The sequence below is a fragment of the Theobroma cacao genome, chromosome 6 (assembly GCF_053813885.1).
Source record: "Theobroma cacao isolate CCN51 chromosome 6, ASM5381388v1, whole genome shotgun sequence".
Taxonomy (NCBI): Eukaryota; Viridiplantae; Streptophyta; class Magnoliopsida; order Malvales; family Malvaceae; genus Theobroma; species Theobroma cacao.
The window spans coordinates 2,795,448-2,936,033 of NC_142644.1; the positions used below are offsets into that span (position 1 = coordinate 2,795,448).

Here is a 140,586-nt window from a genome sequence, read left to right on the forward strand (position 1 = left end):
ATCCTGTACTCGATGACACCTGGACCAGGGGTATCCAACCGAGTCCGCCAAGGCTGTTAAAAATTCATATTTCGCATAAATCATATTTTTATTTTGAAACATAGCCGTTCCTTGGCGTTGGTTGAGTCTCACTCTCACGCGGTGGTCCACGTGAAGTGCACTCAAAAAGCCCATCTCAAGAGATATCCTACGAGCCTCTACGACCGAGGTGAGAATATAAAGGAGTTTACCGTGCCCCTCTAATAGGCTGGCCCGCGGAACCCCCCACCACTGCAGTAGCTAATCTTTTATCTACCACCTGATTTATAAAATCTTTTTCTGCATGACATGGCAATTTATTGCAACCTAGCCTCTCAAGGCTAAATACACAGTACAAATAATTCTAACACCAAAATCAGTTTAGCCATTCATGCTCATTTGTTGTCATAAGCCATTCAATTTAAAACCATAAATTTACAACACAAGCAGACAGTCTCCAATTACTCTATTTTCAAAACCAGTATTCGATTTTTCAGAAAATTTATAAAATCATTTTATAAAATCACAATTTCTCTTAAAACATAGCAATTTACCATTTAAACTCATTTTTCATAAAATCACACAATTGTATAAAACTACTCTAGATAATTAAGACGATAATAAGTTTACTCACAGTTTTCGAAAACTAAATTCGGGTACTCCAACTATTACTCATCGGGTGCGATTTCTTTGCCCTTGCCAGAGGATTCGCCACCTTGACAAATTGTACAATTAAGAGGTTTACTACTTTGGTACTAAACAAAAATAAACTAATTTATACTACTAATGCATGGTATGAAGTGCAAAATGTCTAAATTTTGCCTAAACGAGATGTTAGCCTATTTCGGTCTTTTACCCGATAAATCGATATACGCGTCCGTTTAAACTCCAAATTAATTTTTTTCAATTTCTATACCTCAATTGCACCCAAATTGACTTAATGTTTCTCAGTGTGGTGCAAATTATCAGTCCCGATAGTAAATTACGAAAATTCTTCAAATAAACATCAAGATCAGCAGCCAATATTCCCCTAGAAAATTCAGCATAATGGGTTTGAATGGGAGAAAATTATTTCTCTAGCTTATTTTTGCTATATTTCAATATAACCTAACTAAAATCACTTAATTCAATTAAAATCAACCAAAACTCAAGATCAAAACTTATCCATGGAGGTTTGGCCAGCATGGGTGTCCATACCCACTTTCTAATTTTGCATGAAAATGAGAAAAAAATGCATGGGTAGTGAAAAGCACAAGGAAAATCAATGAAATTTACCTTTTTAATGCTTGATTTCTTGATTTCTCTTGATTTTCCCCAAAATTTTCAGCTAGGGTTCTTATTTCTTTTCCCCCTTTTTCTCTCCTGGTTTGGACAGCTGAAGAAGATGAGAATTCTGGAATTTTGACATTTTTAAAGGCTAAAATAATATAATATTATTTTATTTATTTATTTATTTTTTTAATTCCTTAAGTTCTAGCCATCCATTTATTTCTAAATTTTCACCATACACTTGTCTCACATATCCATATCTTAGATAAAATTCTCAGACTTATCCAAAGTCTTGGTGGAGTAATTTTTGAAATTTACACTTTTGTCCTTGTAAAAGTCAAAATTGCATTTTTACCCCAAAAACTGAAAAATTACCCATAGACATATTTTTCATCCCTTATACTCATACCATTCTCCAATTTGTAAAATTTGATCTAAATTCTCTCAAAATCTCAAATTTTATCCGTGGATGGAAAAATTACGATATTGCCCCTACACTCTAGAAATCATCGGAATTAAACTTTTTCACTGCCAAACCCTCAAATTATACTCCAACACTCAAATCATACTCTAATAAGTTAAATGGGACCAAAAAATATTTTCTAAAAATTTTCATTTTGTCCCTAGGTGGCAAATGACCATTTTGCCCCTAGAATACTTAAAGTCCGGATTAACTCCATATCGGACCTCAACCTCTGAATTCTCATTTTAAATCAATCCATGGGTTTTAGTTTTTCTCAAATTCATCCTCGATTCTCTGTTTAAATTAGTTCAAGACTTATATAACTGAATCGTACCATTAGGGGCAATACAGTCATTTAACTTGTTTTTCGGGGCAATTCAATATACAAACATACTATCCAAAGCATGTGAATGATATATCACAGATAATTTAGGGTCGGGTGTTACATCAACATATGACATTTAAATTATTATACTCTTACATAGCGTTTTAAGCTAAGTTTGACATAAATAGCATATCCCAATGAAAATCTAAATTAAAAAAATTATTTATTTTGTCATGACCATGGTGAAATTTAATTTGATTAAAAAAATGTTTGGTATGATGATTGAGTTTATTTTTTATTTTATTTGTTGTATTACTTTGCATTCCAATTTATGTAGTACTGTTAATTGAAAAAAAAAATTATAAGATGCATGTGAAAAAAATTAAACGGTATAATGTTTTGAAAAAAATTTTAAACTATTTAAGAAAATTCAAATAATTTTTATTATTTTATTATGTTCAATCAAACTTATGTGTTTTTATTTTTGGTTAAATAAGTTCTTATAACTAATGATTAACTAATTATTATTATTCAAAATGTCACTTGTTATTTTTTAACCGTGTGATACTAACATGATATTAATGTGACATTAATATGAAAAGTGAAAAATGTCACATATCTATGTTATTATATCGTATCATCATCAATTATAACATGTCAAACTACCACATTAGTATTATGTAACGTATAATGATAAATAGTATTTTGACTAACAATAGTTAGTCAATTATTATTCATATAATAACTTACTTGTCTCAAAATAAAAATATAAAAACTTGATTGAATACAATAAAAAATAGAATATAATACCTTGACCTCTTTAGTTTTGGTCATAATTCCATACAGGTTCATTAATATTTGAAATGGATAGTCCGTCCCAAAAAAATATATTTTACTAGACACATAAGTCCTATCGTTAGCCAACCATCAATGTTTCCATTAGTTTTACGATATAGTAATATTTTAAAGATAATTTAACCATTCATTAATGGGGTGTATGTAATGGATAATTTAGAATAATTTTAATCATAATTTCACATCAATCCATTAGTCAACCGTCAATATTTCCATTAGTTTGACTTGATGATATTTAAATTTTTCTAAATAATTAAAATTTTTTAAAATATTATACCTAATTAAAATTATTAAAGGTGTATGTAAAGTTTATTCAAATCTTTAATAATCAAGCAAGTGAAGTGGAATGATCCAAGTGAATTAAACATGTTAAGATTATCCTATAAGGCCAAGGAGTATTTAATATCAAATATGGCACTTGGACTTATTTGGTGAACATATTTAATATTTAATATTAGTTTTTTTTAATTTTCAAAATTTAAAATAAAATTAATGTAATTAATGTTATTTATTTTTTAAAATAACTGCATTTAATAGAAGCAATTGATTATAATAAAATTACGGGACCGCTTTTTTTTAGCCTTCAAAGATAGAGTATTTTCAAACTAATCTTCTTTTTAATTTTTAACTGTTTTTAACTAATAGAAAAGATTTTTGGACAAAATTACCCTTAATGAACCTCTTCATATTCAAGTGCTCTCAAATTTTCTCTCCCGCCATTCGTCTGCTTTGCTCCCCATTTTGTTATGCTTTTCATTTTTCTCTCTTATAATCCAACTTTCTCTAATTTACCACCATCACTATCTTTTTGGCTATCTATCATCATCTCGTCATATGATCAAAGAGTATAACATGAAAGGTAACAACATATTCTTTGGTTTATTGATTTACATTCACAAAACCCTCTCTCTCTCTCTATCTCTCGCCATCTCATCGTCGATCTACAGACCAAAAAACATGACATAGTGAGTAACAACGGGTTCTTGAGTTTATAGATGTTAAGTTTTCCTAATTATTCGAGTCTAGTAGAATGTGCCTTAGCATCTAACAAAGTGATTCATGCCTTGGCATGTAGCATTAGTTGGAAGAAATAAGCTTTGGCGTGTAATATATGGTGGAGAAGCTTTGACTTTGACATGTAATATCTAGTGTTAAAGCTTTAACCTTGACATGTAACATCTGGTGTTGAATCTTTTCTATGATTATATGAAATGTAACAAATAAAATAACCTAAAAGCTAACTATCCAAATTTGAGGATTTTGGATAATATCTTTTTCTCTAAAATCCATCTCATCCTAGCTATTTCACCTCAGCAATAATGTTGACGTTAAATAATTTTTCAATACATCTTCCTTTCCATGTCAAATTCTTTTTTGATTTTAAACTTTACCTCTATCATGAAGGTGTTTAACTAAAAGAGTTTATGTCCTATTTAAATACAAAGATAAAGGCCAAATTATATTTAAAAAGTGTTGTTATTACACGTCAAGTTCAAAAAAATGTTATTATAGTTGAAAAAAAATTGTTATATGCTTTAACTCCGAGAGTTTTAACTCTAAAAATTTATGTTGTAGTGAAATACAAAGATGTTTAATCTTATCTCTATAACGTTTTCCCAAGCTCGGATTAGCTCCAAATCGCTTTAAAAATCTATTTGGGGTAAAGTTAAGAGGTTAAAGAGAGAAAAGTTAAAGTTTTTGTTAAATGGGAAAAATGCCCGTGAACCCTTTTTTATTTTTGTCTTTTTTCAGTGATGTATCGATACATTTGACAATGTATTAAGACATTTGCCCTTATTTCGACCAAATGTGTAACGACCCTACCCCGGTCACTATCTGCGTCCAAGATCTCCGGAAAGACTCGTCAAGTCTCGAACAAGCCTTTCTCAAAATACCCATTAGTTTACTACATACCATCACCATTCCATATGAATACTTAAAACAATACTTTCATATCGTAACTTGAACCATAAACATAATAATCGATTCAAGCTTTAAATCATTTAATCACAAATTTATACATTGAAATCCACAACCTCCAATTATTTACTTATATCAATATCAATACTTGTTTACAACTTATTGAACAAAGAGCTATGACTCGACCTCTAACAGTGGAGCGACTCCGGATAAAATGCTATGAGATACCTTTACTTATCTGCGGTGGATCATACATTTTGATGATTACACGCTAGGCAAATCCCTGTCTGCAAAAGGGGAAATAAGAGAAGTGTGAGTCTCATAGACTCAGTGATCATCATCGACCCCGTGAGCAGGCGAAGAGGGAAAACAAACATAAAGGTGGAATGTTTATAAATCAACGAGTAAGCGTAGAAAATACATTCCATAAAACTGAGAGATTTTGTTTTTATACCTTGCAATTATTAAAAATAATAATTCACGAGTAAACATATATGAAGACAGTTGTATTCAAGGTACTCAAAAATCTTTCAACCCTGACATCCAGTCAACATTAAATTCAATGATAAGTGAAAAATAAAGAGTCTCAAATATAAAAAGGCGAAATAATTGATCACCAATGAATACGTAAATTTCACTTGCCATTAAATAAAAATTTTCAAGTGTTAATGCCATGCATATGTAATAAAAATCCACAAGTGAGCATCATTCTTGAGTAGGTTTAATATAGCCCTTAGGCTTACTCTCTCAGACATCATCACCTACTCGTGGGAACTACCCACGCCGCATATGAATCGGGGCTTCAGGTCCGCCTTTACTTACTCGTGGGAACTACCCACGTCACCCAATATAAATCGGGGCTTTAGGTCCCTCTTTACCTACTTGTGGGAACTACCCAATCCACTTAATATAAATCAGGGCTTCAGGTCGCTTTTTACCTACTCGTGGGAACTACCCACGCCATCCAATATAAATCGTGGCTTCAGGTCCCCCTTTACCTACTCGTGGAAACCACTCACGCCATCCAATACAAATCGGAGCTTCAGGTCTCCCTTTTTAAATCAAATATTAATAATCGACAATTACTACTTTGTGCACAAAGATCACACTTGACCTGGTGTGGTAACAAGTCCTACCCAAAATATCTTCATCGCGTTCAAATGAAAATCATTGCAATTTAATGCATTTGTAAAACATAACAGATTAAAAGCCGTATAATCATAAATTGAATATTATGCATAATTTATTTCAAATCATGACATATCCATCAAATCAGCATGCTAAGTGAAATCAATAATAATTTTTTTTTATCAAATCTCGTGAATCAAATAATAGCCATTGACCCAAACATCATACAATCTTGCAAGGTATAATTTTGAAGCGAAAGCCATTGAAAGGTTTATTTTCCCGTAATTAAAACCTTGTAGATATATACTTATGTATAATATAAAAAAAATGAATTTAAAATCATTGATTTCAATCACAAACAACCTAGAGCTTTCTACCAACTCATGCTTTCCACAATTTTCATCAATCATCAAATGTAATATATATAATAATTTACAGGGATATAGCTTTTGAAATTTAGCACCCAATCACCTCACAATAGCGGGACGCTAAATCGCTATTTTTTCTTGTTGATCGTTGGTCATTTCTTTCGACCTGCCACTGCAGTGCACCACCTTTATTTACTTCTCCTGAATAGTGAAACCCATTATTATTATTTTATATTTTTAATTTTTATTATTATTTTTCTTCATCTCCTTTCTCCCCTTACCGTAGGCCTTCCTTCCAGTCGACGTTCGTCTTCTACTTTTCTTTCTTCCTTCCCTCTCCCTTTTTATTCTCTCTTCCTTCTTCTCCAGCACACCGTTCTCCCTTTCTCTCTTTCTCTTTCACTTTCTTTCCTTCTTTTCTTTTCTTTTCCTTTCTTCTTTTATTTCTCTTGGCAAGCCCCATCTTTTTCTTTTTCTTTTTTTTTTCCATTCTTTCTTGTCTCTTTAGGCTGGCCCCCACCTTCATTTCATTTCTTTACTTTCTTTTCTTCTTCAATGGTTGGGCCCCCCTTACGAGGTGTTACAAAATGTATCGATACATTTTAGACAGAATGCTCATTACCCCAACACGTATCAATAGATAAGGGGAATTTATAGATACTTTTTCTCTTAGGTCTTTCTGCTTCAAATATATCGTTACATTTGGACAATATATCGATACATGTTCATCTTTAGCCAAATCTATCGATACATTCTTAATTGTTCGTCCTACGAAGAATGTATTGATACATTTAGGGATGTATCGATACATTTTCCCATATAGCTAGTTTTCAGCTTTCCAAACTTCCAAAAATTCAAGTCTAACACCTTAATTTCATTCCCTGTTAATATCATAGCTCAAATAATTCATTTAACTTAATCTCATGCACATATATTCATAATTATAAGCTCAAACTTAAATTAAAATTTCAAACCATGGGATTTATCACATATTTCCTTAAATTTTTGCCTAAGTGTCAATATACGTATTCTCAAACACTTGACATACATAGCATATCATCAAAGTCTTCAAGACTTCACATATTTCATAAATCATCTTCAGTTCACTTAATTTACATAAAAAATTGAGGGTGTTACATTACATGTTTAAAAAATGTTATTGTTACACTTTATGTTCAAAAAAATTAAGCAACACCCAAACTTCAGCACTAAATTTTACATGTCAAGGTCAAAACTTTAGCCCTAGATGTTACATGTCAAGGTTAAAGCTTCACCTCCAGATGTTACACGCCAAGATTAAAACTTCAGCATCAAATGTTGCACGCTATTACCAAAGCTTCAGCACCAAATGTTACATGCCAAGGTTAAAGCTTCACCACCAGATATTACATGCCAAAATCAAAGCTTCAACAGCATATATTACATGCAAAAGCTTCTTTATTCCTGATCATGTTAGGTGCCAAGGTATGAATCACTTTGTTACAAGCTAAGGCATGTTCTATCAAACTTGAATCACTGAAAAAACTTAACATCCATAAACCCAAGAATCCGTTGTTACTTACCATATCATACTTTTTGGTGAGAGATAGACAAAGAGAGGGTTTTATGAATGTAAAGCAATAAACTCAAGAATATGTTGTTACCTTTGCTATCGTGCTCTTTGGTATGTAGATTGATGCCGAGATTATGAAAGATAGATAGAGAGATAGTGATGGTGGTAAAATTAAAAGAAGTTGGATGACGAGAGAGAAAAATGGAGAGCATAGCATAATGGGAAACAAAGTAAATGAATGGAGGGTGAGAAAATTTAAGAGCACTAAATTTGTTTGAAATGATTTTAAGGGTATTTTTATCATCTAGTAGTTAAAATTGGCTAAAAATAATTAATTTTATATTAAAGGTTATTTTTGAAATGGGTTTAAGATAAGGTTGTTTCTTACAATTTCCTTTAAAACTAATATTTGTTTAAACACAAATTCATATTTCTTTTCAACTATCTTCACTAATTTAAATTAGAAAGTTTCAAATTTTGTTGTATATTAAAAATATAAAAATTTTTGGAAAAATGTGTCAATTAAAAACAGAAGTATTCATCGGTCGAATTGAGTTAAGTTTGTTAAATATATTAAAAAATTTAGACTCGAGCTTGAGTTCGGCTCCCCTCGATCTATCTATTTATGTTATATTCATTATTAAAATATTAAAATTACTTAGATAAAATTAAAATTTATATTAGCTCTTTAATATTTGCTTCATTGATTAATGTATAGTTTTTTGTCTAAAAAATAAGTTTCGAATCTTTTTTTTTAATTCAAAAACAAAAATTAAACTATTTATTAATATAATAATATCTTAAAATTCATACCTAAATTCGATCTAAATCAGACCAAAACTCCTAATGATACGTTTGGTTGGCGGAATAGACTGTAATGGAATAGAATAGTTATTATGTGAGAATAGAGTGAAGTGAGAATATAATAGAATAGTTATTACTTAGTTTGGTATGACAAAGGGAATAGGACAAGAATAATTATTATAACTTATTGTAGTGTTTGGTTGGTAACAATAATTTTAGAATGAGAAAGGAATAGAAAATAAAAAGGCAAAAACACATTTTATTATTTATATGACATTTTATTTTTATTAGATTTTTTAAATATTAATAATCTAGAATTTAATTAAAATATTAATAATTAATAATTTAAATATTAATATTTTATTTAATTTAAATATTATTATGATTAATTTTTCTTTTATTTTATTTTTAAAATATTAATAATTGATAATTTCAATATTAATATTTATTTATAATTTAATTATTTATATTTTAAAATATTAATATTTTATTTTATTTAAATATTATTATGATCAATTATTTTATTTTATTTTATTTTTGAAAATTAATAATTGATTATTTATTTAAAATATTAATAATAGATAATTTAAATATTAATATTTTATTTAATTTAAATATTATTATGATTAATTTTTTATTTTATTTTATTTTATTTTTTAAATATTAATAATTGGTAATTTATTTAAAATATTAATAATTGATGATTTAATTATTAATATTGTTTATATAATTCAAATGATATTATGTTTATTTATTTTTAATTTATTTTGTTTTTAAATAAGAATAATTTATAATTTATTTTATTGATAATTGATAATTTAAATATTAATATTTTATTTATAATTTAATATTAATATTTTAAAATATTAATATTTTATTAAAAATTGGAATCAAGTGAGAGAAAGAGGAGAGAGAGAAAAATAATATTTTATATAAATAAAATTATAATTTTTCAAACTTATAAGGATTATTTTTATTTTTATCAAATTTTGAATTTATTTCTCAATCATGGAATAGCTAATACCATGAGGAAGGGTGGTATTAACTATTCTTTGATTTTAAAAGATTTTGGAGAATAATCATTCTTATAAAAAGCTATTTCTTAAATCATTTTTCAACCGAATCAAAATTTCTTGAAAATAAAAGGGGAATGGCCAACCAAACATGCTATAAGTGTGGACAAATAGACAAACCCGTAAACACAGCTCTAGTGATAACAGCAAATACTGCTAAATATATTAATGTTAAAAGCAACAAAAACTTCACAATCAAAAGGAATGGAAACATAACAATTTTGAGAGTGACAGCAGCACTATCCTCTAGAAAATGGAAAAGAAAAGGAAAAAAAAGAAATAGTATTAGAAAAAGGAGCCTATAAATAATGAGCACTGAGCAGTTGGATCTTCTTCAGGGGTGCTTTTGCCAACAAAGATACACATTATTAATAACCCTTTCTTTCTCTCTCTTTCTTCTGCTGTCATAAGCCAGCTGAAGTTAAAAAGAGCACTGGGTTTATCCTTGGGAGGGAAAAAACAAAAGAGCTCTTGCTAACCCGCTTAGCACACTTAAACACAAGCTTCTTACAGAGGAACAGAAATGGAGAAAATGTTTGCAGGAGATCAGAATGGTTTACAAGGAGACCCAAGGTTGAAGGCCATTTCTGAAGCCATTAGAGTTGTTCCTCACTTCCCAAAACCAGGTTCTTCTCTCTCCTTCTCCCTCTCTTTTGGTTTCTTGTAAGCAAAATTCTGAAGCAGGTCTATTTGTAGTAAAATGTTCAACTTTTTCTTGGTTTTTGTAACTTGGGTTTTTTTGTTTTATGTTAAGGGATTATGTTCCAGGACATAACAACACTGTTACTTGATCACAAGTGTTTCAAAGATACCGTGGATATCTTTGTTGATCGTTATAGAGATATGGCTATCTCTGTTGTTGCTGGTATACCCTCTCTTTTCTTTCTTTCTTTTTCTTTATCTTTCCTTCTCACACATGCAACCACACTTCCCATTTTTTTTTCTTTTTGTTATTATATGTAGTATAATTTTGAGTGCTCTTGGTCTACCCATTATACAGGTCTGGATTCATTGTAGAAAAAGTTTAAGTCAAGTTGGGGGTTTTATATTCATTTTTTATCATGCAAAAGTTGAAATGTATATAAGTTGTTATGATGAGATTTTTTCTTTCCTTCTTTTATATATATATATATATATATATATATATATATTTAAGTTTGTATAAGTGGGTAGGATTGATTTTTTTATTTTATTCTATGAGCTAATGTGGTTTCAGTCAAGCCCATTGCTTGCTTCATTTTAGCTTTCCTAATTTTTTTTTTTTTTTGCACACGCAGGCTTGTTTTACCATGTTTTAAAGCAGTGACTTCTTTTGAAGAAGAAATGTTTTCCTTCTTAAGTTTTGTCAATCTCAGGAAAAGGGGTTCTCTTTTTCTTCATTTTATTTTAGATCAACTGAAATTTGTGTCTCCTGAAGTCATGGTAGCCATAATAAATTCTGGTTTATAACTGGTTATTAAGCTCTGTATATTATATTCAGGCACGGAATCCATATGATATTTGCTTGAATGGAATTGATTTTCTAAATCCGTCTGAGATAATTAGCTCAGTTAAGTCAGTGCTTTACTATGGTTAAATAAAATATGATAAGACAAAACTGTGGTCATTTGTAGCTACAAATTCTTTTATATCTGCAAGCAATTATAACTATATTCCATGCATGGAAAGCTCTAATTTCTTTCACTCTCACATGGTAAAATCGATTTTAATTAGTCACTTTATTCAAGTATAGAGTTTCAAGGTTCATTTGGGAATATTCTTCTTGGTCACAAACATTTAGCCTATGATGACTTTTTCCAAAGATGTGAGGGTTAAGTCTTTGTCCCAGTAGCATTTGAAGGCCAAACCAGTCATGATTGTGGTATGAAATTATTAACAGTAGAAAGGGAACTCTGGAACACATAGGCTAACTCAAGCTCCAATGTCTCATTTGATAAGCCAGTCGGTTCATCTAACTCATAAAAAATGACTTATTTATCTTAGTTCCTTTTCCTTTGAATTCAACCAATCATCTACACTGTATTATAACTGTAATTGTTTTTGTTGTTTTTTGAGTTGCTTTATATGCTAAACTATTCTAACTATGAAGTTGGTTCTATAATTGCTTACCTTTGATAGTTGCTCACACGGTCAATTTACATTCTAGGTGTTGAAGCTAGAGGATTTATGTTTGGCCCCTCAGTTGCATTGGCTATTGGTGCCAAGTTTGTTCCTTTACGTAAACCTAGAAAGTTGCCAGGTATGCTTTTATACGTGACTACTAGCATAAGCCAAACATCAAATCACATAGTCTTGATGAATTTGATATATAGCTTTTCACCTGGATTGACTAATGAGACCCACTTCTTTGGATTTTGAGTTAGAGTGAAAAAGCTTTGTGTTTTAACATAATTTAGGATGAAAAGAAGGATATCTTTGATGTGTTGTTTTGTTGAAAAGAGTCAATATCATATTTCTGGCTGCATCAGCTAGGATTTATGCTTTCCCACTGAAATTTTGGGGCTGGGGAACAGAAATAACTTTTAGTCTATTTTATCACTATAAGGCAATCATAAGAAGCATGGTAGGATGGAAAACATCTGAAGAGGCAAATTACCTACAATTTGAGCCTGAACTACGGAATCTGACCCATGGTGGACCCTATGAGGTCAAACAAGCAGAGTTGGAAGCATGGGGAGAGGGTGTCCCTTGTACTATCTTCTTTCATATTAACGCCAGTTTCTTATGCCACTTAGATGGAAGCTTTAATCACTGAAAGGAGAATACTTAATTACCAGATAGTAAAAGTAGTAAAGAGGACTTTGGAACCCTGCCAAGGGAAAAGGGGAAAAGCATAGGAAAATTTGTGTTTGGAACATGCTAATGCCAGCAGAAACTTCCAAACTGCCAATTCCAAACTCTTCCTAATTTGAAATGGCAAGGAGTGTGATAGCCAATGGTGCAATGGGTATATGCAACCATGTAATTAAAGATTGTGAGAACATCATTGTCTGTAAAGACATTGATTGTGAAAAAATACCATGTTTTCAGTTCGAAAGTTATTTTCAGCCATAGATTGTTAATTAAGTAAAGATCTATCTATTCTAAATCTCAATTCTCAATACCATTTCAATTGTTAGTTCTTGTTCGAACGTGCATTGAAACCAGGATAGCCAGAATTGTGGAAATAGTCTTATCAAATCATTCTTTTCATAAATATTTGGTACTTGAATTGTAATTTAAGCCCTTCACTATTTGAACACCAGGAGAAGTGATCTCCGAAGCATATGTACTCGAATATGGCACTGATTGTCTAGAAATGCATGTTGGAGCTGTTCAACCTGGGGAACGTGCCTTAGTTATTGATGATTTGGTGGCGACAGGTGGGACTCTTTCTGCTGCAATACGCCTATTAGGTAATGTCTGGAGTTCATGCATATACTTCCTTTTTTTTTCCCCTAATTTGGCATACAATTTGAAAGTTCTATGACTGAAATTCTGTTTGGGCTAATCTTTTACTAGAACGTGTTGGGGCTGAAGTGGTTGAATGTGCATGTGTTGTTGGGCTGCGTGAGGTTAAGGTAATGCGTGATAGACTTCTTTACATGTTGCATTATTCCTGAAAATGTAATATATAAACTGGTTCAGAACTTAGGTTTCTTCTTTTTCTACTACAGCCATTGCTCTACTACTACTACACTGCTATGAATTTTGTTTCAGAAAATAATCTACTCAGTGCTCTACTTCTTTGGACTGTATTACCCCTTTGATTATAAAATGATAAAGTTGCTTTGATGGTGTCCATTGACGGATGATTAATTATTGACTTCTTGTCTTGATATAAACCATTTGTGCAAATTTAAGATTTTTTACTTTTCTTTACCATAAAAATTCCTTCTAATAATGTTATCATACTGACATCACCTGCTGCTGTTTGAGTTTATCTCTGTTTCAAATTTTAATAGCTCTAATCTTGTCTGCCCCTGCGCTTTTACTGATTGTTTAGCTCACTGAAGCAGATGTTACAATTTTTTCCATTAAAATTAAAATTTAACATCTGTATGTTTTGCAGGGACAACATAGACTAAATGGAAAGCCCTTGTATATTCTTGTGGAGCCACGCCAGCAGACAAATTGTTCTGCACCTTCTGGTATCATTTCATTTTATCTCTATGTTGATTGAAGTGATATACTATTAAATGAGTTCCACTTTCTTGCTTTCTTGTCCTTTCAAAATTGTGGGTCAGAAAAGAAGTTGAATGTTTGATTCAAATAAAATAAAGTGCATTCATACTAGGATAATTTACAAATCTCACTTCCCTTCCTGTGTAGGAGTGATTGGGTGAAGACATCGGCATTATCCTTACCCCTTTTTGTTTTGAAACTGCACATTCCCCAATAGCTGGCTAATTTTTTTTTTCTGGCTTCTTTCCGCTTAACCTGTTTCATCTACTTTTTGATTTCTACTTAATCATGTCAATGGGAAAGCTTTATTGAAGAAATGGTAAGAGAGCAATATCAATATGTTTACAAGAGGATTTTTGTAATTTATCCCTTCTTGATATTTCTAGAAGAGATTGAATGATTTAGGATCCCCACAGCTTGAACTGTTTTGCACTTGATTGAGATTTTACAATTGCTAGTTCTATATACTTTCTTTAAAGGGTAGAGATAGTGCTTTATTATCTTTTCTACAATAAATAATGCATTGTGTATCTCAAGATATTGCTGTCCCATCAGGAAGTGAAATCCTAGCGTATCCATGCAACTTGACCATTCTTTTCTTTCTCACGTCACACTTGTATGGTTATGGTTTCTGGCTTTTCAAGTATTTTGTGATACTTTGTTGGTTTCTTTCATTTAAAAAGCTTCCTTGGAAAGTACTACACGATAAAAAGGCTAATTATTAGTTTGTATTATGTATTTTTCCTAGGCCTCTACCAAACTTTAGGGGATGAGAGAGAGAGAGAGAGAGAATTTAATTGTTGTTAAGGATTAAACAGAAAGAAAAAAAAAATGCTTGTCCTTGTGCATCTGTAAGATTTTGGAGTACCCTACTAAAAATAAAGTTCAATGAGATGTTTCTAGTTTGGAATGTCGACAGATGATAGCACTAGGCTCATATGACCAATAAGTTCTGAAAGGACAAGGTAAAGTGACAGAAGCATTAAGCATGGGATGATATCTAGATAAGGTTTGGGTGGCTAAATTCTTACGTAGAATTTAGTGTTGAAATAGGATTAGCTGAAAGAAGGTGGGATGTTCTCTGATACTGATTACTTATTGAAATCACCCATAGTTGAATACAAATCCAATTGTTAATATCCTTTTCTTTCTATAATCGACCAATTGATTCAGGTTTAAGTGGAAAATAAGGAAAATGTTGATGGAACATCCACTGCTGTCGACTTTAGTTACCTGTCAATGAGAAAAAGAAAGAAAAGATGTAATTTGAACAATATTGTTTTGATTCATTGGAAGTGGACTTGGTGCACTTGAAGTCGTTAAATTTGTCTGTGTGACACAGTTACCGTGATAAGTAGGTGAGACCAACTTTCATTCTATAGCCAAGACAGTGAGAACTAATGTTGAGCAGGTCAAAACCTTATCACGTAGTTGGTGCCATCCGAGGCACTGGAGCTCTAAAAGAAGGGTTCAATGCAGATTTGTCTCTTTGTGTATTGTTTCAAGTAATGAAACGACAACTTCTGGAACTGGTTATGCTCGAATAATCTCATAAATGCTCGCTCTATTTTCAGCTTTAGACACTCTTAACACCTTACAGTCATCTAGTCTCTGTACAAAAAGTAATCTTATTACTATACAATTAGGGAGTCTCGGGATCATGAATAAGTACAAAAAATGGTGTTCTTACTGCTAAAGTCATCATATTTGCCACTTCATATACACATTTTATCCATTTGAATTGCATCCACTGACATTTAGAGCTATGTAAGCTCTGTCTCCAGCTTGCCTGACTAATGAGCTTCACTTCTTTGCAGTTAATGGAGTTGAAACATGCAGGCGCGACGACGTCTACCTCTCTGCAACTTGAGCATATGGGGTTTCTCATTCTCAAAGCAAAAGTATGGTTCCCCATTCAAATCCCATTCCAAAAATGTGATTAGTTTTCTATGCTTTTTCTTTTTTTGAACCACCCTTTGTTGTAATCCTCTTTACCAGGAAACATGTTCAGGTGTATTTGTTGTTTAGGCTCTTTTAGTTTTTTTACATTCTTCATAGCTTTGAATGAATTGCTGTGGCATGTCAGTACCTGATTCTTGTTTGTTCAATTTACCACATCAATATGGCAGCTGTTTCCAGGTGCTTGTCAATTCATATTAAGAGGCCAGTTTTTAAGATTTTTAGTACAATAACTCATATATTTCATACTGTTAATATAAAAACACTTGATTTATTTTATAAAAAACCTATGAAATATACAAAAAAAAAATTATCTAAATTTTATCTAACTGGATGAGGCCGAGCTTAAGAAATACAGCCCAAATTCACCCTGAAATTGAATAGATCTTTTTCCATTTTCCTCAAAGCCACCCCATAAAATTGAAGCCCATCCAGATAGGGCCTAAACTCATGGTCTTGAATCATTTTATCAACCCAATTATATATAAGTTAAATAAGCAAATTTATTTATTTAGTAAAAAATTTAAGCGACCTTACAAAAATATATTATTTAATTTTTTTTATTTTTTATTACATTCAATTGAATATTTATATTTTTATGCCTTAAAATTGAACAGATCTTTGTCCTTTTCCTCAAAGCCACCCCATAAAATTCAAGCCCATTCACATAAAGCCTAAGGTCATGGGCTTGAATCATTTTGTCAACCCAATTATATATAAGTTAAATAAGCAAATTTATTTATTTAGTGGAAAATATACACTATTTTTTAAAAATATATTATTTATTTTTTTAAATTATTGAAAACTTTTTTAAAAAATTATTTTTTATTACATTTAATTGAATATTTATATATTTATTTTAAATCAAATAGTTGATTAATTTTTTTTTAGTTAAAATGTTATTTGTCATTTTGTGTTATATAGATGTTGATTTGGTATATGTTAGTCCGACATGTTAATTTATCATTTTGGATTGTGACGTGGTATGTTGAATTAACCATTTTGGATTGTGTCTTGATATGTTGATGTGATATAATGAAATTATCACGTGACATTTTGCACTTTTTACACTTGTGTCATATGGATATAAAATGATAAATAATATTTTAATTAATAGTAATTAATTATTTATTAATTATAATAGTTTATTTGACTCAATAATTTATGTATTTTAACAAGTAATTTAATTATAAGTAATTTAAATATATATTAGTAAAAAAATGAAATTTTTTTAAAAATTTCATCATTAGTAGTGTAAATAATTTTAGATAATGGGTATTTTTTTGTCAAATTTATTATTTTTTTGAAAATAAAGAAAATAGTAGTTGAACCTTTGACAAAATTGATATAACAAAGAAAAATAATTAATTTATCCTATTAAAAGGAAAAAAATGAAAAAAAAAACCAAACTTAATATTCGATTATTAATAAGATTAGTTACCGTTTTATTCCACTTTTTTAAATTGGATCTCCCACCCCAAGCCGAAAAGCCACCCCGGCGGTTCGCGGAATCTCCTCCACGCGCCCGTCGCCTCGCCTCTTTTTCAAAAAACATAATAATGAAATATTAAAAAAATAAAATAAAAACAAAACAGCACCGCTTTGAGCATTACTTTTCTTCTGCACCACCACCAAGATATAAACCCTTATAAATAAGAAAACCTAAGCCCAAAGGCAAATCCTCTTCGTTAGGAATCCCCTAATCTCTTAGCGTCCAAACAGGAAAGTCGCCTTCCCCAAGAAAACTCTAATTTTTCTTTTTTTTTTTTTGAAGTAGAGAGACAGGAAGGGAGAGAGAGGGAGAGATTGGTAGAGAGAGAAAGAGAGATTTTCTTTGATTTAGCGAAGGATGTCTGCGGCAGTGTGCGGGAGTAAGAGATCGTTCTTCGAGGATATCCCGTCGTCGCCATCGGCTTCTGTCTCTAAGAAGCTCCGGCGCTGCTCGCCTTCATCTCCTTCGTCTGTTCGTTTTCCTCCGCCGCCGTCTTCCCTCGCTCACCTCGAAGCCCTGTTCCCTCACATGGACCCCGAGGTACATCGCTTTTTTTTTTAAAAAAATAGATATTTTATATTTTGTTTTTGTAAATACTTGCGATGATTAGATGCAGAATGTAAATTTTATTTTTTAGGAATAGTAAATTCTTATAGTATTAGCAAATTAGGTTTCAAAGATTTATGTCTAAGGTGGTATTGTTTCTTGATTCCTTGCTTTGATAATTCTGTTTGGACGCTGAGATGGAAAAGGAGATAAGTGGATTAAATATTAAACTTGGATTGGTTGTTTTGTTTATCCTTTTGGTTCGCTGGCTTTTCCTGCAAACAAAAGAGAATTGTATCAGTTTTAATTTTGATTTTAAGTGAAAAATTTTAATGCTTTATTGTACAATTTATTTAAAAGAGAAGAATGCAAATTTTATCTTTCAATGAATTTTTATGGTAAAAGTCTTCCGTTAACAAGTGCAATTGTGTGGATTGAAGCCATGAAAGTGGCTTCTAATGGAAAAATCTTTGAGGGTAGGACTATGTTCAAGTTCTTTTCTGCAAGGTCCCAATTAAGTGGGACCATATTGTGGGTACTTCTATGATAATCTTCATTCAATTCCATGCGGAGTTGTTGTGGTTTTGTTGCTTCTATTGATGCTTCTGAAATTTTGGTGTACTGGCCTTAATTAGGACTGGTTTTGAATATCAGTGCAGTGTGTGGGAAGGCTCTCCCTCAGCACTTAAGGCCAGGTAGTGGACCCTTAAGGGTCTAATGTAATTTTGGGGACAACCTGGCACGCCAAATGTGGCCTTATTGTTTAGTTGGCATTGCTTAGTGATGTCCTTCCTCACGATTGAAGATATAATTCTTTCACCAAGATAATTGAATCAGTTGTGTGACTGTACAAAATATTTGTGTATATAAGATTACTTGGTTTAGTGGATATATGTTTTGCTGCTTTGCTTCTTTTCTGTTTCGTAGCATTTAAATGTTTGCTTTTACTAATCCATTGGTCAATGAAGAGATTACAGTTGGCTGTCAAAATAATGAAGAATATGTCTCTTCTATTGATATTTAACAACTATTCCTTGCAGCTTCTGGAGAGAGCACTGCTAGAATGTGGCAATGATATAGACACTGCTGTCAAGAGGCTGCAGGAACTTTGCTTGGGAGCTGCAGAGGCTACAGGGGAAAGGTCAGGTCCTGTTGAAGAACTGGGTGCAACTGCAGAGCTGGGTATGCCACTACTTTTTGCAATTGTGATTTATTTTAATTTAACGTTGCCATCTTAGTTTGTGATCAATGTGTATTATCTTCAATTGTATCTTTTTTCCATCAAGTATTCCTTTTAACATTTAATATATTTTTGATTGATGGTTGATTTTGCAAAATCGATTTGACATGTAGATTTTCAGTGTCAACCAGTCAATTACGTGATGCTATTGCTATCTTTGATTCAATTCTTGCATCTGCTTGATAGTCTTTGGAATATTTCATATACCTAATGGTTAAATTTACAAGCAGATTGAAAAGGGAATAAAGCATAAAGGCTTTCTTAGAGTCTTAACACCGTGAGATTAATGAAGTAGTTTTAAAGCTTCCACTCGATTTACCACTATTTTACCTTTTCTTCTTTAGGTACTTATGCAAATCAACAAAATTGATTTTAGAATGAGAGAAAGAATTGAGGGATCTTCTTTTGAATCTTGACTCAACATGTTTGATGTCTAAGTTCTTAACTATATGCTTCCACCATTATGTTGTGGTTATGATCAATTTCAGTATGATATTTTATGTACAGCAGTTATATATGTAACTTGAATCAGAATATAGTCTGATACCACAAAATTAATTATTTTATGTTTACTTGTTCTGATACCACAATTAATTATTTTATGTTTAATTGTTCTGATACCACAATTAATTATTTTATGTTTAATTGTTCTGCTGTGTGTACATGCCATCTGCTTTAAGTTAGGCAATTCTCATTTCTTAAAGAAGGGGATCTTACATCTGCATTTGAAACCGTAGGTACATTGACCAATGATGGGGAAGCTACTGCAACTGTGCCTGTTCAGAATCCATCAGCCCCTGAAAAACTGCCTGTTGATGGTGCAGAATGGGTGGACTTGTTTGTGAGGGAGATGATGAGTGCTACAAGTGTGGATGATGCCAAAGCCCGTGCCTTTAAACTGCTGGAGGTTCTGGAGAATTCCATTAGTAGATCTGCTGCTGAAGAGGCAGCACAAAATTTTCACAAGGTATGTATCTGTATTGTCACGCTTTTCCAGATTAGCCAAAAGTCATGCAGGACTTATGAAGCAGGTTTTAGGCAAAATGTCATATGGTGGACGCTCACGTTCGTTAGATGCTCATATGAACTTGATTGAGCTTAGCGCGATTAAATATGATCTGCAATGAAAGGCGTCTGTTCCTGAAGCTAGGGTCATCCTGCCTCGTTACCAATAAGTCAAAGACATGGCAAAAAAGTGTATTGTGAATGTATTTCATTACCTTTGTCCAATAAAACATCACTTTTCTCCCCTCTTGTCCCTTCCCCTTTGGTGACAAATTTGTCTATGATCTAGTGTACATGGTTCTTTTGGAGAAGCTGGAATGATAGAGCTTTGTGGTGATAAAGGTGGCAATCCTCTGAACTGTGCTGCATTACATGTTCCTGGTTTAAAGTAGAGTTGAAGTTCAGGTGAGGATAACTCTAGAGTCAATTGGAAAGACATAGATTAGGTGGTGATAAAGGTTTTGTCTATGGTCTAGTGTCCATGGTTGTTTTGGAGGAACTGAATAGTAGAACTTTGTGGTGGTAAAGGTGCCAGTCCTCTGAACTGTGATTCATTACATGTTCTTGGTTTCCAGTAGAGTTGAAATTCAGGTGTGGATGACTCTATAGTCAACGAGAAAGACATAAAATAGGTGGTTATTGTCGTCTTGGTTCTTGAGAAACTAGAGTTGCTCCTGACAGGTTGCTTTGAGATCCAAATTTGGTCACATTAGCTGTGGAGCAGACCCACTTAATCAGAAATGCGAAGCTGTTGAATAATTGATCATTGTGATCATTTCAGTGGTTATCATAGAACTAAGCCTTTATTTTCTTCAAAGGGAGGGCGAAATGTGGGTTAGAAGGTTTAGTTCAGCAGTTGCAATTTTTAATATAATCATGTTAAAATTGTTGGTTTATAGTTTTTGAAATATCCATGTAAATTGAACATGGGTTTAATATTGGATAATAATAAGGTTGTCTTTTTCCTTTTGTTCTTTGTTTTGAAGCCATGTTAAACATCACCTTATTGACTTGATTGTATTCTTTTGTTGTCAGGAAAATATCATGTTAAAGGAACAGATTGAGGTGTTGATTCAAGAAAATACGGTCCTCAAACGAGCTGTGGCAATCCAACATGAACGTCAAAAGGAGTATCAAGATAAAAACCATGAGTTGCAACATCTGAAGCAGTTGGTGTCTCAGTATCAGGAGCAGCTGCGAACTCTAGAGGTCAGAAGATAGACATGGCATTGGATTATGCCATACAGTCCAAAAAAGCACATAAATGTTTACATAATAGAGACTTACAAGCTGAAACAAGTTACTATTCTGTCGACTCGACAAACTCATCTGTGTGTTTTGCTTGTGTTGCAGGTAAATAACTACGCATTGACGATGCATCTGAGACAGGCACAGCAAAGCAACTCCATCCCAGGGCGTTTCCACCCAGATGTCTTCTAAAAATATGAATGGAGCATATAGGGATGAAGCCTTTAGCTTTATTTATGACTACAGAAAATAGCACAATACGCTAAGCTGTCAGTGCTTTATAATCTGTTTGCCTTAAGGTGGTATGTTTGTTGTGTAATTTAGTATTGTGTCTGATATGTGGCCATAGGCTTATCATGGTGTATGGAGTAAACAGTCATAACTAATAATTGTTGATTGTTAAAGAAATTTCACATTTATATTTCAAAGTAAATCAATTTGATTACTATATTTACCTTGTTATCCTTGGATTCTTACAGTTGACTTGTGAATTTATCATAAATTTGATTCACGTTAAAGCATTTTTAAAAGAGAGACAAGTAGGGTGATCGATGACGACATTTTTTGTTGATCAATTTTGTTAAGGTGTTTCAATTTCTCGGGTACAGAATCATTTAGAACGATTTTTATAATTATTTTGATTTTGAAAAACTTATAAACTTCAACAGTACTTCTCATCACAACACATTCATCAATTTTTTCTTCAAGTTCATAATTCTAACTATTTTATCTACTTTAAGTATATAATTCATGAATATTGCACCAACTTTTATATCTTACTTTTATATGAAATTTATTTTCTTTTGAATGAACTCTTTTTGCACAATTTTTTTTTCGAGAAATTAACGTTTAAAGTATTTTTTTTTCTTTTTGAAGAAAAAGTGACAAAAAAAGAAAGAAAGAAAAATGGTGGGTGGCATTAGAAAAACGTGTTGGTACAAAAACAAAGTTACAGCCACAAATCTAATCTTCTGGCTCTGGCCACTTTCGGCTTTCCCCTGCCTTCCTTCCTTCACTCTCTCTTCTCTCCGGCGGTCTGTTCGAAAGGCGGCTCGAACCAACCATGAACGAGATCAAACCCAGCATTTACTCTTAATAGACCCATTTTATCCAAAACTTTGAACGAAGAGAGACACGCTTCTCTAATGGCTGCCACTACTTCCCTATCTCTGCTCCCTTCTTCTCTCAGCTTCCCAACGGAACGCCCTTCAAACGCTTCCCAATCTTCTTCTTCTTCTTCTTCTTCTTCTTGTTCTGTTTTCTTCAATGGTGGGACGCGTCTCAGGTCCCACGACAGCTTTGCTTGCGTGAGTTCCTCCCCCTTTTCAACTTGTTCTTGGAGATTGAATAATGGCAGGGTTGGTGCTTACCGTTTTGGGACGGTGGTTGCTGCTTCTGGGGATTACTATGCTACTCTTGGAATACCAAAATCAGCTTCCAGTAAAGAAATTAAGGCCGCTTATCGTAGATTAGCTCGTCAGGTACCTCACTCAATTCTTTATTTTGCATTTCCTTTCTGTTTTGTAATTTGGTTTTCCTTTTTTTTTTTTTTGGGTTGAGACAACTGAGGTAGGAAAGCAAAAGAAGAGTGAAGTTTAAATGGGTGTTTTAGATAAGAGACGGAAATGCTTTTGCATTTTTTCCCCTTTTTGGTACATATGAAAGCACGTTAGGTCTTGACCTATAAGAAGAGAGGTACCTCTTTGCCACCCAAACCCGAGATTCGGAACCGAGAGCTCAAAGTTGAAAGTCTCAAGTTTTAACTGTTGGAGTGCGTGGAGTATCTCCTGGGGAAACGAGAAGGAAATATTTAGTGGAAAGATATACAAATTGTAGGAAAAAGAAAATGTTCAGAAGACGATGGTGTTATTCTTGGTTTTGGTTTTTCTAGTTGGACAAAGAATAAAAGAATGTGGCTAGACATTTGCTTGTTCCTTTGTCATTGTATTAGTCATCTAATCTTGGCAAAAACCTTTTGAGGGTCTTAAGAGAATCTTCATGCTTTGGATGATAAAACTGTAACATAACCTGGGTTATTTTTGAGATACTTCTTTCGTAAATTTTTTGTAAGTTTTGTGTATTAGAGGAGGGCATGAATTGAGTAACAATTATAATGAGTTATTTTATATATATTTGAGCTCATTTGGCCCATCTTTTCCGTTGTAGTTGATAGCCAGCCTAATTTAGATATCAAGGAATAAAAAACACTTAAATCTTCTGTGGCAGTATTGGAAAAAGCTGTTCTATTCTGCCCAAATGATTTGCAATCTTTCTTGGAAATATTCTGAGCCCAATTGAAAATAACCTATTGCCAACTATATCAGTGGCAGAATCATTATAAGATTGGCAATTATATGATTGTACTTCATGCTTGCATCATCGACCATAATTTGTTGGTGTCTTTTATCCTGTGGTTTAAACTATCTAATCTGGCCTAATTTGATCAAGCTATTTTTCCCTAGGAAAAAACTCAAAAAATTAGCTCTCTTTCTAGATGCTTGCCTGTTTAAGTTCATTGTCTTTTAATTTTAAATTCACTTTGTTTCAAATTTGAAGCTGCTAAGTTTGTAGTGGATTATGTATGCTAATGATTGTTTATTTATTATCTTTTGTTTTTGTTTGTCTTTGTAATCCTGACATTATAACTTTTATCTTAATTTGAAGTATCATCCTGATGTCAATAAGGAACCAGGAGCTACTGAAAAGTTTAAGGAGATTAGTGCTGCATATGAGGTATGCACAAAAGTTTATTGACCAACTATTTCAAAAATTTTCCATGTTTACTGGTGTGCAGAGTATTGCTAGTTGAAATATGTTATTAGCTTTATGTTTTACGTGGTTTTCTCAATTGGTTGTGTTTGTGGATAGCCTTATAACAATCACCTATATTTTACGTAATTTTTTCCTCTTACTGTTTGTCTTTAGTTCTCTGTACCAATTAATGGTATGCCAAGAATACTTTTGTTTGTTTACCTGAATGTCTGAAACAGAAGAATAAGAATAAAATGTTAAAATTTCTACTCTAATCATTTGCATGTTTGTTTGGGCTCTCTCTCCCTCTCTCTCTCTCGTGAACATAGTTGGCAATTTCCATGTCAGTTATTCATCATTTCTACAACTTTTTTTTGGGCATATTTGAACCAGATTGTATATTTTAGAACAATTTAATTGTAGGACCAAGGATTAGCAAGGAGGAAATAGATTTCGTAGATATATGCAGAATGTGTCTACGATACTGTAAGAACTGGATGTTTGATCTGTTTATACAAATTTTTTCTTGAATCCATGTGTTAAACATAGAAAGAGATGTATTATTGTTGTTGAGCATTGAAATTGAATATTGCGATTAAAAGGACAGTGAATATAAGGGTTCTTATTTTTTATTGTGATATATAATCAACCTGTTATTTACGTTTTAGGTGTGTACAATATAGAGTTAGGCTTGGTAGGATCCCCATCAAATACTCTTGAACTTAAACAATTTCAGATGCCAGGGAAAAGGGGGAATTGGATGTTAAGGTTGTTGAAAAAGTATCGAAATATTCTTGCACCCAACAAACTAAACGCAGTTAACCATTTCATCCTCAAGAGGTCATAGAACGCATGTAACATAATATGCATCCTGCTTTGGACTGGGAAAGGAAGTTCGAAAAGCGTGAGTTTGTTATGGTTTCAAGTTAATTAATTGGCCTTCTTGCATGTTGGTATCTTTCTATATATCATGCAATGCATTGTTAATTACTGATTCAACATGCCTTGAAATCTTAAGATACAACTTCTGTTGTTTATCCTATGATTGCATGTGGAGCTCTTGATATTTATCATGTTGACATACATAATTGTTTCATATTTTATTCTTTTCTTCGTTAGTCACATTTCAGTTTGTGGAGCATAGTGTGCTGCAAGTTTTCTTTCCTAGAGGTTCCTTTGTGTGAAAGTACATTACCATACTCAAAATTTTCATTCATCATGTTATTTTTTGAACAATGAAGTGCAACACTGTCAGGTGTTATCAGATGATAAAAAGAGAGCTTTGTATGATGAATATGGTGAAGCTGGAGTCAAAAGTGCAGTAGGGGGACAGTCCAGTGCTTATACGGTAAGCATTTAGTTTGTATTTTTATACTAAGTTCTGTTGTACCCCTAATGACAATGAATATCTGAAATATGCTTGAAGAATATACATGCTTTGCTTGTTGATTACTTCACTGAAAGATGTGTGAACCATATTTGGAAAGCAAGGTACCTGTTTGATTATTAGTTCCTAAATATTTGGTTGTCTGACTCTGAGCATAAGAACAATGTCACTTTCAATATGGAATTTATAATCCTTGTGGGAAGATTATTAGAGGGCTTTGTTGGTTTGGCCATCTGAGTCTCTTTTGCCCTTTCACTTACCAATTTGTGAACCATGTATCCTTCTAAAAGAGTTATGCTGCTTTTAGTTATGTGAGAAATCATGATGGATGCTCCATGAACTAGCATGCGATTGACCTAGGCAGCAGTAGAACCTCTAGACAGCTGTAGGTTAAGTACAACTTACATATTGTTTATCTTCTCCTGCAGACTAATCCTTTTGATCTCTTTGAGACATTCTTTGGACCAAGCATGGGTGGTTTTCCTGGCATGGACCAAAGTGGATTCAGAACAGGCCGTCGTAGTACGGTTACTAAAGGTGATGATGTACGGTAAGTTGAGATCTGTTTTTGATGTTTTAATGATAGTTAGTGGTCCTTTGATCATTCTCTTTTCTTATACTGAGTGCTAATTGACTGATTACTTTAGTATGCATACTAAACTTGGGCATGATCACCTTTATGTCTGTTTTGATTTACAAAAATGAGATTGACCTCATGTACTGCTATCTAGTTATCGGTTGCTCTCTGAGCTTACTTATTTCAGCAGGCTTTTATGTTGCTGAATGATGTTCTCTTCCTCTGTGTGACTGCACACTTTTCTCCTTTTTTCTTTTTTCTTGTAGTGGGGTGGGTGTGCTTGTTGTTGCAGGATTCTAAGTTCATTAAACCTTTTATATTTTGTGAACAATTTCATTTCCAAAAGTTACTTATTGAAATCAGCTCTTATTGTGAAATGGACTTGGTCAATCTGAACACCTGGTATCCTACTGCAAACTGGAGCCTGAATTGTTCAATGTCTTGTATTGAGTCAAACGAGGTGTACCATGCCTAGTTTACTTGTTTTCTTTAGCAAGTCAAGTTGGCATTGTCATCTGATGCATTGAAAATACTAAATTGCTTTTCGTCACTCTCCTGGAAAATGTGGAAAATAATGCCTTCGAAGTTCTATGTTTTCTTAGGTTCCCATTAAGTAATTCCATTTACCAAAAGATGGTTACAAATTACAAATTTAATAACAATTTCTAAAAATTTTCAGCACATTTTTACGCTATATTGTGTTTTTCTCTTGTGCCTGCGTGAAAGTTACTTTGTTATATGTTGTCTAATTTGTTGTTATCAATTTTTTTAGGTCCTATATGGGCCACATACTGGGGTAGCCGTCCTTTTTCACTAGAAAATTGTCTATTTCCAATTATTTGTATGTGCTCTTTTTATGCTTAAATGAGTTCTTCTCTCTCCTTTTTTTTTTTTAATACAAGAGAGACTACCATGACTTAAACCTAAAATCTCTACCTAAATCCCACTCCATCCTCCTTCCCTCTTGAGCTAAGTCCAAGTGACTGTGCTTCTCTTATTAATAAGCTTTACATAGTGTCTTTGAGTTTGATTATGAAAGAAATATATCATTTATCTTATTTGAGGCATCGCTTGCTAATAATGTGTATTTATATGTCAATATTTCCTGCATGTTTCTATTTATATGTTTTTCTATTTCTGTGCTATATATGTCCTTGTTCAAGGGCTTTTATAGTCAATATTGTTCTGATAATTCCAATATTTTCAGTTATGACATTACTTTACAATTTTCGGAGGCTATTTTTGGAGCTGAAAAGGAATTTGAGCTTTCCCATTTAGAAACATGTGAAGTTTGTCTTGGTACTGGATCAAAGGTCGGGTCAAGGATGAGGATATGCTCAACTTGTGGTGGAAGGGGTCAAGTTATGAGAACCGAGCAGACACCCTTTGGCTTGTTTTCACAGGTAATAAGAAATTTTTTTCATTTAGTTCCTTTGGACTCTTGATTGCCTTTTTTCCTTTTGAGGTGCCCGAGAGTGAGGGGGGTGTTGTGAGGAAGTAGGGCTTTTAATGATCATTTCTGAACTTGGCCTTTTGTCTAAATTTTAAGTGTGCAATTTTCTTTAGCACCAGGACCTTGGTTGTACTAGTCATTCTATTTAATTGTAACAATGGCCTACTATCCACATGCTACTCATACCCGTACCCAATGGTGAAATTGAGGTGAGGTTCATCAGTACTTGGGTTGGTCACATTATATTCTATCAAATTGAAACCATTTTGTGGAAAAAAATAGAGTTGAAAGGGGAGAGTTTGACTCCAAGGATCAGTTTTTACAGAAGAAAGTTTATTGCTTTACAACAGCTGGAATAAGCATAGAGCCAGAGGTACAATCTAAACTTGCAACACTACAGTGTTAAAGCCTGTGAGAATTACAAGATAAATTTGGGAGATATTGTTCCAGTAAACCTTTTATTTTCATCTCTAGAGGATTTTTGTCTAATAGGTCTCTAATAGAAAACTGATGAATTTATACAGTAAGAGATTACAGCTATTTAATTTGTAGCATTTCTATTAAGTCAAATTGCAGAATTTGGTATCGAACATTAATAAGGTTCATGATTGCTATAAGATATTATTAATGTAAGATTTTGTAGCATGGCTGCTAGATAAGGAAGCAATCATTTTTGTACTATAATGATTGAATTGTTCTCTTTTCTCTCACTGTTTGCTGTTCTGAGAACCTACGTGTGAAGACTTTGTTATAAGATGTTGCTTATATAGCTTTTCCATTGTATTTTGTAGGTTTCTGTTTGTCCAAATTGTGGTGGGGATGGTGAAGTCATTTCGGAATACTGTCGGAAATGCTCTGGTAAAGGACGTATACGAGTTAAGAAAAATATCAAAGTCAAAGTTCCTCCTGGAGTTAGTACAGGAAGCATCCTCAGAGTTGCTGGGGAGGGCGATGCTGGGCCAAGAGGGTATGTGGATGAACTTTTTTATTGCATCTCTAATCTCGATGACATCTTCTGGTATTATCAGCTGAATGCAATCTGAAGTTGCATTTTCTTTTTCAATTATAGTAGGTATATCTTGCCCTTGAAATATATTACCGAATAAATATAAGCTCCATTTCCTGTCAGCCATAATTACCTCTGGACCTGATATAAAAGAAGTTGCGACTTGGTTTCTTGGCTCAAGTAATTTAGAACTTGTATTGAATTTTTCGAGTGTAACATTAGTAAATTGGCTATAATGAATAAGCAGAGAACTGGTGGTTGTTTATAGGTAGTTGAAATACTAGCGAAAATGTGTATTTTACAGTATGACAGCCAATTCATGTTATATTGAATCTGTGATTTAAGTTTTTATCAGTATTTTCCAGTCTTACCTTTTGAAGTCAAGAATGGTAATTTGCTTTAAATTGTTGTGATAACAATATTGCTATTCATAAATTCCTTGATCGTACTGGAATTAGAATAACTTCTTGTGACTGTGCTAGGATGTTACTGCATGTATAGGTGGTGATGTCTTTTTTGTTTCATAGAAGTCTTGTCACAGAAGTGTTCCTTCTATGTACTTTCTTCTCTTTATTTTGTTTATTTTTCTACCCAACTACTGTCTTTTGTAATTTTTATGATTAAATTTATGCATATAATGATTATTTCTCATTATTACTTTAAGGGAGTGTATTTCTTGTATCATAGGGTTGCTTCTCCTTGATTGCTTTAGATAAATTTGTCTACATAAAAAATTAAATTTACATTTGGGGGCTTGCAAGCTGCAGATTTTATACATTAACCTCTTGTGTCCAGTTTCACCTTCAGGGATTGTGTTGATGACAGAAGTACAACAAAAGACACTGTAGTCTTAGATCTTTGGAGATTTAGTTCTTGAACATTATTTTCTGGTTTCTGCAGGGGCCCTCCAGGAGATCTTTATGTATATCTAGATGTTGAAGAGGTAGCAGGAATCCAAAGGGATGGCATAAATCTCTCCTCAACAGTGTCCATTAGTTACCTTGATGCCATACTGGGGTCTGTTGTAAAGGTAGTTTTCACTGTACTTTGTCTTTATTATCATTTATTCATGCATTAAATTCTTAATTGTTTTAGTTTTCATATCAATTGTCATAAATTAAAGAAATGCAATAGGTTTAAGTGGAAAAGCTCGCGTTCCTAATATTATGTGCAATTATTATAGCACCTGTAAAAGCCTGCATTTGCTTACTTGCCTAATGCTCTTTTCTTTTAAAGTTTTGGTTGAAGATTTTTTTCAGTGTTTTAGTTTTCATTAGTTTATTGTGCAATCTTCCATACAAAATCATCTTCTCAACATTTCATCATAAATTGTGCTGCACAAACGTGGAATAACTTAAAGTGAGGAGATGGGCGACTGTTTTTGCAATGCCTCATCACTGCCTTCCACACCTAAGAAAAAGTATTTTCTGGTTCGCTTGGCTATATCTGCTAAAATTTGGTTTGCTAGCACATAAATTTTAGTGTTGTGGCAACTCTATTCCTATTTTATCCTCACCAACATCTTATGCTTAATCACATAGTGATTTCTTTTCACTAAAACAGGTAAAAACGGTGGAAGGGGTAACTGAACTACAGATCCCACCTGGCACTCAACCAGGGGAAGTATTAGTCCTTGCAAGGAAAGGTGCACCTAAGCTGAACAAACCATCTATACGGGGTGACCATTTGTTTACAATTAAAGTTACCATACCAAATAGAATAAGGTATAAGATGATCTTTATCAGTGTTTAGTTTATGGTTATAGAATAGCTAAACTGCTTCTTGAATTAATTTTTTGTAGTATGTTCCTTCTAGGCCATATTAAGTTGCCTTCAACTGTTGGTCAATTTCTCATAGATCCTTCATTTTTCGTTAGTAGTAAACACGTCTCTTTAGCTTGTTAACAGTAGGTTCTTTTATCTTTACCAATCTTAGCTGAAATTAACAGTGTGTTTAGGTCATTTTATGAAAAGTCAGCTAATTCATATTGGTTAATTGCTTTTCATATTTTTAGTTAACGTAATAAAAGTTGAAAGGATCAATATACTTTTTAGTGGCCCAATAGGAGTTGGGAAAGGTGCAGTTGGTGTGATTCTAAGGTTGTTTTCTTAATTACACATGGTCTTTATTTTGAATCTTGTTAAGAGTCACATAAAAGTTGTTCATGATTAAATATCTGAAAATTCAATTAAATTAAGTAATTTTATGGTGTTGCACTGTGTGTTTAGTGAGTGTGGTTAAATAGTTTCAGTTGTGTAGTATAATACCTGCTATTGACTACCACTGGCCTTGTTAAATCTGTTCCCTTTAATGCTTAAATATATTGAAATTAGTTATTCCCGCTAACTTCGCGCTGTAATGCTTCCTTGTATTTGTAGTGCTAAGGAGCGAGAATTGCTTGAGGAACTTGCCTCTCTGAGTAATACGACCAGCAGCCGTTCACGAACACGCCCTAGAACTCAGCCTGCCAGTAAGAAATTGCCTTACCTTGTGAAAATGACTTTTTGTTTTATATTTGTTATTTAAAGTAATGATGTCCTATTCACAAGATGCACTGTTGTGGCCTAAACTTTTAGAATTTGAATAGTAGTCAAAGACAATGTTATACTAACATATCATTGTCACCAATCTGGGACTAAGAAAGTTGTATTGCTTGTCTTATGTGGTAAGCATAGGTATTAGTTGCTTATTGTTTGGATTACATGAGTTAAGTTTACATATTTACATGTGCAGCCAAAACTACTGAAAGTAAGGCTGGTAAGGATGTAGAGAAAACTGAAGAACCAGCAGATCAGAATGATCCATGGACAAAGTTAAAAGCTTTTGCAGGGTAATGTCTCTGTGTGTGTGTGTGTGTGTGTGTGTTTGTGTCTACATGCATGCTCAAATGCTTGTGTTTGTTAACACGTGTGCTGCTGTGAATGATACCATTATTTGCATGATTATAGTTTTTTTTTTTTTTTTAAATTGAACTCCACATTTTAGCAGCATCTGAAATTTCCTCTTTGACACCTGATTTCTGGGATTTAAGTAATGCATGATTGTGTTAGCTGGTTTCCATGATGAGTTGATTGAAATATCTTGCTTTAAGGTGCTGTAATTGTGATATATGTGCAGTTATTCTCCAGCATTCTCATCTATTATCTGCGGTTGTTCTTTTTAACATTTTAGTATGTCATGAATGCTGTTCAAGTGTGTAACTGCAAATTGGTAGAAAAAGAAACTAGCATGGGCTTTCAATCTTGATCCATGGGGTATGATAGTGGTGCAAGATCCAGTGATCCACCGCCCCCGTGCCATCCTGTCACATGTTTTACCACTTTCGAGTGTTAACCATCCCATGTAACAGAACTTTTACAGTTACAGCATCTTTTTAAAAATTTTCTTGATCTAGAATTTGTGAAGCCAGATGTACTGACTCTTTTCTTCATTCTGATTTATCATCTGCACAATATATCTCATTCTGCTTTCTCTCATATTTCCTTGTGTTCTTTCATTTCAATTGTGTTTTCTTTTCTTGAGATGAAACTTCTCACCATTCATTGCATCTATTTTCTTTGTTAATGAGTTTTATGTTTTTTTACCTTAAAAATGTGATATTTGCAGGTCTGTTGCAAATGGTGCTCTTAAATGGCTGAAAGGCAACCTCTAATCTGATATCTGGATTAGGTTAAGCCTAAACTTATCCATACCTGCCCTTGAGTACTATGTTGCTAAATGTTCTTTCATCTTTCTGATCAAGGGTTCTGAAAGGCCGCGGGATAACTTAGTTGGAGGCGCTTTAAGTGCAATTTCTTGGCGTTGCACTAAAAAGGTAAGAAGGCGACATTGAGCAAATTGCAATTTGCAAACTATTGAAAATTCTTTTAATTTTTTATGCAAATTTTATTATCTGAAAAATTGATACGGTTTGCCTCAATGCCATCCATCTGTACTATAGACTATAAAGCAGTTGGAGGCTGTAACAACAGGTGAATATAATAAAGATTTGTAAAGTTTATCAATCTTCATGGAATTTCATGTTCAATCTAGGCATGAGCTTCATGATGGGGTACCAAGAAGTTACTGAACTTGGTGTTATTTCATTCAATTGAGTCAAGTTTAGCCAAATTAATTGATCTTTTCCCAACTGGAATGTGTTCTAAAAACAGAACAGGGAGCTTCAACCTTTTCAGTCAATTGACATTTGGCAGGCCTCAACAGTGAAGTAGCATAAGCTTTTGGAAGTTGCTAATTAACCTTTGAGACTTATGAGTTCTTTGAAGCTGAGAAATTCATTTGTTGATAAAACAAGGCATTAATGCATGAATCATAGGAACTTTCAAACATAAAAGATTGAACTACAATTCATAGAACTAAAAACAGCAATAACTCTGATGCATACGAAGCTCTGTTTTCCTTATTTGCAGTGTATAGACTCTCACTGCCTAAATTGTAATCTTGAAATTGCGGCTGTGCTAGCTACTGCCCCAATCCTCCCCAGAAATTCATCCTAAATCTCAATATTTTGCCTTGTAACTAAGCAATAGACCCACAGCTTATGCATGGGCCAAGACATTGGACCCGTTCTTGAATAGATTAATACGAAAAAGAAAACTAAACCCATAGACGCAAAGGCCACAGTTCACATTTTTCTGTCGAAATTGACGGTATCGTTCCAGAATAGCTAAAATTGCTCCAACTTTAGCTCCAAAACAGCCTCATAGGCTTCTTGAAGAGAAGTTTATTTCTCTCTTAAAATCATGTAAGACCTTAAAACATCTCTTCCAAATTCAAACCAAAATTTTAACTCAGGGCTTTGACCAAAACCAATACATAACTCCGAGTTTTGTGACCGCATGTGCTCAGCTGAAGCAAATGGGTATTGCCCAGAAAGTGTTTGATAAAATTCCTGAACGAAACACAGCCCTATGGAATTCATTGATTAAAGGCTATGCGCAGAATGGGTTTTATGAAAAAGTTATATTCTTGTTCAGTCAAATGAAAAGCATGGGTTTTTCATTACCCAATGGCTTTACTTTTCCTATTGTTCTTAAATGTTGTTTCAAGTGTAATGCATTGAGAGAAGGTGCGGAAGTGCATTGCGTTGTGATAAAAAGTGGTTTTAGAGGAAACCCTTTTGTTGGAACTACGTTAATCGAGATGTATTCAGGTTGGAGAATGACAGCAGCAGCTTATATAGTGTTCAGTGAAATGGTTGACCGGAATGTTGTCGCTTGGACTTCAATGATTAACGGGTTTATTCTAAGTCATGATTTAGTCAAGGCACGGTTTCTTTTTGAGCTGGCGCCGGAGCGTGATATTGTGTTGTGGAATACTATTGTTTCGGGTTATATTGAGATAGGGGATATGGTGGAAGCAAGGAATCTTTTTGATCAGATGCTGAAAAAGGATGTAATGGCATGGAATACAATATTGCATGGTTACGCGATTAATAGGGATGTTGCGGCTTGTGAGAGGTTTTTTGAAGAGATGCCTGAGCGGAATGTTTTTTCATGGAATGGATTAATTGGGGGGTATGCAAGAAATGAGTGTTTCGTGGAGGTTTTGGATACATTCAAGAGGATGCTAATTGATGGTAATGTTCTTCCTAATGATGCTACGCTTGTGACAGTATTGTCTGCATGTGCGAAATTAGGAGCTTTGGATTTGGGGAAATGGGTCCATGTATATGCAGAGAATAATGGATATAAAGGAAATGTTTATGTTGGGAATGCTTTAATTGATTTGTATGCAAAGTGTGGGATGATAAAAAATGCAGTGGATATGTTCAAGAGCATGGATAAGAAGGATTTGATAAGTTGGAACACAATAATTGGGGGCTTAGCAATGCATGGGCATGGAGCTGATGCTTTAGATTTGTTTTGTCAAATGAAGAATGGTGGAATGAATCCAGATGGAATTACCTTCATAGGTGTTTTGTGTGCTTGTACACATATGGGTTTAGTTGAAGATGGCATTTCATATTTCCTGTCAATGGTAGATGATTATTCAATTCAGCCTCAGATTGAGCATTATGGTTGTATGGTTGATCTGCTAGCCCGAGCTGGTCTTTTACCACAGGCTCTGGATTTTGTGAAGAAGATGCCTATGGAAGCAGATGCTGTTATTTGGGCTGCCTTACTTGGAGCATGTCGGGTTTATAAAAATGTTGAATTTGCCGAGCTTGCTCTCGAACACCTCATTACACTTGAGCCAAAAAACCCTGTAAATTTTGTCATGCTTGCTAACATATATGGGGATCTTGGTAGATGGAAAGATGTGGCAAGATTAAAAGTTGCAATGCGAGATACTGGGCGCAAAAAATTGCCAGGATGTAGCTTGATTGAGGTTAATGATGGTGTGGTTGAGTTTTATTCCCTAGATGAGAGGCATCCTGAAACAAAGGAAATATATGGAGCCTTGAGGGGATTGACAAAACTGTTGAGATCATGTGGGTATATACCGGATCTTCAAGAGCTCGGGCAGGGGGGTTGAGGTGAAAAAAAATGCTGCTGAATCTAGGAGAGAGTCATTGGTCAGGATGACATGTCTCAAGTGGTTGAGTTTTACTGTCATCCCTTTTCGACCTGTGACATGTCTCAAGTGGTGTTCTTGAACTTGTGATTGTTAAAAATTCACGAGCAGCAGTTGAAGAGGTTCTAGAATCTGGACTAAATTGCTTTGTGCTTAGGCTGACATCCCTTGCCATGCGAGTATTGTGTAAGGAAAATTCCGAGTACTTTTTCAATTCCAAAGGATGTTAAACATGAAGCTGACAGTCATATTTGTTTCCCCTTTTCTATATCACCCTTTTTAAGCCAGGATGAAGGTGAATTCACTGGATAGGGCGAATGAATGAGTGATTGATGTATATCACTAGGAGAAGCCCAGGATGGAAGACTGAATCAAACTGAAACTTAGACACATATATGAGCAAAAGCAAATTAACCTAAGCCAGTGAGAAAACATGGTAATCCTCTTGATTTTCAATTCCAATAAGCTAACAAGTTAAAGGATTTATCCTAATCATTTCAGCTGCCATCAACTAGAAGATAACAATTCTTGGCTTTATTTAGCAGTTGTCCGACATCATACAGCTGAGGTCTGAGCTTTCAGTTGAACCTCTGTTCTCTAAAGATGGCAATGCTCCAACTCTTCCAAGCCTGTAAGGAAAATTTTGAAATTGACCTGTGTAACCTGGTAAAGTTCATTATATCATTCGCTAGTTCTTTAGATACGTTGGATTTGATAAACATTGTTCGGGTTGAATTGCTTTTAATGTTAAGGAACTATTCTAGAAAGTTAGTGAATAATTCATAGTGAATGGTTGATTCTAGCTTTCGTAATGAGCTCATGCTTTTTATACATGAAGTTGACCTTAAAAACTTTTATGTAGACTTCTGATTATACGCATAATCAAGCAGGTATAAGTTCCTGAAGATAAAGTTATTAGAAGAGTATATATCAATAGGAAATGGAGATCGGATATATCAATAGGAAATAGAGATGGGAAGAATGCTAGCTCATTTAAAAATTTTGTTGAAGAATACTCCAACTCAACCCGAATGCTGAAGTTAACAGAGAAGTGACTAATAAATCACACGAAGAAAACGACATCAAAAGTTTTTGGAGTTGTAGCTACCATAATCATCACTATCTTTTCCTTCCTAGAGAGAGACCATACTTTCTATGTAAGTGACAATAGTGAACCAGCTTACCTCTGGATGATCGAATTCAACATTCTTAATTTCTTCATTATTAGGATCATACACAGTTGGCCCTGTAAGATTTCCCAAAACAAACTTCCCATTCACCCCCATTCCCGAAAACCACAGCGGGTGACTTAAAAGAGAGTTGAATAGCATGTAGTCTAGTCCATGACTCTTGAACACCATATTCCTCCATCACCCATATCTCATAAAATGCCCCTTCCCCAGGCTTAACCACACAATGCGAATTCTTATAGACATCAATCCACATAGGCCATATTTCTCTTGGAGCAAAATCTGGCAGTGGAAACAACTTGAACGCCTCGGTGCTGACATCAAAACTAACTAGTTCTACTTGCATTGCGTTTCTGTTCTTCTCAACCATTCCCAACCAATGAATAGCCCCAAAGTTAACACCCTGTGACATTGCCACTTCTCTCCAAGAATTCATTCCTAATGTGTGCACTTGAGCTTGCATGCCAGAACCAAATTTCCCTTCCATATGGGAATACAAAGAAACTACCCTAACTACCTTATAATCATTATTTACAGAATCATAACCCAACGCCACCGTCATATGATACAGACGTCCACTTTCTGGACGAGAAGAGTGGATTCAGGGATGATCTTATACACTCTAAGAGCAGGGTTATAAAGCATAATCTTGGTACAGGGAAAAGGATGATTAATATATGAACAAATCAAACTGTTACAGGCACCAACAGCCTCGACCCGCTCAAGGAATGGCACTCCGCGGTATAAAGAAAAGGATGATTAAATTCCAATCATTCCTTCCAGCCGCTTTCAACCAAAACTTAAACAATTCTTGGCTTGATTAAGCAACCATACAGCCAATACGCACATATAAACTTTTACTTAAAAACCACTAATTGATGAATATACTAATATGCTCCTTAAAATTTTCAGAATTATGTATATATGGTAAATATTTTTAATTTGATTCTTGTCTTTAATTATATATATTAAATTTAATTTATAATTGGATATAAGTTGTTTTAACAATTAAATAAATATGTGCAAAAATATAAATTCACATGGGTAGTAATGGTTTGGAAAATAATCCATTTAGTTGAAATGAAGAGTTCAAAGATTAGGTTTAGAAATTAATTGTAAAGTGGTTGTCTAGATATTTATACCATGGAGAGTAATACTTGCAACCTATTTTGAATATTTAAATCAATAATAAGTATACGTATCTCTTTCTTGAAAAGTTAATTTTGATTTTTTTTATCCAAAAAGTGAAATTAAAAATGAAAATTAAAACTTTTGTTTAGATCTTAATTAGAGGTAAACTCGTACATTGCACATGGCCCATCACAACTCCCCTCTTCTAGGGTTCACGTAGCAAAATTTGAGAGTTTTATTAGAAGCCTTGTTCAAGTTTCATAATTCCTCCAGAAAGCTCCACATGGCTAGGTGTAGAAGTTCTGTTAGAACTTCCGTTTATATGTAGTATAGATTATACAAGAAGAAGATAATTAGAGAAGACATAAAGATGAAATGATTAGGGTCTTTTTCAAGGCTAGTTTACGAGAAGAAAGAATGCTAATAATATGAAACTTTCAATGTCAAATTTAAGTGTTAAAATAAAACCCAATGAATGTAATACTTGAAATTTATGCCATAGAATTTTTTAAGGTAAGTATTTCAAAAACTCTTTTATTATTTTAAAAAATATTAAATAAATTCATATTTTTTATTACTTTCAATCTAATCGTTTACTTTTATTTTAGATCAAATAAAACTTTATTACTATAATAATTTATTAATTATCATTAATCAAATACCATCTTATATTATACTCACATGATGTTTATGTGATGTGATGTTGATATACAGAGTGAAAAATGTCATATAGTTATATTATTATATTACGTCATTATCTACTATAGCATATCAGTATGTTATGTTAATATTGTGCGATATAAAATAACAAATGACATTTTGATTAACAACAGTTAGTAACCACAAATTATAAGAATTTATTTGATTCAAAATGAAAGTATAAAATCTTGATTGAATAAAATAGAAAAAATAAAAACTTGTTTGAATTTTCGTGAATAATTTAAGAACTTTTTAAAGTATTATGCCAAAAAATTGAAAAAAAAACTAGGATGTAAATATATTGTATCTTACAACATAACAAGTAAAAATTCCACATTTTTCAAAATAAAAATTTATAAATAGTAATGAAATAAAAAAAATTAATAGTAGAAAAATTAAATTGATCTTATATAACACCTACTAGATTATGAATTACAATTTTTTTTTAAAAAATATCATTTATCTTTAATGATTATTTTATATTGAATCAAATGCATCATTTTTCCTCTACCAAACTTCGCATGCCTATATAAATTATTTTATTTTTTCTATTAAAAAAATTTAATATTTAGGATATATACACAAACTATTTAATTTATTATACCAAGTAAATCATTTATATATGTATTATTTATTAATTATGTAAAAAGTAGTCCTTATTTTAAATTTTCACCCAAGATAGTCCTTATTTGTAAATTTCGCTACAAAATTTTATAAGAGAAAATTGTAAGAAATGACCTTCGTAGTAAGATCACTTAAAAAATGACCGTCACTATAATTTTAACTGTTTGTAGACAATTTTTGGTAGAGCTTGACAAGAATACCCTTTAAACCAATTAATCCAAATGAAGGCGTGTCTCGGTTTCTTTTTTTCTCCTCTCCCGCCATTCAGTTAAAATTTTCAAGGCTAGTTTGCGAGAAGAAAGAATGCTAATAATAAGAAACTTTCAATGTCAAATTTAAGTATTAAAATAAAACCCAATGAATGTAATACTTGAAATTTATGCCATATAATTTTTTAAGGTAAGTATTTAAATAACTCTTTTGTTATTTAAAAAAATGTTAAATAAATTCATATTTTCTTATTGCTTTCAATCTGATCGTTTACTTTTATTTTAGATCAAATAAAACTTTATTATTACAATAGTTTATTAATTATTATTAATCAAATACCATCTTATATTATACTCACATGATGTTTACGTGATGTGATGTTGACATGCAGAGTGAAAAATGACACATAGTTATATTATTATATTACGTCATTACCTATTATAACATATCAGTATGTTATGTTAATGTCGGGCGATATAAAATAATAAATGACATTTTGATTAACAACAATTAGTAACCACCAATTACAAGAATTTATTTGATGCAAAACAAAAGTACAAAATCTTGATTGAATAAAATAGAAAAAATAAAAACTTGTTTGAATTTTTATCAATAATTTAAGGACTTTTTAAAGTATTACGCAAAAAAAAAATTGAAAAAAAAACTAGGATGTAAATATATTGTATCTTACAACATAATAAATAAAAATTCTACATTTTTCAAAAATAAAAATTTATAAATAGTAATGAAATAAAAAAATAAAATTAATAGTAGAAGAATTAAATTGATCTTATATAACACCTACTAGATTATGAATTACAAATTTTTTTTAAAAATATCATTTATCTTTAACGATTATTTTATATTGAATCAAATGCATCATTTTTCCTCTACCAAACTTCGCATGCCTATATAAATTATTTTATTTTTTCTATTAAAAAAATTTAATGTTTAGGATATATACACGAACTATGTAATTTATTATACCAAGTAAATCATTTATATATGTATTATTTATTAATTATGTAAAAAGTAGTCCTTATTTTAAATTTTCACCCAAGATAGTCCTTATTTGTAAATTTCGCTGCAAAATTTTATAAGAGAAAATTGTGAGAAATGACCTTCGTAGTAAGGTCACTTAAAAAATGACTATCACTATAATTTTAACTGTTTGTAGACAATTTTTGGCAAGACTTGATAAAAATACCCTTTAAACCAACTAATCCAAATGAAGGCGCGTCTCGGTTTCTTTCTTTCTTCTCTCCCGCTATTCAGTTAAAATTTTTAAAATTAAATCTCGATTTACCTATCCCTCCGCCTAGCTCTCCAACAGCATCGGGGTATATATCTCGCCATCTAGCTCTCCAACGCCATCAAGGTCTATATTAGCAGTGAACTTTCTGACAATCCCAAAGTGCAGAGATGACATCAAGGTATTTGTTATGGGTTATTAGGTTTATTTAGGGTTATTCATAGAATATAAAAGTTGATGGGTAAATTATATGAGTTTGGAAACTTAAATCTGGCTGGGAGTAGCGAAATCAATCAGTTTACAGACGATGCGTGAATATTTGTTAGGCATTGATATTAGGAATCGTAACCTGTTTATTTATCATTATGTGCCTGAATATTACGTGATTGAACATTTGTTGAGAATTGCGTGACTTGTTTGTAGGCATTACGTGACTGAATATTTGTTGAGCATTGCGTGACTTTGTCTACCTAATGCCTCAGGTGATTATCTATTGACTCAGCCCCTTTAATAACAAATTCTGTAAAATTAGAAGAGAAATATGCTAAAGCTCTTTGGTAAACTGTTTAACAAAATAAATTATATAATCTGTAATTTCGGTTAAAATTACCATAAAGGATATTGAGTGTCATCTTCAATCACCTAATAAGCTATAATGTAATGCTTGAAGTTTATATATAATTTCAGATGTTAAAATCAAAGAAATCAATAAAGAAACAGAACAATTTTCATAGTTGTATGGTAGCAATAGTATTAGATTTTGGTTTATCTACCAAGCAATCGGACCATGATGCTTAAATTTTGAAAAAAGAAGAGAAACGAGGAAACGATGTATGTAACATTAAAATCCTTTTGATTAGTGAAAAAGAGAGAAAACCTTTAAGCTGCTTTTTATTAAGAATTGAGTTTCTTGAAAAATGTTGTTTGGCCTGGCTTTTGCTTTTAAGAAGTAAATAAGATAAAACACCAGGCTGAACAGGTACTTAATAACCAATTCAGCCCCTTTATGGGTGTAGAAAACGAAGAGTCATAAATCATGCCTATAAATAAAGGGAACCATTAACCATTTGAATCAAATTCAATTATCTTAATCCATCTCAGATAATTGAAAAATGGCCTCCAAAGATCCAAGAGTAGAGAACGAGGAAGAAGCAACCTCTTAAGAGGAGGAGGTGCCTTTGAGGGACCAGCTGGAGATATTCCAGCAGGAGGTGCGCGTCCTCATCGACAACTTGATGCAAAGGACCTTTGACCTAAAGGCTGTCATCTTGAGCAACGAAAAGATCCTCGCGAAAATAGAGTTCAAACTAGATGAACTTAGCAAGAAATGAACTACGATTCATTTCTTTTTTTTTTTTGTATTATCTCCTCGTATTTTCGGGGGGATCTTTATTTGAAATTTTTAATAAAATTTGTAGAAATTTTTATTTTCACTGAGCACATATTTTCTTGAGTTATTTTCTTCGTTTAAGTTTTATTATGTTGAATAACTTCGTGGATGGATGTTAGGCATTGTGTGACCTATTATTAGGTATTGGGAGACTGGGTTATAGGCGCTGCGTGAATTGTGCAATTGCGTATTTTCTGTTGAGACATTGCATGAGTGGTTTGTATGTGTATGGTGACATGTTGTTATGTATTGCATGACGTTCGGGCAGTATGTGAATGGTTATGTTGGCATGACGTGAGTGGATATTAGGCATGGAGTGACTTATTACTAGGTATTGCAAGATTGCTTGTGCGTGATTGACTTGTACAATTTATCTTTTGTTTTAAGGCTTTTGTTCACTAGTTTGTAGGCTTTGCCTTGCGTGACCTGTTGTTATGTATTGCGTGACATTGGGCCATTATGGGACTGGTTATGTTGGCATAACGTGAGTGGATATTAGGCATCAAGTGACTTATTATTAGGTATAGCGAGAATGTCGGTGCGTGACTGACTTGTGCAGTTGATCTTTTGTTTCGAGGCTTTTGTTCACTAGTTTGTAGTCATTGCATTGCGTGACTGGTTTTTATATATTGCGTGACCTGTTGTTATGTATTGTGTGACATGTTAGCACTATGGGACTGGTTATGTTGGCATAATGTGAGTGGATATTACGCATTGAGTGACTTACTATTAGGTATTGCAAGGGTGGTGTTGCGTGACTTGTGCAATTCACCTGCAATGTAATCACATTACATTGCACTCTGCAATATTTTTAAAGACATGTTTACCCTTTAACTTTATTACTTTGTTAAAAATATTTTATAATATTATAATTAAAATAAAAAACATTAAAATAAAAAAAATAATATAAAAAATCAAAATCAAAATAAAATAAAAGAAATTAAAATTTATATAATGTAGGGTAAACGAAATTAAAATAAAATATATAATATTAAAAATTATATTAAAAAATAAAAATAAAAAATATAATATTATAATAAAAAATGAAAATAAAATATATGACATTCAAAAGATATTTAAGACATGATATTATAAAAAAAAATAACAATAAAAAATTCAAGTATATTAAACTTGTATTTTAATAAATATGGAAAATTTTAAAAATTAAAATTACATTCCCAATAAAGTACTTGTAAACCAAACGCTGCAATATTATCTTCCATGCATTTTAATCATTATATTGTTTGTATACCAAACACTGTAATGTTATTTTTCCTACAATCATATTGCTTGCAAGTTACATTACCTGTAATTACATTGCATTGTAAAGTACCAAACGCTACCGAGTTTGAGGTACAATTTTTGTTAAATTAACTGATTGTGATACTTATTTTCTGTTAAATTTCAGCGGCCTGCCAAATGTGAAACTTATGATTACATATGGTGGTCATTGGATTGATGACACTTACAAGGGTGATGAGAAACGAGTGAGGGTTGTTGGGAGTGATTTGTCATTTTCGAGCCTAGTGAAGCTAGTTGAAGAGGTTATTGGGGTCAACTAACATAATAATGAAATCAAGCTACATGCATCGCTCAGTCATGCCACAAGGGTTTCGCGCGCAGTTATTAGGGATGATGAAGATGTAGCAAGTATTTTGCGAGATGAAAGGGTAGTTGTTGTGTATGTGACAGCTAAGGCACGAAATGCAAATGATATTCCAGATGAACACAGTATAGAACAACCATGGCAATCACGTTTGAATTTTTCCTCATGTGTTTGAGCAGCCCAGCACACACATGAGGTGTCTGCAAATGATGTGTGCACAATTTCGATCGAAAAGTGGATCGAATGAAATATTTAGTACTTTGCAACAAATGCAACGGTCGATTGAAAATGCAGTGGGTCCATCGTCATTCGCAAAGGACACTGTGATGGTTGTGAGTGATGATGATGCATTTGATCGATTGAAGATGATGTTGAAGAGGACGACACGACGGAGTGGAACGATGAGTTGCATGATGATTGTGAAGATGATTACGTTGGAAGACATGATGATTGTTCAGAGGATGACAGGGTTGAGCACACCGACATTCGTGATTACAATCACGCCGATGGCGGTACAGGTCATACCACAACTGTTGAATTAGAAGATGTTGAGGGTGCCGACCTTATTTACGACAATGCCTTCGCACTTGAGAATGGCATTCGTTCGCCTGAAGACAATGATCAAGAGAGGGTAATACAGGGGTTTGTCGTTAATGGATTATTCCCGGGGTAGATATGATATCCTTCCAAATAGTTGCGAGTGAGGAATTCGGATCAATTGATGACCACTTATATTGGGGAAAAGTGTTTCCATCGAAGGAGAAATTGAAACGAGCTTTGAGCATGTTGGTACTAAAAGAGTATTTTGAAGTTAGAGTTAAAAAGTCATGTCACGCTCGTTTTGAGGTTAGTTGTAAGGAGAAGGCATGCAAGTTTACTTTGTGTCCAATGAAGTTGCCTGAGGGAGAATATTAGCAAGTTCGGACGTTCCAGAAAGTACATACATGTACTGTTGATGGTTTGCAATGTGGGTACCAAATTGTGAGCATGAGGTTAATTGGTGAGCTTATCTCTGCCAAGGTGCAAAGAAATTATGTAACCCCATTGAGACCAAAGGATATAATGGGAGAGATGAATCGTAAGTGGGATTGTAATTCTTATATTGTAAGGCCTGGCAAGCGAAGGAGTATGCGGAGAGTATTGTGTTCGATCCCCCAAAATAGTCATTCCAACTCTTCCCCTCGTATTTTCATATGTTGGAATGTGAAAATCTCGGTACCGTCACAATTGTCGCTACGGATGGGGAACAACGATTCAAATATTGTTTTTGGGCATTCGGATCATGTATTTGGGGGTTCAGTGCTGTAATGCGGCCTGTAGTTGCTATCGATGCAACACATCTGAAAGGCAAATTCAAGGGTATTCTGTTTGTTGTGGTATGCAAAGATGCGAACGAGCAGATATATCCAGTTGCATTTGGCATTTACCACGTGGAAGACGAAGAGTCTTGGTCGTGGTTTCTTAACCAATTTCGTCGTGCGATTGGATGTCTTGAAAATGCAATGTTCATTTCTGATCAGCATCTTGGCATTAAGAATGCGATTGAGAAAGTGTACAAGGATGCTCATCACGGTCTATGCAATTACCACTTAGGGAAAAACCTTAAAAACAGGTTGAAGCACTAAGATGTTGCCGCGATTTTCACTTTGGCCTTAAACTGCTATAGGGTCGCCGATTTTAACAGACATATGAATAAGCTGAAACAACTTTGTGAACCTGCTTATGACAGCCTTATGAGATTAGGCCATGAGAAATGGGCACGTGCATGGTCACCAGTAAGGTGATACAAGCTAATGACATCCAACATTGCGGAATGTATTAACTCCTACTTGAGGCATGCAAGAAAATTACCAATAACGGTTTGATCAAGTGCATCAGAGGCATGTTTCAATGTTGGTTTCATGACCGGCAGAATGAGGCATCGAATTTGACCACGCCCCTCAGCCCTTGGGCTACCGATCTGTTGAACACACGGTTCAATGAAACATGTCACTTTTCCATACAACCAATCGATTAGGTGGAGTTTCAAGTTATAGGCGGGACTAAGGACACAGTGGTCAACCTCTCGACCAAGACGTGTTCATGCGGTAAGTTCCAGACGGATCTACTCTCATGCACGCATGCCATGGCAGCAATAAAGTATGAGTTTTCGTGTTTTGTTATTTTGTGCATGATGAATTGAATTTTTACATTGTTCGACAACTGTGATTTCATTGCCTTGGCAGTAAGTGCGAACGAGCAGTCATTGAATTCTGCTCGGACTATTACAAGACTCGATCTTGGGTGGAGGGATATGCAGTTCCTATTCGCCCGGTTGGGCATCCCAGTGAGTGGGACATCCCCCATGACATTCAACAAGTTGTCGTTTTGCCACCAACTAGGCGAAGTTAAGCCGAAAGATTTAAGAAGAAAAAGATTCCATCAGTTGGGGAAGGCAGTCGACGACGTAGATGTTCACAATGTAAGAGCTATGGTCATAATAGACAAAATTGTCAGAATCCATTTGATGGTCCATCGACAAACGGGGAAACATCATTTATTCAGCTGACGGCTAGACGACGACGATTAGCCAAGGCATGTGTAATTTGCAAATAACCCGGGCACACGTGAAACTGCTGTCCAATGCGGACTACAAACTATGAGAACATTATAGGTTTCGTACCTGAATATAGTGGCCCTTCAGACGTTAGTAGTTAAGGATTGTTTTGAGATGGCCATTGACATTTGCATTGAATAATACTATTTGAACTTGAAAGCAGCCAGCCAGCAATAAAACATAGAGTGTATATGGCTCTTCAGATGATATTGTTTGTGAAGCAAACACGTTGTACTCATTCATAATTTGTTTATCTTTGTAAACAATTAAATTGAAGCACAAAATATTTAATAATATTTGCACTGATTGATTTTCGCCTCATGCTTCATTTTTTCACATAAAAAAATATGTATAAGAATAACATCTTTCCTATTTTGCTTTAAGCTAGCTAAACCATCACATGAAGGGAAAAAGATAAACAAATGATAATCATTCAAGTGAAACAAACTCAAATAAAAGCTTGCCAAGCAGCAATAGTCCAAAGTACCCAATACATCAAAAAACATTAAAGTCATTCCATACATATATCTTTAAGTTAAATACATGCACAATCTTATGCAGAGGTAGACATCGTATTGAACATTCCAAACACTGAGTAATAGAGAATGTAGTGAAAACTCATGATGGTGGTGGAAATTGAGAGCGAAATAGATCCTCCAATTATTGTTGGCGCGCAACATCTGACGATTTTGCACCTCCTACAATTCCATTAGGGCATTCAACTTAGAGTCCATTATTTCTATAAATGAGAGGAGTCTAGTGAAAGCTTGCTCAACATCGAATGTGGTGGAAATAGGTGCACTAGATCGATCAGTTGACGGACTCGTAGGATACACATTCGGCTGACCCTCATTCCCATCCTCATCAAATTTTGGGTTCTCTATTGTCCCCTTCCTAACCCAAATGTTGTTTATGAAGTCAAAACCTACTTGTTTAATACTATCCTTATCGATATTATCGAACAAAGCATGGTTTTTGGGTGGATCACAATGGGTGTCAACTTTGAAGTAGTTTATGATCTCACTGATCACCATGCCATAAAGTAGCCTTTTAATGCCACCTTGAATGGTCTAGATCATGTCATCCATGATGAATTTAGCTAGGTCGATACAACGGTTTAATTTGATGTTATGTAAGAACCAAAGCCCCTCTGTGGTGACATTCAAGTACTTCGAGCGGTAAGGACTGATAGTGTGAGCGATAATGAGGTGCAAGACTTGATCAAAGAAACATGGCCTTGTCCAATTAGCACTGCCACTCTCATTTGGTGGAGGGTAGATAAACGCCGACCCAAGGTTGCCATAGCCATTGACATAGCGTAGATCTTCTTGGAGGGAAGTAAGGTGAAGGACTCGTTCTATCAGCTCAAGCATAACAAGGATCCGTTGTCCCATGATGTGGGTGAGAAACGAATCATCATGGTGAACTACCAGAGCTATTTTCGACTCAGTATATTTTTGTGTTGCATTGAAGTAAAAAATACGAACCAAATTATCATAGTATTTCCTACTCAATTGTAAATAATGTGTTCACCCTAGATTTTAAAAGTTCGCAAGGTATGGGAAATCAATAGACTTTAAATAATCAAAGTCAATTATACGTCCGAGCATTACCTTGCGATTGGCTAAATTGGCCTTGAATTTCTCAGTGTGAGATGGATGGGTGAAATTTTGCCAAAACGAACTCACTACCGACACTGACGATGTTTCCGCACCAGCAGAGTCGCCTTCACCACTGTTATGAGTCACCATTTGGTGTTTGTTTTAGGACTCATTTGTTGGTGCAAATTGGGTTTAACTGGAATTCAAGAACTGGCAAAATTGACTTCAAGGTGAGCCTTTCAATTAACACTATCTTTAAGACTTATTTCTCCCCCACCACTCGATATGTAAAAGGGGAATAATGCTAGTAACACTTTTCTTGCTCTTGCTCTTATTTTGCCTTGGAATTTTTTTGGTGTTTCAAAATGGTTGGCAACAAGCCCTTTATATAGGCTTCCAAGTGTCTCTTCTTTAAGGCCACAACATTTTCATTAAGATCCCTTTTTGTTTAAAAGACATCTCTACATTTCAACTTATACCTCTTTTATTACAGTCATATTGAAACCGATGTTGTTTTATCTCCTGGTAGCCTTAATACCCTAGACCCTAACCTCTAATAACCCAAAAATCTCTATAACTTTTCTCTAGTTGTAAGTTCAACCACTGAAGTTGAACCGTCTTGCACTGTCTTAAGCAATAGCCGCATCTTCGAGTAAGGCCAATGTCGATCACAATGGCGACCACATTCTGGGTGATGATGAATACTCAACGCTACGATCAAAGAAAAAATGGAAACTATCTCTTCAACTGCCTGCTACATCAATTGGTTTTTCAATTGAACCAGGTAATGATCTGTCTTCGTCTTCACGGTTTAGGGACAACACACATGCTGCTAGGTATAGGGTAATAAAGAATGCCATCATATCGCGTGGGAAAATGGTAGATTGGGAAAGCATGAATTAAGACATATACCTTGAGGGTGACTTATTTACGTTTTTTGACATGGGTAAACTTGAGGGTCTAAGTATCTTTCCATATATTGATTATAGCCTGACTTTTGTTAGGGAATTTTACTCCAACATACGCTAAAGTGAAAATGAATTTCAAAAGTGGCGTGATTTTAACCCACGTGTTTTGAATGTGTATTTGGAAGGAATAGAGTTTACAGTGACTGCATTTGATTTTGGGAAGCTCCTGAAAACGGAGTACAAAGAGGGACAAAACAGATGTCCCCCATTTTATAACTCGTCCCCCATGTGGGTGCACTTGATAGGCAGAACAGAACCATATAGGACAAATTCCTGTTCTGCTCGTCATTTGGAATCTGCACCTTGTGGGTTGATACATAATTTTCTTGTGTCCACAGTACAAGGAAGGATCAGTCGTTTAAGACATGTTAGCGCTGAGGATCTGTGGATGATTGAATCAATTGGGATCCAGTTTGGCCTGAATATTGCAGAATATATGATCATCAGAATGAAAGAAGTTGCCATAGGGGAAGAGACGACCCTTCCATACGGGAACATCATATCAGCTCTAGTTAAGACAAAAGGGATATGGAGCAATAGGTATCTAGTTGATTGGACCAATGGCAGGCCTCGTAAGCTCTCTATCAAAGGCATTGAACTCTGTCAAAGGCAGCCATCTAGTCATCCGACACATGATACTCCATCCAGTCGACCATCTAGAGTTATTCCAGATTCTGTTTCCAATGATGTGATGTATAATATGCTTGTGAGGATTGATAAGAAACTCAGTAACCAAACTACTAGAATGTAGACATTGGAATTGAGGATACAGAATTTTGAGAATCTTCTAATGCAAATAATAGATACAGCTGTTTGGATAGCAGAAGCGCGGTCGAAAGAAACATAACTTAGATTAGTTTCTCTGATATTAACCTCATAGAAAAAGGAAGTCAGTTTTCATTGGTTCTAGCTGAGTTAACCATATCATATTAACATTCATATTTTTAGAGTTGTGGGTTAATTGGATTATGGATACTGTAGTTTCTATTTCTCAGAATTTGTGATATTTTATTTTCTTAAAATTCGCTCATCATGTGCTTTAACTTTCATGTGTTTAGGGTAACTTCTGGTCGAGGGTTTAGGGTGTTTAACTCGATATTTTGTTATGATGGTGATTAAGGTTGGGTTATGGTTTGATATTGTCCATGATAATTGGCTTACCCTTGCTTCGAAGAACATGACACACAATAAGTGAGTCACGCGATTCAAGATCAACTAGTCACGCGATCCCATATCATCTAGTCACGTGATTCCATAATAAGTGGTAACACCACGTCTCATTGTATTATTTGTATACCAAATACTGTAATGTTATTTTCCCTACAATGACATTGCTTGCAATTTACATTACCTATAATTACAGTGCATTGTAAAGTACCAAACACTACTGAGTTTGAGGCTTGTTGTTCACTAGTTTTTATGTCAAATCCTATTCTATAAAATAATTACGACGTCATTTACATGCTCAATAGAATGTTTGCATATTTAGGAAGTTCAAAAAATTGTTAAAAGACGATATTACCCCTAATTGTACTATTAAGTTGATTAAGCCTCGAACTGGTTCAAATAGAAATTTTAAGGTGAAACTAAGAGTTTCACAGTCTAAGAATGATTTAAAATGGTGATTTGGAGTTCGAGGATTAATTTGGAGTCAAATCGAAATTTTCACTATCTAGAGGCAAAATGGTCATTTGCCACTTGAGGACAAAATGAGAATTTTAGAAAAGATTTTTAGGGCCCCATTTGACTTATTGGAGTATGATTTGAGTATTGGAGTATGATTTGAGGTTTAGAAGTGAAAATTTTTAATTTCGGTATAATTTAGAGTATAGGGGTAAAATGGTAATTTTGTCATACCGGGGCCAAAATGGTAATTTTGCACCACCAACATTTGTCAAATTTGTGGAATTTAATTATGGTGGGAATGGCCAAAGATGGAATAAAGGTGTGGTGAAAAATTAAAATGAAAAGTCAAAATTAAAAAAAGGGCCAATGACATGATGACACGTGTCATGTCTTAATTAATTTATTATTTTTCCTTTTTAAAAGGCACAAAAACCATCCCATCTTCCACCCCATGGTCGGCCAAACCAGCAAGAAGAGAGAGAAAAAAAAAACCAAACCCTAGAGAGAGAAAATCAAAGAAAAAGTGTGAATTTTCAAGGAAATTAAGTGAAAACGGTAAGATTTTTTCTATTAAGCTTGAGTTTTCTTATTCCCAAGCATTTCTCCTTATTTTCCATGATTAAATTGCATGATTTCATGGTGATTTCATGGCTGGTCATATGGGTTTGGAGAGAGAAAATTATTGGATTGATTTGATTTTGATATATGTTAGTGTTTAGTGTTAGTTTAGTATGTTAGTAAACAAAATATGTAGAAAAACATTCATTTTTCCCATTACCTAGCCTTAGCTGAATTTTCAAGTCAATGGTGAGGAAGAATGTGATGTTATTTTAGGTTATTTGATTATGAAATCATGGTTTTTGATATGGAAATTAATGAATTATGGAAAGAAAATCAAGTAGAAAAAATTATGACAATGATGCACCATTTTGACCGAATTTTTCGAAGAAGGAATATGAATGTGGCTTTGCTGATTTTTGGGTTATTTGGCTGGACATTGGTGATTTGAAGCATTAGAAAAAGAAATGGGATCAATTGGAGCTAAATTGGATGCGTATTTCAATTTATCAGGTAAAAGATCGAAATAGGTCAATACTGTATTTAGGTAAAATTTAGACCTTTTGCATTTCATACCATGCATTAGTGATCTAAATTAGTTATTTCAATGTAAGGGCAACGTAGTAAATTCTTTGATTTTATACTGTGTCAAGGTGGTGTGCCCTTCGACAAAGGCAAAGAAATTACACTTGGGGATCACTAAGCTGAGTACACCCGAAATCTGAACTTTTGAAATCTATGAGTAAACTTATTATCGTCTTAATTATCTAGAGTAGTTTTATTCAATTGTGTGATTTTATAAAAAATGGGTTTAAATGGTAAATTGCTATATTTTAGGAAAAATTGTGATTTTATAAAATGATTTTAGAAATTTTCTGGAAAATTGAATACTGATTTTGAAAGTAGAGTAATTGGAGACTGCCCGCTTGCGTTATAAATTGTGTTTTAAATTATATGGCTTATAGCAATATGTGAGCATGAATGGCAAAGTCTGTGTTTGTATCAAAATTATATATACTATGTATTCAGCCTTGAGAGGCTAGATTGCGATAAATTGCCATGTCATGCAAAAAAGGATTTTACAAATCAGGTGGTAGATAAAATGATTCATAATCCTTGCAATGGAGGTTCTGTGAACTAGCCTAAGAGAGGGGGCACAGAATCAAACATACCTTACCTCGATTAGAGAGCTGTACATAGGGTTTCTCTAGAGGTAAAGATTTGAGTGCACTTCACGTGGACCACCACGTGAGAGTGAGACTCATCCAACGCCAAGGCATGGCTAGAATTTCGGATGTAAAGGCTTGTAACAGCATTGGTGGTCTCAGTCAGATGCCTAGGCCAAAGCATCCTCGAGAATGATTTTGGCAAGAGCCAAGTTTTGTGAAATACATAAGCCAAGTTGATTATTTGAGTAAATTGATTATTGATGTTATGAAAAACATACTGGAATGGAATATCTTACTTGTCTCCATTTACTCGACTTTAAATGGTTTAGATGGTATCTGTTTACTCACTAGAATTTTATAATCTCACCACCCTCAATTCCCCACATTTTAGGCTCGGGATAGCTGGTAGATAGCCGATTGCATCAAGGACTTCAGTTAGCCTTGCATCGACAAAATTGTAGGTTCACAGACTCGCACCTTATTGGTTAGTTGGGGGCCCACGTGTCACTGTAAAAGTAATTTCATATTTCAGTTATCTACTTTAAAGTACGTATGAATATATTTAGCTTTTACACTACAGAAATTAAATTACGGATTTCTCTATAAATATTATTATTTTTTATTTAGAAAATAGAATATTTTATTAAATATTATTATTTTATTCAAACAATTATAATTTCATTTCAAATAATTATTTTAGACATCTAAATTCACTTTAATTATGAAACATGTGTTTTTCACACCCACACCATGTTTTTGGCGGGTTTTGGTATTTTCGAAGAAAAATGACGAAAATACCCCTGTGAGCTAAAAAATAATATTATATTGTTTTGATTTGGAAATGACTTATGATTTCTTGAAATGCGAGATTTAATAACTTTCCCTCACCGGGGAGATGCGAAAGCTAATGCTAAGCCTTGCGGAGTTCCGATCGGTATTTCGGGTAATGAGTGCCTATCGGGACGTCGTGGCGGTTGTCATAGGCCCGATGGGTGTTCCAGGTCGTGACATTTTATGCATTGCATGACTGGTTTGTATGTATATGATGACTTTTTGTTATGTATTGCGTGACATTGGGCTAGTACGTGACTAGTTATGTTGGCATAACATTAGTGGATATTAGGCATTGACTAACTTATTATTACGTATTGCGAGATTGGTGGTGCATGACTTGTGCAATTCACCTCTTGTTTAAGGCTTTTGTTTAGTAGTTTTTATGCATTGCATGACTGATTTTATGTATTGTGTGAGCTGTTGTTATGTATAACTAGTCACGCGACTCCATTTTTCTAGTGACGCGATTTTAGAATAAATACTCACGTCATTCCATAATAACTAGTAGCGGCACTCCATATATATTATTCAGGCATGTCAATATCAACTAGTCATGCGATTCCACAAAAACTAGTCACGTGCTTCCATAATAACTAGTAACGCCACTCCATATTTACTACTCACGCGAGTCAATATCAACTACTTACGCGATTCTAAATCTTAACGGTTCACGCGATCCATATTTACTACTCACGCGATTCCAAATCAATTAGTCACGCTATTCCCTATTAACTACTGACGTGATTCAAATTTAATACTCACGTGACTCCATATCAAATACTCCCACAAATCAATAGCAACTGGTGACACGATCTCGACCATTCACGCAGATCAATAGCAACTGGTTACAACCCTATGTCACGCAATGCAATTCAACATATCATATGGGCTATAAAGTAAAGAAGTAAAGAGAGGTTGGCATATGCAAACGCATGAACGCTGTCATGTAAATTGTGTAAAATACTAATAGACTTTACCATATGAATAAGGAAAAAACAATGTTGTTCTTATTGGACCCGTATGCTTATCACATGAATGAATACAGAACTGTTTTTATTGCCATTTTTCTTTCTTGTTAAATGATACAAAAAAGAATACAAAGAATAATATGTAAATGATACAACAAAGAATAATATGGACATGATACAGAATAATATTATTTACAAATTGAAAACGAATAAACAAATTAAAAAATTTAACAACTAATGCTATTTGCAAAAATCTCAAAGGCAAACTGTTTTCAAATGCCCTCTATTGCATTTGCCTTCAACGTTTGATCCTCTGACTCGATCGACCACTGCAACGAGGCGATAACCCAATCCCTGCAAGTGTGCGAATTTTGCTGTATCGGGGTCTTTGCATTTAACCTATACCTCATCCACGTCAAAGGTTGTTTTTGATGACACGAGCTAACAAAGTACCCCACCTAGTGGCATATAATGGGAAACAATGATGTTAGTGGACTCATCTGCTTATCACGCAAGTCGAACTTCAGTGCTTCTGTCCGATTGTACGATGAGTCCACTAACATCATAGTCCATTTTAGCAAGTTGATGTGCACTACCACCTAGTGGCCATCTAAAAAGCACGGTACGAAAATTGAGTCAACCTCATGCCATGGCAAACCCCATGGAGGACTCCCACCCCTTGCATACTGAAGCACATGGTCTGACATTACTGCCTCACTCGGCTTGAATGTCTTCTCGGTGGGGGAAAGCTTCATTTCTTTGCTTAGAGCTAGCAGAATAAGCTGTCAATTATGTTATGCACAATAGTTAGATGCAATTAACTAATACACAGCCCATACATTTCAATAATTACAACTCAGTAAAATATAATATACTTATATAAAAGGCGGTGTCAACGATGCATATTCTTTGCTTGTAGTGTTGTGGATGGTGCTCACGCGCCCGCTTACACAACACGCTGATACATGCATCAATCTGTTGGTTGTCCATCAACTCTGTCGGCATCTTCAATTGCTGAAAAAAATCAGGGCCCTCATCCCCTTCAATGCCCAGAATGTTAACCCTACATATTTATAATATAGTTAAAATTATAGTGACGGTCATTTTTTAAGTAACCTTACTGCGATGGTCATTTCTCACAATTTTCTCTTTATAATAATAACCATGTCAAAAGGTCTATGTACTAAATACCCTAAAACCATTAACCTTAATATCGTCTACTGCTTTCATTTTACCTGGCTTGCTCGTTTTTCATGAAGGACTCATATCTGTCCTTCAAATCGTCATTCGCTTTGCACTGGACTAATAGCGGGTTAACATATGGGCTTCGAAGGTATTTGATGGCCAAGCTCACATGTGCATCTTCTGCCTCAGGTTGAGGTGGAGCCTCAGGACAAGGTGTGATCTCACCATGCGAGGGGGCCTCTGCTGCAGTTGGGACAGAAGCAGAACGCGCGAAAGTTGTAGTTTGACTACTTGCAAGATGAGGTCCCTCTTCGACCTCAGACGGAATAGGTGGAACCTCGAGAGAAAGTGTACGCTGAGAATGTTGGTCTGCCTCTACTGGAGATGGAATGGAAGTAGAATGATGTTCGATTAGGCCAGCGAGTGGTGAGCTTTGAGTCGATGCACTTGACTAATTTATGCCACCTGCATTGTCAAGTTCAACCCCAATACTGCTGCCCTCTTCGACGAGCACACCATTCTCTTCACCCATCGATCGACCCTAAACAATCAAAAAAATCAAACACATTAGAACAGTGTATACATCGTACATGTTATAACTCACGTGATAAATAACATAAAAGCTCATACCTCAAAATGATCGATCACTCGATCGACAATCCGATCTTCCAACCCTTGCAGTAACTGCTGGATATGCTCATGCACTGATTGCATCTGCAACTGCATCACCCGCTAGATCTTCAACTGCATTGACTGCTGGATCTTCAACTATATTGCATGCATCTACATCTGCATATTCGTCTGCAATGACTAGAGGTCTTTCTTTCATTGTGTATGTATCTTTTGTAGCTTTCGTTTAGTACTTGTAGTCATTTGCGAACGCAGCGACCAATTGCACGGCTCAACATGAGGGGCAGCACCTGAAGTAGGATGAGGGGTAGCAGTAGAAGCAGAAGGAGTAGCAACATGATGAGCAGCAACAGAAGCATCATGAAAAGCTGTAGGAGAAGAATCAGGTGCCTCAATAACATCGAACTAAGAATGAACCTCCTCGTCCGTGGTGTGTCTCTGCTTAACGCCTCGTCGTACTGGACTTTTCCTTTTTCGATCTATAATTTTCCTTGTTTGATGGGGACAGAATTTTGGCCCACCCTCCAACTTCCATAATGGAACGTATTGCTGCCCTTCGAAGATATTGACCTTAATGTCCACCCACTATGCGATCAACATCTCTTCTGCCGTTGGCTCCAATGTCCTCACTGTGCACAACTGCACCAAAACATATATTGCTATTAGGTATAACCCTCGCTACCTTATGACAATAAAAATAAAATTTAATAAAATAAAATAAATATGGTTTCTTCACTCACTTTGCCCTCTCTCTCCAAACTTGCAATATTGGCGTGGAAGCCTGTAGGCCTCTCTTCACATTGCCATTTAAGCATTCTTGGTCAAACCTGTATGGACTGCCGCTGCCTTCCGAACAAGCTTCTGATTTCAAGTATTGCTTCCAACACCAAAACTGCACATCAATTGTGTAACATTTTTAATCACCTTATAAATTCTTATGCGAAAAGAATAATGATAATGATAAACATTAGGGTATGCCAAACTACCTGAAACGCTCATATGAATCCATAGAGGTGGTAGCGCTTCTTCTCTGCTATGCCCATATCAGGAGGTTCGAAACCTCTCATCAAGTAATCCACGGTCAGACACCAAACATATGTGCCTCATGGGAATGCATTCCACTTGTCAATGTTCTCAACTAACGACAACAACCATGGAACCACTAATCGTCTGTAGTCTTGACCGAATAAACATTGGTTGCGATCAAGATGAAGGCCATCTTGGTCGCGTCTCCCTCCTGCTGAAACTGCCCTTCTTTGAACGTATCTAAAACCTGTTGGATCTTCACTTCCTTCCCTACTCCCCAATATCATAGGTAAATTCCTCCAAGAAGGGCCTCGTACGATTGATAATAAGGGCCAGTAGGGGACAAAACTTCAGTCCTATCACCAGATAGAACTCCCTCTTAGAAAACCAAGCCTTTGTTTTCCCTATTGCAAACCATAACTCTCCCTCAATGGTGTCAAGTTCGTTGATTCTGCGCAGCATTAGGTTGTGCACGAGACTAGTGCAGAATAAACTCTTGTCTGATTCGACATGCATCATGTGGCCAAAGCATGTTCTCTTAAAGTTTTCCAACTCGTTTACTTGACACAGCATCTCACGTATCATGTGCAGATGCGACCACTTATAGTGGATGTTAATGCCAGCTTCGAACCCCCACCAATGCCTCGGCACACAAAGTAAGGACTCTGCATTATCCTGCTCTGTTCCTGTGCTGGCCATCTGTAACATAAAATAGATAACATTCTCATTTTAGTCAAGTTAATACTATCATTGTAGATTAACAGAAAAACTAGAGGAATTTCTTAGAAGTAGCCCTCCACAAAAGCCCACTCAAAAAATAAACCCTCACAATAATCTTAACTGATTTTAGACAAACCTAAAACAGAATAATTAATCCAAGTGTAGAGCATGGATTATTAAGTAAATCAACATAAACACATTAAAGTATTACAATTCACCCAAAATAATACAGAATGAACCCAATGTCGATCATGCAATGCCATGCAGATAAATTTCATGCAATTATGACACTCGTGCAATTTCCTACAACAAGAGTCACGCAATGCCTAATCAATTAGTCACGCAATTACTAACATTAAATCACGCAATGATTTATAAACAAGTCACGTAATTCTAAGAACAACTAATCGAACACGCACACACTAACTGACGCCATGCCTGAACAATATTTACGCAATAACCTAGAAACCAATCACGTAAAGTTAAACCTTTGTGCAATCACGCAATCCCTAAATGACGCCATGCCAAAATCCACTCACGCAAAAGGTACCAACCACATAAGCAAGCCCTCAGTCACGCAATATCTAAACCCTCAACCCAATTCCTAACAAAGGGCGTTTCTCACAATTTTCTTTAACACATACATATAAACCAGTCACGCTTTGCTAGTCACCTTTCCACCCCAACAACACTAACAATACCACCTTCATGTTTATATTCAAAAATTTCAAACAACAATAATATCAATATGAACAAGCAATATGTATAGGTTTATGCTCAAAAACCTAAACCCTAAACACGAAGAATAACCATTTCTCCACATGATTCAAAATAAAATAAAAATTTTATGAAAAATTATTATACCTTTCTCAACGTACTGTCAACTTCCTCTCACTGCTCAATATGTGAACTACCTTTATGCGAGCAATAACCACTCCATAATGCTCCAACCACTGCGAAAATGCTCGAAAGTTGAACTGGTGAGGAATGCTTTTGACAGAATTGCTTCTGAAGATATATACGGTGTCTCGATGGAAACCGAGGAGTTATGATCCATATAAACATACTTGACCCGTTAATAGGTTTCGGGTTGAGGAGCAAACCCAAACAAATGAGAGAGAATGGGCTGGTTTCATTAAGGATAATTTTGTTTATTTTTTTTTCTCTTGGCTAAAAACAGTTAAAATTATAACGAGGGTCATTCTCAGAAACGCCTTATGCAGGGGTGGAGCCTCCTTATGTGATGGGCCCCAAAACTTTTAAAAATATTTTTATAACATATAAAATTTTTAATTATTTTATATATTCTATTAATGATCTTTTCAAAATAATTTTTTTATTTAATAATTAATATAAATAAAAATAAATAAAATGATTTCACATATTTCACCCAATTTTAAATTTTTTTAATTTATATTATTATTTATTTATTTATTTCATTTCTATTCAATTTGTTCATATGTTATAAGTTTTTACAATTTTTTTAAAATTTCTACAAGCCATTAACTATATTTTTTTTTCTTTTTTGTTATATAATATGTGGTACCTACTTTCTACTTCTCATGTTCTTTTTTATGTTATGTAAAGTTTATGTTATATGATTTTAATCTTTAAAAATTAATAAATTATTTTATAGTTCTAAAATATAAGTTGTAGTTTTACATTTTTACTTAAAATTTCATCAATGTATCATTTTTTTATTAATCTTGATTGTATAAGAGAAAACTAACTTGAGTATTTTTTTTTATATGCTTTACGTTTTATATTTAATTGAAATGAAATTCTCTTGAATCTATAGTATTTAAATAATTCTGATTATATAGGAAGAAACTATTAATCTTATATATCAATTTTAACTATTTATATTTTATAAATTATAATTTTATATTTAATTTCATATTTCTATTATTAATATTTTTATTATTGATAAATTTTAATATACTAATTTGGCTAGCTTCACTCGTGGCCTTATGCATCATGCCAATTCAAAAAATGAACTCATTTTATAAGCCGCCAATCCGATCTCTTATAAATCTAAACGTTCCCACCTCCCAACGGCTCACTCTGAAAATACCAACGGCTCTCTCTTGCTCTGCATTTCCCTTCAAGCAATCGGAGCTACCAAATCCTCTATCCTTTGAATCTCTTGCAAAAATAATCTTATGTTTCTTTCTCCACCTGGGGTTTTACTTTGAATTTTAAATCCTTTTTCTGTGTTCTTTTCGTTACGTTCCTGCGAATTGGGTTGCGAAACAATCCTCGATCCAGTTCGGAGGGAAGGTAGCGAATTTCCCTAACATTGACCATTTCAATTCTTTCGATTTTCCCCTTTTGTCTTGGCTTTGTTGGGTTTAGGGTCTTATAAATTCTTGTACCAAGAATGAACGCTCTTCAACAACTTATTCTTCAAAGAACAGATACCCAGGATGATGTAAGTAAGGAAAGCAAATACATTGATTCCTCTAAATTCTTTAGTTTTTTTTTTTTTTGGGTTTCTTTTATTAAAATTCTATATGTTTAATTGATAAGCTTGATAGGTTCATACCAAATAGGTCAGCGATGGACTTTGACTATGCTCATTACATGCTGACACAAGGGAGAAAAATAAGAGAGAAAACGGATAATATCCGTTCTCCATGTACGGAAGCTTACCAGAAGCGTTTAGCTGAGGCCCTGAATATGAATCAGACCAGAATCTTGGCATTCAAGAATAAGCGACCCATGTCGGGTCGTGATATGATCCGCAGTGAAATGGGTTCCCAACCCGCCAAGAAAAGGCGGTACATCAGTCAGGTCCTTCTTTTTTCTAGCCTTTCACTAATTTTTAAAACACTTTGGTGCATATCCTTGTGGCAATTTGAAACGTTTGAATAGATATAGCTATCGTTTGTTTGTATGCCCTTTTGAAAATGTAAAATTTAAAAATGTAAGCAGATAGTTAAAAATTGAAAATTGTAATTTTCTTTTTTTGAAAAATATAATGTATGAAGAAGAAAATTAACAATTGAATGGTTTAGTGATGGGATTAGGGGTAGCACCTAGTCTTTGACATTTGAAGAAGATGTAATTTAGACATGTGTTTTGTCTAATAGTTTGTTTTGGGATTTGATTTTGCAGACTTCAGAGAGGACACTTGATGCCCCTGAAATTTTGGATGATTTTTCCTTGAATTTACTTGATTGGGGATGTAACAACGTGCTTGCAATTGCCCTAAATGACATAGTATATCTGTGGGATGCTTCAAATGGTTCTGCCTCTGAACTTGTCACTATTAACTCTGAAGATGGTCCTATTGCAAGTGTAAGCTGGGCGCCTGATGGGCAGCACATTGCAATTGGCCTGAATAATTCTCATGTTCAACTGTGGGATTGTCAAGTTAAGAGACAGGTTTGTCTTAATTTTCTGATTGTTTTTCTTTCTGTTGGTGATGTTTTAAGCATGTTTTTATTGAATTTTTTTTTTTTGGGGATCTTTTCTGTTAATTGTGTAGCTAAGAACTTTGAGAGGTGGTCATCGTCATGGGACACGAGTGAATGCATTAGCTTGGAACAATCACATTCTTACAACCGGAGGAATGGATGCTAGAGTTATAAACAATGATGTTAGGGTACGAGAACACACTGTTGAATGCTACATGGGACATCAGTTGGAGGTTTGTAGCCTGAAATGGTCTTCCTCAGGTCAACAGTTGGCTAGCGGAGGCAATGACAATCTGCTTTTTATCTGGGACAGATTCATGGCCTCTTCAAATTCCAGAACACAGTGGCTACACAAGCTTGATGACCACACAGCTGCGGTGAAAGCCCTTGCTTGGTGCCCATTTCAGAGAAATTTGTTAGCCTCAGGAGGCAGTAGAAGTGATCAATGCATTAGATTTTGGAACACGCATACAGGTGCTTGCTTGAATTCAGTTGACACTGGTTCAGAGGTCTGTGCTCTTTTGTGGAATAAGCATGAGCGTGAACTTCTTAGCAGTCATGGTTTTCCAGATAATCAGCTCATTTTATGGAAATATCCATCCATGAAAAAGATGGCAGAACTCCTTGGCCACACATCGAGAGCACTTTACATGGCTGAGGTACTATATTGAATTGATTTTTTTTTTAGTTTTATATTGATTCTTTTGCTTTTATATGCGTAATTGTCTTTCTTTTTTTTTTTTGTGCTCTGACAAATTTCATATTTTCCTTCTAGAGTCCAAATGGATGCACTGTGGCAACTGCAGCAGGGGATGAGAGACTGCAGTTCTGGAATGTGTTTGGGACTCCTGAAGTGGCAATTTCGGCAGCAAAACTGGAGCCTGAGCCATTCGCTAATATATCTCGTATTCGTTGAGCATTTGAAATATAATACAAGAGGTTTCCATCTCTCCATTAATTAAGGTGTGGATAAGGATATTTTGTGTAAAGCAGCATCATACAAGATTTATCAGTCTGTAAAAATTGTGTTTAGGATGTGGAAAGCAATTTTTCCCTGTAAAAATCTCATAGTAACCATATGTAGTAACTATTGTATTTGTTGTTTATAGAATCAACCAATTCATGTAGTTTAGGGGAAGTGATTTTCAATTTGGATGTGGAAAGCAATTTTTCCCTGTAAAAATCTCATAGAAACCATATATGGTAACTATTTTATACGTAGTTTATAGAATCAACCAATTTATGTTTTACTGTGTTCCATCAATAAATTTTTTTGTTTTAATGTGTTGGGAGCAGCTCCATTGAATGCAATTATAGGAAAACATGAAAGAGGGGGCATTACTTGGGAGAATTGGGATTCTCGTTTTCTGGTGAATGAGGTTATGAGCTTGTGATGAATGCCTCTTTGAATGTGGTTGTTATTAATTTTGATTTAATTATACTAAATATTAGATGGTTGTGTATGATAATTGATAACTGAGCAGCTATTAAGGTATAAGGTGAGGACTCCACCTACTGAGAACATGCACACAGACATTTCTAAAATAACATGGTTTAAGGATCCCACCTGAATAGCAGGAATGACTTGTGCAGTGAAGATGAAAGTGGTTCTTGCACTTAAAAACAGAAGAAAATGATTAGGAATTGGCCACAAGGCTACAACATGTGTTCAACTTTGAGCTTGAAATCTTCAAATTGTTAGAAAGATCAAAAAGGCAAGGTCAAGGGTATATTCAACAACCAGTTCCTGCTACTTTCAGAAAACATAAACTTTATCATTATTCTGTTTTTCAATATGCTAGAAAAAGTCATCCAACTGATCCCAGATACCACCTCCATTATTTATTCTGTTCCCGTATTTGCACTTCCTTTTCTCCAACAATGTATGCATAAAAAAAAAATTAACAGCTAGAAAAATAAGTTGATCTGTACATCGTAACATGAATATAGCCTGTTACACAGAAGGAAATTCCAATCTTAATGTGAATGGTCAAAATGTCAGGGCAGAGGCCAAAGACCCAGAATAAAACCCGAAAGCCTGTTCAACAAATATTGGTAGAATCCATTCTTATGATACTTGATTAGAACATAGTAACATGAATATAGAGCTAAGAAACCAAACCAATTGTTTATCTACATGAGTTTGAAACAAATCCTTCTATTCCTACACCAAAGTATTGAAGGAAATTTGACTTCTGATCCTATAGTGAGACATGTAGTAATATGTCAAACTGTAAAAGAAGTTAAAAAGTATATCCTATAGTGAGACATTTAGTAGTATGTTAAATTGTAGAAGAAGATAGAAAGTATCTATGCTATCTAGTCATACGTGGTTGCACAATGCACTCAAGATTAGCGCATTGACATCAGTGTGCGGACTTTCTTCTGTCTTTCTGCTTTCTTGGCAGTGGGAGTCCTCTTCATCTTCTGCAATTCCTCCAACACAGCTTTCTCTACAGTGTCAATTGAGTTCAAGAGTTTCTTTTGTGGTGTAAGAATCTCAGATTCCTCAGCATTCTGATTATTGACATTAAGCAAAATCTTTGACACATTATGGACTGATAGAGGACAAGGCTTCATTCTGGCAGTTGTAGCTGGAGCAGAGAAATTGTGCTTGAGTTGAGTAGCTGATGATAAATTTGAATTAAGAACGCTTTCATCCCTCAATGCTGGGCTCTCAAGTATTTGGCCTTCGCCTTCTCCTACACAAGCCCTCCTCCTTTGAATGGCCTGGGTAAATTCTCATCAATTTAACTATCTCAGCAAGCCCAAGAAAACCTCCAAGTCTACGAACAGAAAAGAAAATACCATCCACTCTATTTCAGCTGAAATCCTATGTAGCCCAACAAATCTGAAGCTAATTAGGCTTGTCCTCAGAATAGACAACCAAAGAAATATGAGAAATTTCTTTCCAACTTTGACAGACACAGAAAACAAAGGTAAATTCTGGCCATTCTATTGGTGCTCGAGTTGAGCACCTAATCTAATGTGGGATATGAACTTCTACTTTTTGGTTGAAAAAATAGGGGACTGGAGTGAATATATCAGATTGAAATCTACATAGCACAAAGATTAACAGGCAGTATGGGTCCATGTTCTATAAAAAACCCAAAAACAGAGAGAATTACAAAAGACTTACAGGAAAATAGACTATGGGTTATTAACAAGTACTAAGGGAGCCTAAAGGTACATGTGACAAAAGGAAGACAAGTACATGAACATCTAACAGTTCTCCAAGGACGTTTTCAGCAAAACGTAAATGAGGGGATAAAAACCCACACCTGAGAAAGTAAAATGGAGGTCATTCAAGCAAGCAACTTCTATAATAATACGAAATTCAGCAATCATTAAACATATTAGAAGTAAGGGGGGAAAAAAAGACAATAAATACCAAAATCAGCGGTTGAATAATCATAATGGCAACAATCTCTTTAGCAAAAGTAACTAGTGCAGTTCAAAATAAACCAACCAAAATTTTTCCTTTTTAGCAGTGAACATAGAAAACAAAGAAACAGATCAAAATACAGAATCAAAACCCTAAAGTAAAAATGGCACCAAAAAAAAAGCGAAAGAGCAGGCATTACCCTTACAACAGCAGTAATATCACGGAGAGGAGTTCTTGGGTACCAAGAAGGTAACACACTGCCCCTTCCACGGCCCAAGGCAGTCACAGACACCGGAGTATTCTCTTTTCCCGGGTAAAGATTCCGGCTACTTCTAATCCCGGACCTTGGGGCCCCAAAACTGCTGCCCCTGCGGAGCCCTCCATCAGACGTATTTACAGCAACTCCCATTGGCCTACGAGTAACTGCTCGTTGAACAGGGGAGCCTAACAACTCCCGTGATTCATCGGAGAGAATTCCCAAAGGCCCAGACCGGCTTCGAGCGAAGACTTGTGCCATATCAACGGCTCTCGTGATTCTATCTCTTGGCTCCGCCATTGCATATGGGTCCAACTGACAGAAAAAAGAAAAAGAAAAAGAACATGGGTATCAGGAATCTCCAAGAAAGACGGAAAATGAGAAAGAAGAGAAGAGAACGAGAAAAGGGGTTGGGTTAGTTAGTTTTATTTACCTTTTGGAAGAAATGGGGTTTTCTTGATAGGGTTTGACGGTGACGAAGGGTCTCTCGGCAGAGGACAAAAGGAGAGAGAGAGAGCTTTGTTGCTTGGGGGAGAGGCGAATTTGGCAAAGTTTTCCAATTGAAAAATGGGCTGTATTGTAGGGGGAAAGGAGTTTCCAAATGCACGTGCATGCTTTTTTTCAATTTTCAAACTTCGGGTTTAGGCGCTTAACCACCGGTCGTCTTTGATTGGTAAGATTACTCTTTTGCCCTCCTCGGGGGCGATTACTGGGGATGTTGAGACTTGTGAGAGGTTTTTTGAACCTGGTAATGTTCATTATATCATTTGCTTGTTGCTTAGATACATGGGATTCAATAAACTTTGTTCAGGTTGAATTGCTTTAAATGCTGAGGAACTATTCGAGAAAGTTATTGAACAATTCGTAGTGAATGGTTGATTCTAGCTTTGGTTATTTACTGTCATAATTGTTTTCTGAATGAGCCTATGCTTTTTCTGCATGATTTCTTAGCTTTAACCTTGAAAACTTCTATATATGTAGACTTCTGATTTATAAGCACCATCTAGCAGGAATGAGTTTCTTCAGATACAAGTTGGTTAGAAGAGAATATATCCATAGGAAATAGAGATCCGAAGAATGCTAGCTCATTTAAAAATTTTGTTGTTATATAGAACAGCTGTAAATGTTACAAGGCTGGACATAGATGCTAAAGTTTCCTGATCAATCATAAATAAAGAAAGCCACTAAAAGGAAATCTAAAATGGTTGAGAGAAGAGAATTCATAGCCGAAAGGCAAGATTGAGATACCAAATAGTATCTATATATAGAAACTTTGCTCTTGCCATCTGGTGATGTGCGTAGCTGCCATTGAAGAATACTCTAACTCGTATGCTGAATAGTTAACAGACAAGAGACATAAATCACAAAAAGAAAAAGTTATCGAAAGTTTTGGGAATTTTAGTTGTCATAATCATCAGCATCTTTTCCTTCCTAGAGTGCGACCAGACTCTCTATGTAAGTGCCAACAGTTAACAAGTCTACCTTTGAATTATCCAATTCAACATTCTTAAGTTTTTTATTCTCAGGATAATACACAGTTAGCTCTCTATGATTTTCCAGATTTTCGAAAACCAACCTCCCATTCATCCCCAGTCCTAAAAACCGCAACGGGTGACTCAAAGAGAAGAGTTGAATAGCATGTAGTCTAGTCCATGACTCTTGAACACCATATTCCTCCATCACCCATATCTCATAACATTGTCCTTCCTCAGGCTTAATCACACAAAGAAAATTCCTGTGAACATCGATCCACCGAAGGCATCTATTTCTTAGAACAAAATCTGGCAGTAGAAACAACTTGAACACCTCAGTGCTGACATCAAAACTAACTACTTGTTTTGCATTTCTTTTCTTGCCAAGAAATCCCAATAGCCCCATTTTAAAAATGCATGCTGATGTCCATAAATCTCAAAGTGAACATCCGGTCATATTTCCACTCTTCTCCAAGAATTCATTCCCAACATGCACACTTCAACGTGCTTGCTACAAACCAATATCCCTTCCTCACCATAATGCATAGATACTATCATAACTACCTTATGAACATTATTTATAGAATCATAACCAAACCCCAGTGACACTGGACCGAAACATCCATTTTTTGGGCGAGAAAAGGGAGATTCAGGGATTATCTTATGCACTCTTAGAGCAGGGTTATAAAGCAAAATCTTGGTACGCATTAAAAGATGATCGATATCACAGAAACAAACCAAGCCATTATAGGAACCAACAACATTGTCCCACCAAGGAAAGGGTGTTCTGAGGTCTAAAGAGACTTCCAATGTGTCATCAATAAGCAACCTGAATCAGGACTTACCTAAAGCATCACCTGGGAACTTCGCGTTGACCAAGACGAAGCCACGGTCTTTGTTGTTTGGATTCTGAAGGTGGTCGGTGATAAAATAAGATGATTTTAAGAGACAAAGCCAGGTTTTATGTACAGACCTGAAACGCTAAATAGATTTCACTGCAAGTCTTGAGAGTATCTCACTAATGAGGTCTCCTGGTAAATTTCCGGCAACCATCTTTGTGAGTGGTTTTTAACTCCGGAGAGTGAAGTCAATGAAACGAAGAATTCAAAGATTAGGTTTAGAAATTAATTGTAAAGTGATCCTCCAAAGATATTTATGCTGTGGATAGTAATGCTTGTAATTTATTTAGAATATTTAAATTAAAAATAAGTGCATGTATTTCTTTCTCGAAAAGTTAATTTTGAATAATTTTTATCTTTTTTAAAAAATGAAATTAAAAAAAAAACAAAAGATCTTAATTATATGAGGAGAAGATAATTAGGGAAGATACAAAGATTGAATGATTAGGGTCGTTTTCAAGGCTCTTTTGCATGAAGAAAGAATGCTAATATAATGAAACTTTCAATATCAAATTTAAGCAGTAAAACAAAACCCAATGAATGTAGTATTTGAAATTCATGTTACACAACTTTTTAGGGTTATTATACAAAATATCTAATTAGAATTATCATACAATATTATTATCTAGTTAGACTATAATATCTAGTTGGAGTTATATTACAATACTATTAATTAATTAGAGTTAGATTATGAATATGATTAGTGTTATTATATACTAACAGTGTTCCATCATTAGCATATATGTATTTTCTGACAAATCACTTTGAGCTTTGTGGATTCTTTATTTGCATATTTCTTTTTAAAAACTATATTTGATGCACTAATAATGTATAATTTCTATATATTGTCAAGTGATGAGATAATGTTGTCACTTCATCAAAAAAACAAGTATAATTTTTGAATGGACATAAAAATAAATATTTCTAATTTTCTTTAAAAAAGATAAAAATATATTTTTTAAATAACAAAAAATAATAATTTTTTATCTCTCTCCAACCCTCTCTCACCTAATCTTATCTTCTTCTCTCCTTTTTGTCCATTATCAATAATAGAAACCTAAATCTAGTGATTGTTGTTATAATTAAACTCAAACTCTATCAAAACTTGAATGGAAAAGTTGGTGTTTGTAATCTTTCATAATCAATCTAGTAAATTTCAATTGACAACTCTTAATTTTCACATTGGAATAGATTTTTTAAAGCAAAGCAAATACAAAATGTATTGACTGTTGTTTAATTGAAAGATAAAAAGAATCATCAGAAAATCAACAAGAAAACTGATCAAAAATTAAAAATAAAAAAAAAAGAAGTTAAACTAATTAAAATTCATTTTCAAAGATAAACCCAAAGAACTAAAGTTGAAGTAATTTTTTGATGACTTTTTTATCTTTCTGTTAGATAACAGTATCAGGCCTCAATGTAGCAGTTTCACAACATTTTGTATCTATTTTTGCTTTACAAAATCTATTCCAATGTGAAAATTAACAGTAATCAATTGAAGTTTATGGGTTAATTAAAAATGATTACAACTCCAACTTTTTCATTTAAGTTTTGATAGAGTTTGAGTTTAATTATAGCAACAATCATTGCATTTAGGTTTTTATTGTTGATAATGGACAAAAAAGGAGAGAAGAAGATGATGAGATTGGGTGAGAGAGAGTTGAAAAGTGATAAAAAAAATTATTTTTATCTTTTAAAAGAAAATTGATAATATTTATTTTTCAGTCTTTCAAAAATTTATATTTATTTTTTAATGAAATGACACTATCTCGTGGCAATATACTGTCAGTGAAATCAAATATAATTTTTTTTTTTATGGTTTTAGTTGTCAATTTGATAAAACAAATAAAGGAAAAATACATATATATATATATATATATATATATATATATATATTTTGTCTCATAAGCTTCTTGGTACGACAATATGGTAACAAGTAAAAGGATATATTCTAATCATATCAGCTGCCATCAACTAGAAGATAACAATTCTTGGCTTGATTCAGCAGTTGTCCAACATCATCCAGCTAAGGTCTGATCATAAGCATCATCTAGCAGGTATAAGTTCTTTCAAATAAAAGTTATTTGGAAGAGTACTCAATATATCAATAGGGAATAGAGATGGGAAGAACGCTAGCTCATTTAAAAATTTTGTTGAAGAATACTCCAACTCAACTCAACTCAACTCAAGTGCTGAAGTTAACAGAGAAGTGATTAATAAATCACACAAAGAAAACTACATCAAATGTTTTTGGAATTGTAGCTACCATAAACATCACCATCTTTTCCTTCCTAGACAGAGACCAGACTCTCTGTGTAAGTGGCAATACTAAACCAGCTTACCACTGGATGATCGAATTCAACATTCTTAATTTCTTCAGTATTAGGATCATACACAGTTAGCCCTGTAAGATTTTGCAAAACCAACTTCCCATTCATCCCCAATCCTAAAAGCCACGGCGGGTGACTTGGAGAGAGTTGAATAGCATGCAGTCTAATCCATGACTCTTGAACACCATATTCCTTCATCACCCATATCTCATAACATGTTCCTTCCGCAGTCTTAACCACACAAAGCGAATTCTTATAAACATCAATCCACATGGGCCATATTTCTCTCAGAGCAAAAACCGGCAGTGGAATTAAGTTGAACATCTCGGTGCTGACATCAAAACTAACTACTACTTTTATTGCGTTTCTGTTCTTCTCAACCATTCCCAACCAATGAATAGCCCCATTTAAAAATACTTGAGGTTCATATAAGCCAAAGTTAACACCGGGGGGTATTTCCACTTCTCTCCAAGAATTCATTCCCAATGTGTACACTTCAGCTTTCACGCTAGAAACCAATTTCCCTTCCTTATGGCAATCCAAAGAAACTACCCTAACTACCTTATAATCATTATTTACAGAATCATATCCGAACCCCAATAACACATGACCCACAGATCGACTTTCTGGGCCAGGAAGAGTGGATTCAGGGATGATCTTATGCACTCTAACAGCAGGGTTATAAAGCAAAATCTTGGTACGGGGAAAATGATGATCAATATATAAACAAACCAATCCGTTACAGGAACCAACAACAGTGTCCCACCTAGGGAAGGGTAATCCGAGGTCTAAAGAGACTTCCAATGTGTCATGAGTAAGCAACTTGAATCGAGACATACCAGAAGCATTCGTGTACTTGACGAAAACGAAGGCATGGTCTTTGTTGTTTGGATTCTGAAGGTGCTCAGCGATAAAATAAGATGATTTTAAGGGACAAAGCCAGGTTTTATGTACACACCTGAAACGTAAAAGAGATTTCACAGGAAGTCTTGAGAGTATTTCAATGGTAAGGTCTCCTGGTAGATTACTAGCTACCACCATTGCTTTTATTTCTTAAGAGAGCTCTTTTATCTCCGGAGAGTGAACTCAATGAAAAACACAAACAACAGAATTTTGCCCAAAAATAAAAACGAAAATACCTATATATTATTAATATGATTATGTATCTTAAGATAAATATTCAAGATATCCAATTAGAATTGTTATACAATCCTATTTCTTAGCCATACTACAATATCGAGTTAACTATAGTACGATAATGTTAATCAGTTAAGAGTTATATCATGACTAGGAGATATATATATATATATATATATATATATATATATATTTTTTTTTTTTTTTTTCTTTTATGACATACACAAGTTAAAGGGGCCTCTGCAACAAAGGTTTTGCAAATTTATAGGCTTTAAAACTCTATTTCAGCCTGACATAAGGTAGAATTTAAATTCTAATCATTCAAGCTGTGATCAAGTACATGTTAAACAATTCTTGGCTTGATTAGGCAACCATACAGCCGAAATACTAGATTTCAAGTGATTCTCGGTTCCTGCAAAGATGCAGCACAGCTTTCTCCATGACTCTGAAGGCTTCTGCACTTGAAAGATACTGCAATAATCTCTGTCTCAGGCTACAAATAATTCCAATTGTCTTTCAAAATGCGCCAACTCTTCTCATCCCTTTGTGGTACATCCAGACAAAAAGCAGGATGTAAACTCTGTCGTGCATATCTTTCAAGTGTACAGTAACTGCAACCAGAATAATTTACTTGTTCATTATCATTTGTTTTTATTTAGATATAACAGATACAAATGAAGTTTATCTGGGTTGAATCGTTTTCATACGTAGAAACTGTTTTGGAAATTTGTTGAGTAATTTATAGGGAATGGATGATTCTAGCTTTCGTCAATCACTGGCATATATATTCTCTGAATGAGCTTTTGCTCTTGAAATATTTTTGCTTGAAAGCTTGAACATGAACTTCATTAACCTCTGTAACCTGGCAACGTTCATTATATCATTTGCTAGTTATTTAGATACGATGGATTTAATAAACTTTGTTCAGGTTCAATTGCTTTTAATGTTTAGGAACTATTCTAGAAAGTTATTGAATAATTCCTAGTCAATGGTTGATTCTAGCTTTGGTTATTTACTGCAATAATTTTTCTCTGAATGAGCTCATGCTTTTTATACATGAATTTGACCTTAAAACCTTCTATGTAGACTTCTGATTATAAGCATCATCTAACAGGTATAACTTCCTTCAGGTACAAGATAGTTGGAAGAGCATATATTAATAGGAAATAGAGATAGGAAGAATGCTAGCTCATTTAAAAATTTTATTGTTATATATAAAAGCTGTAAATCTTACAAGGCTGGAAATAGATGCTAAAGTTTCCTGATCAATTATAAATAAAGAAACTTTGCTCTTGAGAATTCATAGCCAAAAGGCAGGATTGGGATGCCAAATAGTATCAATGGAAACTTTGCTCTTGCCATCTGGTGATGTAGCTGCCATTGAAGAATACTCCAACTCAACTCGAATGCTTAAGTTAACAGAGAAGTGACTAATAAATCACACAAAGAAAAAGGCATCAAAAGTTTTTGAAATTGTGGCTACCATAATCATCTCCATCTTTCCTTCCTAGAGAAAGACCAGACTCTCTATGTAAGTGACAATAGTAAACAAGCCTATTGGATGATCGAATTTAACATTCTTAATTTCTTCATTATCAGGATCATACACAGTTAGCCCCCAAAGATTTTCCAAAACTAACTTCCCATTCATCCCCAATCCTAAAAACCACAGCGGGTAACTTAAAGAGAGTTGAATAACATGTAGTCTAGTCCATGACTCTGGAACACCATATTCCTCCATCACCCATATCTCACAATATGCTCCATCCCCAGTCCTAACCACACAAAGCAAATTCTTATAAACATCAGTCCACGTAACCCATCTTTCCCTTAGAACAAAATCTGGCAGTGGAAACAACTTGAACACCTCAGTGCTGACCTCAAAATTAACTATTACTTGTGTTATATTTTTGTTCTTGCAAACCATTCCCAACCAATGAATGGCCCCATTTAAAAATGCTTGAGGTCCATATACCTTAAAGTTAACACCCGGTGATATTGCCACTTCTCTCCAAGAAGTCATTCCCAGTGTGTGTACTTCAGCTTGCGTGATAGAAACCAATTTCCCTTCCTTATGGGATTCCGAAGAAGCTACCCTAACTACCTTATAATCATTATTTACAGAATCATAACCCAACCCGAATGTCACATGATGCAGACGTCCACTTTCTGGACGAGAAAGAGTGGATTCAGGGATGATCTTCTGCACTCTAAGAGCGGGGTTATAAAGCAAAATCTTGGTACAGGGAAAAGGATGATCAATATATAAGCAAACCAAACCATTACACGAACCAACAACACTTTCCAAACTAGGAAAGGGTATTCTGAGGTCTAAAGAGACTTCCGATGTGTCACGAGTAAGCAACTTATATCGAGAGATACCTGAAACATCCCTGTACTGGATGCAAAGGAATTCATGATCTTTGTTGTTTGGATTCTGAACGTGCTTGGTGATAAAATAAGATGATTTTAAAAGACAAAGCCAGGTTATATGTACACACCTGAAACGTAAAAGAGATTTCACTGGAAGTCTCGAGAGTATCTCAATGATGAGGTCACTTGGTAGATTACCAGCTACCATTATTGTTTCAGTTTCTGAGGAGCTTTTATAACTCCGAAGAGTAAACTTAAAGAAGAAACACAAATACCAGAGTTTCATCCAAAAACAATTTTTATATATTGTTAAGATAATTATATAAACTATCTAATTAGAATCATTATACAATACTATTACCTAGTTAGACAACATATCTAATTAGAAGTATTATACAAACAATTTAAATATCTATGTAATATATACACAATTTTATTTTATATATATATATATATATATATCAAACTGGTGGCACGGCCGGCGCCGGCCTCGTTTGAATAGTATTGGGACATGGCAGGAAAGCTAGATATATGGCTTCTTGGGTGGAGAGTTTTGAGTTTATTGGAGCATGATGGTGCGACTTGTAAGGTTTTGCAAATTTATAGGCTTCAAAACTTAAAGTGTGCTAAAGTTGTGTAATTTACATCAACCTGAATTAAACGACACTCCATTTGCTTTCACCATGACTCTGAAGGCTTCTGCATTTGAAAGATACTGCAATCATCTGTGTCTCAGTGTATCAGCAGCTTCCAATTGTCTTCATCCTATACGATTAAAACTTCAGTGCTTCAAACCCCACTTTAACCTTATAATTTTCAATTACTAAGCCTGAAAATCCCCCAAACGTTTGTAACCTTATAATTTTCATTATCAAATGCAAATTATTAGTTACAATGGGTTTAGATAAACTTTAGTCAGGTTGAATACTTTAAAGTTATTAGCAACTATTCTTGAAAGTTTTTTAAATAAATCAATGATGAAGGGTTAATTAATCTAGCTGTGTTTAGTCACTGGCATTATATGTATCTTCTGAATCCGATTATGCTTTGTAGACATGATGATCTTCTAGCAACATTTTAATCCTTGTATCCTTTGTGCTTTTGTTGGAATAGTTAATGGTAAAAGGACATTAGAACAATGCAGAGCACATTTGAAAGGTTTTTAGTTCTAAATATTAAAGTTTCTTGATCAATCATAAAACTAAAATTCACTCTAGAATGACGAAGATAGACATATTCATAGCAAAAAAGGCAAATTTATTTTCCATAGCACTTTAGCAGATTTCTTTCTCTGTGATTCTTTCATAAGTCAGACCTTGCTGCCTTTGTATAGATACAATCCTGAGAAGCACCACTGATATCCAACATAGAGATTTTAGATGGTATTGCCATTAGGTGATCCAGCTGCTGCCATTGCAGATTATCCCCCCACTCAAATGTTGAATGGTGAACAGAAGCATCACCTTCAGAGAGATTATACTCGATGTATCATTCATTGCCCCCCTTGAGGAAGACTAAACTCTCAACACAAGTGACAACACTCGAGAAGCCTACATACCGATTGAACTCAATATTCTTAAGCTCTTCTTTATCGGGGTCAAACACAGTTAGCCCTTGATAATTGCCCAAAAGCAACTCTCTATTTATCCCAAATCCTAGAAACTGCCGGGGCACATCATGACTTGAAAAGAGTTGAATAGCATGTAGTCTGATCCAGGACTCTTCCACACCATATTCTCTCACCAACCAAATATCATACCATATGTCATCCCCTCTTTTTACACGTTCTACCAGACAAAGCAAATCCCCATAAACGTCAATCCTCATATTCCGATATTCTTCATTAGACAATCTGGCAGTCGATATTGCTGGAATACCTCACTGCTAACATCGAAACGAACTCCGCAGCTCCTCTTATTTTGATGTCCCAACCAATGAATAGCCCCATTCAGGTAAGCCTGATGTATCCAATGATCAACATTCATATCCGGTGATCCCACCTTCCTCCAAGAATCATTCCCAACGTGTACACTTCAGCTTGGCGATAGCCTTTCCCTTCCAGATAGTCATGCCAACGAACTACCCTAACAACCTTATAATCATCATTTTTAGAATCGTAACCAAACCCACAGACCTCAACCATTATAGGGCAGACAGTCTATGGAAGAAAGACTGGATTGAGAGATAATCTTATACTGTTTAAGAGAAAGGTTTCAAAGCAAAATCCTGGCACCATGAAAAGGCCTAAGTTCACAGAAACAAACCTAGCCGATACAAGAACCAACAGGATAGCACCACCCAAAATAAGATTCAAAGGGTAGTTCAAGGTTGACACAGAGATGAAAGGTATCACGAGTAAGCAACCTATACTTGGACTCGTGTTTCATATTCCAGGAACTTGACAAAGACAAAGCCGAAGCCATGACCGTTGTTGTTGGGATTTTGATAGTGAGTGATGATAAAAGAAGATGATTTGAAGAAAGAATACCAGGTTTTATGTACGCACCTGAAACGTAAAAGAGATTTCACAGCAACTCTTGAGAGGATATCTGTCATTAAATCTTCTAGGAGATTACCAGCTGCAGCCATCGTTGCACACACAAAAGAGTATTACCAAATCAAAGAGGGGAGACGGCTTTGAAAACTAGTTTATTAGTCAGTAATATTAGGATGATGGCGAAAGGAGAGTATTTAGGTATCCATTAAAGAAATGCCAGAGTCATAATCTTATAAAAAAGTATAACGTAGACCAATGACCATACTAATATACTACCACTTCAAAAGTCTTTTGATGTTGTTTTTAGGGGGTTTTTTTTTTTTTTTGCCTTTGTTTTTTCTTTATGTGTGCCTTTTTCTTTTAGTAAAATATTAAATAAGACTTGAAGAAAATTTCAAATTTGAGATTTTTAAATTAAAATATTAAATTTTAATTATTGCAATATGCTAATTTATCTGATAGAACAACTAACACAAAAACTCTTTTGAACTCATGCAATGCACGATCAAATGGAAATATACTAATACTATTCAAAATATATAACCAATTTTTAACAACTTGAATATAAGTTAATGTATGTAAACAATTTTCATTACTGACATCAACAAGATAAAAGGCTAACTGCCTAATGTAGTTATTAATTTCTGCCTGTTAAATTTTTTTAATTGTAAATTTGTTATAAAGAAATTACTAATACAGAATGGAGAATGGAATATGCAGAGCCTGTTTGATAAATTCATGGCAACAAAATAAGGGGCTGCAAATAGTTTTAAAGTTCACTAAAATACGCATAATATAATAGTTAGTTTGCAGGATTTCCTTGCTAACCGTCTACATATCTGCTTGGTTCGAATCATCATACAGCCCTTCATATCGCAAAGAAGCTACCGTAACAACTTTATCATCATCATTCACAGAATCATAACCAAACCCAAATGTAACTTTTCTTTTCATACTACTTTGCTATGTTCCTAGTTTGTTACTGAAAACCTGTACGTTCACTTGGTTCACGCCTATTACGATAGCTAAAAATTGGAGGGAAAGAGATTAAAAGAACCACTAACCTTTAACCAGCTGAGAAGGAACTCAACCAGCAACATGCAAAGTCATCACAAAGGAGAGACCAAATGAAAATCTTTAAGATGTGGCTGATACCTATATTAATGTTAGAATATTTTGAGAGTGCACTTGAGTTCTTCAATTACCACTCTATGTACAGCTCAACTTCAATCACAAACTAGAGCAATTCATATGCAACGGCTTAAATGTTAATAGAACTTGTCCAGAACCAACAGGTTACATAAAGTACTATTGGTTGCTCTCTCGCTTCATTGCTCAAGACGACTTTGCTTTATCAACAATAAAACAGCAATAATAACTGGTGCTGATATCATGATCAAAGCCTGTAAGATGTTTGGTCTGGTAATCTCTGGAAAAAGGATGCTTCCATACTTTATTATAGCTGCACCTATAGCAGAACCAGCTCCTAATTTCCAAAGATAATTAAAATCTTCCTGTTAGCACCAAAGAAATGCAGCAACAATTAGCTAAACTGTGCATTGCATTAATATATCAGGACATATGATGAATATTCATTGAGCGCTCAGAAGATTTGGATACTTGCTTAGGAGGTTAGAAAATCCTGGGCCTGCATGGTTTTATTTTATTAAGAGTATTCATTTAGACATACAATATTAACCCCCCTACCAGATTTAACTTGTTATCAGTAAACAAATGAGATTAATCAAAGAAAGGGAATTCATAATATTCTGTAGAATACCACACATCTTATTTTGAAGGTCACTATATCAGTGTCATAATCTAGTGGAAATCGGATATGTCTATACTCTGTCCCAGCCAAATCCCTGCCCATACATGTCTTAGATATAACTGATTGCAAGCAATATCTGGGCACAGAATCATGAAAACGTAAACAACGGAGAATGAGAGAGAGTGTTATTCATAGCCAATCATTCAATTGTCATCCCATCAGATTAAATCACCTCAGTATAATTTCCTTTACTTCTCATGAATTCATTTTTCTTAATTCTATCCATTCACTACTAACAACATCTCATCTCAGTTCTCGATAAAGATAACATATCTTCCAAGTCCCAACAATTTTCTAAAAGGAACGGACTGCTGATTAAAAAACAAAAAAAAAAAGTCATAATTTGGTTTCAAAAGCTGCAATCTAATGCCAAATTATTGAATACCATGACTTTGCTTGATAGATAAGGCCCTTTCGCTACCCAAAGCATCAACCACGGCTTGGAAACAACTAGAGAGTAATTCAAGACCGGAACAGAAATCAAACGATTTATATAGAATTCAACTGAAGTACGTTAAAGCACGATAAATTTTAGATTTTTACAGAATACCCATATTTCTTCAGATAAGAAAAAACAAAAAAAAAATAAGAAACTGACCTGAGGGATGAAACCAGCATTGGGTTCATCCAAGCTTGGATTTTCTTCCTCTGCTTGGGAATCAACTGCTCGAATGGGAAATGAGCGTTGAAAGGAGGTGGTTGAAGAGCAGAATTTGGGGTCGACGAGAAACTTTGCTGTGCCTTTGAGCTTAGTAGCGGGATATAATGGGCAGTGACTTGGGGTGGAGTAGCAGAGCTTCGGGGATCCGCTTGCCACGGCTGAAGCTGCCATTTTTTGTTTAATGCACTTTGATGGGGGCTGAACAGATAGGTGAAGCGTGTGAATTTACACCTGGCTTGCTCTCCTTCGCTCGCTTTTCCATTTTCTCTTTTTTTTTCTATAATTATTTTATTTTCGTTTATGTTAAATAATGGTATTTTTACTTTTTAATATTCTTATATTTGAAAAATACTAATTTTTTTTACTCATACTATTTCATTGAATTAAATTTGAAATAAAAAAGAAAATAAAATTTCAATAAAACATAATAAAAAATACAAAAAATAAATTAACTATCATAGTGAAGAAAAAAATTTAGAGAAAGAACTAACATTATATATGAAAAATCATCCTGAAACCTAAAAATATGAAAATAAAAATATTAGTTAGTAAAATCTCCGTCCACTCCCTCTACAAATAACATAAATATATATATATGTATATATATGTATTAAATAAGAAAAATCAAAAGATACAGATAAATTAATAAATAATCATAAAATGGATACAACACTTTCAAAAACCATAAATAATTGATAATACAAAAATTACAAAAAGTTAAATATATTTCTTTATCTAATATCATCCCCAAATTCCAAATAATTATAATCTCATTATTTTTTTTCAACACTTTTTTAATTTAAATTAAACATTTTATTTATAATTTTTACTTCAACTTATTTTATATTTTTTTCATCTTTCATACCAATCACAAATACTATTTAGTTATTTTGAGAGAAAAGCTCACGGTAGTTGTTGTAGAAACCACAAAACGAGATTTGATATTTTATAGAAAATGTAATTATTGCTTTTAGTATATTATAAGAAAGTAATGATTATAAGAAATGTGATTATTAAAAAAATTACATTGCAATGTTTGATTTGGAAGTATTTATTAGGAATGTAATGTGATTTTACTAAATTATCTTTATTTATGAAAATATAAAATTAAACAAATTTATCTTATTTTTAATATAATTTTTAATTTTTTAACTTTAACCTTTAACATAATAAGTAATAACATGATAAAAATAATATAATATTTAAATATTAATTATTAAAATATATATATATATATATATATATATATATATATATTTAATAACAGCTTTATTAATAAAAGTTAGAGTTTATCCGCTCTGGTTCAGAAAATATTTATAGGACATAGTAATTTCCTTTTTCCTAGCCTGGGTTCGTACAATGGATACGCTCTAGTCTCTTCTTCCCATATTGAAAAGGGAGGAGTCATTAAAACAATGGAACTCCTCACATTAGAAACAAAATCCAAGACAGGAAACAAAGTCAGAAATGCAACAAGCACAAAAGCATAGCAGTGAGAAAGAGAGGAAGAAAATCAAGACAAACCCATAACAACAAGAAAAACAAAAACAGAACTGGAACGAGATAACAGTTTCTTCTTTCTAGAGATCCAACTGGTCAGGGAGAGGAAATATTCAAACTTTAAAGATCCAAGAGGCCCACAAAAGCTTTGATTCAAACAAAAGAAAAAATTGGCTCAAGGAATCTCATAAAGATTGAAGATGGTTTTGGAACCACAACCGACCACAACAGAAAATAGAAGAGAGGGCTTGATCGAAATGTCCAGGTGAGTGGTGAGAAGAGGAAGCAGAAGATGATGAGAAAATAGCAAAAGTGGAGGTAATGGGAGGGACGGTTAGGAAAAAAAAAATGTAAGGTACCCTTTGCAAAGGGAAAATTACTTCCCCTCTATGAGAGGAGGGATTGTAATGTGATCGTAATGGGATCACTTTACCTTGTATAAAGCACAAACCAAACATTGTAACGTGACTCCTGTAATTTAATTACAGGAAATGTTCCTCATTGGCATTACACCAAATGCTCCTAAAGTATACCTATGTGATATTCTCGAGTAATATAAGTAAAACAGTGTTTTATTGAAATATATCTACATTTCAATAATCATATGGTATTCACTTTATATAAGCATTCATAAAATTATTTATCAATTGCAAGGTATACAAAAAAAAGTCAAAAGTTGCATAATTGTTTAAATAGTCATTTATTAAAGAGTTGTGAATGTAGATTGTAGCACACAACTTAGTAACACGCAAAATACATACTAAGTGATTTTAATCGGTGATTTCAACGACCCTAACATTTGTTCCTTGTAAAGCTTTTTTTTTTCCAATAATGACAATAAGCATTCCATTCTCTATAAAACCCTGAATCTGATCCATCATTGCATTATCATGCAATTTGTTGAATATGCTCATAAAGTATCACAATTTAAACTAATTGTGATAAAGATACCAACACAAATACCATAAAAATTGCAAACCAACATAAAAAGAGAAGGATGATTACTATATTTTGTAAAAATTGTAAAAAAATACACTTACATGTGACATTCTTGAATAGTCAAAAAGTAACCACAACAAAAATGTTATATGAGTTTATATATAAACAATATTGTAAAAACAATAACGAACAAACATGTAAATAAATATAATTGAAAATAAGAAATAAAAGAAACCTTAAGCTTATATTAGATACAAAATAGAGCAACACAAATCAATCACACTCCAACAAATTAATCCAAAAATCACATCAACTTATAAAATAGAAAAATTCATATATAAAAAAGCTCAATAACAATGGGTAATTACCACAACGGTAAAAGAATTTTCTTCTTTATTTGTATGGCAATTTTTCTTTAAAAAAGAAAAAGATGAAATTGTAAATGTAATTAGTAAAGAAATTAAAACATTAGGGGAAAGAATAACAAAAAATTAAAAGAAAAAAAAACTAAACAAAGAATTCAATCTCATAATAAGCAAAGGAGCAAGTAGATAATTGTCTACAATAAAAATAAAAAAAAAGTATAGCTACACACCTAAGCAAATGAGATAAAAAGAAAGAAAATTTAAAAACTTACATAAAACACTTTTGATTTTTATATGGAAGCAATAACATTATAAAAATAAAAATAAAAAAATCAAATAATAAAAACTTGAATAAATAAAAAGTTATGTTATCAACAAATAAAATAAGAACGATATTTAAAATACCTGAAATAATTGTACTTGGAAACCATCTTAAACTTATAAAATTCAAGATTGTACAACAAAACAAAGCAACATTAATCAATGATATTTCAGCAAATTAGTCCAAAAACCACATCAACTTATAAAAAAGAAAAATTCATGTATAAAAAAATCAATAACAATGGATAATCACCACGAAGATAAGAGAGTTTTCTTCTTTACTTGTATGGCAACTTCTCTGAAAAAAAATCATAATTGTAAACATAATCAGTAAAGAAATTAAGAAATTAAGAGAAAAAATAACAAAATTTTAAAAAGAGAGAAAAACTAAAGTTAATGAGTAAAGGTGTACATAGATTGTTGTCTACAATAGAGAAGTATAACCACACACTTAATCAAATGAGATAAAAAGAAAAAAAATTTTAAAAACTTATTTGAAAGTTTTTAATTTCTGTATGGAAGCAATAAGAGTATAAAAATAAAAGTAATAAAGAACCCAAATAATAAAACTTGAATAAACAAATCAAATGAGATAAAAAGAAAGAAAGTTAGAAACTAACATCAAAAATTTTTTATTTCTATATGTAAGCAATAACATTATAAAAAACATAATAAAAAACTCAAATAATAAAAATTAGGATAAACAAAAAATCATGGAGTAGAACTTGCAGATAAATACATTCAAACCATAAAACTGACAGATCAAAATAGAAGAAGAAATCAATATCACAAAAGCGAAGAGCAATTGCAAGGAAGACTAAAAGACGAAAAAAGATCAGTAGAATTCCAATTGCAGAAAAAAGAAAGAAAAGAAGAGAAAGATAGAAAGAGTAAAAGAACAATGAAAATAAAATGCAGAAAAGAAAAAAAGAAAGAAAGAAAAACCAATTGCAATTGGAAATACAAAAAAATGTAAAGAAACTAAGAAGAACACCACTTTGAACAAATCAAAGACGAAAGGAAACGAATAAAAAAACACCAAAACAAAGAAAGAAAACAAAATAAATTCATAAAAGAATAGAAGACATACACAAAAATCCTGAAGAAAGATGGTAGGTAGAAAAACCCAGATTGCAAGGCAAAAATCTAGAAGCATGGTAGTAGAAAAAAACGAAAAAACCATACCTATGACAATTGGACACACTCTAGAACAAAGCAAAGGAGTAGAAGAAAGAAGGAGAGAATGGATCAAAAAAAAAAAATAAGAGAACCTTTTAGACACTAAAAGCGAGAGAAAAAGAAGGAGGGAAAGAGGAAAGAAAGAAATTGTGTGATAGGAAAATAGTGTTTCTTTTCTTCATTTCCTCATTGGGTAAAAGGAAAATACAAGGGGAAAGGAATATGATTAGATTTACATCTTTCCTTTCTTTCATAATCTAATCCTTTCAAAATCAAGAGAAAAATATTCTTTTTACTTACATTGATCATTTTATTTACAATTTTATTCCTAATTTCGTTTTTTTATCATATTTTATACTCGATATAAAGAAGGAAAAGAATTTCTTTCTTTTTTTTCCATTTTTCCTAGGCTTAATGCTCAAATAAGTGCCTAAATTATTTCAAAAAGTTCAAATAAGCTGTTATTCTTTTCTTGAGTTCCATCAATTCTTTATATTCTTATCTTGGGTCAAATAAGCTCTTGTGACTAATGATTAACTAATTGTCATTAGTTAAACTATCACTTATTATTCTATATTCATATGATACTGTAAAATATCGTATAATTATATTTTTATGTCAAATTAAAATGTTACGTCATTAGAAATTATAATATGTCTGTATATGATATTATTATTAATTATGATATGTTAACATATCATGTTAGTATAACGTGCATAGAATAACAAATGGTATTTTAACTAAGTCAATCATTAATCATATGAGGTTATTTGACTCAAAATAAAAATACAAGGGCTTATTCGGTTCAAAATAAAAGTATAAAGACTTCATTGAACGTGATAAAATATAAGAATTTATTTGAATTTTTTTAAATAATTTAGAGTTTTTCTTAAATAAATAATCTATTTCTTTTCCTTCTTATCAAATAGTGTCAAGCTTTTCTTTTGTCAAAAGATTATACCTACTTTAATAAAATTATCAAGTTAATTTAGTGCATGGTTATATATTACATGTATAGATGCTATTTAGCTATTTCGAGAGAAGAGTCCGAAATGATTATTATGAACTTTTAGTGTTTGTTTTGCTTGATTTTTTTCAGCTTATCAACCTTTTAAAAGCAGAAATCAGACCAAACAAGATTTTAAAAAGCTTTTAAAAAATCAATTTTTTTTTTAAAATAAAACTTAAAAGAAAAAAGAGTTCCAAGAAAAGCTTTAGAGAGGAACTTTCTATTCTCTTCTTTTAAAAACACGTCAACTTTTCAAGAAATTTTTTTTGGTTTCAAAAATGTCCACATTTATTAAAAATAATCCTAATATTACCATCTCAAAAAATATCTCATTTCTCAATCGATTTCCTTTTCCTCTCTCTCTTTCTACAAATCATTCTTCTCTAATGCAAATCACGATCTCTATCTCATCTGCCTTTCTCGTACTAAGAAAAAAAAATAAAAGCCCTAGCAAATACCTTTTATGGTAATTTTAACTAAAATTAAAACTTATATGAGTTGTTTTGTTAAACAACTTATAAATAAAAAAGTGCTTATAAAAGTAAATATACGAAACAGTTTTAACTTAATTTTGAAAATTATTATTTTTTATAAAGGTTTCATAATGTTATGAATATTTTTGTGAATATCCATTTATACTATCTATATCTAGATTTGATATAAATTAGATTAAATTAGAATTTAATCCATCTAATCTCTAAGTGTTATTTTCATCTTGTAAATTCTATCAAGATAAGGGGGTTAGTTGCTTATAAATAGACTCCCTCAATTCATTTGCATGCACACACTTCAATAAAATCTCTTTTCTCCCCTTAAATACTTTCTTTCTTCTCTTTAATTATTCTTTCAAGTTATCTTTATTTGTTTTTTTTAGTTATTTTTCATAACACATTATCAACACGATTCTCTAATTTCTCACACTTAAGCTTCACAAAGTCGAAGTTCAATTTTTCTTCAGGTAATTTTTGTCTATTATCACTTTATTGTTTTGCCCAAATTTTACCAATTTATAATAAGTCAATTTTTAATTTTATATTAATTGTTTTTCATCAGTCAATTTATTGTTTTGCTTGCCAATTACGATATAGTGTGTAATACTAACATTTATGTTCTTCTTTTAAGCTATCACAATGTCAAATCTTACAAAGCTTGAATTTGTGGCTCTTGATATTATTGGCAAGAACTATCTATCTTGGATTCTAGATGCTGAAATCCATTTAGATGCTATGGGTCTTGGAGACACAATCAAAGAAGAAAATAAAGCATCCAATCAAAATAAGGCAAAAACAATGATTTTCCTTTGCCACCATTTTCATGAAGGATTAAAAATTGAGCATCTCATAATAAAAGATCTAGTCGATCTTTGAAAAAGTCTAAAGGAAAGATATGACCACCAGAAAACAATAATTCTGTCAAAAGCTCATTATGATTGAATGCATCTACGATTGCAAGATTTTAAAACTGCAAGTGAATATAACTCAGCATTATATAGAATTAGTTCTAAACGAAAATTGTGTGGAGAAAAGGTGACTAATGTTAATTTGTTAGAAAAAACATTATTTACTTTTCACGCCTCAAATGTGCTCTTGCAGCAACAATATCATGAAAAAGGCTTTAAGAAATACTCTGAACTGATTTCATGTCTCCTTGTGGCTGAAAAAATAGCAAGCTATTGATGAAAAATCATGAATCTCGCCCAACTAGTTCTGCTCCATTCCCTGAAGTGAATGCAATATCATTTAGAAATTCTTGTCGTGGTCATGGTCATAATCATGGTCGTAATCGTGGACGTGGAAAAAGTCGTCATAATTATCATAGTCGTGGTGGTTACCCAAATTATTATTCTAATAATAAGAATACCCACCAGAAGTGGATGAATAGTTAAGAGATACAAGAAAAAGACAAAGGTGGACAAAGTAAAAAGAATATAGAAAATGTTTGTTATCGATGTGGCATGAAAGGGCATTGGTCACATACTTGTCGTACACCAAAATATCTTATTGAACTTGATCAAGCATCACTAAAAGATAAAGGAAAAAATATCAAAATAAACTTTGTTGAAGATGATAGCCAAGTTGATATAACACACTTAGATGTTACTGATTTTTTTACCCACCTTGAAGGACAGATTGATCATTTGATTAGTGATGAAAATCCCAATAATGAAATTTTGTAAATTATTTGTTGGAGTGTTTTTTTTTAGTACAACTCTATTAGGAACTTGGTATGTTTAGTATAATTCTATTAATAAGTTAATGTGTTTTAATATGTCTATTAGGAAGATCTTTTTTTTTTGTATTTTAATAACAAAGTTTATATTTAATGTTCTCTTCTATAAGTTTCTTACTATATATATTTTATTTTCTTGAAGAAAATATGGATATTCATCTACTTAGATCCAAGATTAATGATGAAGATATATGTCTAATAGATAGTGCTACAACGCACACTATATTTAAAGACAAGAAATATTTTTTTCACTTGACAATGGAAGAAGCTAATGTCAATACAATATCTTGTAGTACAAGATTAATTGAAAGCTCTGGAAGAGCCAATATTTCACTACCCGGAGGAACAAAGTTTATAATAAAAGATGCATTATCTTCTATTAGGTCTCAAAGAAACTTATTAAGTTTTAAAGATATTCGTTTGAATGGATATCATATTGAGACAACGAATGAGAGAGGCATTGAATATCTTTATATTACATCTGTTATATTAGGTAAAAAATGTGTATTGAAAAAATTACATACTTTGTCCTCTAGAATGTACTACACAAAAATTAAAATGATTAAAACTTATGTAAACTAGAAGTTTACTAATAATTTTAATGTTTGGTATAACCAGTTAGGCCATCCTGGATCAATAATGATGTGAAAAATTATTGAAAATTCATGTGGTCATCCATTGAAAAATCAGAAGATTTTTTAATCTAATGAATTCTCATGTGCTGTATGCTTTCAATGTAAATTAATTATAAGTTCATCACCAGTTAAAGTTGAGATTGAATCCCCTATATTTTTAGAATGTATTCAAGGTGATATATGTGGACCTATACATCCATCATGTGGACCATTCAGATATTTTATGATTTTAATCGATGCATCAACAAGATGGTCACATTTGTGCTTGTTATCAACTCGCAATTTGGCATTTGCAAGATTAATTGCACAAATAATTTGTTTGCGAGCACATTTTTATAATTATGCAATTAAGACAATTCGTCTTGACAATGCTAGTGAATTTATGTCTCAAGCTTTTAATGAATATTGCATGTCTATTGGAATAAATGTTGAACAATCTATTAGTTATGTTCATACACAAAACGGTCTAGTAGAATCGTTTATCAAACATCTTAAACTGATTACAAGGCCATTACTTATGAAATCTAAACTCCCAATTTCTGCTTGGGGACATGCCATTTTGCATGCAGCAACACTTGTACACATCAGGCCAACGAGTTATCATAAATTCTCCCCTATACAATTGGTTTATGGTCAGGAACCAAATATTTTCCATCTAAGAATTTTTGGATGTGCGGTATATGTTTCAATTGCTCCACCACAACGCACAAAGATGGATCTTCAAAGAAGATTAGGAATATATGTTGGATATGAATCGTCATCTATAATTAAATATCTAGAACCCTCAACAGAAGATTTATTCACTGCAAGGTTTGCTAATTGTCATTTTGATGAAACAATTTTTCCAACATTAAAGGGAGAAAATAAACAGCTGGACAAAGAAATATCTTGGAATACATTATTATTATCTAGTTTTGATCCTTACACAAATTAATGTGAACAAGAAGTTCAAAGATAATTCATTTGCAAAATATAGCAAATTAGTTGCCAGACGCATTTACTGACCTAAAAAAAATAACTAAATCTCATATACCAGTTGCAAATGCTCCAATCAGAATTAATGTAAGATAATCTGCCATTGCCAATGAGTCTAAGACACGCCAAAAGCGTGGAAGACCAATCGGTTACAAAGATAAAAATTCTCGAAAATGAAAAAGAGCAAATATTCAATATGGTCAGGAAGAGGAAACAAAAACTCCAAAAGAGACCCCTGATATAATTTCAAAAGAAATTCATGTACCTAAAATTAGTGAAAATGAAAAGATCTCAATAAATTATGTCATGACGGGAAAAAGATGGAACCGAAATGAAGTAAATGTCGATGATATTTTTGCATACAATGTAGCGCTCAATATTATGAAAGAAAATGAGGATCTTGAACCTATATTTGTTGAAGATTGTAAACATAGAAATGATTGACGAATGTGAAAAGACGTAATCAAAGTGGAATTAAATTCACTTGCAAAACGAGAATTTTTGTGACATGTAGTCCGTACGCCAAATGGAGTAAAACTAGTGGGATATAAATGGGTATTTGTGTGAAAATGAAATGAGAAAGATGAGATTGTGAGATATAAAGCACAGCTTGTCGCACAAGGTTTTACCCAAAAGTCTGGTATTGATTATGAAGAGACATATTCTCCTGTGGTGGATGCAATTACATTTCAATATTTAATTACTCTGACAATACATGAAAAGGTTGAAATGCGTTTGATGGATGTAGTTACAGCCTATTTATACGACTCACTTGATAATGATATCTATATGAAAATCCCTAAAGGATTTGAGTTGCCTGAAGCACAAAAGTTAAAATTTCAGGAGATTTATTCGATCAAATTAAATAAATCTTTATACAGATTAAAACAATCTGGACGTATGTGGTATAATCGCCTTTGTGAATATTTGTCGAAAGAAAGCTATAAAAATGATCCTATATGCCTATGCATTTTTATTAAAAGATTTGGATATGAATTTGTGATAATTGCTGTTTATGTTGATGATCTAAGCATTATTGGAACTCCTAAAGCGTTATCAAAAGTCGTGGATTATTTAAAGCAAGAATTTGAAATGAAAGATCTTGGAAAAATAAAGTTTTGTTTGGGTCTTCAGATTGAACACTTGACAAATGAAATTTTTATCCATCAATCTAATTATATAGCGAAAGTGTTAAAACGATTTTATATGGACAAAGCATATCCATTGAGTTCGTCAATGATTCTAAGATCATTAGATGTGAAAAAAGACCCTTTTCCAATCTCGTGAGGATAATGAAGAACTTCTTGGTTCTGAAGTACCATATCTTATCTTAGTGCTAACAACCGGATGTTTCAACGACTAGATAAGGTAGTTTACGATCTAGAATGGGCCGAATGCTTATCCACTACACAAGTTCAACATCTGAACTAGGATGGGTCCGACCATTGTCCTCTTTTAATCTCCTGTTTTAATGCAAATCAAAAAGGTCCTTCAACATTTCACTTCCTGCATGCATGGACAAAACACCATGATTTTCTTAACTTTGTAGAAAATAGTTGACAAATTCCTTTACAGGCTACAAGACTGCAAGCATTTTGGTACAAACAATAGCTGCTTAAACAAGATTTGAAATGGTGGAATAAGTAGATTTTCGAAGACATCTTTAAAAACTTTCAGTTAGCGAAATTAGAAGTAGAAGAAAGAGAAATGAATTTCCAACAAGATCCTTTAGTAATTAACAGAGACCATATAAATAGAGCTTATGCTAAAGTCAACCACCAATTAAGTATTGAAAAACTTTTCTGGCAACAAAAATCTGGTGTCAAATGGTTGGTAGAAGGGGAACGTAACACAAAATTTTTTCATATGAAAATGCGAAAAAAGAAAGTGAGGAATCACATTCTCTGGATTCAAGACCAGGAAGGGAACGTCTTTGAAGATCCTCATCTAATTCAAAATTCTGCCATTGATTTTTTTCAAAAATTATTGAAGGCAGAACATTGTGACATATCTAGGTTCGATTCCTCTATTATTCCTCGGATTATCTCCAACACTGATAATGATTTTTTGTGTGCAGCCTCATCACTTTAGGAAGTCAAGGAAACAGTTTTTAATATTAATAAAGTTAGTGTTGCTGGCCCAGATGGTTTTTCATCTCTTTTTTAGCAACATTGTTAGGATATAATCAAGCAAGATCTTTTTGAAGCAGTGCTGGATTTTTTCAAAGGGACCTCACTTCCACGTGGTATTACTTCTACAACATTAGTCCTGCTGCCTAAAAAGCCAAATGCCTGCCAATAGAGTGATTTTCATTCCATTAGTTTATGTACTGTCTTAAATAAGATAGTAACTAAACTTTTGGCAAACCGACTATCCAAAATTCTTCCATCCATCATTTTAGAAAATCAAAGTGGTTTCGTCAAGGGCTGGCTTATAAGTGACAATATCTTATTAGCACAGGAACTAATCAGCAAACTAGATGCTAAATCAAGGGGAGGTAATGTGGTATTAAAACTAAATATGGCAAAAGCATATGATCATCTGAATTGGGATTTTCTTTATTTAATGCTGGAGCATTTTGGTTTTAATGCATAATGGATACATATGATTAAAGCATGCATTTCCAACTGTTGGTTTTCCTTATCAATGGTTCTTTGGTGGGTTATTTCAAATCCAAGAGGGGACTACGACATGGTGATTCGATCTCTCCTTTTTTATTTATTCTGGTTGCAGGATATTTGTCAAGGAGAATTAATTATTTATTCAGTTAGTATAATTCTTTGCAATATTTACCTGGCTACTGAATGCCAATTAGTCACCTTGCCTTTGCTGATGATATAATTATTTTCACTAATGGATGCCGCTCAACCTTGTAGAAAATTTTGAAGTTTTCACAAGAATATGAACAGGTGTCTGGACAGCAAGTTAATCATCAGAAAAGTTGCTTTATCACAACTAATGGTTGTGCACTATCAAGAAGGCAAATCATATCACATACCACTGGTTTTCACCACAAAACACTCCCTGTCACCTATCTCGGAGCTCCTCTATATAAAGGATATAAAAAGGTATTCTTTTTTTATTCTTTAATTACTAAGATTCAAGATCGTATTTCAGGTTGGGAGAATAAGATTTTATCAACTAGGGCCGAATCACGTTATTGAGAAGTGTTCTATCCTCACTTCCAATGTATTTGCTGCAAGTTCTCAAACCACTAACGACAGTGATTGAGAAAATAGCGAGGCTTTTAAATAGCTTCTTTTGGGGTGATTCAAATGAAAGTAAGAAGATGCATTGGGCGGCTTGGACTAAAATTACTTTCCCATGCTCGGAATGGGGACTTGATATCAGGAATTTGAAAGATGTGTTTAAGGCATTTACATTGAAATTATGGTGGAGATTTCAAACACGCAATAGCCTATGGACACATTTTTTGAGAACAAAATACTGTCATGGTCGAATACCCCACTATGTGCAACCGAAACTACATGACTCCCAAGTGTGAAAACGGATGGTAGGAGGTCAGAATGTGGCAATCCAGAACCCTCGATGGAGTATAGGAAAAGGGGAGCTATTTTTTTGCAACGATTGTTGGATGGGAAACCAACCTTTGGTAACCTCATTCCCTCCATTTCAAAATGATATGTCTTTTGTTAATAAATTTTATAATGGTGATAATTGGGATGTGGATACATTGAAATTATATCTGCCTATGAGACTAGTTGATGAGATATTACAGATTCCTTTCGATAAATCACAGGAGGATGTAGCTTATTAGGCCTTAACTTCCAATGAGGAGTTCTCTACCTGGAGTGCTTAGGAGGCAGTTAGGCGACGATAGTCACTAAATGCTTTGGGATCATTTATTTGGCACAGAAGCATTCTGTTATCTATTTCCTTTTTCTTATGGAGAGTATTACACAATTGAATTTCAGTTGAACTTTGGATGAAGGGAAAAGGTATTCATTTGGCCTCTAAATGTGTATGTTGCAACTCTAAGAAGTCCTTAATACATGTCCTTTAGGAAAATCCGATAGCGAAACAAGTTTGGACTTTCTTTGCAAAATTCTTTCAAATCAATCTTTTAAATCCTTAACATGTTTTTCAAATTATATAGGCATGGTATTATTCTGGTGATTATATTAAAAAGAGCCGTATCCGTATTTTACTCCTAATATTCATATGCTGGTTTTTATGGTTGGAAAGAAATGATGCAAAGCACAAGCACCTGAGTATGTATCCTGAAAGAGTGGTATGGCGAATTATGAAACTGTTAAGATAGTTACATGAAGGTTCTCTCCTGAAACAATGGCAGTGGAAAGGAGAAACAGACATAGCAGCTATGTAGGGTTTTAAGTTCTTCCCCAAACATTGTGCACCCTTTCAAATTATTTATTGGATAAAGCCATTTATAGGTAAACATAAATTAAATGTAGATGGCAGCTCCCAAAATTGTCAAAATGCAGCAAGTGGAGGGGTACTTCGTGATCATATAGGTAAACTCGTTTTTGGCTTCTCAGAGAATATTGGTCCTTATAATTCTTTGCAGGCGGAACTACATGCATTACTTCGATGGCCACTCTTATGCAAAGAACGAAATGTTGATAATTTGTGGATAGAAATGGATGCACTGGCGGTGATTCAGCAATCTCAGAAAGGGTCCCACGATATACGATATTAGTTGGAGTTTATATGGAAGTGCCTGCATAGTATCTCTTATAGAATTTCGCACATCTATTGGGAAGGTAACCAAGTAGTGGATTTCCTATCAAATAAAGGATACACATATCAGGATATTTGTGTATTTATTGAAGCATAAGGTGAATTACATGGTATGCTTAAGTTAGATAGATTTAATTTACCTTATATTCGATTTAAATAATTGTAAAGGAGTAGTACTCTTTATTTATAAGTTTTGTTATTTTAAAGTCCATTTTATTTTCTTATTTCATTGTACTAGTGGGGGATCCCTACTTTACTGTAGCATTAAAAGCTATGCATGTAAATTGGAATTCCCTACTTTAAGTATTTTTTCGATTCTGTCACATGCTCATGTAATTCTGGAGGTACGATTTAGGACCTCTTCTTTTTGTATCTTTATTTTAATTAATAAAATTTAATAGGGTAGTTGGGCCCTGCGGGAATTTTCAGCTTTTAAAAAAAAAGTACCATATCTTAGTGCAATTGAAGCATTAAGGTATCTTGCTAGCAATACACGACCTGATATATCATTTGCTATGAATTTATTAACATGATATAGTTTTTCTCCAACTCGAAGACATTGAAATGGAATTAAACATATACTTCGATATCTTCGAGGAACAATAGATATGGGCTTATATTATTCAAATGCATTAAAATCATATTTAATTGATTATGCAGATGTAGGATATTTATTAGATCCACATAAAGCTTGATCCCAGACAAGTTACTTATTCATATATGGAGGTACGGCTATTTCATGGCGTTCTGTAAAGCAAACTATAGTTGATACTTCTTCTAACCATGTGAAAATTTTAGCAACTCATGAGGCAAGTTGTGAATGTGTCTGGTTAAAATCTGTAACTCAATATATTCGAGAAACGTGTGATTTGTCTACCAAGAAAGAAATTCCAACAATATTATACGAGGATAATACTGCTTGCATAGCACAGTTAAAAGAAGGATATATTAAAGACGATTGAACACAACATATTTCGCCAAAATTCTTCTTCATTCATGACCTCCAAGAAAAAGGTGATATTAGTGTTCAATAGATTCATTCAAGTAACAATCTAGCATATTTGTTTACTAAAGCCCTTACTACTGCAACATTCAAAAAGATGGTACAAAATATTGGGATGTGTCACTTTAAAGATCTTAAATAATGCAATTGTCAATGGGAGTAAAATATGCACTGTACTTTTTTTCTTCATCAAGGTTTTTCCTACTAGGTTTTTCTTGATAAGGTTTTTAATGAGGCAGTATTTCATAAGCGTACTCTTGAAAAGAATATGTACTATTTTTCCTTAGATTTTTTTTTCATATGGTTTTTTCCTTATAAGGTTTTAACGAGAGATATTCTTAATACAATAGATATTCAAGGGAGAGTGTTATGAATATTTTTGTGAATATCTATTTATTCTATCTATATCTAGATTTGATGTAAATTAGATTGGATTAGGATTTAATCCATCTAATCTCTAAGTGTTATCTTCATCTCGTAAATTCTATCAAGATAAAAGAGTTATTTGCCTATAAATAGACCCCCTCAATTATTTATATACACACACTTCAATAAGATCTCTTTTCTCCCCCTAAATACTTTCTTTCTTCTCTTTAATTATTCTTTTCAGTTATCTTTATTTGTTCTTTTAAGTTATTTTTCATACCACATAATAGTTTTTAAGTTAAAAAAAAAATCAAACCAAACATGTTATTAGACTATGTTTGATAACAAAGAAAAAGGAAGAAAGAAAAAGTAACCGAAAGAAAAATATTGTTTCTTTCCTTCTCTTCTTCATTTGGTAAGAGCAATATATGAAGAGAAAGTAAAATGGATGAATTCGCACGTTTTCCTTCCCACCAAATCTAATCTTTTCAACTTGAGAATAAAATATTCTTTAAACTTAAATTAATCATGTTATTCAGAAAAATTTAAATTTTTACTTTTTTATTACATTTAATTAATTATTTATAATTTTATTTTAAATCAAATAAATTTTTATGACTAATAGTTGATTAATTGCATTGATATAATATGTTGACATAACATGATAATATGATTATATAAAAATTTCACTCTCTATGTCAATATCACGTGAATATAAAATAATAAATGAGTGGTATTTTGATTAATAATAATTAATTAATTATTAATTATAAAAATATATTTAACTTTAAATAAAAATTTAAAAACTTAATTACATATATTAAAAAATAAAGATTTATTTAAAGCATTTTACCTTAATTTAATAAGCGCAATCAAACCAGACTAAACCAAGCTTAGGCCGGGTCGTCTAAATGGACAGAAGTCTCAGCCCAAAACCCGGCCCAAATCGATCATTTCATTTTGCTGTTTTCTCCAGAACTTAGATTTTCATTTTCCCGTTTCTTCCCTCAAATCAGATTTCTCAGAAACCAAAAACCCTCAATCCTCAAAATCTCTCAAGAAAAAATAATCTCTTTGATTTCCGCAAGCAAAATCAAGCGAAAATGGTGTTAGCACAATTAGGAGGGAGTATCTCCCGGGCGATACAGCAGATGAGCAATGCGACGATAATCGACGAGAAGGTTTTGAACGAATGCCTGAACGAAATCACGAGGGCTCTTCTTCAGTCCGATGTTCAATTCAAGCTCGTTCGTGATATGCAGACTAATATTAAGAAAATCGTCAATCTTGATGATCTAGCCGCCGGTCATAACAAGCGCAAAATCATCCAACAGGTATTTCAATTTTTTTTGAAATATAATTTTTTCTTACTTTTTTATTGTTTTTTTTAATTGAGAATTTCGGTAAAGTTGAAATGTTATTGAGAGTTTTTTTTTATTTTAGTATTTTGAATTATTTGATGAAACTGTAAGTAAAAATATGAATTATTTGATAAATTTTGGGAATTTCCTTTTCTTTTTCTTTCATGGGTTTATTATGTAAATTAATTCAATGCTAAAATTCGTGAGGTTTTTGTCTTCCGTTTTTTCCTCCAAAATTTTGGTAAAAATGATTTAATGGCTCTCTGCTGGTTTTGTTTATGTAAATTTCAGGTAATGGGAAAATCTTTTAATCCAACGTTTTGCAGAAGAACAAAATTTTTGTTCATACTTTACTTGTATTACATATCATTTCTAAAAACGGTTTGTGTTTCATTGTAGGCAATTTTTAATGAGCTTTGTAAGATGTTGGATCCTGGGAAGCCGTCTTTTACTCCAAAGAAAGGGAAAACAAGTGTTGTGATGTTCGTCGGTTTACAAGGTAATCTTTGCTTTTACATTTTCATATACATTTTTGTGTGTTAACTGTTGTGAAATTTCTTGCTAAGGATCAAATGTTTTGCTCAGTTCACCTCAAATGGAAGACCTGAATTTTGCTGTTTATATCTGTTCGTGGAAATTTTCAGGGTCTGGGAAAACAACAACATGTACAAAGTATGCATATTATCATCAGAAAAAAGGTTGGAAACCAGCTCTAGTCTGTGCTGATACATTCAGAGCTGGTGCTTTTGATCAGTTGAAGCAGAATGCCACTAAAGCTAAGATTCCATTTTATGGAAGGTACTTTCTCATTTTCATTCGATGTTGTGGCCACATATGGACATTTAGGATCTGGATTGACTGTTGGTTTCACATAATGGCAGTTCTTTGTTTGAAGCCCTTTAATTCTTAGAATGGGGATGTGAAATGGAGAATAATGTTGACTCTAGGATAATTTTCATCAATGATATGAGGCATGTAGCTACTAGCTAATTTTTTATTTTCTTTTTCTTTCTCATGCAGAAAGGGAAAAAGAGGGAAGCATGAAAATATTTGCATGATATTATGTATTTAGCTAGTTTTCTTTTATGTTTCTGGATGAGTAATGCATGTCTGCACACCTATCTATGTATTCATATTGTGTATGCATATGCATGAAAGTATCTAACATGCATGAAATGCCCTTTATGGTTTCCACCCTATTGGATTGAAATGACTGTTTTTCATATAATTTCTGAGAGTATATGCTGTTTATTTTATAGTTATGATTCCTGCTATGGATTTTAACTCTGGAGAATATCTTTAGTTGTGTATCCATCACTTCAATGTGCACTTAATTAACTAGAATGATGTTTTCTGCTATACATTCAGCTACATGGAATCAGATCCTGTGAAAATTGCTGTGGAAGGTGTGGAGAGATTTAAGAAGGAAAATTGTGATCTTATAATTGTTGATACTAGTGGGCGCCATAAACAGGAGGCTGCTCTGTTTGAGGAAATGCGTCAAGTCTCTGAAGCAACGGTATTGTGCTGATTTTAGATACTCATTTTGTTTCAGAATAATGGATGCTATCAGTACCTTTTCACTAATTATTTTTGCTTCTCTTGTATATTGCAGAAACCAGATCTTGTTATTTTTGTTATGGATAGTAGTATAGGTCAAGCTGCCTTTGATCAAGCTCAAGCATTTAAACAAAGTGTTGCAGTCGGTGCTGTGATTGTGACCAAAATGGATGGTCATGCCAAGGGTGGTGGTGCTCTCAGTGCGTAAGTGTTATGATTGTTGTTACCTTGATTTGGTGTATCCACTCTAGTTAGTATTTGCATTTGCTTTATCTTTAGCTTCTGTTCTCATTATATGTATGTTTCTTGATTTTCTCCTTCTGTGGCTTGTACCAGGGTTGCTGCAACTAAGAGTCCTGTCATATTTATAGGAACTGGAGAACACATGGATGAGTTTGAAGTCTTTGATGTTAAACCATTTGTAAGCCGTCTTTTAGGTATGCATCTCCTTTTCCTGTAATGTATAATCCTCCAAACCACATAAATTTTGAGTTTCAAAATGGTGATATTTGTTGGAAACACTAACGTTGTGCTTATCTCTCTGAATAGGCATGGGTGACTGGTCTGGATTCATGGACAAAATTCATGAAGTTGTTCCCATGGATCAACAACCTGAACTTCTCCAAAAGCTTTCAGAAGGGAACTTTACCTTAAGGATTATGTATGAGCAATTTCAGAACATACTCAAAATGGGTCCAATTGGGCAGGTAATTATTAACTACTCTCTTTGAAAGTGTTTTTTGTTTAGTTCTTTGAATGTTTGTCAGTATTCTGCTGCATTTTCTTTTTGGGCAACGTTGAAGTTGGGTCTTTCTAATGGGTGTGCCTTGTACTGATTTTTCCATGTTGCATGCAATTTGGCATGCTCATGTATTTGAAAGCTGATGACTAAATGTTCATTTTGGTGGTTTGCACCCGTCTTAGATTTTCCATTGTGTGAACTTTTAATTGCTGTGCATGTTTGATGTTAGACATTTTTGCAATTGTTGCCATTCGCCATAAAGATTTACTCAACTAATTAGTAAATTATAATAATTTTTTCTCAAACTAATTATTAAATTATAATCATTTTTAGCAATTTTGATAAGCAGTCTTATTGTTCAAGAGGTGGCATTCTAAGTTTAAGCTAAACATTTTGTGGAAGAGAGTAGAAATTAACACTTTGGTACCTAACAAAAAAAAATTAACACTTTGGTAATAGGGGAGAAGATGCTTGTATGATATTTATAAATGAACTTGGATACAAGACCAGCATACTCCTAACATTGAAACTATATCAAGGAGGTGGAATTCCCCTCCATGCTGCAAGAACTTAGTTAGTGCCTTCATGGATAAAGTGCTGCCTCATAATCTGGTTTACAGTAGTGCATTCCAATCAGCTAAACGAGAGATGTCTCCCTGGAAAATTAGGTACAGACAAGTTTCTATTGTTCCTAGCCTGTTTCCTTGTGTTGAGAGTATCAATCTTGTTGCAGTAAAGTCTTCGCTTTCCTGTTGTGCAAATATTTCCCGCATTTATATTGGTGACGTATTTTAAACACAGAAATAAATTTTAATACATAAAATACATTCAAGTTTACATGTTTATTATCAAGCATTGACTTGCTTGGTCACAAATTTTGTAAGCATTTATATTAGGGGCTCATGTATAAGTTTTTGTACAGTGATTTTGTCTACCATCCAACGCCCCCTACCCCTCAAATTTCCATTCTTTGTCACTTATCTTTCCTTTCACTCTACTCCTTTTTGTTAATGCAGTTGAGTAATTTATTTCCTTGGTAGGAGGCTTTAACTTTATGAAAATGATTTACTTTGGTTGCTTTCTGCAGGTCTTCTCAATGCTTCCAGGATTTAGTGCTGAATTAATGCCGAAAGGTCGTGAAAAAGAAAGCCAGGCAAAGATCAAGCGCTACATGACCATGATGGACTCAATGACAAATGAAGGCAAGTAAATGCTGCTTTATTCAATTTCTTGAGACATGTAATATTGCCTGAATTGTAGGATTTAATAGGATCACTAGTTAAATCTGTTTTTTTTTTTAACACTGTTAATATGTTGCAGAGTTGGATAGCCCAAACCCAAAGCTCATGAATGAGTCAAGGATGATGCGGATAGCACGGGGATCTGGTCGTCATATTCGAGAGGTAATGGAAATGTTGGAGGAGTACAAGCGCCTTGCTAAGATATGGAGCAAGATGAAGGGGCTTAAAATTCCTAAGAAGGGTGAAATGAGTGCCTTGTCTCGTAACATGAATGCGCAGCACATGAGCAAGGTTCTCCCTCCACAGATGCTAAAGCAGATCGGTGGCATGGGTGGCTTGCAGAACTTGATGAAGCAAATGGGTTCTGCCAAAGACATGATGGGGATGTTTGGAGGTGGGGAATAGTAACTATTATACACGACTCTGACCTTGTACTATCAAATTCACTTGGCTGCTACCGCTTGACTCCCTGGTGAAGACTGAAGACATCTGCATCCCCAGACCCCAAGCAAGTCCTTGTGCAAATTGTGTTTTCAGGAGATTTTATTTCTTGCAGGCTAATGCATTTTGATTTTGATTTTTTTTTTTCCCATTTCTCAACTTCCTTCAACATTTAGAATTAACAGTAATTTTTCTCTTTTTGTACGTATTTTAGATGATCAAAGAAAGAGTGCATGGTATTGAGCAATGGCCATTCATAGATTGACCACTGAGTTAAACACTCAAGTGCAGAATTGAAATAAGTTTGAAATGGTGAAGCAAAGTTTTCATCATGTACAAAAATAACTTATTAATGAGATTATATCTTTTGAGTCACATTTGTTTGCGAAGGTGTTCATATATTTGGGTTTCATCACTTGCGACAATATGATGCTTCTAATATTGCAAGACAAAACCAAAGAGCTGGTTTCTAAAGATCTTCCGTATTAAGAGATTAGATGAGTTTAGGATTATAAAGGGTTTAATATTTTATTAATGTGAAACTACCCATGAGAGATATTAAGATAATAATGATATTACATTAATAAGCAATGAAATAAATCTTTCGAATTGAAAATGAAAATGTGAATCAGTGACAATTAGGAATCTCTAATCAAGGAAAACACACGAGGCTTGTCCTCGAACAACCCACCCTTTCTATTACCAGAAAGCATCACAGCCCAATGCTTTAGTATATCATTTCGACTTCTACCTTTCGAGCTTCACTGCTTACTTATCTACACAATTCTCATCTTCTACCATTCCCCACACCGAGAAATCATGTTTTCTTTCACTTTACACTATCTACTACACTCTTCTTTTGTAACATTGATCAAAGGAAATTCTACCAGAAAGTTCAGAATACCCCTTCGGTTGCTGTCTTTTCCAGATGCATCTTTCTCCCAACTTTTCTGCATTAGAATGCCATTATCAAGTTAATTTCTAATATTTCCATTTATCAAATGTTAGTGAGCTTAAGGCAGTTTGCACAACCATGAAGGTAAGACTTCGTTGAATTTCAGGAGAAAAATCATGCAAAAACTTATACAAATCCTTATTGGACTGCTTTCCAAATGATGGCAGAAATGTTACAGTTGATTAATCTTAAATGAAAACAAAACTTGATATTAAAAGATAACAACAATAAACAAAAAAAACAGAGTTATTTGGAAAATATGCTGTATTAACATAGCATTGATAAAGTATACTCCTTGAATTCAGAAACAAATTATGAGTTCTCATTTATAGTCATCCACAAAGTTACCTTTACAAGAACTTGCTCAGAACAGTTTTACTCAAAGGGGCCTCTTCTTCCTCATCATCCTTGTCTTCCGACTTCACATATGTGTTGAGAGCACAGCGTATTACTGAGTTCACCTGCTTCCTTAATGTTGCATTATCAACAAAAATATCTGTTACCATCTTCCTTAACTCATCATCGGTTCTTTTATCACCGCCTTTCATGCTGTGACTCTCATCCAATCTAGCCACAGAATTTTCTACATCTTGTGCAAGGAGCTGTGCCTGTCCATACGTAAAGAAGTCAGCACTAGAATATTGTTTGATTTCAAGGAATTCTAGGAAGCAGTTATAGAGAAGAATATGCACATCAACATGCAAAATAAATCATGAAGGAATTCATAAAAGTATAAATCCTCGGGGCAAACTTAGCAGGTGAAGAGGATCACACCACACAGTTTACCAAAGATAGTGCTTGTACCAGTTTCACAGAGAGAGAGAGAAGAAGAAGAAGAAGAAGATGAAGAAGTGATTGCACCACCAAAAAGAAAAAATAAATTGATAGAAAGCACTGAAACTGACTCATTCCCGTAGTTACGGTAATAAATATAATAGCTTCATACAATGCATCTAGTATACAATACATACATTACTACCTTAATACGGTAGACAAACAGATATAAAGAAATGCGCATTCACAGGCACATAAATTCATGTCAGTTATTAAGCAATTTTTTAACTATCATAACTCATAAAGGGAAAATTTTCAAACCTTAAATAAAAAATCAATCCACATGCCAAAACTTTCTGAGAGAAAGGGTTTCAAGAGCATGTTAATACAAAGAGTTCAGAAAACTGATTCTGGATACCTCAGCAAGAAGGAGACCAATTCGATTATCCGATGTTGTCAAGAGATCTAGAGCATCAGATGGAGATGAAGTATCAACAATTAATTTATCCTCCTCCTCGCTAAGGAAATTAACACTACATTCTTCAAGCCGATCACGAAGAAGATTACATTCGTGAAGGAGTTTTGTATTTGCAGCATTGGCATGCTCCATCCTTTGCTTTTCCTTCTGCAGAACCCTCTGAAAAATGCACATGGAAAACAGAATGAGAATATACCTGTTAAAATATAACAAACCTACAAAAATAAGTTTTCTTTTGAAAAGGGTAGTCACTTAAGAACACAATGCCCTAGTAACAGCTTCATAAATCACTTTTCTTGTCATATAATTTTTTATAATCCTCCGTTTTATATAAGATGTTCAACCTAGCAAAGATTCAAAGATGATTTAGATCCTATCATGAAGGATCACATTCCTAACAGAATTCTCCAGTCTTTGCAATGCCTAAAGAATTAAGGACTTCAAGTTTGTCTGAAGTAGAAGAAAAATAGAATCTCGATCATTGACTTTCAGAAGGTCATGTAGTCTCTAACATCTTTTTTTATATGGGATGGTCTTTAACGTGTAAAAACAGAAATTTTGACACTTACGAAGGTTCTTCTTTCAGAAAGACAAAAAACAATTAATGTGCATGGGTGGTCATCACCCATGACAATTCAATCACTATCTGAAATGTTTCTTACTTCACATGCCTTTACCATAAGGCTCAAAAGTCGGTGAATAATGTTCCAATCAACATGCATTTAGACCGAACATTAGACCGCCAATGCATGATGAAATCACTGTAACAACAAATATGAGTACCCTAAAAGGACCAAGGAAGATGTCACAAAAAAAGTGAAAAAACAAAAAAAAAAACTTTTACTTTTTCTAAGAAAGAGAGCAATCAAAGAGAAATGAACCAAAAACGTCAAACATTGATGGAAGGAGCTTGTCAGCTTGATACATACTGCATTATGAATTCTTTGACACCAGTTGATTCAATAGATTATATATTAAAAAAAATGGCTCCTACATGATGCATTTTTCCCCAAGAAAAAACAAAAGACCAAAATGAGAAGGCAAAAAGACAAACAGATATAATATTATAGTTTGTTGAAGGAAGAGATGATGACATACCTCCAATTCTAGTTTTTCTTTCATCACACGACTAAGCTCTTGCTTCAATTCGGATTGAGAACTTCGAAGAGATTTCACCTCCTTGACAAGGACCTTTACTTCTGCTTTTGATTTCACCTCTAACTCCTCATGATGTTTATGCAAGTTTGCAAGCTGTTCTCTAGCAACATCTAACTCTTGCAGCAACATTTTGCTCTCTTGAATGATTAATAAATTTGCAGACTCAACACGTGCCTTTTCATCCTGGAATATTTTAGCACTTATTAGCTAAAGTTATCACTAATTGTATAAAAATGTTATCAAAAGGAAATGCTAACAACACAAGGAGAAACCTGTTCAGTCTTTAATTTCAGTTCCATCTCCAAACACTGCTTCCGAAGTTCCTCCATATCCCACTGCATTTGAGTAAATCTTTCTCTTTCAAGTAAAACAGCTTGCTGCATGTTTTCATCACAATTATCTCTAGTGGTTTCAAGTTCCACTTCCAAATCCTTGACCTGCAAGGAAAAGTCCTATCAAGTCAGTCATATTAATTATGCTAATTAAATTACGATAATTACACTTCATTAAGTATGTTAAGACAACCCTTTTTTCATATGCAAAAGGTATGACCCAAATCCAAGCAGAATGGAGGCAAAAAAAAACAATGGCCCAACATAACAGGTTTGAGATTAAGGCTTAGTTGAGTTGACCGGAGTTCAGTTTCCACACAATTAAATCTAGTATCATATAATCACCATAAACCAGAGCATCGCAATTCCCAACGACATTGAAGCTGTAAAGAAAGGTTTTCAAAGCAACCATTTCTCAGTCCTAAAAATAGTTCACAAACCTACTAAGCTGCATTAAAAAATGTCTAAGTCCATAAATCTGACAAATCAAACTTAGCATAATGTTTAGTTTATAAGGAATCCAATCTAAAATCTTCTAACCCTAGCCATTTATCAATATATTGTCAGTCTACTTACACACAGCAGCTAGTTAGTTTTCTGGCCTTCAACAACCAATATGAGTTGTAATTATTGCCCATATCAAGCTTCAACAATTAGTCTTGGGAAGTATATTTTGTGAAATTATATTCCACGCCAGAAATGGCCTTCTGTTCAGACAACCATGTGTTAGCTGTTCAGGTTGACTCTATGGTAATAACACTGCCAGAGCCTAATTTAACTACCCCAGGAACAAATGAGTGCCAAGTTAGCTCCCTCTTCAATTAAGAGATTATTCTTTGGACAATGCCAAAATATCCGCTATATTGATGTTTTGGAATTGCAGTATTCTTTTTTCACATGCCCGTCCTTGTCAAAAATAAATAATATAAATAATTAAGTCGTTCTTGGCTGGTAGGAAGTTGACTAGTAGTAGAAGTGATGTTCTGCAAAAGGTGATCTAATAAGATCTTACACTTCTAGCGTTTCCACACCACATGTTCTCTCTTGAGATTTTCATCAATATCGAACACTAACAAGATCGAAAGTTTGAGCACAAAGTCCATTTTCTCCAAAGATCAAAAAAGTAAAAGATAAGCCTCACCAGCTGATCACCAAAGAGTGTCCAGATCATAGATCATAAAAGCTACCATCTCTTTCTTTCATATATTTTGTGGACTAACATCATAAGATCCTAAAGATGACATCTTGAGAAGGTAAGGATCTGATTGCCACGTATTTAAACCAAGAAAATCACGTCAAAGCACTAAGAAGCTAAAGGAACCCTAATCTTCTGATACCATAGGTCAGCCTTCAGGCATTTGAGAGGAATAAAAATAAGATCAATGAGTGCATTAGAGATTCTCAGGTAATGAAAGATCTATAAACTAAAACAACACAATTAAATAACTAATACCATGGACATAAGCAAATATAACAAAGAGCATAGAAGAATGACAGAGTAATACACATTTCTTCGTCAATGAAATGAAGGAAATAGAAATTGCATTAAAAGGGCTTCTAAATTCTAACCGTAGTTAAAAATACCTTTGTTTCCAGGAACTGTCTGACTGCAACTTCTTGATTCAACCTTGATATAAGATCTTCCATGTCTGTTTTTGCTGTAGCTAGTCTCCTCTGCAGTGTATTGAGAACCCTTTTTAATTTATGGCGCTCCTCCGATAGAAAAAGGACAAGCAAATCTCTATGGAATTGTAAATCTGAGCTGAAAGAATCCAATGTTCTAGGAGCTTCAGCATTTTCAGGAAGGTTAAGTATCCCATCACCAAACAAACTAGCTACTCCTAAATTCGATATTTCACTAGCTCTCACAGAACTTAAGTCACTTCCAATGCTCTCTGTTGACAATCTTCGAACATGGCCATCCATTTTGCTATAGTCTAGTTCAGGCAAATGCTTTGCTCCATCTCCAGGCAGAAATCTAGTGTCAATTGTATTTCCTCTAAGTTTATCTCCTGCAATTTCACTTTCTTTTCCAGAATGCATTTTTTGCTTGGAAAACTTTTCTAGGTTTTCCAGAATAAAGTTCTTGTTAAATATGCCATACTTCATAGTTTTTTCCAAGGGTTCAATCAAATGCGGCTCAGAAGTTGAAGGTTCCATGGAAGGATCAGCAGAACTAACTTTTCTGTATCTTGGTGTTCCAAGCTCAGACATATCCTCAGAAGAAGCATCATGATCAGATGCAATTGAACTACCAATAATCAGGGAAACATCTGAGTTGGTCTTGGACAGAAATGAAGGAACCACACCGCTGACAGAAGAAACAGCATTTGATTGATTTATGTTGTTGAAAGCTGTAACAAAACAAACACATTTAGTTCCATGCACATTTAGTTCCATGGAGCATAACCTAATATAAATACAGGCAGCAGTTGAAAATATAAAAATGCATTCATCCATTTATAGTAGGCATCAAGGAAACACCTACAAGACCTCGCAGCAGCTTCTAGCTCGAGAAATGTTGCCACTGAGACACTTCGGGAAATATCAATATCTGATAAAACTTTTTCCATCCAATCCTCCAAAGAACACCTTCTCTGCAATAAACTAACCATTTTGAGAACATTATTATTAAAAATGTTGTATTATTCCCAAAAATAATGGAAACAAATGAAGCTCATTTCAAGCATTAACAAAAGGAGAATGCTCACAGTTTCATGTCAACAAATTACACAAGTAAATGTTCAGTTTTCAGATTGCCAATAAATAATGAGAAAAGGGTTAAAGTTGGACATAATACACTATTCAACATTCATCCACTTCATGAGCACAATCAATAGCTATAGGATGGTCAGTTGCTTTTTGCCCAGATCCTTATGACTCACTTATGTATGCATAGAATATATGAGATAAACTCTTAATTTTCTTAGGTTGCCTAACATAATTGATTTCTTTTGCAGTGAGCGTTTCGGAAAACTACAAGCCTATTATGATAAAGATTCATATTGTTGCCATGGAAAATAAGCAAATATTATAGCTTACCTCCTCCAACAGTGTTCGGCTTTTCATCCTCAAAATCCCCTTTGGAGGAGCTGGGGGCAGACTTTTCTTGGGAAATATCTTCTTAAGCTGCCAAAAAGAGGAAGAAAATGAGAATGCACTAAACCATGCTTTCGCATAAGAGAAACAAAGAAGATAAATACACTTTCTCAGTGACAAAATGAAGTTCCAAAACTTACTTCAGATAGTAGCTTCAAGAAATCACTAAATCTTCGTAAGATTTCTCGGCTAGTAGTGATGCCTTCTGGTGATTGAATGCCAACTTGAACCCTGAAAAACTGTCCTCAATAATGTTAAAACAAAAATAAGTGAAGCAAATACTGCTTAACTAGAACTTAACAACCACATCAAATGAGGAGAAAAGTCACCAATACAGTTAAAAACAATCCCCATAGGAAATAAATCTCTCTTATCATTTCATAACAGATAATACAATAATATACGAAAAAAAAAAAGAAAAAAACCATAAATAATAACTTCATGGAAGTAATGCAGAGGCCAAGATATTAAACCATACACATAATACCCAATATACCAAAGAAAATTTTATAAATATTCTATTTCTCTTCCTTTCTTTGGTTTTCTTTGGTTGGGTGAGGGGAGGGGAGGGGGGTGTTGTCCCAAGTTCTAACTCCTAAAGTGGCTTCACCCCTAATTGAATTCCTATTGGCTAGTGACCCAATAAGTAACAACTAGTGCCTCTAAATACCAAAGCGTTCCTACATACATTTTTGATAAACCTCACCTCAATCCCACTCAAATCCTCTCTAGATTACTTCACTCTCATCTTAAGTATGCCTTGTTTCTTTCCTAGCTAATTCTTCGCACGAATCAAAAGACCCCGAAAAATTTACGACCTCAGAATATGTTTGAAGAAGTAATCTCTGGGTAACAAAAATAAAGATGCAGATGTTGCTAGATAAACAGGTACTCAAAAAAATATTCTGGCAATCATGTCATATAGTTCATTTCCTTCCATCCCAGTTAATGCATAACTAACATCTTTGCAGTCTATCATGAAAACTTATATAGCAATATGACTACATGGAAAGAAAAATTATCACATCAAAATGACAACAGCAATCTAATTTGAAAGAGCTCAATACTCCCAAAAATAAAAAATAAAAAAGCAGTACCACAATAGGGTCTGAACCTCGGGATTTTGGTAGAAGAACCCAAGAAGGAATTGTAATGCAGTAACTCCATCCTGTATGAGGGTCGTGAGGCCAAACAGTGTCCCGCCCATCCTATATTGAAACTCAAATTAAAGAATGTTATTGGTGAAAATGAACTGAATTTCAAAAACAACACTCAAATAAATAAAACTTCTCATCAACTGAACATGCTAATATCATGCAGCACTGCAACCAAGGGGTTGGTTGCACACCTCATCAAAGCTAACCGTACAAAGAAGCGGAAAAGATTACATGTGCAAAATATGAAATGTTATAAGGAAACACATATCAAACAGACAGAACATCATTTTCTTAACCAGTCAGCATGCTAGTATGGTTCACTTCGTTCTCTGGCACTCAACAATTAAACTGGCAAATAAAAGCTTATATGACAATCGGCAAAAAATAAAAAATAAAAAAAGAGAAAATTAGCTCAAGGGCTTCAATCTTCTATATTCATGAATCAGAGCATAAAAAATAGTCATTCCTACAGCAGCACGACTTGTTTTAATTCTCCTTTTTTTTCAAACCAGCAAAAAAGAAAAGGGATAGCGAACCACAACAACAACCGCTAGTACTGATTCAAACATGAGCTTTTACCTTCAAAACTATCCTCCATTTGCAAGAAATATTTTATTCAGCTCAAATTAAGTCAAAATTAAACCCTTAAAACAAAAGGAGGCAAAGTATTTAAAAGGAAAAAAAAAACTTAGCTTTGAAAACATCAAAATTCAAGTGAAATCGAGAAAAGAGGAAATACCCATTTGCGAGGAGGGATAGACCAGTCCATCCCCAATGGCAATGGCGAGGTCCCATCATGGCGGTACCTTGGTGGGCTCCTACGATTGGCCATCGAAGCTCTTTTATTTTCATCATCATCATCACCACCAGAATCACGGCCGTTAGAATCATCGTGAGGTCTGATTAAGAAATCGGACGATGATTGGTGATCGATGATTGGATTATCAGAGAAGTTGGCGAAATCGAATAAAGACAGATCGTGCGCGTAAAGATTCATTTTTTGGTATGTTCCTACAAAGGGAACTCGGGTTCCTCTGCTTTATGTTTCTGGGTTTGGGACAGACTGAAATTTTAGACCCTAGCTTTCTATCTTTCAATTTGCTTTTGTTTCCCAACTAATTGTCTTTGGGTCAACTTGAAAATGACGATACCTTACTTTTACAGTGGTAAAATATCAATTTTAATCGAAAGTTTAAATGAATTTATTAGTTTTCGATAAGAACACTTCCATCCAGAAAAATATATTTCGTTGAAATTATTAGTGTTTCACTTAATGACGTAATAATATTAAAATAATAATTTTATTTTTCATTAATTTTAAAAATTATTAATATATAATTTTTATTAATTTAAAAAATAATAATAATAATAACATAGAGAAACACCGAATCTAAGAGAGGGGAGTACGGACTGGTGCTCCTGTTTCTTGAAAAGCTCAGGAGCATTAATCGGTATTTTTATTTTATTTTATTTTTTAAAAAAATATAAAATAATTTTTTAAATTAATAAAAAAATATTTAAGTTTTTTTCGTAATTTTTATTTATGGTGCTTACATTTTTCTGGTGAAATATTTATTTCAAAAATTAATAGATTTGTCTAAAATTTCAATTAAAATTTAAGATTGTAGGGTATTTTACCTTTTTATTTTTTTTTAATTTTTATTACTTGTAAAAGAAAATTTTGAAATACATAATTATCATGTGTCCACTTTTTCAATCAAAAGACATGTCTATTAAGTAAAACAAATCCATATTTATATATTCAAATTCATCTTATTTCTTATGAGATATATAACATTTTACTTTATTTAATTATACAATGTTGTACTAACGTTTTACTCAAAACGGACACCCGAATCTACCTTGACTTTTGATATCAAAATGAATCAAATTCAGACTCGATGCACACCAAATATCTCTAAAGATATCCTCTTATTGGACGACGAAAAATTTTATTAATATACAATACATTTATAAGATAATAATCAAACATTATGTTATCATTAAATTTTTTATTTTGAAAGTCTATTGTTAAAATATATTATATCAATATTAATATATGAATAACTATTTTCAATATTAAAACCTACTTTAAAATGTTTAAAATAGAAAATAGATATAGACATATAACAAATTATATATTTTTTGTATAATACTATTAATATTAATTAATCTATGTTGATAATAAACTAATAAGTGATATTATGCTAGTATTAAAATATATATTATCATTACTAATTAATGTTGATATATTAATCATCATTAATTAACATGTAAATAAGTATTTTAATGAATAAATTATATTTAAAAATTAATTCATATGATAAAAAATGGTGATAAAAATGTAGCAAATATTATTATATAACATAAAATATATTGCAATAATATTGACATCATAACGTAATCAAACTTGTTAACTGTCATTATAGTAGAATATACATCTTTATATAACATATTCATTTTACTATATTGTACTATACAATGTTTAATATATTATTATTATTTATACAAAATTTGTATATACTCCAATATTATTATAATTTAAACATAATTACATATTATATTATTGCATTTATGATTTTATAATTGTATTATTTATAATAATTCTAATTTCAATTATTGCACTTATAAACTTTCTATTTTCCTGATATTAAATATTGTAAACCAAAATAACAAATTATAGAAGAAAGAAAATTGAATAAACATACACGTGGCAACTTCGCAGTGGGCCCACCGGTTCAAAGCGAAATGAAAAACGTGCAGCTACCAGGCCACGGGAAATGGCAATATCCTATTGGCTGATGTGGCTAGGGTCGAATTGGAATTTTAACCATATTTTAAGAAATAATAATTACATTAATTTAAAAATTTATTTTTATAAATAAGAAATATTAATCTTAGTTATAAAGTGAAAATTTTTATCAAAATATATTAAAATTTGAAAAAAAATAATTTTGATTATATTAAAAATGTTAGCTCAATAATAATGTGAAAATATAAAAAATGAATGAATAGGTGTTATAAAAATTTGTTTCAATAAATTAATCTTTTAATGGAAGCAATCCAAAAGAAAACTTTTTCATTGAGGACAAGTTAAAAACAAATTTCTCAACTTGTATTTTTCAATCAAATTGTGCCAAAAATAAAATTTATAAGCAAACAATATGAAAACTAAATTTGACAAACTCTTTAAGGTAAAATGCACAAGTGTAAAGTTTTCACAAACTTCCAATCTAGACAAACTAAAAACAAACATGCTTTTCTATTGAAGTATGTCAAAAGTAATTTGAAGAGTAAATTAAAAGATTGACAAATTAAAACAAATATTTAATGTAAATGAATAAATTCAAGGAGTGAAAAATAGAGATAAAAGATACAAAGAATTTATAGGAGTTCAACTCTCTCCATAGATGCTTACGTCATCTCCTTTAGCAAGATAAATAGTTTTAAATTTATTATGAAAAATACATTTTCAAAACTCAAGCATTACTTTAAAAATGTCTCTAGCTTGGTCCCTTTTTTTCTTCATATGTTTTGATTCTTGATCAAATGATGTTTTTCTCCACTTTTCTAACCTTCAAAATGTATTAGAAAAGTTCTTTTTATGCTTGAAAAAAGTTTAGAATGGTGAAGAAACCATATGTTTTTCTTGGATTTTTCGTATTTAATGATTACTTTTGGAGTTATAAGATCGAGCTTGGTATTGGGGATGTGGATCCTGATTTGAATTTCTTCCTTGATTTTCACTTATAGGATCAAGCTTTTAAACGCTATGTCAATCCTGATCCACATATTTATTCTATCAATCATAATTCTTTGTTATCATCATATTTAGTACAAAATGTACATTTTAAATATATATATATGTATATATGAAAATTATTTTATATATGGATGATGAAATTTAAAATTTCATCAGAATGAATAATGACATAAGTTCGAGTAATCGATATCACAAATGAGGCAAAACTTGGAGTAAACAATATCGCAAATGAATTATGAGATGGGCATGAAAGGTGTAGAGAACAAACATACAAGAATTGGGGACCATATGAAGTTCATTGGTAAAATCCCTATAATATTCCTCAAAAATAAGAAAAAAAAAAGTATATCATGTGATGGGATGGGTTGTTTTTATGCTTTTCCTGGATTTTTCTATTGCAAATCATGCAAAATTTTCCTGTTTCTTATGACTAAAGTAAAAAAGAAAAAAAAGTTTAAAAGTGATATATATATATATATATATATATATATATATAAACAAAGAAAACCTCAAAAATCTACCACATCTACTGTGGAAGGCAAATCACAAGGAAAGTGTGTGTTACAGCATTATTTACATACATACAAAATGTGTGTTACTGCATTGTACGCATATGTTTATATATATTATATTTTACTTTTCTGGTGAAAGATAGTACACAATGAAGAAAAACCCTACACATTACCCTTTCCCACCACTTTTTTATCAACATATAATGCTGCTGTTGATATATGATAGCTTAGGTAGAGTGGTCCTTTAACCTGCACAACCCCAAGGGGTCTTCTCTTCCCTCTCTCTCTCTCTCTCTCTCTCTCTCTCTATCTCTGGGCATTTTTATGTTGAATTCTTCTTTAAACCCTTCTAGTCTTTGCACTTAATTTTAAGCAGGGAGGGGTGTTGTGTGAGAGAAAGCTCATGAGAAAAGAAACTGTAAAAAGTCCTGTCATGCTTTTCCACGGCTTTCTTGAACTTCTCTTTCAATTTTTTCTTCATAATTTTGCTAGCCGCTTTTGGTGCAGCTATAGCTAGCATAGAAGTTCAAGAAAGCTGTGGAATAACATGGCAAACGAGGACTTTTTAATTATCAGTTTGATAGGCATTACCTCACTGATTTTCTGATTTTCTTACCATTGCAGCATGGGATTCTTCCCTTCCACGAGTTGAGAAGGTCGGGCGGCGGCTTCAGCAATGGTTCTTGTTAAATTTTCCGTCTCTGTTTAGTGTAGTTGATTTGGATATAAAAACTTGTGTTTAGTGTTTGCTTCTGTATTATTATAATAGGCCTGCAGCTGCTGCAGCAATTATTGTGTAACTTGATAACCCTAAAAAGTAAGTGTTACTGGTTTTTGCTACAATTCTTCTCAAAATTGATTGAGATTTGAGTCTACCCTTTCTCTCCTGCACCAGTCCAGTCGGGTTTATCTACAATATATATAGAATTCATGGCTTATATCACGTGTTTTCAAGTAAACCCTCAAAGATAACTTATGCATTCTACATGGTTTTTAACCTCTTTTGCTATATTCTCTGAATTTTAACTGTATTTTATAAGAATAAATTGATTAGCACATCGCATTATAGTGGCTGTTCTAAGGAAATCTTTTGATCAGTAACCCTTATGTATAAAATTATATATATGTATATATTCATGTCTACATTTTTTACCTGCATTTCTCTTTCTATTAATAATTTCTTCTATCAAATTGACAACATTATGCTTGAAGTTCTACACATATTTCAGCAGAAGAAGAAGAGAGTTAATTAGTACTATTAGGTTTTGGTTACGAGTCCTTTTTAACTGATGAACAGTTGTATAGAGTGAAGCAGAAGAAGGGAAATAATGAAAAACTAAAGTACTACACATTAATTGTTTGCAGGCAACCCTTTTTTTTTTCCTTTCCATTTTTTTGGTTTTGAAAATTTTTTCTTGCTAATCTGCAAGTTGAAGGGAGATATTTTCTGTACAATTTTCTGACCATCAAAACCAGATTGGCCAACAGTTTGTTGTGTGCTGCAGAGACTCCTTTTTTGCTTTAAATTTTTTTCCTCCCCAAATATTGTCAATCATAATAGTTGCTGCCTACCTTCTGTTGGTTTTTTCCTTTTCTTTACTTTATTACTTTTTTTTTTTTATTCTTGATTTTTGAAAATCTTAATCGTGTCTGGGATGAGAAGGGATAATATTTGTCTGCACATTTCTTTGAAGAATTTGGGCCCTCTCCTCATATAAAATACCCTTTTGGTCTGGAGTATGAACCTTGCTATTACAAAGTGATAATATTTTGAAATTAACACTAGACTAGATGTTAAACTCTTTCTTTGTCCCTTTTTATGGGTAAAGAATTGAGGTAAAAAGAAGCTGAGTAAATGCCTAAGTCTTTTCTTCTTTTGCAGTTGGTTTCTCATAGTACAGTAAGGAGGATCTTGGAGATGTAAATGGGTACTTGCGAGGATTCAATTTGATAATATAAAGTTCGGGTATTCTATATTTGGTTATGAGACAATTTTATTTATGTCATGCGTTCAAAGCAAATTTTCCAATAATAGTAGTTGGATTCAATTATGTCCTTACTCAATGACATAAAAGGCCCTACCCTCATAGGTATTGATTTGCTTTTCTAAAGGCAATACTTGAGGTTATTATGGCAATGAGTAGTTGTTGATGTACAAAAGGATGGAACTTGTAAAATTTCTCTATCTCTTTCACTATATAATATTTAACATCTTTGAGCTATGCATCATTATAACCAAAGTAGTTAAAGAAAGGTCCTTTTCCACATACATGGAACTTTCTAGATTTCGAATCACACAAATAGAGATGCTTTTTTTCTCCTACTATTCAAATTTAAGATTTTTAACTTAATTTTTATACCGTAATTGTTATAACATTTTTTGTTTTAAATGTATCTTTATAAAAACACAATCGACAAATCCTACTTAAATTAATACCTGAATCATATCCAAACTTATGACGAATTGTAGTTTTCCTACTTGTATCTTACTTGAATTTAATTATAAAGTACTTTAATTTTTCTTAATTGAGTTGTGTAAAATAAGGTACTCGATGAAGTATTCATAACATCCTTAAATATACATGGGTTACTTTTATTAGTTTATATTTGCTTCATTTTTTTCTTTTTATGAGAAAGGTGACATCGGGAAATTTTTTTGGGTGAGGTTAGGATAAGAAAATGTTTAATTATAATAAAAGGAGAATTAAAAATAGTTAAAAAAGCCTTTTTTATGAAAAAAAATCATAGAAGATATACTAAATTTAAAGAAATACTAATGTAAAAAAATAATTAGGTTTAGAACTTAATCAATTGAAAAAGTAAATTCCTAATTCAAAGAGTAAAAAATCAATTGTAATAATGCCCAAATTAAAAAAAAATACTAAATCAAATCAAATTAATAATTAGGTTTTGAACTTGATAAGGTAAGCACACATTATGATGACTCATTTAATACGTGGTGACCTCTGATTCGACCTTAACTCTCCCGTCCCTACCCACCCAAAATCAATCAATACAAGCAAAAAAAAAAAAGAAAAAGCACAAATATAAACGAACGGTCCAGATTAAATCCAGTGGTTCGGTGGGCTGGATATAGTCCAATAAAAAAAAATACGATGGAACCGCCCCCACAGTATAAATAAAATTGGACCTGGAGTCCATGTCCAACTACGACTTTCTCTCTTGAACCTTCGCTCCTGTTATAAAATGCGCACCGCCTTCGTTAATTTCCCACCCCTCTCATCGAAAAAGGCCTAAAATTCGAGATCTTCTTCTAGCCCTAGCCCTAGGTCCAATTCCAAATTAGGGTTTTATTTGTTTTTTTCTTTTGCTCTCAACCGAGAAATAAAAAGCTCTAAACTTGAAAGCTCTGAACCTTTTTTGGCGCTTGGCCGCTCAAGCCCAATTACTCCCCTTTGCTTCTTCTTCGTCTTCCTCCTTTGCGCTTCCCTCTGGTACCCAAAATTCAAAATATTATGTTTTTTAACTCCTTCAATTTCAGAATAAGGTGTTATATATCTAAAACCTAGTTTTGGATCTGCTGTTCGTGTTTATTGTCGGTGAAACGAGGTATGAAACTCTTTTAATTGTTGATTTTATATTTTGGGTTTTGTTTATTTTCTCTGCGATTTTGTGTTTTGGAGCTTTGGTTCTGGGTTTCTGGATCTGGGATTTATTGGTTATTGTAGATTATGTTTTTCGAGGTTTTTGTTTTAATGGGTTTCGCTGGAAAACCTTCTTGTTTTCGGTTGTTACATTGATTTTCTGCTTATCTAGCTATGGGGTTTTTATTTTTCTTTTTTGTTTTGCTTCATGTGATTCTTTTATCTCTGTTTTTTTTTTTCACAAAATAGTTCAGTTTAATAACTGTTTTGGGCTTTTTTGTTCTGGGTTATTGTAGCATCTGACAAACTGATAGTCGTTTCTTGCTAATGTTGCATGGTTTCATTGGAGTTTTTTTTCTTTTTGGTTAAAACTCAAAGGAGGTTTTATTTTGCTCATTAAATCCTCTGAGAAACAGTCGTGTTTGTTACCCTGTTTTCCTGGGTACCGGGGGGGGGGGGGGGGGGGGGGCGGTCTTATCGATTTATAAATGGTCAAACGACGGTTTTTTTCCCAGCGCAAAGGTGTACTTTTGCAAAATACAAGTAAGGTTTAGCAAAGATTTTGTGTTTCTGTTTTTTGGGGTCCTGTGGATTTGGTTTCTGATTGGCCGGATCGTACTTTACACCCGTCGCTTATGTACATGCAGTGGGCTTCCAAGTCCATAAGGGTAGCCCATCAAACTGGGCAATTTCAATATGTTGTGTTGACAGTCTTAGGCATAAGAAGTGGTTGAGCCTGCCGAAAAAGGAAAAAATGAATAATAAGGGGAGCAGCAGTAATGGGGTTTGTGGGATTAGTGCTTTTTTGTTTATTTAAATTGTATTTTCATATCTAGAATTCATAATAAACTGGTCTGTTTTGGGCTTAGCGGCTTTGACGTATTGAGTCTAATGAATGCCAAAGTGTCTTTACTCGGGGCAGAATTAGGTTCAATTATCTCTTTGTTCTCATGTATGTCAGCACTTCTGCAGCTGGTAATACCGTGCACATGTATTGACTATGTGATCTATTGATTACTTGTTTACAAATTGTTACAATTACCGAGAGAAATTTTAAAATTCTTGGTATTTAAGTTCCAACTATTTTTTTCCTGCTAAAACATATTTACTCTTGTTTATGGTGGAATCTTGAAGGCTTATTGGATTCTAGGGGTTAACTTATAATCATTTTAAATTTGTTTTTTACCTTGAATGTAAGAAATTTAATGGTCTTTTGATACTCAATTGCTCAATCCTCAGGGGCTCATCTTTATAATGTCCTAGCTTCCATTATCTATGTCAGGATATTAAAAGTTAGTTAATGCATGAGCTTCTGATTTGTCATTTTGAAAATATGAATGACTATTAGCTTGTAGAGGTGAACCTATTACCCATCAGAGATATTGGAATGAAGACTTCTAGGTATTCTATGATTTCTGGCTCTAATTTGAATACCAAAACTTGAGTTGAATGTCAGCAGTCATCTTATATCAGTTTTATGTGTCGATTACAAAATGCTGTCTTCATGCAGTCTGCCTGTTTTTTCATGGCTTTTTTGTGCATAATATATGCAAATGAGAACTTATCATCTGTTGTTGCTTTCTAATGCAGGAATATTACATTAAGATGGAGACTGCAATTATTCCTGTTACCCCTAACATGCCTGTTACACCAATTACTCCTACTGATAACAGTGAGCCACTTAATTCTGAAGTACAGCCCAATAAACGTAGGAGGAAGAAGTCTATTGTCTGGGATCATTTTACTGTGGAGACTGTAGGAGATGGATGCATCCGGGCCTGCTGTAACCAGTGCAAGAAATCATTTGCATACATTACTGGTTCAAAGCTAGCTGGTACGAGCCACCTCAAAAGACACATTGCCTTGGGAATCTGTCCAGTAAGCAGGCAGAGAAATCAACAGACACCAGACTCTAAAGCTGGTAATGCTACTGAAGAACCAAGAAAAAGATACAGAGCTACTCCTGGATTTGCAAATAACCTTTTTAACCAGGAACGGTGCAACCATGAGGTTGCTAAGATGATTATAATGCATGAGTATCCCCTCCACATTGTGGAACACCCTGGTTTTATTGGATTTGTTCGGACTCTTCAACCCCAGTTCAATACGATGAGCTTTAACACTATTCAAGGTGATTGTGTCGCTATGTTCCTGAAAGAGAAGCAAAGCCTCATCAATTTTATCAGTGAAATTCCTGGACGGGTCAGCCTTACATTGGATTTGTGGACTTCAAATCAAACTGTTGGCTATGTTTTCATAACGGGTCAATTCATTGATACAGAGTGGAATTTGCATTGCTGCCTGCTTAATGTAGTCATGGTACCTTCTCCTGATTCAGACAGTGCCTTACAGCAAGCTGTTGTGTCTAGCCTATGTGATTGGCATTTGGAGAACAGGCTATTTGCCCTCACTCTTGACCAGTCCTTCTCAAATGAAAACATAAATGGAAATCTCAGAGCTCTTTTTTCTGTCAGGAACCCTTATATGTTTCATGGTCAGTTATTGGTTGGAAATTGCTTTGCTCGTGTTGTAAGTATTCTTGCACAAGAGGTGCTATGGGCTGTGGGGGAAACGGTGAAAAAAGTACGGGAAAGTGTCAAGTTTGTGAAAACCTCCGATACGCATGAAGAGACCTTTTTTCATCTAAGGGAACAGCTTAAAGTCCCTAGCACGAAAGACATATTCATTGATGACCAAACAAAATGGAATACAACATATGACATGTTGGTGGCTGCCTGTGAACTAAAGCAAGTATTTCTTTGCTTGGAGACCTCTATTCCCGATTACAAGATAGCCCCATCAATAGATGATTGGAAGCAAGTAGAAATTATCTGCAATTACTTGAAGCTTTTCTTTGATGCTGTCAGCATTCTAACTGGCCCAGCATACCCGACTGCCAGTGCATTCTACCATGAAGTGTCAAAAGTTCAATTAGAGTTGTCGCATGCAGCAATGAGCAATGACCCCTTTGTCAGCAACTTGACCAAACCTTTGAAGGAGAAGTTTGATAGATACTGGAGTGATTGCTTCTTAGTTTTGGCAATTGCTGTGGTAATGGATCCAAGATTCAAAATGAAGCTTGTTGAATTTAGCTTCTCTAGGATATATGGCGAGGATGCTGGAATGTGGATTAAGATTGTTGATGATGGTATCCATGAGCTCTACCTTGAGTATATTGCACAGGCGCTTCCTCCACCTGAAACATTTATGGAAGAAGGGAATGGGGGCATCACCCCTGAAGGGACTGGGAGCATCACCCCTGAAGGGAATGGGGGCATCACCCCTGAAGGGAATGGGGGCATCATCCCTAAAACCGAACCTCCTGAAGAAGTATACTGTCAAGAAGTATCCCATGAAGACGTAGCTCATCAAGAAGTATCCCATGAAGACATAGCTCATCAAGAAGTATCCCATCAAGAAGCAGCTCATCAAGAAATATCCCATCAAGAAGTAGCTCATCAAGAAATATCCCATCAAGAATTAGCTCATCAAGAAATATCCGATCCAGAAGTACCTTCTCAAGATCCCCTTATTTCTATTGGAGATGGACTTTCAGATTTTGAGGTCTATATTTCTGAGATCAGTGGTAGCCAGCAGATGAAATCAGAATTGGATCAATATCTTGAAGAGTCTCTTTTGCCTCGGGTACAAGATTTTGATATTTTGGGTTGGTGGAAACTAAACAAGACAAAGTACCCTACTCTCTCAAGGATGGCTGCTGACATTTTGTCAATACCATTTTCTACTGTTGGTCCAGATTCTGTCTTTGACACTGAGAGAAAAAGGATGGATAACTACCGCAGTTCGTTACGTCCAGTGACACTCGAAGCTCTCATTTGTGCAAAGGATTGGCTCCAGTATGGAGCATTACAGAATGCAAATGTGAAACCGGAATTCTAGGTGTAGGTTTCCTTTTCATCTTTCATAGGATACAGTAGTCTTATAGTCTTTAGGTCTCTTAGTGCTGTCTCGTGTCATTATAAATTCTCTTCCCCCTCAGAGATGGTTTACAGGATTCAGGTTAGCTGCTAGTCATGATTCTTGGATTCAGTGAATCAGTTCCTTTGATTAACTTAATTTTCCTTTATGGTTATGGTGTTTTATTAGCTCCTCTCTTTTGACGCATTTATTGTTCTTTTTTTGTTTACATAACAGATCTACTGATGTATGTAACTTGCTTACAATTTATTGAGTAATTAGTAGCCTTGGCACAGCTATTTTTAGACCTGTTCATAATTTTCCTGCCAAGCTTCTTGTTCTGCATTGCCACAAGAACTTTGTATATTTCAATCTGAGTAATTGCTACAAAAAGATTGTGCAAGGGCAGGTATATTTCACAGTAGAACTTGCCCCACTCCCTGTCTCTGGCTAGAATGGATTTCTGGAGCTTAATCTTCTTCTTTACAAAGGGCATGAATGAAAGGGTCAAGATGTTGGAATAATAGGATCACTGAGTTGATTTCCATGTTATGAATTTGAGGCTATTCTTTGCAAAACGAACAGAGTTATTCTTTAATTATATTAAATTGACACACAGATTAAAGTTTCAACAAGCTTGTAGGCTAGCATATGGATGATAAGGAATTGTATATACTTATCCTTAAAAATTTATAGAACATAACCTATTAATTGATTAAAAATGAATGGATATTCTAAAACCAAAAGCACTTTTTCATAAGTACTCCATGTTTTGTTGTTCAGGGTAAACCCAAAGTGAAGCAACAAACCAGAATATCAAAATATTTCAATATTCTTCTGTTTCCCTCTCATTAACAAGCACCAGTGGTCTAGTGGTAGAATAGTACCCTGCCACGGTACAGACCCGGGTTCGATTCCCGGCTGGTGCATTCATGGAGCCATGATGCCAGGTGCGCTCTGGTGATGGTAGGGTCCATCACAACCGTCTGATCTCCAGACGACAACAGCGCCTCTGAGCTCTATATCTTTTAATTTTACTCCAAGATTTGATGTTGAGCTAAGCTCACTTCAAGCAAAGCAAACTGCACTTTTATGCCAATTTCAACTACCCATTTTACAGTCCTCTTTAATCCTTAACAGCAATATAATGATCTCTACTAAGACATCTACATCACTTACTCTCTTCTCCCACAACCTTGAGCCACCCCTCTTCCTTATAGAAACCTGCAAATCCATGGACCAACTCCAACAAATCCACTGCCAAACCGTTAAATCAGGCCTAATAAGAAAACCCATTTCCCAAAACAAACTTATTTCCTTCTGTTGCACCAATGAATCCGGTGACATGAACCATGCACTACAAATGTTCAATCAAATTTCTGAACCGAAGAGTGTCTTCCTTTGGAACACAATGATCAAAGGTTATTCTAGGGTAGATTGTCCAAAACATGGGATTTCAATGTATTTAAACATGTTGAAACAGGATGTTAAGCCTGATGATTACACGTTCCCTTTTCTGTTAAAAGGTTTTGACAGAGATGTTGGGTTATCATGTGGGAAAAAGTTGCATGGTCATGCGGTGAAATTTGGGTTTGGTTCTAACGTTTTTGTGCAGAATGCTTTGATTCATATGTACTCTTTGTGTGGACAAATGGAAATGGCACGCGCGGTTTTTGATGTTAGTTGTAAAAGGGATGTGATTACTTGGAATGTGATTATAACTGGATATAATAGGATGAAGCAATATGATGAAACTAATAAGCTTTTTGATGAGATGGAGAGGAATGGAATGGTGCCTACTTCGGTTACTTTGGTTTCTTTGCTGTCAGCTTGTTCTAAGTTGAAAGATTTGGAAGTTGGGAAGAGGGTTCATAAGTACATCCAAAAATGCAAGGTGGAGTCTAATTTAACTTTGGAAAATGCTTTGATGGATATGTATGCAGCATGTGGGGAAATGGATGTAGCTGTTAGGATTTTCGATAGGATGAAAACAAAGGATGTAATTTCATGGACTACCATAGTTTCAGGGTTTGTAAATAAGGGAGAGATTGATTTGGCAAGAGATTATTTTGACCGAATGCCAGAGAGAGATTATGTTTCATGGACTGCAATGATTGATGGGTACCTTCGAGTGAATTGCTTCAAAGAGGCTTTGGTGTTGTTCCGTGAGATGCAAGCATTGAATATAAGACCAGATGAGTTCACCATGGTGAGCATTCTTACAGCTTGTGCTCAGTTGGGGGCACTGCAAATAGGAGAATGGATAAAGACTTACATTGAAAGAAACAAAGTAAAGAATGATGTCTTTGTGGGGAATGCTTTGATTGATATGTACTTCAAATGTGGAAGTATTGAGAAAGCTCAAAGAGTATTTAATGGGATGCCTTGGAGGGACAAATTTACTTGGACTGCCATGATTTTCGGTCTTGCTATTAATGGACATGGTGAAGAAGCACTAGGTATGTTCTCTGAAATGCTAAGAGCTTCAATAAAACCAGATGAGGTCACTTACATTGGCGTTCTTTGTGCCTGTACCCATGCTGGCATGGTAGATGAGGGAAGAAAGTTCTTTGCTAGCATGACTACTGAACATGGGGTTCAACCCAATGTAGCACACTACGGGTGTATGGTTGATCTTCTAGGCCGAGCTGGACATTTACAAGAAGCTTGTGAAGTGATAAAGAATATGCCAATGAAACCAAATTCAATTGTTTGGGGGGCTCTACTTGGTGGTTGTAGACTTCATAAAGATGTAGAAATTGCTGAAATGGCAGCTAAACAGATACTTGAGTCCGACCCTGATAATGGGGCTGTTTATGTTATGCTGTGTAATATATATGCATCTTGCAAAAGATGGGATAGTCTGCATGACCTAAGAGAATCAATGATGCATAGAGGAATCAAGAAGACCCCAGGATGCAGTTTGATAGAGATGAATGGAGTTGTTCATGAATTTGTGGCCGGGGACCAGTCACATCCTCGGTCTAAAGAAATATACTTGAAGTTAGACAAAGTGATGAGAGACTTAGAAGTTGCAGGGTATTCACATGATACTTCTGAGGTGTTCCTTGATATAGGGGAGGAGGATAAACAGAGCACATTGTGCTGGCACAGTGAAAAGTTGGCCTTGGCTTTTGGGCTCATTTGCTCTCGACCTGGGGTTACAATAAGGATTGTGAAGAACCTTAGAATGTGTGTAGATTGTCACCGTGTGGCAAAACTGGTGTCAAAGCTTTATGATAGAGAAGTGATCGTTAGGGACCGAACTCGATTTCATCATTTCAGGCATGGCTCATGTTCATGTAAAGATTATTGGTGAGAATTCAATAAGAGGCAGAGCATAACTAACAATATTCCTCCTGAGGTGTATCTGATGCCAGCCAACAGTAAATACCAGGACGTCTCTTCAGTAAGTATCGGCAAGGGAAGCCCAAATTTCAGAGCATTTGTTCTAAGATTATCTTGTAATTTAACAATTTTGTAGGCTAATTGCTCAAATCAGCTCTTACCCCGTGTCACGTTGCTCATATCAAGATCAAATCTTTTAAAGTGATACTAAGTTGCTCGATAATCAGAATATTGAACTTGTTTTTTTTGGCCAGAAGAATATTAAACTTCAACCTTCTATGCCCCTGTTCTACGGTTAAAAATGGACAACTATGATGAAATTCGGCCATTGCAGATTAGAACAATGGTTAAATTCAAAGGTTAACTGACTGTAGTTTCAGAGGGCCTAGTACTGCATTTTCCCTTTCAACGGTGTTACTCCAAGTACTTGCCTAGTAGGAGAGGACCTATCAGAGCTGCAAGTACTTATTGTTCTATATAAAGGAGCCTTAAACTAAAACAGCAAGCTTCAAAGTTGAGAATGAACATCCAACTTCACCTGGAAACACTAAAATCGCAAAGCAATTAACAAACAATATATGTCAAATCCTTAACTTTACTGTAATAAGCATATCTTCTCATTCAATCAGGTTGACATCTTGTTCTTTTGTCTTGCAACCAACATTTATACAAAACATGAGGAAGACTGTAAGAGTTTACTAACAAGAATTAATGTTTCCAATCTTGTACTTTAACATAAGCTACAATTACTTATAATATTTTCATACTTAACATACCCTACAAATTCTGGAATGTAGTGGTTACATGGAGAGTGCCAGAGCCCCAGCTACTCCAAATTCACTAGTTCTGACTTAGAGATCAATTCACTTTCACAGTTGAAGCCATAGAGCGGCCGTAGTTGGCAGACTGATTAACTTTCAGCTTTACCCTGGGTCAAGTACAGGAAGCCTGCAATGTAGACTGATTGATTTATCAGTTTGACGTGTACCAGGAATGAAGAACTGAAATATCACTGTCAAACAAGCACCTTGCGGAGCAATCCCATAAAAAGCACAGTCAGGCTTCGCCAGATGACACTGAAGGCTCCTAGAAAAGTGCTTTACACTCACTTGAACACTCTGTGCATCTCCCCTCGAGATTGCCCTCTCTGACCGAGACTGAGCACTCAGATTTCTATCCTCAGATGGAGCTTCAGCTTGTTCTCCAATAACCAACAATTTACGAAATTCGGCACCAAGTGTGATCAAAGTTGTTGAGATTTGCACATGTAGATCTCCATACTTGCTTATAGAGACATTTAGCAAATCACCAACATGCTTCATCCGTTCCACAAAGTTCTGCAATTGATTCAAATCTGGAACTTGAACCAGAGTCTGAGGTAGATCTTGAGCAATATCAAGTGCAGTTTGAAGCTCAAGCACTTGAGCCCTAGATAAAGGTTTTGATATTGGTACATCCTGAATGACAGCAGACTTATATCCCTTGGTTTCAAAGGTAAGAAAAGGCATAGGCTGAGTACAATTGGGAGGCAACTTCTTAACCAATTTAATTTGGAGACGGTTGGCAGAAGGCCCATTACCAAATTCAGTACATATGCTCACACTACTCCGAACAGCACGAAGCAGAAGAGATACATCTATGGCAAAGGCAATGCGGTCCTCATTCTGACTTGAGATCCGATAGTCATCAAAGAGAGCTTCCTTCCGAAACTGGGCAATGCACTGAACTCCATCGCCATTCAGAAGGTTGTGGAGGAAGATAGCATGGTCTCTGGTAAGGAATAAGTGGCATATCTTGCCCATTTTGTCTAAGGCTGGTAGAAACCGCCTTTCCAAAAGACTCACACCATGTTCAGTGAGAAATGCCTTAAACTTCATCTCAGCCTTTATTTACTGCCATGGAATCGGTGAGTTAGTACAATATATGCTTACAGTAGCAGATATAAAAGCCTTCCAAATTCATGAAATAGAATAATAATATACCAGCTTAAATCTCAGAATCATAATTAGCTAAAAAGCTTACAGTTTGCAGTACATTTTCCAAACATAGTTCAAAGGAAAAACAAATTATAGTGAAGAAAAGGACTGGGAAAAAATATATCAATCTACAGATTTTAAATTTGGGAAAATTGATGCCAAACCCATTTTGTACAGCAATTAAAATTAGCAGTTTACATAATAAAAAAAATCAAAATTTCCAGAAATGTGCAAAAAATAGGTTAAAAATCAAGAAAATGTTGAAATCAGTAATAAGTAAATTCTTTAAAATATAATTCCATGACAAATACTCAATTTGAAATCAATGTTTCACACTCTGCCAATTTGTAATCCTTTACAACTATGATTGACCGCTCAGAAAATACAAGAAAAAATTTAAAAAAAATAAAAATCTACATTCTTATTATCTTTCTTTATCGCTTCAAATGAAAAAAGAAACAAAAAAAAAAAGTTTTCCTTCATTTTCTCGGGAAACAAACGGAGGGATTTGCGTGGACCGTCGTACCTTTGAAAAAACGAAGATCGCGCCAAAGTTCTCGAATGCTTGAAATTTGAGGAGGGAAATCGAAAAAAAGGCGCTTTTATTAAAATAAAAAATAAAAAAGTGCTGCTTGGGCAAAATGGAATAAGAAAATTTGTCTTTGTGCAAAAAGTGTGTGTTATCTATAGAGCTGTCAATGTGAGTTTGTCCGACCAAATCCAACCCAAGTCCTTATAGGTTAAGAAAATATAAGTTAGGTCGGATCAATCTATTTTTTATATGGATCATTAAAATTTTAATTCAGTTCACTTTTTATTAATCTATGACTTGGGTTGGATCAGTTTATTTTTATTTTTTAATTATTTTTATAATTTTACTTAATAAATTTTTTATTAATAACATTATTTTACGATTTAATTTATAAATTAAAATTATTAATTAAACACATTAAAATATATAAAATAAGTAATATTATTAATAATTAAATTATTAATTTTATATAATTAAATATATAAAGTTATTAAATTAATTAAAATTATTAAATTTTTTTTACCTACAAGGCTAGCTCGCTCCAACCCACCCCAACCCACTAATTTAATGGGATGATCTATTTAAGTTCGGTTCTAATATGAACCTAAATTTTTAAATCTAATTCATCTCATATTTAATAAAAAATAAGCTAAACCAATGGGTCAGACCCATTTTTATAGGTATAGTTATCTATATTGTGTTTGATTTTAATTTGACATAAATTTTATAAATATTTAAGTTGAATTTTCACTTGCATTTATAGCAAGAACATTACTACTAATAGTATTTAAAAAAATATAATAGTTAAAAAAGTTTTTTAAATTATTTCAAAAAAATTAAAATAAATTTTTATTTTTATTATATTTAATCAAATTTTTATATTTTTATCTTACAACAAATAAACGTTTATCACTAATAACTGATTAATTGTTATTTATCATATACTACTCGATATTCTATATCATGTGATATTATCATTATATACTATCATGTCGTAATCAATGATGATACGATATATAAATGTGATTTGATAATATGATAATGTAATATTTTTTATTTTTTACGTTAACATCACATCAACACCATTTGGACATAAAACAAAAAAAGATATATTGATTAAGTGTAATTAATCAATTATTATTTACAAAGATTTATCTAATTTAAAATAAAAATATCAGAATTTGATTGAACGTAATAAAAGAATAAAAATTTGTTTGAATTTTCTTAAATAATTAAAATGTTTTTCAAGTATTATATTTATAATAAAAAAGAAATTTAGTAAGTTCTTTAATTTTGTGCATTTACCTATTCTTTTTTTCAAAGTTTTTTTTTCTTAGTCCGTTTATCTTACAAATTTCATTTTGTAAACAATTATTAAGTTTACTTTTTGGGTAAGTAAATTTAAGGATATATGGAGATTTTAATTTGGTTTTTTGAATAAAGAGATATATGCATTTACCAATTTAATTATCTTGATATTGTTAAAATTTTCTTTTCTGTGGGCTACTGTTAGTGATAATTTAGGTTTAATAAAATATATTGATAATTTAATCTTATTTTGAGACAAAGCAAGAAAGCCCCTTTAATATTAAAGGATGGGTTTTACATGTCTAATTAGATCAGTATAATTTAATGGTTGTATAAGCCTTAACCTAGTAAGCTTTTAATGGGGAGTTTTAGGCTTTATTTTATTATATATATATATATAATATCTGGTTAGATCTCTCTTCCCTTAATATTATAGTGATTGTAAAACAATTATCAAAGTGATCAATTAATGATAAGCTTTACACCTCTAATTGTATCAATGTGATTTAATGATCGTGTAAGTCTTGACCAAATAAGCCTTTAATGAAGAGTTCTAAGATTTATTTTATTATATATATTTGATTAGTTTAATTGTCTCTTTTTTTCGTTTTACTTTACCGTATTTATCAATTGTGAGTCGTCATAAATAAAAAATAAATAAATAAAGAAAAAAATACCAAAACGAAACTAAACTTTAACCATAAATTCTTTGCTTTTTAGTTGTGAGCAACGACACAAACAATCACGTAATAATAACTAAATTAATTTGATATTTTCGTGTTTACACATGCATCCAGGATTTAACTTACCAATATGTCCTGAACTTTATTCAGATCAAGGATAGGGAAAGAAAAATTTTAATTGGACGGAAATGGTTACCGATTGCTTGTACACTCTCTGTACATGTTAATAAAGCTCAAAGCCATGCTAAACAAAGAAGATAGTTACATGAAAGCATAAACTTGTAGCACACAAAATTACAGATCTTGGGTCTAAAAATAATTTACAAATGACCCTGTACAAGATGAAGCTTGCTCAATATCTCATCTAATGCTTGAACTGTATCCTTGTAACGATCTTGTGATTTCCTGCCTTCCTCAACGACCTGCATGATGCATTTGTACAGATGATCATACCTATGAACCGGGTTATTAACATCGATACCACCACAGCTGTGATTCAGAACATAACTCCGCTTGATATCTTTTCTCCATCGTGATAGAATGTACTGAGGTGGGATCTCCTCCATGCCATTCTGGTGAAGGACGCTCAGTGCATGCCGGCACAAATATCCTCTGAGGTTGAACAAACCGCAAACACAGAGCACTTCCATTTCAGTTGCATTATACAAAACCTCAAAATCCCTAGTCTCCCTTCTGTTTGCCTCCACATCGATTTGTTCCCTGACCATGTATGTCATTATTTGTCCCTCAACATTTATTTGTCTTGTGCCAAAACAGGAGTACATCCCTTCCACCTCCCGTTCAAATTCCCTTAGTATGTTGTTTGTGTACAATTTTGCGAGCTGCAACTCAAAATAACATCTTGATTTCATCGTAAAACCTGAATTTCTTGAGTCCATATCTGCCAAAGTTTCAAGCTGATGATTTTCCTGTAGGGCTTGTTCGTACTTATCCAAAAATTCTTTCAAAGAAGTACGTTTATCAAGATAGCCATCAAAAAATGACTCCATAACCTCATTTGGCCGAGTTGGAAACATTCCTGCAAGAGATGTCTCCTTTAAATAAACAGGAACCCATCGTCTGCGATCTTCATATAATGTTTGAAGCCATATATGATCCCTGATTCCATGACGGTTGACCATATCTTCCCAAGTTGCTTCAAATTCCTCAGGCCTTAGGGAGTAATAAACTGCGTTGTTTAATGCCATTCTAATCGCTTCAAATTCGTACAGTTCACCAAGTTTCTCTGGAACTTTTTGCATTATACATGACAAACTGAGACAATGTGAAGCCCTTGGGAAAACATCAGCAACAGCAGCTTGCAGGGTTCTACATTGATCAGTAATGATAGCCTGTGGAGGGCGTCCTAACATGCATGTAAGCCATGCCCTAAACAACCAAGTATATGATTCAATAGTCTCACCTGCAAGTAAACCACAACCCAACAGCACAGACTGTCCATGATGATTCACTCCAACAAATGAAACCAACGGTACTTCATATTTGTATGTCAAACATGTAGTGTCAATAACAACTACATCACCAAAGTAACCATAAGCAGCTCTAGACCTTGCATCAATCCAGAATAAATTCCTCAAACACCCTTTCTCATTGAGATCCACCACATAAATGAAGTTTGGATCAGTCATCTGCAAGCCACTAAAATAATTATGAACAGCTTGTGCATCTCCTTCTTTAAGCCTCAATTGATTAGATTTGCTACTAGTAGTCCGAAATTCTCCATCACTGAGTTCTGCACTCTCATTTCCCTCAACATCGATAACCACTGTTCGAAAAAGCTTAATTTTTTTAACTTCATCAGCACCATCTAACTGCAATGCTCTTTTGGTTCCAAGACCTATGTGCTTATGGGACTTATAGAATTTTCCACTTGCTGGACTGATCAAATGGTTATGGTCAAGCTCAACTTCTATGATTCTCCACCTTCTGTTTTCCATCAACCTGAACTTTATCATCGCAGGGCAGCCAGTCCTTGTTTCTGGTCTTGGGCGATTTGCTTCACTCTTCTTCTTGAATCCTGCACTACTGCAGCTAAGTTTGCCTCTGTATCTTTCTTTGCTCTTTCTATACCATGTGTTGCTGACTCTAACACCAAACCCCTGTTCCTTGGCGTAACAATTGTAAAAGTAATATACATCCTCATACGATTCAAATTCCATTCCAACAGCAGGAGGCAGTGGATTCTCTCCTTGAATTACTCCACTTTGACCAATACATTCTGTGATTCCACAGTCTCCTTCAATCTCAAATTCATCAGCATCATCATCAACAACCGGATCGGTATTAAGGGAAACTCTATCCATCTGTAACAAGAGTAGAATCAAAATTCATTAACAAACAAAACAGCTCAAAAAATGAATATAGGACAAATTACCATATCAATGCCCCAACAGCAAAATTAATTACAAGGGTAGTGTTGGAAAGCAGGTGTTCCTATAAATATAAATCAATGAGAGAAATTGTATTTACCTAGGCGTAAGAGCAGCATCATGGGATGAAACCCAGTAACAATTTTTCCTTTTCTTTTCAAAAACTTGTCCACCTACTCAAAAGACTAATTCATGCTTATGGGCTCCCATATCAACAATAAACTCAGAAACTTATCCATAGAGCAAGAACTATTAGCAAAAAACTTCTTTTATCTTAAAATGATTCTCGGCAACCTATCAAAAAACAACCCAAATCTACTAGAACAATGGGTATATTGTGCCTTAATCAACATCCAATCCAGCAACTCAAAAGCAAAAATTGAAATGAATTATTTGACCATATTCAAAGCATAAATGACAGTCTAATTTCAGCTTTAAAATCTCACAAAGCTTAGAACAAATTTCAAAAATAGAAGGACTCACCGGAGAACTGATTCAAGAATGATCTTTCAAGGCCTTGAAGAACAGAGTAAAGAAAGGGCTTAGTACAATCCTTGCTCCAAAGGAGATCAGTGATTGTCTGAAGGAACCCAAGGATTTTGCCGAGACAGACTTCACTAAGGATAAAATTTGTTTTAAGGACTTTTATTACTTTTTTATTAATTGCACACAGAGCCTGTCTCTATTAATATTCTTTCAAATAAGTCCTTCAAAAAATTTCCAGGAAATGATGAAAAAGGTAGGTTAAATTCAGTCAGGGTTTATTTGATTTTTGTTTCATAGATTTTCAGCTATTGAGATTGTGAATGAATCAAATTCTCATAGGGTTATAAGTACCATTTTGAATACATAAAATATTCATTTGATTATTTTCTTATGAAGGAAAAAGTAAAATTATATTCATTCAAAATTTTAATCACACAACAAAAAAATAACCATTTTTCGGTTAACATGTACTTCGAAATTATTATATTAAACATTCAAATTTTTAATTATAGTTTTTCAATCCTTGTTTGTTAAAATTGTTTTTAGTTAAATGTGACAAAATGTTTAAAGTCTACACTCATTATACCTCTATAAAAAAGGATAGAATGTTTTAACTCTAATATTGGATAATGACCTTAAAGCAAACAAGTGGGTATAATGTATGAGATACATATATTGAACATGATCTAATTAAAGAGCGCAATATAAGACTGTCACTCTCAATAATTAAAAGGTACTCTATTACAATTTATTAATTACCCTTAGACTTGGAAGTCAATATAATTTATTTTTTGTTTATATAACTTTGATGTTGTCAATAAGTGATTCTGAATTTAAAAGCTATTCTCTTATATGTTGGGTTATGTACATATTAAATAAATGATATTGGATGCTTAATAAATGATTCATCGTTCGTTATTGAGAAAGATATTCAAGCGATTTTTATAAGATTATTGAACTTAAAAAATTCGACCGGTGTGTTTTCTAAGAAATGTTTTAGAATTGCATTATTTATATTAATATTATATGTTAGTGTTTTAAAGTAAAATATTTTTCAAAATCCAACAGGAACGAAAATCATGAATTGGTATTACATAAGTTGGATATGACAATAGAAATTATTTATCTATAAAACCCATGGGGAATATAATATGGCAAAAAAATTGATTAATAATGATTGAAATGAATGAGACCTCATTGATAATTCTCTTCTCTGTAAAGGTCAATTGTAATGTGTTAATGGATATTATCGCAAGTAATAGGTAAATAAGATTTCTTAATTAATTTAAGAAACTAAATGATAATATTAAATTAAATAAAATTTCAAGTAAAATATGAATCATGAGATGATATGGGCTTGAGCCCATAGCTATGGAGATCTAAACATGTCACACATATTTTTCTTTTGGGTTTTATATATATATATGTCTTTTTAGATTCTGATTAGGTCTAATGAATCCAAGTTCATTAGTATATTATCAAAGTAAGACTTGCTATTTAGTTAGTCATCAAAATTAATTAATAATTTTAAAAAACTAAATAACCTTAGAAAAAGAAGAAACGTGAATCTATTTAAAGTTAGCATGATTCCCTTTAGAGGAGGTGATACATTGAGATTTTGAGATACCTGTATCTTTGACCTATATTTTAACCCTTGGAGACTTGAATCATTTTTGAGTACGTATATCTTGGTTTATAATTTTTTTTTTTGATAAATTTTTTATTTTTATATTATATATCAATTGTTGTTATTAAATTATTAGCAAAAATTTCACATTTATTGTAGAAAGAAGCTAACACATACGTCTGGTTAAACCCTCACACATGATCAATAATGGAGTTCCTTTTCTTTTCCAAGAAAAACTTTATTGGAATTGTACAGTAATATCTATTAAGGAATAAATTAGGGTGGTAGACCCTTTAGAATATGGTTAATAATGCAAATTTATGAGAAATTATATACATGCTAAACCTTTTAGGATAATGCTCTGCATAAAAGGAGCAAGTGAACTAAACCTCAATTACATAAGGTGGGTGGATTAAGACAGAAGACACCAATTTTCTTATTTACAAAAAATCCTGTACCTTCACAATGTCTGTTACTCCTGCTTTTCTTCTACTTCATGAACTCTATTTAATGACTCTTCAAAAGCTTGCAATGCAACTTTGTAATGGTCTAAAGAAATTGCCCCTTCCTCCACAACTTGCAAGGCACTTCTATATAACTGATTGAACCATTGAATGCGATCAACAACATCAACATTATTGAAACCTTGATCTGGAACATATAAGCGCTTGTAATCCTTCTTCCATCGTGAAAGAATGTACTTGGAAGGGATCTCCTCCACACCATTGAAGTTAAGCACACACAATGCATGCCGACATAGATATCCACAGAAGTTAAAGCAACTGCAAATGCATCTAACCTCACTGGCCGTTCTATTGTAAAGTACTTCGTAGTCCCTAATTTCCCTCCTATTTCCTTCACCCAACACTCGCTCCTTGACCAAGAATATTATGATAGGCCCATCAACATGTAACTGTGTTGTACTAAAACAAGAATACATCTCCTCCACCTCAAATTGGAACCTCTTGAATATTTCTCTAGTGTACAATTTGGAGAGTTGCAACTCAAATGAACATCTTGTTCTCAATGTGGGGCTGGAGTTTCTTGACTCAATATCGGCAAGAGTTTCTTCCTTGTGCTTCTTTTGCAATGCTAATTCATACTTATCAAGAAATTCTTTCACAGGAGTTTGTTTATGCACATATTTTTCAAAAAAAGGACTCACATTCTCACCAGGCCTTGAAGAAGACATTCCAGCAAAAAATATATCCTTTAGGTACACTGGAGCCCACCGAGCTCGATCTTCGTATAAAGATCGAAGCCACTCATGGTCAGTGATACCAAAATGCTGGACCATAAATCCCCATGCTGCTTCAAATTCAATCACTTTCAGAGTTTCATAAACTGCCTTAACAAATGTCTTTCTGATTGCATCATAATTACGCAATCCTCCCAGTTTTTCCGGAACTTTTTTCATTATGTGCAACAAACTGAATCGATGGTTAGATTTTGGAAAGACCTCTGCAATTGCATTCTGCAAAGCCTTGCATCTGTCTGTAATAATGGTTTGAGGACACTGTCCTGACATGCACGTAAGCCATGCTTTGAACAACCAAGTATAAGACTCTGATGTCTCACCTGCAAGCAGGCCACAACCCAGTAACACAGTTTGGCCATGATGATTTATTCCAACAAGTGCCACAAGGGGAGTCTCATATCTATTTGACAAGCATGTGTTGTCAATATAAATGACATCGCCAAAGTAGCCACAAGATGCCCTACAGTGTGAATCAACCCAGAATACATTCCTCAAATGCCCTTCATCATTCAAATCCATTAAGTAAAAGAAGTTAGGATTGGTCAACTGCATACGGCAAAGGTAGTTATAAATGGCTTGTGAATCACCCTTTCTAAGATTGAGCTGATTTGGATGTTCAGAAAAATTCCTGACTTCCCTAGCATTGCTATTTGGATTCCCATTAACCCCAGCATCTATCACTAATGCTCGATACAACTTGATTGTTCGCACTTCAGCATCAGAACTCGACTGCAACTTCCTTTTCGTTCCAGAGCCCATCTTCTTAATAGATTTATAAATCTTGGCACCTAGTAAGTGATTATGTTCAAGCGTTACCTCAAGCACCCGCCATCTTTTCGAATCCATAACTCTCATCCTTATCATCGCAGGACAACCAGTTCTAGTTTCCTTTCGAAGACGGTTAACATCTTTGATTCTTTTAAAACCCTGGCTACTACAACAAAGTACAGCACCATACTTCTCCCTACTGTTCCGCTTAAACCAAGAATTCTTAACCCTAACACGAAAACCAACTTCTTTTGCATAGCAATTATAATAATTATATGCATCATCATAAGATTCAAACTCCATTCCAACAGCTGGAGCAACAAATTCTTTCTTTCCTTCAGGTAAACCATTTTGACCATCTAATTCAGTTGGTCCACTATCTCTTTCTTTTAGAGCCTCGCCGTTGCATTTCCCTTCGGGCAATTGGTCATTACTAGGAGAAGCTTCTTCTTCTTCCATCTATTATACACATTAAGACAAAAACAAACAAAGCTCACGTTTCGAACACGGTATCTAAGCAGCCTCCAAAATTATAGGGGAGGCGAAAAGAAGTGGAAAATGGAGAAAATAAAATGAACCCACATCAAAATTTAGTTCATTAAGTAAATTACGGATACTATTATCGCTTAACAGAAACCATAGGTCAAAAATTGAGCATGCCAATCGAATTAAAAAGAGAGAAAAAGGAAAAAAAAAAAAAGCAAAGGGGAAGCGTACAGCTAACCTGGGTGCTGCGAGAACGTCGTCGTTCTGGTCGTCTGTCGCTGATCTGAGCCTCAAATTGGAGAACAAGAGGCCGGGGAGTAACACAGGAAATGGCGGATTTGAAACGAGAAGAAAGACGAGAAAGTCGTCTGGTCGGTCAAAGTTTGGAAGAGAGAAAGGGCACTTTGGGTAACCAAAAAAAGGGGAAAGTTAGTTGGGCTGGGGTATAATAGATTTTTATAAGCTCATCGGCCTATTTGAAGTACCGAAAGCCCATATATGAAGGACAGAACATTTTCTAAATTGTATTTATTCATTTTAAAAGAGTGTTATTTGGTATATTTTATACAGTGATAATACAAAAATAATTTATGGCACTAAATAACAACATATATAATTTATGGTACTAATTTTATCTCTACGTGACGTTAATGTAAAAAGTAAAAATATTACGTAACCATATTTGTATAATTTATCAATATTCAATAACATAAAATAATATCAACACCTCGTAAAATAAAATATAAAAATGACGTTTGAAATAACAACAGTTAATCAATTATCAAGCATAACAACCTCTTTAACGTTTTTCTCAAAATCAAAACCCAAACCAGATAAAAAAGTTTCAGTATTTCACTTTGATTATCGAGGTGTGAAGGTGAAGGATTGGGGAAGAGACATAGCTTGATGCATACCTAAGAAGTTTGGCTGTGTACAAACAAGCAAAGAGATTAAGAGATGCTACAAAGAATTATGAACGTTACTATTGATTGATAACTATACATGCTTGTCTGCTACAAGTCGAACTTTATTCAGAGATTCTTTAAATGCTTGCCATGCAACCATATAATGATCTTGGGATCTCATCCCTTCTTCAACAACTTGCATTGAGCGTCTGTACAAATGATCAAACCACTGAACTGGGTTGGTAATATCAATATTATTGGATCCAAGATCTGGCATGTATAGCCGCTTAAAATCTTTCCTCCATCGCGACAGGATATACTGAAAAGGGATTTCCTCCAAGCCATTGTAGTTGAGGACATACAAACCATGTCGGCAAAGGTACCCATTGAAGTTAAAGCAACCGCATATGCAACGGATTTCCATTCCAGCTTTATCGTACATGACTTCAAAGTTCCTCATATCCCTCTGATCTCCTTCACCCTCGGGTTCTTTAATCATGTATGTTATGACCGGTCCATTGGCATTAACTTGTGTTATGCTCAAACAAGAAGTCATCATCACGACCTCATCTTGGAACCTCCTGAATATTGAATTAGTATACAACTTTGAAAGCTGTATTTCATAATAGCATCTTGTTTTCAACATGGGATCTGAATCTCTTGATTCAAGATCATCAAGTGCTTCTCTTTTATGCTTCTTTTGCAAAATTAATTCATACATGTCAAAAAATTCTTCCAAAGAAGTTTGCTTATGCACATAACCATCAAAATATGAACTCATGGACTCACCACTCTGGAAACTGCACATTCCAGCAAAAAATGTATCTTTAAGGTAAACTGGAGCCCAACGTTCTCTTTCCTCATACAGACTACGAAGCCATGCATGGTCAGCAATTCCAAACCGCCGAATCATATCATCCCAACCCATTTCAAATTCATCCACCTTTAGAGAGTCATAGACTATCCTATTCAATATCATTTGGAAGACACCAGATTCCTGCAACTCTCCCAAATTCTCAAGAACGCTTTGCATGACATGTGACAAATGCAGTCGATGGTGAGCCCTGGGAAACACCTCCGAAATTGCACCTTGCATGGTCCTGCACTGGTCTGTGATTATTGTTTGTGGAGGGCGACCAGACATACAAGTAAGCCATGCCCTAAATAGCCAAACATATGTTTCAAATGTGTTATCAGCAAGCAAACCACAGCCCAACAAGATAGACTGGCCATGATGATTTACTCCAACAAATGCCACAAGAGGAATCTCATATTTGTTTGACAAGCAAGTTGTATCAATTTTGACCACATCACCAAAGTAACCATATGCAGCCCTAGACCGCGAATCTATCCAAAACACATTCCTTAGATACCCTTCATCATTGAGATCCATCAAGTAAACAAAATTAGGATTAGCAAGCTGAATATGGCTAAAATAATTATATATTATTTGGGAATCTCCTTTCTTAAGCTTCAAGCGCTTAGAACGATCAACATTATCACTAATTTCGCCTTCAAGCGAGTTCGAGCTTCCATAACCCACTGGATCAACCACAGGTGTACGGTATAACTTGATTGTCCGGACTTCTACATCCACAGCTGGCTCCACCTTCCTTTTGGCCACAGCATCCATCTTCTTGTGTGACTTACAATTTTGTGCTCTTTCATGGTCGAAAAGGTGATTGTGTTCCAGTTTGACTTCATCCACTCTCCATCTATTAGATTCCACTAACCTCAACCTTATCATTGCAAGACAGCCAGTTCTTGTTTCCTTCCTACGACTGTTAGCTTCTTTGATTGTTTTGAAGCCCTCGCAGTTGCAACAGAGCACAGCTCCACGTTTCTCTTTGCTGTTACGCTTTGTCCATGAAGATTTCACCCTGATTGCAAATCCTAGTTCCTTAGCATAGTAGTTATAATAATTATAAGCATCATCATACAATTCAAATTCCATCCCTACAACTGGTGGTGGATAATCCTTTCCTTGAGATATGCCATTTTCAACAGCAACTGCAGTTGTCTCATCCCCATCATTTTCATGATTGTCTTCAATCTCAAGCATCTGGTCACAGTCCTGAAGGCCATTGCTTTCAATGTCAAGGCCATTTCCTTCTATCTCAAGGCCATTGCTCTCAATATCAATGTCATTCCCTTCAATTTCAAGTTCATTTCCTTCCATTTCAAGCTCATTGCCATCATCCTCAAACAGCTGCTCACTATTTTGAGAACCTTCTTCAATCTGAAATGAAAAATCCACCCATTAATATCAACCGATGACTGCAACTTAGAGAACATACAAGCATGATACATGAACCAGTAACTTGCAGACAAAGCTAATGCATAATCCCTGCAATTTCAATTCTTTCCTACATATTTCCTCTAGGATTTTAACTTTAAGAACTGATACAATTAAAAATTAGGAAAGCAAACAAACAAATACACAATAAAACACTTACCTTTCCTAGGTACTCCCGTTACGTTTTTAGCATAAAACATGTTCTATGAGTAGAGAGCAGTACTTATCAATATTACTGCTTAAAAAAAAAAAATTTGATACTAATTCCCCTTATCCGATCCCTAATCATTCGCAAAGAAAACCGGTCCATAAGGTCCAAGTGCATGAGATATGATTCTAGTGATATACAGTCTGTTTCAAAACAAAAGTTGTTATCAATACTTTCTCTCATCAAGCAAGGCACCAGGCATCCCCTTCCCATAATGATGGATTCAACTCTTTACCGCTAACAGTTAGTAACAATTCTTCAAACTCCCTCCACTCACGTCTTTTAACAATCTTGTAATCAATAATTAAAAATGGAACATTTAATGGTGCTCTAAAAGCGAAAATAATATGAGCATTTCCAAATAAACTGGAGGAGGCCGAATTCCTCCATGAAACTTAGTAAAACAAGTTCATTTCATGTTAATTAAAAGAACAGTAAAATGAAAATTTAATTGAGTTTCCGTGCTGAAATTCAGGAGCTAAAACCCTAGAAATGCCGGGGAGGGGGGAATTATAACCTCACAGGGGGAAACATGGGAATCGGAAACGACAAAGGAGTAATTGGAGGGGAGATTGAGAGGGCGAACGTACCGTGATGTCGAGGTCGGGAGAGGGAGACAAGGCCTGGTGGTCGCTGGGAGAGAACGTGCTATCGTCGGCCATGGTTGGAGTGAGGGTGAGGAGCCTTGCGTCAAAGTATGAGAGGTTAGTTTTACCTAGCCTCGAACTCCACTTTGGGGCATTTTGCGGGATTCGGTCCTTTGCTTTTGCTGTATTTACCTGGTGAGTTAATGTAGATGCAACAATAGGCATGAGTGTTTAGTTTGTGGAGTTCTCTTTTGGTAAATATTGGTAAGTTCAGGGGCTTGTTGTGATTTTTTGAAGTGAATCCTTCTGGTGGAGCCAAGAATTCCGTGGTTCTGTCGTGGATATGTTAGATTCTGAGATGAATGTTAATCCCACGCGCTGTTTTTCACGTGATTATGCGACCGTGTTAACACCAATTAGTGACATTTTATTTTATTTAATTATATAAAATTATTATTATAAAAAAAATCATTTTATTCGAATTTTTCATAATTTTGATATTTTTAATAAAAAATTTTAAAATTAAATAAATTTTAATATTACTTATTACGAATTCACATTTTCAATTTAAACTACACACTTATTAAATGAAAAAAACTTCAAATATTATATTTATTATAATATAAAATTTATAATAATTATATTATTATATTGAATATCACGAGTTCATATTTTTAATTTAAAAAATATATTTGACATAACTTTTCTTTAATTATTAATTTTTTAATTAAAAATATAAATATGTGACACATGATAATTGGAATGCAACAAGGGGAGGAAACCACTATATTTATTTAAATTTTATTTTTATTTTTCTGGTGCTTAATTTATTGAAAAAAATTAAAAAGAGAGAGAGAGAGAGAATAGAATGGTGGTGGACGTTTAGTTAGTTAGAAGCAGTGGCAACGAAGCGAAGAAAATGGCGGGGACTCTTCTGCTCTCTCCTCAGCCTCTCACCCTTCCAAAATTCTCAGTCTCCACCAAGAAACCATTGATCAACAGCCAAAGAGCCACCAAATTGGTCACCAGAGCTAGTGCTACAGAGAAGAACGATGACAAAAGCAACGACGACAAAGGCTTCATTCCCTTCGGGTTCGTCACCGATAACCCTTCCAGCCGCAGCGCTATTCAACTCCCCGAAACTCCCGCCCAGGACGGCAATGTCGGCCAAATGCTTTATGTAAGTAAAATTACAGTGAAGGAATAAATGAACTCTCATTCACAGCTCGAACTTTTGTTTTTGTTAATTTCTTTACCCAAATGCCAGAGGATTGAAGACAAGGGAAAGGAGTATGGGTCGTACATCAAATCTGGAAAGTTTAGATGGTTTGTGAGAGAAACTGGTAAAAGTTTTCTCTATATTGAATACATATCCCTTGGATTGCTCATTGTTTCAAAGTAATCTTGTTGATTCATTTTGGTCCCCTATAGGGTCGCCTCAAAGCCGACGTGGAACAGTTGTCTTCCTTCATGGAGCTCCAACACAGTCCTATAGCTATCGGGTTGTAATGTCACAGGTTGTCTTAACTCACTGTAATGTCGTTTTTTTTCCATTAATTTGGTTGTTGTCTTAAAGTTCCTTTCATAATCAAGGATTTGAGAATATCTGAAATTTAGGGTGTAGGACATATATCATCTACTTAGAGGAAAATTAATAGCCTTTGGTATAGTTGATTCCTTGTATTCCTCATTGACTGCCTCTTTGTCACAAACAACAAGGGTATATTAGTTTATCCAGATAGCTATCTTCCTGTGTTTGTTTAAATGATTGAAAACAGCAACCTTGCATAAGATCATTGTTCTTATTTAGAACTTCATACAAACCAAACCATAGTTGCAGCGAAATACAATCAAACTTAACCAATTTATAATAATTTTTATACTACTTATACTAATTTTAAGCAAACCTTAAATCTTAGTATTGAGCTTAAAAATAAGAGACACCAAACATGCTTAAGAATCAAGACATAAAACCCGGCAATAATTTGGTACAAAGGCAAACAGTGACCCTGCTTAATTCAGCTTTCTCTTTTCTTTTGTATAGATGTCAGATGCTGGTTTCCACTGCTTTGCACCTGATTGGATAGGATTTGGTTTCAGTGACAAACCACAGCCTGGATATGGCTTTGATTACACAGGTTTTTGGACATATAAAGTATTATGTTAAAATTAGTTTCTATATTAGAATACTTTTCTTGATTTGTGAGATCATTTTCTGAAATGCTAAATATTTAATGTTACAGAAAAGGAGTTTCATGAGGAACTTGATAAGTTACTGGATGTCCTGGGAGTCAAGTCTCTGTTCTTTCTAGTGGTTCAGGTTTGAAAATATTTGCAGAAGACATGCTATACGGTGCTGTTAGCCTGTTAGAATAAATCTGTATGTAGCAATCTGTGAAACTGGTGTCACCATGCTTGCAATCTGCAATGAAACATCTTTCTACTTGTCACGTAAAATGTTCTTCTAGTGTTTCACAAAACAATGCCTAGATCTATGTTTCTGGGACTTATAGTATATCTAATTTGCTTCTTATACTTCCTTGAAGGGGTTTCTTGTAGGTTCTTATGGATTGACATGGGCATTGAAAAATCCCAGCAAGATTTCCAAACTAGCAATTCTGAATACTCCATTAACAGTTTCATCTCCTATTCCTGGACTATTCCAAAAACTAAGGTTTGGATCTCATTATACAGATAATGACTGCTTATGATCCATTATATTAATTACTCATATCATTCAGATAGTACTGAAATTGATATATTTTCATCTGCCTGCAATGCCATAGCTAATGTATGTTGAGAGTCATAATCTTTCTTGAAACACATATGATTGCTTATTTTTTGCAGTTAATTGAAGGAAAATAAGTGCTAATTCTTGACTGCACATCTGGCCAAGAAATCTAATAGATCAGGATTTAAATAGTTGCTCTTATGTTAGTGGTGAACACCAATAAAAATGGTTTTTTTTTTTTTTTGAATTAAAAGAAGCATGGAAACAGTCTTTATCTTTTTCCGTGATGAATATTCTCAGAAAATTCTGAGATGGATTAAGTTGGTGACAGTTCGTGCATAAAACAAATTAAATTTAACTACGGCTATGGTACTTATTTGTACTTTCTAGTTATTACTTAGAGATATCAGATTAACCTCAGTTCTTCATATTGCCTATGATTGTGTGTTGTACTGGATATAAAGCAATATTATCGTGTGATCTTTTTCTTTTCTGAAATTGGTATGTTATCCAGGATAGGTTTATTACTGTGTTCAATATAAGTCTGTCATTCCTCTTTTTGTACTCTTGACATGTAAAAATTTTTTTGCTTTTCCCATATTCCTTGTTACTTCAGTGAATAAGACATTGAAAAGCTCTTTTGCGGCTTATACAACATCATTTTTAATTTTAAATGCTTTTATTCTTTGTGGTCAGTCATATTCTATCTGATTCAGTTAATCTAGATATAACACCGTTACCTCAAGTTCAAAATGTGGAAAATGTAGTCCATTTATCTTATGAAGCAAACAAGTTCACATGTATGTCTTGTAACTTATTTTTGGTTGGTTGCTTCTATCTGTTCAAATTTCCTTTCCTCTGTAATTTTTAACATTGTTGATGACATTTCAGTTCTTTTCTTTTCTTTTTATTTCTTTTTTTAAGAAAAGCTTTAGTTATATTCCTTTGTATTCTTTATTTATGTTTGTCATTTTCATTTCCCCATTCTTTGTTTCTCACAGAATCCCTCTTTTCGGAGAATTTACTTCTCAGAATGCTGTCATGGCAGAGCGTTTTATTGAAGCAGGTAGCCCGTATGTATCCAAAGTATATCTGGTATTTTGAGAATTTTAATTCTTTAGATCAGAGCTTTAAATTTCCAGTAAAATCATCCTATACTTGCATACTTTGAGTAATAATATTGTAAATGATTATCCTAGTAAGCAAGAATAGTCTAGATATTTACCTTAATAGCAGCTAAACTATCCATTGGTTACATTACTTATATCATGAATATGACTCACTTGTGCATAAATA

At 33.8% G+C, this 140,586-nt stretch overlaps 19 protein-coding genes, 2 long non-coding RNA genes, 2 other non-coding genes and 2 pseudogenes across 30 annotated transcripts in view; 12 read left to right on the forward strand and 13 right to left on the reverse strand.

The window, feature by feature from the left end:
• Positions 1–10,111: 10,111 nt before the first annotated feature.
• Positions 10,112–16,093, forward strand: LOC18595306 (adenine phosphoribosyltransferase 5). Its single transcript, XM_088807713.1, has 7 exons — positions 10,112–10,401; positions 10,530–10,640; positions 11,922–12,014; positions 13,021–13,170; positions 13,277–13,335; positions 13,827–13,905; positions 15,757–16,093. The coding sequence occupies exons 1-7, from the start codon at positions 10,299–10,301 to the stop codon at positions 15,807–15,809; spliced, it is 648 nt and encodes a 215-aa protein (XP_088663839.1). The 5' UTR covers positions 10,112–10,298; the 3' UTR covers positions 15,810–16,093.
• A 1,419-nt stretch (positions 16,094–17,512) lies between these two features.
• Positions 17,513–21,891, forward strand: LOC18595307 (uncharacterized). The gene is made up of 5 exons (XM_007023195.3): positions 17,513–17,930; positions 18,977–19,118; positions 19,914–20,143; positions 21,217–21,390; positions 21,535–21,891. The coding sequence occupies exons 1-5, from the start codon at positions 17,748–17,750 to the stop codon at positions 21,619–21,621; spliced, it is 816 nt and encodes a 271-aa protein (XP_007023257.2). The 5' UTR covers positions 17,513–17,747; the 3' UTR covers positions 21,622–21,891.
• Positions 21,892–22,372: 481 nt separating this feature from the next.
• LOC18595308 (Molecular chaperone Hsp40/DnaJ family protein) lies at positions 22,373–32,607 on the forward strand. Its single transcript, XM_018123804.2, has 12 exons — positions 22,373–22,910; positions 24,094–24,162; positions 25,436–25,528; positions 25,996–26,117; positions 27,352–27,547; positions 28,389–28,564; positions 29,504–29,633; positions 30,167–30,327; positions 30,982–31,073; positions 31,337–31,433; positions 32,210–32,272; positions 32,346–32,607. The coding sequence occupies exons 1-11, from the start codon at positions 22,575–22,577 to the stop codon at positions 32,253–32,255; spliced, it is 1,518 nt and encodes a 505-aa protein (XP_017979293.1). The 5' UTR covers positions 22,373–22,574; the 3' UTR covers positions 32,256–32,272; positions 32,346–32,607.
• A 418-nt stretch (positions 32,608–33,025) lies between these two features.
• Positions 33,026–35,931, forward strand: LOC18595309 (pentatricopeptide repeat-containing protein At2g29760, chloroplastic pseudogene; annotated as a pseudogene). Its single transcript, XR_016026949.1, has 2 exons — positions 33,026–35,555; positions 35,665–35,931. The product of XR_016026949.1 is annotated as a pentatricopeptide repeat-containing protein At2g29760, chloroplastic pseudogene (transcript).
• A 418-nt stretch (positions 35,932–36,349) lies between these two features.
• LOC18595310 (F-box/kelch-repeat protein At3g06240-like) lies at positions 36,350–36,871 on the reverse strand. The gene has a single exon (XM_007023200.2). The coding sequence runs from the start codon at positions 36,869–36,871 to the stop codon at positions 36,350–36,352; it is 522 nt and encodes a 173-aa protein (XP_007023262.2).
• A 22,766-nt stretch (positions 36,872–59,637) lies between these two features.
• Positions 59,638–61,751, forward strand: LOC18595311 (cell division cycle 20.1, cofactor of APC complex-like). Its single transcript, XM_018122968.2, has 4 exons — positions 59,638–59,895; positions 60,220–60,489; positions 60,593–61,180; positions 61,297–61,751. The coding sequence occupies exons 1-4, from the start codon at positions 59,662–59,664 to the stop codon at positions 61,435–61,437; spliced, it is 1,233 nt and encodes a 410-aa protein (XP_017978457.2). The 5' UTR covers positions 59,638–59,661; the 3' UTR covers positions 61,438–61,751.
• Positions 61,752–62,560: 809 nt separating this feature from the next.
• Positions 62,561–64,727, reverse strand: LOC18595312 (protein POLYCHOME-like). Its single transcript, XM_007023202.3, has 3 exons — positions 64,596–64,727; positions 64,106–64,477; positions 62,561–63,251 (listed from the first exon to the last, which is right to left on the reverse strand). Exons 2-3 carry the CDS (start codon positions 64,460–64,462, stop codon positions 62,874–62,876), a joined length of 735 nt encoding a protein of 244 aa, XP_007023264.3. The 5' UTR covers positions 64,463–64,477; positions 64,596–64,727; the 3' UTR covers positions 62,561–62,873.
• An 866-nt stretch (positions 64,728–65,593) lies between these two features.
• On the reverse strand, positions 65,594–66,040 carry LOC108662409 (F-box/kelch-repeat protein At3g06240-like). The gene has a single exon (XM_018122752.1). The coding sequence runs from the start codon at positions 66,038–66,040 to the stop codon at positions 65,594–65,596; it is 447 nt and encodes a 148-aa protein (XP_017978241.1).
• Positions 66,041–68,824: 2,784 nt separating this feature from the next.
• On the reverse strand, positions 68,825–69,904 carry LOC18595313 (F-box/kelch-repeat protein At3g06240-like). The gene has a single exon (XM_018122753.1). It carries the CDS (start codon positions 69,902–69,904, stop codon positions 68,825–68,827), a length of 1,080 nt encoding a protein of 359 aa, XP_017978242.1.
• A 1,603-nt stretch (positions 69,905–71,507) lies between these two features.
• Positions 71,508–72,581, reverse strand: LOC18507197 (F-box/kelch-repeat protein At3g23880-like). The gene has a single exon (XM_007099582.2). The coding sequence runs from the start codon at positions 72,579–72,581 to the stop codon at positions 71,508–71,510; it is 1,074 nt and encodes a 357-aa protein (XP_007099644.2).
• A 1,280-nt stretch (positions 72,582–73,861) lies between these two features.
• LOC148761983 (uncharacterized) lies at positions 73,862–74,516 on the reverse strand. Its single transcript, XM_088807318.1, has 2 exons — positions 74,374–74,516; positions 73,862–74,225 (listed from the first exon to the last, which is right to left on the reverse strand). The coding sequence occupies exons 1-2, from the start codon at positions 74,514–74,516 to the stop codon at positions 73,862–73,864; spliced, it is 507 nt and encodes a 168-aa protein (XP_088663444.1).
• Positions 74,517–75,998: 1,482 nt separating this feature from the next.
• Positions 75,999–77,572, reverse strand: LOC18595315 (homoserine O-acetyltransferase). Its single transcript, XM_007023205.3, has 2 exons — positions 77,300–77,572; positions 75,999–76,384 (listed from the first exon to the last, which is right to left on the reverse strand). Exons 1-2 carry the CDS (start codon positions 77,531–77,533, stop codon positions 76,199–76,201), a joined length of 420 nt encoding a protein of 139 aa, XP_007023267.2. The 5' UTR covers positions 77,534–77,572; the 3' UTR covers positions 75,999–76,198.
• A 3,008-nt stretch (positions 77,573–80,580) lies between these two features.
• LOC18595317 (uncharacterized) lies at positions 80,581–81,920 on the reverse strand. The gene is made up of 2 exons (XR_001928383.2): positions 81,578–81,920; positions 80,581–80,785 (listed from the first exon to the last, which is right to left on the reverse strand). It is a non-coding gene; the product is annotated as an uncharacterized LOC18595317 (long non-coding RNA).
• Positions 81,921–93,586: 11,666 nt separating this feature from the next.
• On the forward strand, positions 93,587–98,228 carry LOC18595318 (signal recognition particle subunit SRP54 2). The gene is made up of 9 exons (XM_018123485.2): positions 93,587–93,939; positions 94,366–94,465; positions 94,611–94,764; positions 95,335–95,485; positions 95,582–95,730; positions 95,863–95,963; positions 96,076–96,233; positions 97,356–97,470; positions 97,589–98,228. Exons 1-9 carry the CDS (start codon positions 93,709–93,711, stop codon positions 97,912–97,914), a joined length of 1,485 nt encoding a protein of 494 aa, XP_017978974.1. The 5' UTR covers positions 93,587–93,708; the 3' UTR covers positions 97,915–98,228.
• A 302-nt stretch (positions 98,229–98,530) lies between these two features.
• Positions 98,531–107,006, reverse strand: LOC18595319 (Phox (PX) domain-containing protein). The gene is made up of 11 exons (XM_007023210.3): positions 106,643–107,006; positions 105,844–105,954; positions 104,887–104,985; positions 104,690–104,776; positions 104,136–104,244; positions 103,232–104,001; positions 101,588–101,752; positions 101,256–101,498; positions 100,098–100,316; positions 99,254–99,513; positions 98,531–98,900 (listed from the first exon to the last, which is right to left on the reverse strand). Exons 1-10 carry the CDS (start codon positions 106,898–106,900, stop codon positions 99,256–99,258), a joined length of 2,319 nt encoding a protein of 772 aa, XP_007023272.1. The 5' UTR covers positions 106,901–107,006; the 3' UTR covers positions 98,531–98,900; positions 99,254–99,255.
• Positions 107,007–110,331: 3,325 nt separating this feature from the next.
• LOC148761984 (uncharacterized) lies at positions 110,332–111,121 on the forward strand. The gene is made up of 2 exons (XR_016027149.1): positions 110,332–110,409; positions 110,803–111,121. It is a non-coding gene; the product is annotated as an uncharacterized LOC148761984 (long non-coding RNA).
• Positions 111,122–113,486: 2,365 nt separating this feature from the next.
• Positions 113,487–117,889, forward strand: LOC18595320 (zinc finger BED domain-containing protein DAYSLEEPER-like). Its single transcript, XM_007023214.3, has 2 exons — positions 113,487–113,748; positions 115,374–117,889. Exon 2 carries the CDS (start codon positions 115,389–115,391, stop codon positions 117,681–117,683), a length of 2,295 nt encoding a protein of 764 aa, XP_007023276.2. The 5' UTR covers positions 113,487–113,748; positions 115,374–115,388; the 3' UTR covers positions 117,684–117,889.
• Positions 117,890–118,559: 670 nt separating this feature from the next.
• TRNAG-GCC (transfer RNA glycine (anticodon GCC)) lies at positions 118,560–118,630 on the forward strand. Its single transcript has one exon. It is a non-coding gene; the product is annotated as a tRNA-Gly (tRNA).
• A 6-nt stretch (positions 118,631–118,636) lies between these two features.
• On the forward strand, positions 118,637–118,721 carry LOC148761985 (small nucleolar RNA snoR114). Its single transcript, XR_016027316.1, has one exon. It is a non-coding gene; the product is annotated as a small nucleolar RNA snoR114 (small nucleolar RNA).
• A 46-nt stretch (positions 118,722–118,767) lies between these two features.
• LOC18595321 (Pentatricopeptide repeat (PPR) superfamily protein) lies at positions 118,768–121,260 on the forward strand. The gene has a single exon (XM_007023215.3). It carries the CDS (start codon positions 118,849–118,851, stop codon positions 121,018–121,020), a length of 2,172 nt encoding a protein of 723 aa, XP_007023277.2. The 5' UTR covers positions 118,768–118,848; the 3' UTR covers positions 121,021–121,260.
• A 383-nt stretch (positions 121,261–121,643) lies between these two features.
• LOC18595322 (Hus1-like protein) lies at positions 121,644–123,735 on the reverse strand. 2 transcript variants are annotated; one of them, XM_018122556.2, is made up of 3 exons: positions 123,552–123,735; positions 122,077–122,941; positions 121,644–121,997 (listed from the first exon to the last, which is right to left on the reverse strand). In XM_018122556.2, exons 2-3 carry the CDS (start codon positions 122,924–122,926, stop codon positions 121,960–121,962), a joined length of 888 nt encoding a protein of 295 aa, XP_017978045.1. In that variant the 5' UTR covers positions 122,927–122,941; positions 123,552–123,735; the 3' UTR covers positions 121,644–121,959. The 2 variants fall into 2 exon arrangements, with proteins under 2 accessions (XP_017978045.1, XP_007023278.1); XM_007023216.3 differs by having other exon boundaries at positions 121,644–122,941; positions 123,552–123,733.
• Positions 123,736–125,765: 2,030 nt separating this feature from the next.
• On the reverse strand, positions 125,766–128,545 carry LOC148761986 (protein FAR1-RELATED SEQUENCE 6 pseudogene; annotated as a pseudogene). 2 transcript variants are annotated; one of them, XR_016027063.1, is made up of 3 exons: positions 128,422–128,537; positions 128,039–128,111; positions 125,766–127,872 (listed from the first exon to the last, which is right to left on the reverse strand). The product of XR_016027063.1 is annotated as a protein FAR1-RELATED SEQUENCE 6 pseudogene, transcript variant X2 (transcript). The 2 variants fall into 2 exon arrangements; XR_016027062.1 differs by lacking the exon at positions 128,039–128,111 and having other exon boundaries at positions 128,422–128,545.
• A 1,770-nt stretch (positions 128,546–130,315) lies between these two features.
• LOC18595324 (protein FAR1-RELATED SEQUENCE 6-like) lies at positions 130,316–132,996 on the reverse strand. Of its 2 annotated transcripts, none has more exons than XM_007023218.3 (2): positions 132,802–132,996; positions 130,316–132,536 (listed from the first exon to the last, which is right to left on the reverse strand). In XM_007023218.3, the coding sequence occupies exon 2, from the start codon at positions 132,534–132,536 to the stop codon at positions 130,524–130,526; it is 2,013 nt and encodes a 670-aa protein (XP_007023280.3). In that variant the 5' UTR covers positions 132,802–132,996; the 3' UTR covers positions 130,316–130,523. The 2 variants fall into 2 exon arrangements, with proteins under 2 accessions (XP_007023280.3, XP_088663537.1); XM_088807411.1 differs by having other exon boundaries at positions 132,795–132,996.
• Positions 132,997–133,395: 399 nt separating this feature from the next.
• On the reverse strand, positions 133,396–136,737 carry LOC18595325 (protein FAR1-RELATED SEQUENCE 8). Its single transcript, XM_007023220.3, has 2 exons — positions 136,563–136,737; positions 133,396–135,707 (listed from the first exon to the last, which is right to left on the reverse strand). Exons 1-2 carry the CDS (start codon positions 136,632–136,634, stop codon positions 133,560–133,562), a joined length of 2,220 nt encoding a protein of 739 aa, XP_007023282.3. The 5' UTR covers positions 136,635–136,737; the 3' UTR covers positions 133,396–133,559.
• A 669-nt stretch (positions 136,738–137,406) lies between these two features.
• The window catches only part of LOC18595326 (alpha/beta-Hydrolases superfamily protein), a 6,128-nt gene continuing 2,948 nt past the window's right edge, over positions 137,407–140,586 (forward strand). For 2 of the 3 annotated variants that reach the window (XM_018123913.2, XM_007023221.3), the window contains exons 1-7: positions 137,411–137,739; positions 137,827–137,902; positions 137,991–138,076; positions 138,604–138,697; positions 138,803–138,879; positions 139,106–139,233; positions 140,292–140,363. In XM_018123913.2, the coding sequence (XP_017979402.1) occupies positions 137,479–137,739; positions 137,827–137,902; positions 137,991–138,076; positions 138,604–138,697; positions 138,803–138,879; positions 139,106–139,233; positions 140,292–140,363 (794 nt within the window). In that variant the 5' untranslated portion in view covers positions 137,411–137,478. Of the gene's footprint in view, positions 137,740–137,826; positions 137,903–137,990; positions 138,077–138,603; positions 138,698–138,802; positions 138,880–139,105; positions 139,234–140,291; positions 140,386–140,586 lie in introns of all 3 variants that reach the window. The other variant, XM_088807606.1, reaches the window with a different exon arrangement.

Bases quoted from the DNA above. Each gene is read 5' to 3' on its own strand.
- LOC18595306 (XM_088807713.1), top strand. From the start codon at position 10,299: ATGGAGAAAATGTTTGCAGGAGATCAGAATGGTTTACAAGGAGACCCA. The intron at 10,402-10,529 runs GTTCTTCTCTCT...TTTTATGTTAAG, and splicing joins TCCTCACTTCCCAAAACCAG to GGATTATGTTCCAGGACATA. The intron at 12,015-13,020 runs GTATGCTTTTAT...TTTGAACACCAG, and splicing joins TAAACCTAGAAAGTTGCCAG to GAGAAGTGATCTCCGAAGCA.
- LOC18595307 (XM_007023195.3), top strand. From the start codon at position 17,748: ATGTCTGCGGCAGTGTGCGGGAGTAAGAGATCGTTCTTCGAGGATATC. The intron at 17,931-18,976 runs GTACATCGCTTT...TATTCCTTGCAG, and splicing joins TCCCTCACATGGACCCCGAG to CTTCTGGAGAGAGCACTGCT. The intron at 19,119-19,913 runs GTATGCCACTAC...TTGAAACCGTAG, and splicing joins GGGTGCAACTGCAGAGCTGG to GTACATTGACCAATGATGGG.
- LOC18595308 (XM_018123804.2), top strand. From the start codon at position 22,575: ATGGCTGCCACTACTTCCCTATCTCTGCTCCCTTCTTCTCTCAGCTTC. The intron at 22,911-24,093 runs GTACCTCACTCA...CTTAATTTGAAG, and splicing joins ATCGTAGATTAGCTCGTCAG to TATCATCCTGATGTCAATAA. The intron at 31,074-31,336 runs GTAAGAAATTGC...TTACATGTGCAG, and splicing joins CCCTAGAACTCAGCCTGCCA to CCAAAACTACTGAAAGTAAG.
- LOC18595310 (XM_007023200.2), bottom strand. From the start codon at position 36,871: ATGACGGTGGCGTTGGGTTATGATTCTGTAAATAATGATTATAAGGTA.
- LOC18595311 (XM_018122968.2), top strand. From the start codon at position 59,662: ATGGACTTTGACTATGCTCATTACATGCTGACACAAGGGAGAAAAATA. The intron at 59,896-60,219 runs GTCCTTCTTTTT...TTGATTTTGCAG, and splicing joins AAAGGCGGTACATCAGTCAG to ACTTCAGAGAGGACACTTGA. The intron at 60,490-60,592 runs GTTTGTCTTAAT...TTAATTGTGTAG, and splicing joins ATTGTCAAGTTAAGAGACAG to CTAAGAACTTTGAGAGGTGG.
- LOC18595312 (XM_007023202.3), bottom strand. From the start codon at position 64,462: ATGGCGGAGCCAAGAGATAGAATCACGAGAGCCGTTGATATGGCACAA. The intron at 63,252-64,105 runs GTAATGCCTGCT...GAATTTACCCAG, and splicing joins ATATTACTGCTGTTGTAAGG to GCCATTCAAAGGAGGAGGGC.
- LOC108662409 (XM_018122752.1), bottom strand. From the start codon at position 66,040: ATGGGGCTATTGGGATTTCTTGGCAAGAAAAGAAATGCAAAACAAGTA.
- LOC18595313 (XM_018122753.1), bottom strand. From the start codon at position 69,904: ATGGTGGTAGCTAGTAATCTACCAGGAGACCTTACCATTGAAATACTC.
- LOC18507197 (XM_007099582.2), bottom strand. From the start codon at position 72,581: ATGGTAGCTGGTAATCTACCAAGTGACCTCATCATTGAGATACTCTCG.
- LOC148761983 (XM_088807318.1), bottom strand. From the start codon at position 74,516: ATGGTTGAGGTCTGTGGGTTTGGTTACGATTCTAAAAATGATGATTAT. The intron at 74,226-74,373 runs GTGGGATCACCG...ATCGACTGCCAG, and splicing joins GGAATGATTCTTGGAGGAAG to ATTGTCTAATGAAGAATATC.
- LOC18595315 (XM_007023205.3), bottom strand. From the start codon at position 77,533: ATGGCAGCTTCAGCCGTGGCAAGCGGATCCCCGAAGCTCTGCTACTCC. The intron at 76,385-77,299 runs GTCAGTTTCTTA...TGGTGCTAACAG, and splicing joins ATGCTGGTTTCATCCCTCAG to GAAGATTTTAATTATCTTTG.
- LOC18595318 (XM_018123485.2), top strand. From the start codon at position 93,709: ATGGTGTTAGCACAATTAGGAGGGAGTATCTCCCGGGCGATACAGCAG. The intron at 95,731-95,862 runs GTAAGTGTTATG...GGCTTGTACCAG, and splicing joins GGTGGTGGTGCTCTCAGTGC to GGTTGCTGCAACTAAGAGTC. The intron at 96,234-97,355 runs GTAATTATTAAC...TGCTTTCTGCAG, and splicing joins AAATGGGTCCAATTGGGCAG to GTCTTCTCAATGCTTCCAGG.
- LOC18595319 (XM_007023210.3), bottom strand. From the start codon at position 106,900: ATGAATCTTTACGCGCACGATCTGTCTTTATTCGATTTCGCCAACTTC. The intron at 100,317-101,255 runs GTATGTCATCAT...TGCATTTTTCAG, and splicing joins AAGAAAAACTAGAATTGGAG to AGGGTTCTGCAGAAGGAAAA. The intron at 99,514-100,097 runs GTATCCAGAATC...ACGTATGGACAG, and splicing joins TTGGTCTCCTTCTTGCTGAG to GCACAGCTCCTTGCACAAGA.
- LOC18595320 (XM_007023214.3), top strand. From the start codon at position 115,389: ATGGAGACTGCAATTATTCCTGTTACCCCTAACATGCCTGTTACACCA.
- LOC18595321 (XM_007023215.3), top strand. From the start codon at position 118,849: ATGATCTCTACTAAGACATCTACATCACTTACTCTCTTCTCCCACAAC.
- LOC18595322 (XM_007023216.3), bottom strand. From the start codon at position 122,926: ATGAAGTTTAAGGCATTTCTCACTGAACATGGTGTGAGTCTTTTGGAA.
- LOC18595324 (XM_007023218.3), bottom strand. From the start codon at position 132,536: ATGGAAGAAGAAGAAGCTTCTCCTAGTAATGACCAATTGCCCGAAGGG.
- LOC18595325 (XM_007023220.3), bottom strand. From the start codon at position 136,634: ATGGCCGACGATAGCACGTTCTCTCCCAGCGACCACCAGGCCTTGTCT. The intron at 135,708-136,562 runs GTACGTTCGCCC...TTTTCATTTCAG, and splicing joins CTCCCGACCTCGACATCACG to ATTGAAGAAGGTTCTCAAAA.